This window comes from Microtus pennsylvanicus, chromosome 17, assembly GCF_037038515.1.
Source record: "Microtus pennsylvanicus isolate mMicPen1 chromosome 17, mMicPen1.hap1, whole genome shotgun sequence".
NCBI lineage: Eukaryota > Metazoa > Chordata > Mammalia > Rodentia > Cricetidae > Microtus > Microtus pennsylvanicus.
In genome coordinates, this window is record NC_134595.1 from 12,123,554 (window position 1) to 12,267,732 (window position 144,179).

Genomic DNA, 144,179 nt, shown 5'->3' on the forward strand with positions numbered 1-144,179 from the left:
AAATTGCTACAAGGAATTATCAACATAAAGCAAAACAAAATTGTAGTATATTCAAGACTGGAAAAACACATATAGGAGGTGTTAATGTGACTTTGGGGTCCTCGAGCTTCCTTTGGGTGGGGTATGAGATTAAAAGATATGAAAATGTGATCATTAGAGAATTTACCCATTTTTATTGTCAGTCAGTCTGCAATAGCCGCACTACTTAGTGATTGATTAGCTCCTGGTGGATGACGGATCTCTCACTTCTGAGATGCTGGCTTGCTTTCAGGTGGCAGCATCTAAGGACATAACCAGAGCTCAGAAACATATCCAAGTGGTCGACTACGTGAAGAGGATGAATGGAGGGGGTATACTTGTATGCTAATATATTTGCCAGTCACTTCACAATTTGTTCATTCAGTATTACAGAGCAGGCAAGGAAAACCCCTGAATGGAGGGACTTTGTCCAGGGTGATGAAACCACTAAACTCATTTCTTCCTTTCTGCTACTAACAAAGGAAACAACTATCAAATCTGTAAACTATGAGAGAATGGATAATCATAATTAATCATCACAAGGGGCTTTAAATTAAAGGAATGTGTCTTACTCTGTTACCAGGGGCGTGAGGCAATTCAATTTAATACATTGTTTTCTTATTTTCACTCCAAGATATGTGTCTTTCTTCCCATCTTGAGTTCCTGGGAAAGTGATCAGGTCATAGTTTTCTGTCTTTATGACAGACAGAAAGGGCTCAATAAATATTTACCAAATTAAATACATATATACGTATATCATTATCTCTCTCTATATGTATACATACATATAATACAATTATTTTTAAGATTCTTTAATACAATTCAACAAAAGAACCTACACCTCTATAAGAACCCAAAATGCAACAATTCTATTAAAAACTTAGCTTTTTATTTCCATTCTAGGCTCCCCATGTGTGCAAAGTCCTATTACTGGGATACTATTTATTCTGCTTCTCGTCTTTCCCTCTCTAATCCAATCTCTTTTTACTCCCTCAAATATCTATTGACTTAAAATGAGAAAAATGTCTAATTTCTAAGCATTGTTTATCTCCTTTTATTGTTTGCTGCTTTCTTTGATTTCTAGTTCCTATAGAAATCTAATGTGATTGGCCAGGGTGGTTTCCTGTATCACTGACCATGAACCTCATCTCTGTACATTTAACGTTGTAAACACATTCTGAAGACACTCTGGTGATCCTAATGTATCTTCCTTAGAATGTGAGAGGTGTTCAGAGGTCAGGAAAATGAAACACATGATTCTGCTAACAGATATTTGAGGGAGTCAAAAGGGATCGGACTATTAGAGAGGGAAAGACGAGAAGCAGAAATAGCATCCAGGTAATAAGAAAATGGATTTTGCACAGATGGAGAGCCTAGATCGGAAATAAAAAGCTAGGCTTTTAATAGAATTGTAGCATTTGGGGTTCTTTTATAGAATTGTAGGTTCTTTTGTTGAAATGTATTTAATAAGATTAAAAATAAAAACATAATTAAAGATATTAAAACATTAACGTTAAAATAAGGCTGTGTACACAGAAGATGTGCTTATTTTGTGTTAAAGGTATCACTTCTATTCAAAAGAGTTCATGCGTTCAACTTTGCTGTTCCTGGTTTTTATAAATGAAGTCTTGTTGCAACCTCTTCTCACCTGGGCTTGAAGGAAAAGACCATTTTACAGATTTACAAGATGGTGATCTTGACATAAATTCCAGGTCATTTTATAATATGGTATGAAAACCTCAAGTGATGGTCAATTTCACTTCTTTTGGGCTCTCAACTGGCCTGTGGAGTCTGTAACCTCATCTGTAGGTATCAGGCTTGTTTCCCAAACCTATTTTTAAAAAAGGGGGGTGGGGGGTGGAGCATGGTAGAAGATTGCACAAATTCGCCCCAGTACGAGGACTGCTTATTTCTCTGGCTAGTTCCCCAGAATCGGTGCTCAGGCCTCGGCCGCCCCGCCTCCCTGGATGCTGGCTGCACCCAGAAAACCCGCGAACGACGGGCGTACACGCCCAGATCTGGGTGCTGAGCCCGGAAGCCCGGGGCGGCAAATTCCCGGCTCCGAATCAGCTGCAGCCCCGCCCAGCGACACCTCCGGCCCTGGGCTGCAGCTTCGCTGGGGAGAGGGCGGGGCCTCGGGTCACGTGGGGTTCACCCCGCCCCGCCCACCGCTTCCTGAACCCGCGGGGTCCTGCCTGCTTGTGTCTGCACGTGGCCTGTCCGTCTTCTTACTCCGCTACCCAGCGCAGCAGCCATGGCTCCAGGCCAGCTCGGTGAGGCCCTCGCGGAGCATGGCCGGGTCCCGCCTGCCCCAAGCCCGGCCACCCGCCCGAGCAGCACGCCGCTGGCCGAGCCGGGGAAGCCCCGGGGCCGGGCCTGCCGACTGTGTCCCGGTGCTGGGCCTGGGCCTGCAGTCGCAGGTCCCCTCCCCATATCCGGGAGAACGCCGTGCCAAAGCCCGCGAATAATGAGAAATGCCTTCTGTTTCAGCTCTATTCAGTGTGTCTGACAAAACTGGCCTAGTGGAATTTGCCCGAAACCTCGCATCTCTTGGTTTGAGTCTAGTCGCTTCCGGAGGCACGGCAAAAGCGCTCAGGGATGCTGGCCTGGCAGTCAGGTAAGGAAGTACGTAGTGTTAAGGTAAGTTCAGGGAGAAAAACGTGACCATGTTAACTCAGAAGAGATGCAATCAGACTCTGAGAAAAATAACCTGTTATTCCTAATAACGTGTGAGGCCGGCCCAATCTTACTCTGTGGAAGAGGAACCTCCAGGTAACAGCCTAACAAACAGTAAGGGGTAGAAGTTGTGTTAGAACTAGAGAGATTTGATTTTTTTAGAACCCTAACACTCAGCCACTGTTAAGCAAGCAAATTAAGTTAGGTGCAGAACAAACACAAATTCTCAGTTTTCAAGGCCTGGCTTTAACTGAGTTAAGAGGTCCAGCTGCTACTTCCATTAGCATCTTCAAAGTACAAGTTACTGGCTCACTCACAATCTCCTTACCACCTGACTGGTAAGTGGGAAGGGATTGATTGACAAGAGGTGTCAGGAGATGACCCCCGAAAGGCTGGAAGATAGAAAAGGGGGAAAAAAAAATCTCAGGATAGGAAGTTCAGAAGAAGGACATACCACTGGTATAAATTTCAGATAGAAAATAAAAGATCTCTCTGTCTTTGTTGCCATAACAATTCTCGGCCTATGGATAATTCTGTAGAGATCTATTATCCACCTCTTCTCACGTTTCTCTGTGAGCAATGCATAGGCCCTGTTGATCTGACCGCTTCAGACTACAAGAATGCCTTCGCTTATTAAACACATGTTTTCCTCAGTATCCTTTGGCATCTTGTCTCTTGAGATTCTCATGAGAGGCAAGAGCATCAGGGACAGCAGGCAAGGTTGTTGCGAGGTGCAGTTGAGTTCTTTGGGCCAAGTTGATGTCCACCACTGTTGCTGCTGCGTTTCAGATGAATCAGAATTTTGAAGTATAAGGAGTTCTTACGTCATGTGTCACCTAGTTTAAAGGTTTGTCAGATGGTCACTCCTGTTTCCATGCCGCTGCCCAAGCCCTACTTGCCCCCATTGTGCCAAACAGCTTTTTGATTCTTACTCTTTTTTTTAAAGATTTATTTATTTATTATGTATGCAGTGTTCTGTCTGCATGTATGTATGCCTGCAGACCAGAAGAAGGCACCAGATCTCATTACAGATGGTTGTGAGCTACCATGTGGTTGCTGGGAATTGAACTCAGGACCCCTGGAAGAACAGCCAGTGCTCTTAACCACTGAGCCATCTCTCCAGTCCCTTGTCTTATTCTTTTGGTAGTATTGAGGATTGACAGTTACTGAGCCATATCCCTAGCTCACTTTTTGTTTGTGTGCTTTTTTTTTTTTTTTTTTTTGAGCCTGTCTTGGAACTCGCTCTGTAGGCCAGCCCTGCATCTGACTCACAGATAGCCGCCTGTCTCTGCCTCCAGTGTGCTGGGATTAAAGGCATGTGCCACCACTACCCAGCTTACTTTAGAAACTTTAATTTACAATCAGGGTCTCTATGAGTTGCCCAGGCTGGCCTTGAACTTGTAATCCTCCTGCTTCAGCCTCCTTAGTGAGTGCTGGATTGTGCATATCTTTTAAAAATTGAGAACTTAAGTGTGTTTCCTACAAAGAGCGAGTGTGTGTGGCCCAGATGTTTTATTTAGAGCCTGGCTCAGTCAAGTTTACTGCGTGGAGGGTGGACAATTTCCATTATTCATGCAATTGTTCTGCCATCTTTTCTTGGTTGTCGTATTGGATGAGTACATATTTGAAACAGGTACAAAGAAGTAACTTGTCCAAGGCCATTTTATCTAAGAGGTCAAGACTTTCTCCCGGGAAGTTGACTGTTGCCCTGTGCAAAGAGCCATTAGTGAGGTGCAACAGTAAACAGATTACAGGCTCCACATTTAGACTCCAGATATTAAAATAAGTTTTATTGCATCTAGGCAGTGGTGGGCACACCTTTAATCCCAGCACTGGAGAGGCAGAGACAGGTGGATTTCTGTGAGTTCAAGGCAGAGCAAATTCCAGGACAGGCTTCAAAGCTATAGAGAAACCCTGTCTCAAAAAAATGAAAATAAAATAATTTTATTGCATGTTTTAGTTGGTGTTGACACAGGCAGGCAGGGAGAGGACGCCTTGAAGCCTCTACCACACGGAGCCCAGGAATTGAACTCAAAGATTGTCAAAACTCCTAGGCAGGTGCTTGTCCTTTTTTTCCTTTCTTGAGATAAGTCTCTTGATGAACCAGAAACCAGTTTAGACTGGCTCACAGTGTTGTCCCTACTGGCCTAGAAGTCCAAGTCCCGTGATGTCAGGCTCCTGAGTTCTGGGATTTCAGGAATGTGACCATGCCCAGAGAAGACCTTCTACCCCATTAGCCACTGAATTCCCCACCCCCCCTGTGCATAGTACTGAGAATTGAACCCAGAGCCCCACATAGCCAAGGCAAATGCTATTTGAACAATATTCCCAGCTCTTTCAAATTAGTTTTCCTCCTTTTTGGTTTCTGTGTGGTTTTGTTTGTATATGCAAGTTTTGTGCACTTGAGGCAGACTTTCTACACTGAGCGATACCTCAAGTCCAAAGATATTTTTAATGTTAAATTCTCTATAAATGATTCTCAGTTGAATTTCTTTTCTTTTTTTTTCTTTTTTTGGATTTTTCAAGACAGGGTTTCTCTGTAGATTTTTGGTTCCTGTCCTGGAACTAGCTCTTGAGACCAGGCTGGCCTTGAACTCACAGAGATCCGCCTGCCTCTGCCTCCCGAGTGCTAGGATTAAAGGTGTGCTTTATTTATTTGCTTTATTTATTTATTTATGTGCTGAATTTATTTCTTGATTAAAGATACTGACTTATATCTCTGAAAATTGTGAAGCCAGTGCTTTAATACCTAATTGATTCTCTAAATCATACAGAAAACAAAACATTTTTTGTAAAAGAAATTAGATTTTTGAAATCTAGTGTAGTGAAAAAAAATTAAAGGTTTGATACATTGTTTAAGTTGGACTGGGGCTAGGGATCTCTGACTGAGTCTAGTAGACTTGGTGGTGGAGTAATGGAAATGATGGTTTAGTAACTTTTCATTACTCTGTTTGCAGAGATGTGTCAGAGCTAACGGGTTTTCCTGAAATGTTAGGGGGGCGTGTGAAAACCTTGCATCCTGCTGTCCATGCTGGTAAGTGATTGCTGCCTTCACTTTTTAACAGAACTATTTTAGTTAGTAGCTTCAAAGAGTGTAAGCAGTAAGTCATAAGTGTACTTCTTGTTTTGTGCATTCTGTCACCTTTGCCTTCTTATTTCATATCTCAAGAATCCCTTATAATCCCTTATAACTGGCCTCACTCCAGTGCCACGGACCGGCTCAGGGGAGCCACTCAGACCGTGGGAGAAGCAGGGTCTTGGTAACAGGAAGGCACAAATTCAGCGAATGACAGACAGACACAACACACAAGAGAGTGGTTGGAATCTGCTGCGATTTTACTGAATTCATGTTTTCATTATATAGTATTCAAACAAAGAACAAATCAGAAGGTCATGTATCATTAGTTGGCACAGTATGAAAGCTTCTTTTAGTCACATCAGCGATATTTAAGAAAAGTATATTATCAAGAACAGGTGTTAGACATAAAGCATCCTTAGAAGAGGAAATCTTGTCCTTGGGAATGTAAACCTCAGACAAGTGACTTCATCTTAAGAATAGAAAGTTTCTGTCTTATTATTGCTATCATGGTCTTTCCTCTTTCTAACCCTTTGTTTATTTCATCTAGTGACCAAATATGCCTAATTAGCTCTCTGCACCTGTTGAAATATACTTTTTAGTACCTTCTTATGCAGCAGACACTATGGGGGTTGGGATCTAGCAAGCCTATCCATAAAGTTCAAAGTATAATATAACAGTCTTTGTCCATCAACATTAACCCGTCTGTTTCCTTGCTCATCATACACCCCGTGTATGACAAAGGTTCTGCTGTAGTCTTATACATTCCCATACTGTGCTTCCTTATGCCAGAGCTGTTCCTGAAGAGATAATCCTTGTCTTGTAGATATATAGAATATCATTATTATAAAAGAGATTGTGCAAAGCCCATATCCCGCATAGCCAGCTACTTGAGAAACCCATCTATGCCTCAGCAGTGGCTAATACCGGGCTGTCTGCCATTGACCTCCAGGAAGCCTAGTCCCATAGGACACGTAGCTCCTGTCCAGCATAATGACATATGTCATGTCACACAGACGGCTCCAGGACGAATTCATACTGTTTTCCTCTCTTGCTGTTGATCTTGACCTAATAATAGTTTAGCTAATCTGGACTGCAGTGTTTCTTTGTTACAGTCTGACTGTACACCTCTGCAGTAGTTCAGACTTAGAATATACTGTTAGACTGTAACTGGCTCTCAAAAGAATGTGACCTTTGTTCATTTGTCTGGCACAGAAAACCCTCTAGACTGTAATAGCAGCAAGAAGTCTATTTCTGCCTTGCAAGGTGTGGTAAAACTTGTGAGGATGGTCAGAGCTAGTGCTGGAGGCGTGGCTCAGCCTTAGCAGTTGAGCACTGACTGCTCTTGCAGAGGACCCAGGTTCAGTTTCTCGCACCTACAGGATGGCTCAAAGCCCCAATGTAACTCCAGTTTCAGAGAATCCAGTCCTTTCGTTTGACCTCCTTGAGTATGGGGCGTGGGTGGTGTGCGTTCATATAATACAGGCCAAACAATCCTGCATATAAATAAATCTGAAACAGGAAAGGGGCTGAAAAGCTAAGGATAACCAGTCATGAGCTATTACTTATGAAATGTAGATTTGAAAGACTGCCAGAGGTTATGTAAACATTCCTTTTACAGTTTCTTGGGGTTTGGAATTGTGTTTGTTTTGCATAAGAAAAAGCATTAGATTTCTTTTGTTTTTTGAGACAGTCACTGTGAGGCAAGTCTACTCTAGACCCCAGCCTAGTCTGTGCTAGTCTGGAGCTCTTGGCGCAGTGCTGGAATCACAGGTTTGGACCACTAGAGCAGGTGAGATTTAAGTATTGAGGAAACAGGTGTTCTGTTGTTGTTTGCTTTGGTCTTGCTGTATAGCCCAGGCTTGCTATCAAACCTGCTATCCTCCTGCCTTGACCTGGTTGCTTAGAAGTACAGAGCAGGACCACTGTTAAATATCTTAATATTTTCTTTCAAAACTCTTCAAACGTGTATAATGTTCTTTAAGAATATTACACAGGTCTGTAATAAGTAGAAGGCTGATGGGAGGGTCATTTGATCCCAAGAGTATAAGACCATCTTGGGCAATAAAGTGAGGCCCTGTCTTTGGTGTAGGGTGCACACCTTTCATCTTAGTGCTTGGGAGGCAGAGGCAGGTGGATCTCTGAGTTTGAGGTCAGCCTGCTCTACCGAGTGAGACCCTGTCTCAGAAAAAATAAGAATACTAGAGGGTTTACCTTGTGGGACTACACAGTGTAAACTACTGAATTTCTGACCTTACTCTGTGTTTCCACTTTATTACTTTAGGAATCTTGGCACGAAATATTCCAGAAGATACTGCTGACATGGCCAGACTTGATTTCAGCCTTATAAGGTAAAAAGTTTGAAGCTGAATTTTGAGTGAACTAAAGAACTCAGATAAGTAGTGCTAAACCTGATGTCTCCTGTCCTCACTGTGTGAGTGGTCTTCTCCTGTGCTCACAGTATAAACACTTTGTGCATTGTCTGCGTATGTATGGGCATTTTAATTTTACTAAATTAATGTTTGTAAACTATATAATTTAAGTTGAAACAACCTATGCTTTGTTGTTATCATGCATTTGAAGCAAACATCCCACCACTGAATTAGAGCTTAGCCACACAGTCTTTGCCTTTCAAAAGTTGAGATTTAAACATCCACGGTTGCTTTATTGAGGTTTGGTTTGTGTGTTACACAGTTCAGCCTATTAGAAGGATGCAATCCAATGGTCTTAAGTATATTCAAAAGAAGTGGTGAAATCATCACCATAATCATTGTTAGAACGCTCTTTTCTACCGCCTACATCTGTACATCCCACTAATACCCCTTGCTCTTAGTGGTGTTCAGTCTCACTTGGTTGCTGATTTCTCATGGTTCTCCAGTTCTGTGGGTTGTTTCTTGCTCAGTGGTGTCTCTCATTCGACCACCACAGTTTTACTTTAATGGTGTCCAGTTTCTTTCTTTTAGACCTTGTGCCTTTGCTGTCATACCTAAGACACACTTCATTATGGTGATGAGGGTTTTCTTTTCTTTTCTTTTTTTTGCTTCTGATTTTGTGGTTGAGTTTGTGATTCTAGGTTTTGCTTGTTTGTATTTAAACAGAATGTCAGCTGCGTGGTCGAGACTAGCCTCTCCTGACTTAACCTACCAAATGCTGGGATTACAGGGGTGTGCCATTTTACACCCAGCCATTTTTATATATGGAGAGGTGTGAACAGAGATCCAATTTGATGCATTTTGGACTGTCCATTGTCCCAGCATTATTTGTTGAGGGCTGTTCTTCCCTCCACATGGTTCAGGCATCCTTGGTCTCTGTCTGGGTTATGCCAGTGTACACTCCTATGCAAGACCTGTAGTAAAATCTGAAGTAGAGAGCGATGGGTCTTTCTGCTCTGTTTGAGCCATTCAGGGACCCTTGCATTCTCCCTAGAGTTTAGGGTTGCTGTGCAACACTTGTGGGAAAGGCAGTGGGACTTCTATAGGTTCTGTGGATGAATGTGGGGGCTTATTGTCATCTCAAAAGCAAAAGTCTTCTAACTTATAAATACGAGATTTCTTCCCTGTTTGAGAAACATTGCCTTTAGTTCCTTTCAACATTGTCTTGTACTTTTCAGTATGTCAGTCTGGTACTTTTGTAATTTTATTCTTCAGTCTTTGACTTGCTTTAGTGCTGTCTTTAATGCATTGTTTTCTTAATTTCCTGTCCTGATTGTTGTTTGCTAATGTGTATTATTACAATTGATTTTTGTATATTGATCATAAGACCTGCGGCCTTCCTGGACTCATTTATTAAGGCTGATGGGTTTTCTCCTTAACAGCTGAGGATTTTCTCTTTGTATAAGCATCATCTTACATGGAGTCAACCCTGATGCCTTTCCTTTATTTTTTTTATACATTTCTGTGGCTAAAATGTGACAAAATATTGAATAGAAATGGTTAAGAGTGAATGTTCTTATTTCTGAATCTTAGAAGGAAAATATTGGTTAGGCTATCAAAAACCATGATACTAGATTTTTATTACATTTTATCATGTTGAGGTGTTTCTACAATGCTGAATTTATTGATGTCTTCTTTTTCTTAAAAAAATTATGGATAGTTGTTGAATTTTTTTTAAACATTCTGTTCCTTGAAGCTTTTGTCTTCTGTTAACCTTACATTAATTTATTTTTTAAAGATTTTCATTTATTTATGAGGCACACATGCTGTAGTGGCTTGTAGTAGTCTGAAGATCACCCACAGAAGTTGATTCTCTCTTAGCATGTGGGTTCTAGATATCAAACTCAGGTCATAGTCTTGGCAGCAAGTACCTATTTTACTGAGCCATCATACCAGCCCCTAATTAATTTTTAGGTGGTAAGGTAACTCTGCCTTGACCCCAAAAGGAAAAAAAAACAAAAAAAACAAAAACCTGCATCCACATGATACAAGGAATGAACAGACCGGTTGAAGGATTATGGGCTACATTCTTAGTTAAATATTCTGTTGCCACAAGACAAGTAACACTCACACCCTATTTTCCTATCGGAGTAGGAACCTAGTTATAACATTAGACTTTTGTTTGAGATAGAAAGAGATCTACTTCTTAATACCTAAAATACCAGGTCTGGCTATTAGTCACACCTGTTGACAATAAACTTGAGAGCAGAACTCTCTGATCTGTTATTGGAACTGTTGACAGTCACCTTGAAGGAACCGAAGTAAGTTCCAAATGCACCCATATCTATGGGCCCTGCCAACAGTCCTGATCAGTGAACTGGGAAGTTCTCACTGCGGTCCTGAGGTGGACCACTGTGTGTTTGACCTTCGTGTTAGACCACATTACGACCGCTCTGAAGCAAAACAAGTGTTGTACCCTTTGAGTGCTGAAGTGTTTCGTGTACACAGTCTGCTGGGGAAATGGTGTAAATGTGAATATCCTAGGTAAACATCACAGTCTAAAATGAGGTTTTCTATACTCTTAGAATTTTGATTCTTCTTAAAATGTTTTGTTTTGAGGTGGGAGTTTAACTATGCACCCAGGGTGACCTAAAACTCTATTATCTTCTGAGCGTTGAAATTACTATCATTCCCAGCCATGAAATTTGAAGGGCTTAATAGTTAGCTAAGGCCAGGCAAGCATCAAGCTTGCAGGCTGGTCTGGACGACATTAACCCTATCCAGAGTGTGTACTGATTCTATGTTCTGCAAGTGTGGACCTCCAGACCTCTTTTCTATATAACTTCTAAGGGTTTCAAGATGTTGGGGCTAGACAGGTGGCTCAGTGGTTAAGAGCACTTACTGTTTTTTTAGAGGACCCAAGCTTGGGTTCCAGTACCCACATGGTCCCCACAATAATTTGTAACTAGTTCTTGGGGGTCTGATGTCCAGTGACCTCCACGGGCACTGCATGTATGATGAGTACATAAACACATGCAAACAAATCCTTGTAAACATAAAGTCAATCTTTAAGAAAGGAATTTGAAAATGTCAGACTTACGGTATATGTTTTAGGTCTTCATGGGGTTTGATTACATTTTTAGTAACTTGCTTTATTCCTAGCAAGTTGTAAGTTACAAAGCTTGAGCTTCCCAGTGACAGCTAGCTCTCCTTGTTTGTCAGGGTCGTTGCTTGTAACCTGTACCCCTTCGTGAAGACGGTGGCTTCTCCGGATGTAACTGTTGAGGCAGCTGTTGAGCAAATTGATATTGGTAAGTTGGGATAAACCTTTCAGAACTGGTGAGGGTGGAGGTTAAATTCTCTTTGAGATTTTGCTTTTCTTTTCATTATTGAGTATTCATGGTTTTGTTTCATGTTAAGACAGGGATTTGCTGCATTGCCCAAGCTGGCCTCTAACTTGTGATCCTCCTGCCTCAGTCTCCAAAGTGCACAGATTCTCATGGTGTGTCACCCCATCTGGCTTAGAAAATATTAAACTATAAACTAATTACTTTGTGTATTATTCATATGGGATATTTTCCTCTATTTGTTTTAAGTCAGAAATTAAGGTCTTGTGCACAGTGACTGGAGAGCTCATGCACTGAAAGCAAAATGCCGGAGAAAAATAATGTATTTTGTTCTTCAAAGGCGGAGTGACCCTACTGAGAGCTGCAGCCAAAAACCATGCTCGAGTGACAGTCGTATGTGAACCAGAGGACTATGTGGCAGTGGCTGCAGAGATGCAGGGCTCTGATAGTAAGGACACCTCCCTGGAGACCAGGCGCCACTTGGCCTTGAAGGTGCATTTCTGTCATCCTGTCAAACAGTGTCTGTCTTACCCGTGTGCCAGTTCAAGCAGTATGCAGTTCTCCTAAATGTCAGCTTTCTGCACTCTGCCTGGGACTTCGGTCCTTTTGTTATACACAGAGAGGTCAAAAATTAGGAGTGCTCTCTGTCAGATTTAAAGGCAGAAAGGTTAGCTGTACTATTTAGGTTTATTTGGGATGGGTATGGGTGTAAGGCTATGTACCTAAAAGCGTCCTTGAGAAGTGTTCCTAGTATCTCACGAAATGCAACGTTTTATAGGCATTCACTCATACTGCACAATACGATGAAGCAATTTCAGATTACTTCAGAAAGCAGTACAGTAAAGGAATTTCCCAGATGCCCTTGCGGTATGGGATGAACCCCCATCAGACTCCTGCCCAGCTGTATACACTGAAACCCAAGCTTCCCATCACAGGTAAAGTATAAGGAGTGTGTGCTGCGTCTAGACACCTGGTTTTCTCTGTGTTGTGTCTGAAGTTACTCCCATTCAGAATATAAACTAAATTACCTAATACCTCATTTTATAACCATCCCAAATCGAGGCTCCAGTTGGACTGCACACGAGGTGTCAGAATGGCACCTCGTGCACTGCCTGGCAAGCCACAGGTCCTGGCTGATACACAAAGCTGAAGTTGGAGATACAGTTTTGGGGACATTGATGTTTTAGAAGACTTGAGATCAGGTGGGACTCCTGGGATTTCCCAAAAGAGGGCCCCCCAGACCAATCCTGTGGCACCTCTGTAATTGGTAGTTCAAGCAGTGGAGAAAGCACCAGGGAGAAACCTGTGTATTACAGTGGTCAGGAGCCACTGTCTGTTTGGCAAATGTTACAAGAAGTGATTTCCTTGATGGCTTAAAAGGCCAGCTATAGTGGGCCAGAATAGCATTGTAGTGTGACCTTAAATAGCATTGAGGGGCCAGTGTACTCATTCAGGGGCAAAGGCACTTGTTATGCTAGCCTGGTGGCTGCAGTTAGTCCTGGGTCAGAATTGTCCTCCAGCACCACACGTAGGCTTCTATGTCCCCACACAATACACATACATGCAATATAGTCAATAATTTTAATGACTGTCATTAAGAAAGAAATGACAGTGAAGGACAGTTCTTTGAACTGAGAATCAGAACTGTGGGTTTGTGTTGTGTGACACCGTTTCTGGGGAAATGTCTGCATGTGTACTCACTCCAGATAGGGAATGGGTAACAGACCAATATACTGGTACCACCAAAGCCCAGCTTAGTCAACTACTGATTGATTACTTGCAAGAATATTGGTGAGAGGTTATTTATAGCCGCAGAAATGACGGTGACAGCCCCATCACCAAAGCCCACCCTGCATGGGTGACAGCTCACAGTAGCTAGAATCCTGGAGCACACTGCACAGCCTGCAGGCAGATCGACAGCTTGGGAGTGTCCTTTCCAGGCAGCTCAGCTGGTCTGAGCCTCCCAGTAAATCTGCCTGGTAAATCTGGTCGGTTTCAGGGACTTCCTGTGACTATCCACGTTTGCTGTAAGAGCGACTGTTTTCACCCTTTTTTTAAAGACCTGTGTCCAAAACCGAGAATTTTACCTAGAGAAAAATTGCTACATGAAGTTTTGTAGAATTAATGGAGGGGTTTTTGGTAGTTTGCCCTGTTCCCCTGGGTGGGGATGGGACAGAGGCATAGGCGAGCTCTAGGTGTGGAGCCCTAGCACTGTCGGGAGGCTTCGGCACACACTCCAGACAGCTTCATTCACACACACTCAAGGCAGGCCATGTTGGGAAGCAGCAGTTCCTCCTGTTGGCTTCTTCTGTCACAGCCTAAGGAAAGATGAAGAGAGCTCTCCTCGTACTCCTCCCATCCAGGGAGCGCCGTGTTCTGTCTGTCACTGCTATGCACAGCCACATCTTGTACCTAATGATACCTAAGTCCCTCAGTCGCCCAGAGTCTCTCAGACTATGCTGTCTACTGATGCCTCAGTTCTGTACAATAGAGTAGTCTTAATGGTGCGGACAGGACCGACCCTTGCTTGGCCTTCTTTGCTCTGTAAAGTACTTTCATTCCCACTGACTGAGGTCTGTTCCTGTGTCACTTCGCCACTCCCTTACCTCTAGCTTTTCTCCTAGCACGGCGTGGCCTCTGCGCTAGGGTCTTGGTGTGACCCCTGCACTCAGGCTGCCTCCCCTCTGCGCTAGGGTCTTGGTGTGACCCCTGCACTCAGGCTGCCTCCCCTCTGCGCTAGGGTCTTGGCGTGACCCCTGCACTCAGGCTGCCTCCCCTCTGCGCTAGGGTCTTGGCGTGACCCCTGCACTCAGGCTGCCTCCCCTCTGCGCTAGGGTCTTGGCGTGACCCCTGCACTCAGGCTGCCTCCCCTCTGCGCTAGGGTCTTGGCGTGACCCCTGCACTCGGGCTGCCTCCCCTCTGCGCTAGGGTCTTGGCGTGACCCCTGCACTCGGGCTGCCTCCCCTCTGCGCTAGGGTCTTGACGGTGACCCCTGCACTCGGGCTGCCTCCCCTCTGCGCTAGGGTCTTGACGGTGACCCCTGCACTCGGGCTGCCTCCCCTCTGCGCTAGGGTCTTGACGGTGACCCCTGCACTCGGGCTGCCTCCCCTCTGCGCTAGGGTCTTGGCGGTGACCCCTGCACTTGGGCTTCCTCCCCTCTGCCTTTTATAGTCCTGGCTGCCTTTTTTCAGATCTCAGCACCTCAGATCAGAGTAGCAGATCCTCTCTCTTTGTCACCTCACCCAGCTTTACTGGTTCTCCCATTAGGGTTACAGCCCCCGACAGAAACCTGTATTACATTTAGAATTTCTAGGGCTGAAGTGTCACCTAAACTCCAAGAAGCTCTATGTTCCGCCCTCCACAATGAAAATGGTTTTTATTTGTGCTCTGTGAGTCTTTATTGTTCCTTCGGTGTTTGCATGGGTACTTCATTCTTCCAGAATGTAAAAGTATTGTTGGTACTTGAGGCCGAGGAGGTCCCGGGCATGCAAACAGCAGCTTCTTGCGAGGGATTCATTCACAGGATTTCTCCCAAACACATACTTATCTTTACAGCAGAAAAAACAAATATGATGCCTTTTTATTTGGCAGTGATATAATTACAGTGGACATGCCTGTTTGTCTAGAACAAAGCTGAAGCAAAGAATAAAGATGGAATTGTGTGTATATTTGCTTTTTGTCTTTTGCTTTGTTTTTCTTTAGTTTTGAGACATTTCCTTATGTATTCACGGCTAGCCTGGAACACACCAGGCTGGCCTCAAGCAAGTGACACTCCTCCTTCTTCCTCTTGAGTGCTCCTCTTGTAGGTGTGCAGTACAGTGGCCGGCTTTGGTGTGACTGACTGCTCTCCTCCAGCTGGAAGTGAGGTGGTGCCTGTTTGTTTCTTCTGCCTAATAGATGAAGCAACTTGAAACGTTTCTCTGTAGCTCGCTGTTATGTCTAACCAGTTATTAGTGCCTCTGAGAATATGATAAGTGAAGGGGAGCTAGTGTTTACACACAAGCATTCCCCCACTCACCTCCCCATATCCACTAAGCTATACATGAAGGTGGGAGCTGAGATCACAGTCTCTCTTCTGCTTTGCTTGCTGTGCACCTTGTAAGGTGTCTCATGTTACAGTTTATTGCTTATCGCTGAGTTTGTTTCTCATGAGGACATGGTGTAGTTTTCTTTTGTTTGGGGAAACTTGTTTTGAGACAAGGTCCCAGAGAATGCTGGGATTACACCATTCTGCGCTGCTGAAGTTGCAGTGTCTTAGGCTGGCTTTGAACTTAGAGATCTACATACCTCTGCCTAGTGAATGCTGGGATTAAAGACCAGCACTCCCTGCCCAGCCTGCAGCTTTTGCATTGCTCTAGAAGATGAAAACTCCACTATTTCTGTCAGTCTCCTGCCTTCCAGAGCACTTTAAATTGTACCATAGTTGTTGGTCTATGGGGTTTTTGTTTGTTTTAGTTGAAAAGGTTTCTGACTTGTGATATATACCATCACTGTAATTTCTGTAAATATTTAATCTTATTCACATGAATTTCGTAATGTCTGCTTTTGTCATTGTTGCCAAGTCTCTCTTATTATTTATTTCTAGTCTGCAGTTGTTGGGGTGCAAGTCTTTGAAGGTGACCTAAGCGTAGTTATGCTACTTTTGTAATTGGGTTACTGCTATGCTTATAGATATCTATTTGCTTCTTGTTTACTTCTTTTGAGGTATCGGGTGGTCTTAATTATGTAGCCCTGGCTGTCCTGGAACTCACTATGTAGACTAGGCTGGCCTCGAACTCAGAGATCCACCTTCTTCTGTCTCCATCTGGGCCTTGAAGACTCTCGGTTCTCAGCCTTTTGGCTAAAATCACGTGCAAGTTATATAGCCTAGACATGTTAATTATTTTTCTTTAAGGAATGTACATACATAAGACCTTATCGAACCTGCTCGTTAATGTATGTGTGTTTCTGTGTGTAGTCCTCAACGGAGCCCCTGGATTCATAAACTTGTGTGATGCTTTGAATGCCTGGCAGCTGGTGAAGGAACTCAGGGAAGCAGTGGGCATCCCGGCTGCAGCTTCCTTCAAGCATGTCAGCCCAGCAGGTGAGGGCCCTGCCCCAGCACGCTCTAGTGTGCTCGGACATTTTTGTTGTTTCTCTCCAGTTTTTCTGATTATGGTAAGTTCTGGTGCCAGTTATATAATCTGGGAGTCTATTTGGTAACATAGTAAGCGCACGTAATTGTATGTCCTTGTTAGGAGACAGAGACACCACACTGTTGGCTCTTGCAGTGTTGTTCTGAAAGTTTAGAGATGAAGTGACATAATGTGATAGAACCAGCTAACTGCTAAGTGTACCTTAGCAAACGAAGAGACTGTTCCTGTTTTTATTGAATGAGATATTCCTTTGTTTCTACCCTCAAGTCCTTAATTCCACCATTTGGCTGTCTCAGGGTCTGTGTGCAGTCCAGCACATAATTGTTCCTAATTTACTGGGTGCTAAAGTGAAGTGAGCGAGGAAGAAGTAAATGGTACGTGACACCAAGCAGAGCAGAATCCGGAATGCAGTGGTCCAGCTTCCTGCACATGCCAGTGTGGTCGGGCTTCACGGCTCTGCTTTCAGAGGCCAGAGAGAAAGTCCCCTGCCCCAGCCCCTGCACTGTATGCCTGGTGTTTAATTACCTCGATGAGTCGTTTCTGTTTACTTTGGCACAAGTACTAGAAAATATACTCCATAGGTGTTTGAAAAATACAGACTAGGTCTTTGAAAAATGACAATTTTTAAAATTTGTTTTGTTTCCATTTTTTTATTTTGTGGCACCAGGCATTGAAACCCTGGTCTTGTACATGTTTTGCCACTAAGATACACCTCCAACTCTTGAAAAAAATATTTTGGTGGGGCTGAGAGATGGCTCAGAGGTTAAGAGCACTGACTGTTCTTCCAGAGGTCCTGAGTTCGATTCCCAGCAATCATATGGTAGCTCACAGCCATCTATAATGAGATCTGCTGCCCTCTTCTGGTCTGCAGGGATACATGCAGGCAGATGCTGTATACATAGTTAAATAAATCTTTAAAAAAAAAACTCAAAAAAAGTTGGAAAAAATATTTTGGTGTCAGATTTGAAAAGTAGCAATTTGAAATTTTAGGTTATTATTTTATGGCTTTTTAAGAAATTGTGTGTGTACATGATGGGGTGGGGGTGCTCGATCATTGCTTCTCCTTGGTGGGGTGGGAGTGCTCATACCTTCCCTACCCGTTGCTGTCTCTGACTCGACCTTCTTTCTTTGGCAGGCGCTGCTGTTGGGACTCCACTTAGTGAGGATGAAGCCAGAGTCTGCATGGTCCATGACCTCTATCCAACTCTCTCGCCTATGGCCACAGCATATGCACGAGCAAGAGGTCAGAGGAGAGAGCAATGCTTTATCCTTAATAGAATAAGATAGTATTGCTTATAACTTGTATTATAGGATTTAGATTTGTCTTTCTTTGATTTTAATTAATACTTAAGCTGAGTATATTTTACAAAGTGCATGTTAGTATTTTAATGTAATAAATGGAAACAATGAGATTGGTACATTTTATTTTAGATTAGGTTTTTGAATACATTTTTATTATGAAAAAAAATATTGTATGTTTATTCTAACTGCTAAGTTTTGGCTTGGCTTGACTTGCATTTTACATACTCAGAAATACCAGACTCTTAGGTGCAGTAATCAGCAGATACGAGTTCCTGAGGGATTTTAAGACCCTGGAAGCAGTTTATCAGTTACAGCCAAAGGCAGCAACTGTGCCTTATGCTAAGGCCTCCAGCCTCCTGCTTCTGTGGGCATACTTTGTGGGGGTGGAAGCCCTGTCCTCCTTCACTAGCTAATGCTGACCTACAGCCAAGTGCTAATTCGGAAGGTAAAACGAAGGAATCCCTTCTCACTGGTTATTTGATAGATTAACTCTGGGTAATAAGGTAAGCTTTTGTTTCTACGTCATACAGAATGCCCACATCGAAGTAGCAGAGCAGGGCAGGCACATGCCACAGGCCAACATGTTTATGAACCTGAAAGGGATCAGAGAGGAAATACTGGATTTGATCACATGGATTTTTTTTTTAATGTAAGAAATCCCTTAACTTTCACTTACAGGAGCTGATAGAATGTCTTCATTTGGTGATTTTATTGCATTGTCTGATGTCTGTGATGTCCCTACTGCAAAAATTATCTCCAGAGAAGTGAGTAGAGGTTCAGGTATTTTGATCCATATGTAACTGAGTAACTTGTTCCTAGGCTTCACTGAAACTGTAGCCTGTAGTGATTGCACCAGCATGTAGGATACTGAGTTTGTACGGGGACCACAAATGTTTGACTTTTGTTGTTAATTTTGAGATTTAAGGTTCCAGGTGGATGTTTATCTTGATGGGGTTTTTATTATATGTTTAGTTCTTTTAAATCCTCTGCTGGGTGTGTATTCCCTTCCCCCCTGGGATCTAAACAGGATTTCTCTGTGTAACAATCCTGCAATCTGTAGACCAGGCTGGCTTCGAACTCACAGAGATCCATCTGCCTCTGCCTCCTGGGTGCTGGGATTAAAAGTGAACCCCACTGCCGCCCTGCTGCTGGGTGCATCTTAGTGCCAAAGTTACTATTCTGAAGGCAGAGCCATCTTGCATAATGAGAAAATAATGGACCTTGCTACAGACCCTTCGAGATCTGAACGACGAGGGCAGAGCACTTTGATGAGCTGACCCTTACCATTTAGTTTGAGGTTTGCATCCCATCATTAGTGTTGGGAGGCAGAACCAGAAGAGGAAATCAAAGACAGTGGTCAGGAGGGATGGGGGGGGACTGTGGCATGGTGGTGCTTAGCTACTTTAGGGATTCTTTCTGACCCTAAACCTTCCCAGCCATGCTGGGCTGGCTTGCTGCTCACAGTTCATGCTGACACTGAGACATCTCTGTCTCTAGTTGCAAGATTACGGACCTGGGATCTTATCTCCTTGTTTTGTGCTCTCTTGAGCTAGGCTGGAGCATGATCCCTCTGGTGTGGGCCTCAAGCCCCCTTCATGAAGAGACTAGCATAAGAATGGGTTTTTCTTCCCGGAGGCTCGTGTATTAAAGTGAATCATCCATTTGTTCTTAGTTAAAACTAAGATTAACCACAGAAAATAGGATAGCTTGGAAAACAGAGTCAGCCCTGAAGAATAATTCTCACAGAGTTCTCTGATTTCTAAAAATAAAATTACATCTAATGTACTTACAGGTTTCGGATGGTATCGTTGCCCCAGGATATGAAGAGGAAGCCTTGAAAATACTTTCTAAAAAGAAAAATGGGAACTACTGTGTTCTTCAGGTCAGGGCAGTTCCTACATTCGGTGGCGATTTAGTCTTCAGTTTCACTTTGTGCCCTTTCCCGTGTAGCCCTTTCTTACAGAGACAGCTTTCCCACTTACCCCTCTTTGGTGTCCCTGTCTCTATCCTTTCTCCCCTTGTCCTTTTTCCTCCTGAGATTGGGTTGTGCTGTGTAGTTCAACAATGAGCTCAAGCTCACAGCTTTCCGAGTGCTGGGATTAGACACTCAGAGCAGCACATCAGGCTCCTCTATTACTGCTTATGAAACAGGGTTCACTGTGTATCCTTCAGCTGGCTGAGAACTCAGAGATACACCTGCCTCTGCCTCCCAGAGATACGATTAAAGGCGTTGCCACCACACCCTACCAGACACTTTTGTTGTTAATCTTAGTAATTTTTTAATTACAGGTGGTTTGCAGGGTCTAAGATTCTTTGCCTTTTTGTGTTTGTGTTGAGCGTTGGGGGTTGAGACAGGGTTTCTCTGGCTGACCTCCAGTTTCAGGAGATACGCCTGCCTCTGCCTCTCAAGTGCTGGGATTAAAGGAAGTGTGCCACCATGCCTGGCTTCTTTTTGCTTCTTACTTGTGTACACTGCTTCACACCCTTGCAGGTTGTCTAAAATCTGTTTACCTAAGTCCCAAGAGAAATAGAACTGGGACACGGACTGTGTGTATTGGAGATGTTTTGCTGTCCCTGTAAAAAGTGGACAGCAGCCTAAATGTCCTCGTGGGCATGGTGTTTTTAAAGTTCCCATCTGTGCCCTTAGATGAAAGTAGCGCCTCACATTCAGAGTGATCCTCTTCTTGGGGGAGTATTTTTCAGATACAAGCTAGAATTCTTGGTTTTTCCCATTTTGTGTTATTTTATATTTTCATCTATTTTTGCTGTGCTGAGAATTGAGCAGGGGTTCTTTGTGCATGTTAGAAACTCTACCACTGAGCCACCTCCCGGGCCTTGTTCAGTTCCTATCATGAGACAAAGTCTTGCCGAGTTGCCCAGGCTAGCCTTGAGCTGACTCACTTTGTAGCCAAGGCAGGCCTGGGCCTTCGGTTCTCCTAAGTCAGCCCTCCCAGGTAGCTGGGGTGACCAGCATGTGCTGCCAGGCCAGAACCTGTTTTAACTTGTTGTTCAAATATTAGCTAAGTTTCTGTAAGAGAGCTCTAGAAAGAAAGGGAAAATAGGGTGTAAATCTTGTGCCTCAGCTCGTTCTGGTGATTCTGTTTTGTATGCTTATCCAAGAAAGGAACTGAAGGAGTGCTGTTCCCATGGTGATCAGTGGCTTTGGTGCCTGGCCATTGTATTATGTCCATGCTAAATGATGTCATCACACATGTTCATGTTAAGAAAATGGATTCTTAGTGGGTTAATTTAAGATGTAATAGTTAGTTATTAGGCCAAGCAGTGTTTTAATTAATACAGTTTCTATGTGATTATTTTGGGTCTGGGAAGCTGGAAAATGAACAAGCAATCTCCAACAATATACACCAGAAACACTGGTTGGCAGCTTAGAACCCTAAGAAAATGGATTCTTAAGAATGAGGTCTTTCTTTTGTTAGTGTTTGGTCCTGTTCTCTGAGACATGTTTTGGCTGTGTAGCTCAGGCTGTCCTGGAACTTCCTGTGACCCAGGCTGGCCTCTAACCTGAAGTCCTCCTGCCTCATCCTTCCAGTTACTGGGATTACAGGCATACACCACCATGCCCAGCAAGAATGAAAATTTTTATGTGAAAAATTTGAGGCTATGGATGTACTTGTAACTTTTATAATTTGTGCCCTAGATGGACCAGTCCTACAAACCGGATGAAAATGAAGTGCGAACACTCTTTGGTCTTCGTTTAAGCCAGAAGAGAAATAATGGTGTCATTGACAAGTCATTATTTAGCAATATTGTCACCAAGAATAAAGATGTAAGTTTTACAATATCTAAACTAAATGTAATAGCATATCTATCTTTGGTATATCTAAGCTTATCATTTATTAAGGTCCATATTTGTAATTGGTAGATATGCACGCAGCTCGCTCATCTGAGTTGTCAGGTAAGCCTGACATCTGTGTATGTACATACATAGAAATAAGTGTCTTCAGTCATACCTAAGTGGGATTGTGTTGTCCCTCGCGGCATGCATTAGCTTACAGATGTTTTCTGTACTGATGACTGTTGCTTCACATCAGTGAAAAGCCACATGACTACCCAAGTAGATCTGCGCCACAATGGTATTTAGGTCGTTTCCTTTTTCAGTGCTTGGTAATTGTTTTTAATGTGAAGAATGTTTTTGTTCTGTTTTTTTGTCACCCTGTCGAAGAGGTCTAATTTTGGGATAATGATGACCTGGGGAGACCATTTTATTCAATCCCAGTATGTTATAGGAGAGGACTGCTTTGTATTGTAAAGCTTACAGAATTGGGACAGAGAATAGTTAAATCTGTCTAAAGTTACAAACTAGGGGAATGGATGAGAGGTGCATGTGTGTAGTTTTTTTCTGTGGCTCTGCTCATCAGCGGCTGCTGTAGCCTGCCTCTCTGAGCTTCTGCAGAACGCTGGTCTCTGTGCTCATCAGCGGCTGCTGTAGCCTGCCTCTCTGTGCTTCTGCAGAACGCTGGTCTCTGTGCTCATCAGCGGCTGCTGTAGCCTGCCTCTCTGTGCTTCTGCAGAACGCTGGTCTCTGCTCATCAGCGGCTGCTGTGGCCTGCCTCTCTGAGCTTCTGCAGAACACTGGTCTCTCTGCCCATCAGCGGCTGCTGTGGCCTGCCTCTCTGAGCTTCTGCAGAACGCTGGTCTCTGTGCCCATCAGCGGCTGCTGTAGCCTGCCTCTCTGAGCTTCTGCAGAACGCTGGTCTCTGTGCCCATCAGCGGCTGCTGTAGCCTGCCTCTCTGAGCTTCTGCAGAACGCTGGTCTCTGCTCATCAGCGGCTGCTGTAGCCTGCCTCTCTGTGCTTCTGCAGAACGCTGGTCTCTGCCCATCAGCGGCTGCTGTGGCCTGCCTCTCTGTGCTTCTGCAGAACGCTGGTCTCTGCCCATCAGCGGCTGCTGTGGCCTGCCTCTCTGAGCTTCGGCAGAGCGCTGGTCTTGTCACAAGCAGGTCGTTGTAGCAAGAGTGGAAGGTAGAGGTCTGAGACTGGTCTGGCCTTGATTGCTGGGCAGGGGAAGCTTTTCCAGAAACATGGTGCTCTAGCTGGCTGAGGGGCCTCACATCCCCGCACCGGCATTTCTCTTATCCTTTGATCTAACTCAGAATGCCAGGGCTGTATTGAAGGTGACTTCTAAGAGGCTAGCTTTCTGTGGACTCAGATTGTACTTGTTGGCGCAAACAGAGATGAAGGATAGATTAATGTCCTGGAATAATAAATTCTTTTAAAAATCTTCTGAAACTTCGAATTTTGGAATTTAAAAAGTGTAGGTTCACATGCACTCCGTGAGTTCCTTTGTACTCTCCATTCTATTCCTCTTAAAGAAGCTAATTGGGGTGAAGCCAAGCTTACCTTTTTGGTTATTTTTAAGTTTTAATTGCATGTATTCATTTTACATATAGCCCTGGGTAGCATAAGGACAATGTTACACAGTCTCTTGTGTGTTGACTGTATCCCCTGCCCCCACACACACCTTTCATTCCTCCCGCTCTGTTTGGTCCTCTTTGTTCCCCTACACAGTTTTTCTTTCATATTACACATACTGTGCATGATCTTAAATTTTATCTAGAAATCTAGGCACCACAAACAGAATATTTGTATTTCTGAGAGTGGCTTATTATTACTTAATATGATTAGTGTCAGTTACATCCATTTTTTTATATAAACAGTATAACTTCATCTAGTCTAGCATGGACTTGGAGCCCAGATGCTCCTGCATCAGCCTCTGGGTGCCGTTTGCTGGGATTGCAGGTATTGTGTGTTTTCTCTTTGGGTAGTCAGTACCCTTTACCTACTTAGCATACACATGTGGATCATCATCCTCTTTTCTAACATGTATCAGAGGAAGTGACATTTGGGGCTATTACAGACTTACTGCTGAATGTTGACTTAGAGTTTGCAGAATACTTTTAAATACCTTCTTAAAATGTTCTCAGCAAAGCAAAAAGATGGTAGAATTTGACTTTTCCAGAATATATTGGCTGTGTGGGAATCACAGTAGTACATAACACATGAAATGGAATCTAAGTCTTTTATCTTCAGGTATTAAAGATATTCTGGTTAAAAAAAATGTCTTTTAAAAATAAGTGCAATATTTCACATCTTGTTGCCAAACAGTCGCCATTAGTTTGAGGGTGACACATGGGATACTGCACTGTGTTAGTCACAGATACGCTAGCGTGTTTCGGTCTTCAGTAAAGCATGACTCGTTCATCTGGCTGCCACTGAGGGACCTGGCTGCGTTACAGGTCTGTTACACTGGTGTATCCGTAGCTTAACGTTAATGAGCTTTCAAAAGCATCCCGTTTGTTTCAGCTGCCGGAGTCTGCCCTCAGAGACCTCATTGTAGCCACTGTCGCTGTCAAGTACACTCAGTCCAACTCCGTGTGCTATGCCAAGGATGGACAGGTAAGCACGCCATCAGCCCACCTCACGGGCACTGTTGTACACTATCCCAAATCCATCCGTCTCAGGCACTAGGTGCTTGAAAGAGAAGACTTGCCAGATCCTCTTCCTGGTTTGTCAGTGTTTACTCGGCACCGTGGACCGTGGTAGAGTTAAAACTAACGAGAACTAAGTAAGCAGGCCAGAGCCAATACTAAAGTTGGTTACGCTGACTTTTGCTTAGCGTGAGCTGGCTCATTTTGGATTTGCGGAACTTGTTTCTTCACACACACACACACACACACACCCATCCCCTCTGCTCCTCGCTGGTAGTATTTCCATTGACAAGGAACGGGAACGGAAAGAATTGCACTGCCAGTCATTGGGCTGTGTGTGCCGCCTGCAGGGATTTCTGACATGTTTGACATGTTTTATTTATTTAATCTTCTGTGAGTCAAACCAGAGTCCCAGTTGCTCTGCCACACACCACGCCCCTGCCTCCTGGGTTTTGTTTTCAGAATTTGTTGAAAGGGCAGCCTGCATGTGTTGAGACTTTGGACTTCAGGGTTCCCCTTTGCCTCTGCCTCCTTCATGCTTGGATTCTTAAAGAATAATTTGAACACAGTGAAATTTATCGGTTTTAAATGTACTTTTCTGGGCTGGAGAGATGGCTCAGTGGTTAAGAGCATTGCCTGCTCTTCCAAAGGTCCTGAGTTCAATTCCCAGCAACCACATGGTGCCTCACAACCATCTCTAATGAGGTCTGGTGCCCTCTTCTGGTCTGCAGACATACACACGGACAGAATACTGTATACATAATAAATAAATATTTAAAAAAAAATAAATAAATGTACTTTTCTTTTTTTAATTATGTGGTTATGTGGCCACTGCTACAGACGAGATCACTCCCAACTTTTTTTTAATTAATTACTTTTATTTTATGTGCATTGGTGTTTTGCCTGCATGTATGTCTTTGTGGGGGTATTGGGGTCCTCTGGAACTGGAGTTACAGACAGGTGTGAGCTGCCATTGTGGGTGCTGGAAATTATGTCCAGGTCCTCTGAAAAAGCAGTCAGTGTTCTTGACCGCTGAGCCATCTCTCCACTCCCAGATCACTCCCAAATTGAAGTAACTGAAACTGGGGCGTTTTAGTTTAGATTTGTTCTCCTTTCATTACAGTCGGGATCTGCAGAAGCTATTTGCCACTTGCTTATTTTGTTTGATTTTGGTTTTGCTTTTTACTTTTTGAGACAGAGTCCCACCATGTAGGATTGTAACTCACTCTGTAGACCAGGATGGCCTTGAATTCATAGGATTAAAGGCGTGCACTACCACTCCCAGGTCTATTTGGTTCTAAAGTAGATTTTGATTGGGTTTTGTTCAACTAAAGACCATGTTCTAGGACTATAGATTGTGTTAAGCTGTGGTATTGGTTATATAAGTGGATTTAGTATATTTTCTTACTTAAGACATTCAGCTTGCTGTGGGTTTATTGGGACATAAAACTCCATTGTTAAGGTTAAAATGTATCAGTATTGAGCATTTATTATTAATAAATTTTTAAATTTTGTTTGGGGAGAGGGAGGATATGGAGGATAGAATATAAGGTTGTAAATATACCCTGACAAATGTTAGATCTCAGGACAGCATAAGGAGTTCTGTGCCACCGTGACAGGGGTTGCCAAACTTGCAGGGTAGGTGCCTTTGCCTGCTGAGCCATTTAAAAGCTAGCTCTGGTAGTGAACACCTCTTAACCATGTATCCCAGCCATGGGATGCAGCATTGATCCTGTGCATCCCTAGGGTCTTTCTTAACTTGAGTGAGTCTGATTTTAATACAACCTCAGCGGCATGCTCCAGTGTGTCTTCTGGTGGTTTTACATGATTAGCTCACAGGTTACAGTTGTAATGGCTGTTCAGGCCAAAGAGATACTAGTATATGATTCAGAAGGGCCTTTCAGGACTTTTGTAGAAGGCAACTGTTAAAATTGTTGTTTCTAGTGACTAAATCTTGACCAGCTGTGTACGCTGGTTGTTGGGTCTTGGAGCCAGCAGAGCCGTCCAGTGTGCGTTTCACTACCAGCGTCCTAAAGGAACTGTCTGTTCTTAGGTTATCGGCATCGGAGCAGGCCAGCAGTCTCGGATACACTGCACACGCCTTGCGGGTGATAAGGCAAACTCATGGTGGCTCCGACACCATCCACGAGTGCTTTCCATGAAGTTTAAAACCGGGGTGAAGAGAGCGGAAATCTCTAATGCCATTGATCAGTATGTGACGGGCACCATTGGTGAGGTACGGGCTGATTGAGTTCCTAGTGGGCTGTGTGGGTTCGTTCACTGTTTGGGACAGACTTTCACGGTATTACTACAGAAAGACTTTCTAGAAATCCTGGATTGTCTGAAATTGTTAAAATTAAAATACCTTCTGATCCCTGTCACCTGTACTGCTGCGCCCTTCTGAAACCACAAGCCTCTGCTTCTTGGGTTATGAATATTAGATTAGTTTTGTACACCTGTGCCTCCCCTGCAGGTTATAATATTGTCATTGCGAGGACTGTTCACCCATCTCCTGGTGTCAGCAGAGGTCGTATTGTGTATTAGACTTGAACTGTCATTGTCCTGATAGCTGGTCACCAGGGGCTCTCTTCTCCTACCCTACTTACAGAGGCAGTAGCAACTTAGTGTGGCTTGGTACCTTTTCTGTTTTCAACAAAAATGTTCCCACACCGTCTCCTTATTATGTCTGCTTTTTTTTTTTTTAGTTTTGTTTGTTTGAGTTGAGGCCTTCTCTTTAGTGCAGGCTGACCTGGAACTCAGCTACTAATGCCAGGATTACAGGCATGTTCTGCCTCAGCCTGATGAAGGCCTTGCTTCTCAATCCCTTTGCACTGGGGGTTACATTGCAGTATAAACTTTAGGTAGAGTAAAGTAACACAAACGTCCAAGCAGTAGTGAATACCATGAATTGTGTTTTGATTTGCCTATGGTGACTTTATACCCAAGACAGCTGTATACGTGTAGTTTATCTGTACAAATATCAGTTATCATCTGCTTCTTAATTGGAGATAAAGGGCCATTTTAAATGTTTTGGTGCATGTATAAACTTATAGGTTTAGGTTTAACTTAGAGATTTGGGAACATGGTAGGTTTGGGATAAACTGAGTTACAAAAGTAAGGTATAATCTCTTTTTAAACATCAGAGAGCTTCTGGAAATAGGAACTTGAGTTTGTTATTGTTTAGTGAGCAGCCGCAGGAAAATGCCCAGTTGGATTCTGTCTCTGTGCTTTCCACCGGACACAGCTAATGGTAATGCTGAGCTCACCTGCTCCCTGGCTCCCTAGGGAGAAGACCTGCTGAAGTGGAAGGCGCTGTTCGAGGAAGTCCCCGAGTTACTCACTGAGGCAGAGAAAAAGGAATGGGTCGACAAACTGAGAGATGTTTCTGTCAGCTCCGATGCCTTCTTTCCTTTCAGGGATAATGTAGACCGAGCTAAAAGGGTAAGTGAGAATCAGTGTGTGTTAGGGACACAGAATTTTAGAAGCCATTTCAGGCATCTGCCTTTGAGGCTGGGGTGTAGCATAGAGCGCCTGGTCTCTCAGAGTCAGTCCCAGCACCACAAAAAAGTTGTGATTCCGATGTTTTAAGTTACTTAGAGCTGCATATTAAAGCTCTTGGTTTGATATAAATGGAGAATTATTTCACTTTTCTGTATGATATAGGCATAACCCAAATTCTGTTGCTTTGTATGAATATGTCATTGTTAGTTATGCTTTTTTTAAAGGATATATTTGTTTTTATTTATAATCAAATTTTATCATATATAATTGATTGTTTTGACGGCCTTTATATATGTGTGCTTGAAGAAGCCCTGGAACTGTAGTTACAGATGATTGTTTTTTTGAAGAGTACTCTGCTGAACCACCTCTTCTACCCCTGGCTTCTGCTTTTTAGAGAGGAATTTTGGTTTTTTGCTAGGTATGCATGGCATTGTGTTTTGAAAGTCAACATTGGTTTTGGGGTTTTCCTCTGCAGAGTGGTGTGGCCTACATTGTTGCGCCATCTGGATCTGCTGCAGACAAGGTTGTGATCGAGGCATGCGATGAACTGGGGATCGTCTTGGCTCACACGGATCTCCGGCTCTTCCACCACTGATCTTAGTTTCTGTCATTTCCTAGTTTGCTTGTGTGCAGTAAATAAGTGGGATTTTAAAAGTCCCTCTTGTAAACAGTGGATCGTTTGCATCTTAATAATTGGATCTATGGCTTTAGGTTTGTTGGGTCTTATCTGAAAGGTATAGACTTCTAGCCCAAGTCACCACGTACAGAGGTTTGTGTGTACAGAAACTAAAAGCATCCCTCCTTGGAGCTCAGCTTTTGATATGGTCTTTCATAAGCCGAGAAGCCAAGCTGCCTTATGATGACACATCCCCGCTTGGAATTGCTCTCCGCGGGGCTCTTCATCATGCCCCTGAGAAGCTTGACTGTTTGCTGCCTTGACAAACAGCCGGTTATCCCCAGGGAACTGATCCTAAGGGGATCTGGACAATGCTGATGCTGCTCTTAGGTGAAGTGTTGCCCTTATTTTGGCACCCGTGATCTTCTCTCCAGGTCTGTTTAAAACCTGTATTAGCGATTTAGTAACTTATGTTACCTAGAGATGGACCCAATGTTCTTAGAGTTTTTACTCACAGTGATTATGTTTGGGGTGGGAGGCAGGTGACAGTGCCTCCCTGTGCCTAGCAGGTCATAACTGGATCTGTGGTCTTGACTGTTCACCTGGAAGATGCCTATGGTCAGCTGTAACCTTCAGTCAGGGAGCCTCAGTCCTGCCTTCTTTCCACTCCTTTCCTAAATAAAAAATGCAGAAGCGTTTTTGGTGGTTGTTATTTTGTTTTTGTTTTTTGAGACAAGATTTTCCTGTCACTCTAGCTGTCCTGGAACTTGTTCTCTAGGATAGGCTTTTGTCTCAGAATTAGAGATTTGCCTGCCTCTGTCTCCCAGCCCTGGGATTACATCACAGACATTTTTAGAAATAGTCATCTTTGTGAGTCAGTTGTATGCTAACTGACCTTCCAGCTCTTGGAATAGCCCATTGAAACAAGCAGACTTAAGTTATCATTAAAATCCTGTGGCTTCTGTGCTAAATCACAGGGCAGGGATCCCTGGGGACCTTGTTTATGCTAACTGCTAGCCTTGCAAATGAGATTCCCTAGAGAGGGGTCTTTCTGCTCTGGTCTCTGCCAACATTTGGCTGTCACCTCTTGGAGGCCTCTGATACGAATCTATCCGAAGAGCTTTGTTGATGATCTGTTGCTGTACCAGGGATCAGAACCAGGACCTTCATGCTAAGCAAGGGTTCTACCACTAAACTATACTCTCAGTCTCAGAGGAGCTTCTTTTAATTCCCAGCTCACAGATACATACTGTTGGCCACAGCATTTTTAAAAATTTTTGTAGCAGTAAATATTGAGTACAGATTTTAGCTCATAAATTATTAAATGTGCTGTCTCCCTCGAGTTATTTAGCTTGACTGAAAGTGAACATTAAAGTGTAATTGGAACCATTTGTCTGCTTAGCCCCATACTACCTTATTAAGTTACACATGTGATTCTAACCACTCCCCTTGTGAGTATTTAGACTATTGTGCCCACACACCTGGGAGGGGACGATGGGATTCCAGCTTTCACACAATCTGAATTGCAAATAAAAATAGTGCTAGGAGAATGGATTAGTTTAATGTATTTAATAACAGGATATTTTATAGAACTGTTTTTTAATAGTATATAAGCATGGTTGGCCAATAGAAAACCTGCCTGCCATATATATATATATGCCACACATTCCAGCCCTTGATTGATGCCCATCTGGACCTTGTCACACTGTTCAAAAAAAATTAAAAAGAGAATCCCCAACTTCACAGTTGATTCCACAGAATTCATTGACTTGAAAGTATTGTGTTCAATTTTAAATTAGGAGGATTTTTTTTCTTATGACGGGATTATGGGAACTCAGCTCATTCTGACAGGTGGTCTTCCTCCATCCCCTCCATTACACCTCTGTCCCCTCGCTGGGTTCCTTCACATCAGGAGTTACATGTTCCCTGTGTAACATTGCTGCTTACATTGGAGTCTGTTCTAGCGTCTTTTCAAATTCTGTTTGGAAATGTGTTGGTGTGTTGCTCCTGCATGCCCTTGACTACAACCAGGCAGAGCTTGAGGCAGGATAGTTGATGTGTCCTCCCTGCAGGAACAAGAGTTTGGAGTAACCCCATGGAAACTACTATAACAATATCTGTTGATGATTTCTTCACAAAATATCTGAAGTTTAGGGCTTGTCAGCAAGTTCCTTTTCTGCTTACCTTCCCACCACTCTGCCAAGTGAGCTAAAGCATCAACTCCTCTTGAGCCTGTCCCTGATGCCTCCTTGATTCTGTGACTTAGTTTCCCTTTTTGTACTTGGGGTAACTTGGTGGAGGTAGCCAGGTCAAAAAGCTCACTGCTGTGGGAAAGTCTTGACAATGAACCAACGATGTCTTTCCTAGAGCAAGGAGAGAATTCATAACTATACATGTGTGATGAGACTGCCTGAAATAGATTGAAACTAAAACCGTTGATATGAAAGGCATAGTCATAAATCCTGCTTCAGTGACTTTGAAGACCCATAGCATACAATACCTGGAAGATTAATGGTGTACTCAAGTTGGGGAGCTGCTGAGCACTGGACGAAACCCACCTCTGACCAGTTAGAGGTGCCCGGGGAGCGCTGGACGAAATCCATCTCTGACCCTTTTGGAGGTGCCCGGAGAGCCACTGAGTACTGAAAGAGTTCTATTCCTGACCTGTTGGTGCCTAGGGAGCTGAGCACAGGAAGAAACCCACCTGTAGGAGACTGCTCTTTCATTTCCCAGCCACCCAGACCCGAATAATCACAGAGTCTATATTAATTACAACACTGTTTGGCCTATTAACTCTTAACATCTATTAATCTGTGTATTGCCATGGGGCTGTAGCTTACCAGGTAAGGTTCTGTGCACTGCATGCCTGCATGTGGAGGCCAGAGGACACCTGCAGGAGTCGGTGCTCTCCACCATGTGGGTCCCAAAGATTGAACTCAAGTCATTAGACTTGGCAACCAGCACCTTTTCCCACTGAATGCTCCTGGGGCTCCATTCTAGATTCTTCCCCATCCTGGAGTCTGTGCAAGGTTGCCTTCCTGCAGCTTCTGCTGCCAGCCTCTGGTAATCTAGGATCTTCCTTCCCAAGCATGAACGGTCCAACAGTGCTTTTATTTTTTAATAGTTGAATTGCATCCCTGAAAATAAGACTTCAAAAAATTGTAGCCTTCCATTTTCCCTACTGCGGTGATGGGAACTTCCTGAATAGGAGGAATCGCAGTACTTAAACGTGTTGATGTGATCCTTAATCACCTTAGTGAGTTTCATATGGATAGAAATGCAGTAGAATTTTCCATGGAAATATAATTAAATAGGAAAAGCCATTTTCTATACTTGTGATTTCTTCCTCATGTTTTCATTCACCTGCCTTACAGGCTTATAGCGACATTATTCTAAGATAATTTGCATAATTCATTCAGGTGATTAGAGCTGGAAACTATATAAATACAGAACAACATATTTAATTACAAATCAACTTGTCCAGACAGAGTGAAATTTCAAAACTGTTACTTTCTTTCGAAAGTCTAATATTTACTAGTTTTAACGGAATTATCTTGAATTGTCTAAGCCTAAATCCAACCAAGTCCTTTCATTAGTCAATCTGGCTTGCTCAAGGCAGTTACTGGGACTCAGCAAGGTGAGTCAGTGAACACTGTAAGGTCTTTGGATAAACTATGTGGCTCTCCTGTCAAATGTGCTTACTGAGAAAGGGCCACTGGGAAAGAATTTTACCTTGCTTGCGTTATATGCCCAAACAGAAAAGGTCCTTTACATTTGCTTCATGTATTCCAAGTTGAGCTCTATTCAAGGCGTTGCTTTGATTATTCAGCAGACCGCAAGGCTTGATGGCCCATGCCGCTCACCCTAGCACCTGGGAAGCTGAAAGAGGATCACAGGAAGTTTGAGGCCAGGCTGGGCTACACGGTGAGATTCTTTTTAAAAGTTAAAAAAAGAAAAGTCAATAAGGGTACCATAGGAAAGCAGCTGCTGAGCTTTTTTCCCCCGTTTTTTGTTTGTTTGTTTGTTTAGTTTAGTTTAGTTTAGTTTTAGATTGATATTTAGGGCCTCGAGAAGTGGTTCAGTGGTTAAGAGCAGAGATCTTGCAGAGGACCAGGGTTCAGTTCCCAGCACCCACGTGTGTGTCTGCATGAGTCTGTGCATGTGAGTGCAGAGACCTATGGAGGCCAGAGGCTCTGGATCCCCTGGAGCTGGAGTTAACAGAGCTGTAAGCCACTGAGTATGGGCGCTAGGACTGGACTGGGTCCTCAGCAGGAGCAGTGATGGGCCTTAGCAGTTGAGCCATCTCTCCAACCCCTTGTTGATATTTTTTAATCTTAACCATGAAGCTTGTAGATTTTTACGTTTCCACATAAAAGTAGTCAAAGGGGTTGGGTAGTCACTTAAATCAGTCCAACTGACTGGACTCTGTTCAGCTGTGTTTCAGGGACTGTCTGCTTTGGCTTGTGGTTTGGCAGGCTGTCTGGAGCATAGCATCAGCTGGAACCTACTCTCTGAATTCATTTGCTTTGTAGCCTTTTATGCCATCGTCTTGCTATGTAGATCAGGCAGGCCTTGCCCCTGTGGGAATCTTCCTGCTTCTCCCTCCCCAGTGCTGGGATTACAGGTTGAGCTTCCACACCCTGCTGATCTTATGATTTTTAACTCTAAAGACCTTTGAGGAAGATCAAGCTGAAGTGCTTCCTTGACCACTTTGCTTAAGAATGTGCTGACTCCCTCCCGTCTTCAGGGAACTTCAGATGAAGACTGATTCTCTCTTCAATGAAGTTATAACCCACCCACGTCAGACAGTCATTTAAAAGTATCTGCTCTGTACTTTCTATGACTTTTGAGGGGTAGTAGAGGAAAATGGTCTCTTGTAACCAGGGTGGATTCCAACTCCCGGTATAGTTCATGAAAACCTTGAACATCTGACCCTTCTACCTCACCTCTGTAGTGCAGGGATGGTAAACATGGGCCACTACACCATTCTATGCAGTGATAGCTGAGCACGGGGCTTCACACATCTAGACAAGCGCTCACCCCAGGCTTGTTTTTTAAGACACGGTCTTCCTTGTAGCTTAGTTTGGCCATGTAGTCCAAGTCCAGGCTGGGCTCAAACTCAAGATTCTCCTGTCCCCACTTCCTAAGTGCTGAGATTACAAATGTATGTCATCACACTTAGCATCCTGTGCGCGCGCTCTCTCTCTCTCTCTCTCTCTCTCTCTCTCTCTCTCTCTCTCTCTCTCTCTCTCTCTCTCTCTCTCTCAGGAGGATCTTCTTTGCCAAAACCCAGGCTTAGCCTAGAACTTCTGTTATAGCCTAAATTCATGACGCTATTCCTGCTTCAGCTTCCTAAGCAATGTGATGGAGGCATAAGCCAACAGCCCCAACTCTCTTGTTTTGACAGATACACTGCAGCTAGCTTGCTAACTATTGGATTGGAAAAGCTGAATTAGTAATCTTAAGAAAAAGCTCAGGGGCTAGGTCTCTAGTTTGTGAGGAAAGCTCATCTGAGCTGAGTTCTCGGAAAGATTAAGCCTTGAAAGCTCCCTCAAATGAGAACTAAATGCCAAGGCATTTTGCAAACTACGTATCAATTCACAAGTGACCCAATATGTTCTTCTAGCAAATGAATAAAGAAGATACCTTTACAAACTGCTTCTTTGCCAGGTACTCTTTTTACTAAATAATGATGTATAAAAGTATTTTCTGAAGCTTTTGCTAATTCCTAATTGCAGTGGTCTGCAAGAGAATGCCACTCACAGACTCATATTTGCTTACTTAGTCCCCAGTTGGTGAACTGTTTGGGAAGCAGTAAGTGTCTGTGTTGGAGGGGGTGTGTCCCTGGGGGTGAGCTTTGAGGTCCAGTGTCTCTCTCCTGCAGGTCAGGATGTAGAACTCCCAGCTACTTCTCCAGGACCACCCCTGCCAGTTTGTCTGCCTCCACATGGCCCACCAAGGTCATTAGACACATTCCTTTGTAAGTGTATGCTGGCCATGGTGTCTCTTCACAGCACTAGGACACTAAGAAAACAGTGAACTTTTACTGTTTTCCTGTGCTACTATTTCCTATTCCAAATGTCAGCTTTGGGGGGCGGGGAGGATGTAAGGTGTTAGGCAGCGAACCTAAGGCCTCCCTCTCTTCCCACATCCTAGGAAAGTGAGCCACATGTCCCACACACCCCATTCCCAATATACAAATTCAAAAACCCTAAATCTTGTTTTTCCAAGGTGAAATTGAATAGGAAATGACTTTTGCAGACCATGTCTAGGCAAACTGAGCTGGGAGTTCATCAGCTCACGCTCAAAGTGGCAGGTGACCTGAATCAAGACAAGCTAGATTGAGATCATAGTACAGGGTTTCCCTCAGGAGAAAATCTCCATACTGTGCCATTCAAATAACTGTAACAGCTCAGCCATCCTGCTTTCTTTGCAAGTGATCTACTTGAATAGCAAGAAGCAAAGATCTATGATAGTTACAGAAGAACTACAGGGCTTGGAGAGATCAGAGCGTGTGCAGCTCTGTCATGAGTTCAAATCCCTGTGCCTCCCACATACCCTCGGGCCTGCTGATCTCTATGGCACCTGCGTATCATGTACATGTACACACACACACACACACACACACACACACACACACACACTGTTATTCTTTTAAAAAGAGTAACAGGTTACTTCAGTTAGACTTCTAAAGTGCTAGCTAGCAAGGCTAACAAATATTTGAATCCACCTAAATCTGTTAAGGCAGAACCGCAGCCAAGGACACAAATGACAGAAATTAAATCTGTGCTTCTGTAGGGTCAGCAGAGGTTCATGTATGGAAGTCGTCCCAGTCCAGCACACAGTGGTTTTTCAAATGTTTGCTGAACTGAAAAGGACACTCGTGAAGATGACGATTTTTCTCCCCAAACACCTCTATGTTAACAAAGAAAGTGACCTTCACAGTGTGGAATGTAAATCTTTTTATTAAAACACTTGTCTTTCCACAGTAGTAAGGCGTTGGCATGTACAATATAAAAATAATCACCAACCAGAATTATACTGAATTCCTCTCATCAACTGCAATACTAAGTGTCTTCAATACAATTTTTTCCGTATAAAAATACTGGGAAAAATTGATAAATAACAGGTAAGAGAAGGATATTTCTAGGTAATCAGAGTTGGTGGGATGGAGCAAGTACTGTGAGGTGTTTGCACAGCCTCGGGACGTCTCCTGACAGTGCTGCAGGCCATACGGTTACAGAAAGAAAGCAGAAGAATCTGGGGAACACTTCCTGACTCCAGAGTTTGGGGACTGTCCTGCAAGACAGTTTTCATCTCGCTTGGCTACCTGTGTCTCCCTGTGGATCCCAGACAAAATCACAAGGCTCTCTGATTCTCTTAAACAATACGGGGTGGTACCAACTACTCGGAAGCAGAACAAGGTAACCAAGTGCCTCCATGTGTGAGAGAAATCTCAAAGCATCCCCCAGGGTGATGATGCTCGGAGAAGCTGGGAGTTGAGCTGAAGCGGAGAACTTTGACTCCAGAGCAAAAGGCTTAAAGGGAGAAAGGAACACTCAAAGATGGAGGGTCTGCGAACGGCACTCGGGTGTGGATTGACCACGGCAGAGATACTTGTTCTTCTGGGTTGAAAGTGTTACTCTCTGGAGTCGTCTCTGTCAGCTTGCACATCTAACGGCATGAAGCACTCAATCGGGCAATTAACGTTCTGCCAAAATAGAAAGAAAAACACCTGTAGCAAATACTCAGAGAAACCAAAGTGTGGAGGAGAGATTGGTGTCAAAAGACTAACAATGTACTGAGCAATAGGTATCAGGGATTTAATAACATAACAAGGCATAGCTCTGTTCTAGAGTACAGAATAAGACCATGTATGTGTGTGTCCATGTGGGTGGATGTATGGAAGGGGCCAGAAGGTTTTTTGTTGTTGTTTTGGTTTTAAATAATTTATTTAATTTTATGTTCATTGGTGTGAGGGTGTCAGATCCCCTGGAACTGGAGTTACAGACAGTTGTGAGCTGCCATGTGGGTGCTGGGAATTGAACCTGGATACTCTAAAAGAACAGTCAGTGTTCTTAACCACTGAGCCATCTCTACAGCCCCATGGGGCCAGAAGTTAACCTTTGGGTGACAAGCAGATGGTGCCTACCTTTGATTTTTGAGACAGGATTTCATAAACTGGAAGCCCACTAATCAGCTAGGCTGGTGGACCCCAGGAACCCCCTCATTTTTGCCTCCTCAATGAAGGGATTACCAAAGATTGCAAGCACTTGGCACAGCCCAGCCCACCCCAGCCCAGCTTTTTCACATGAGTCCCGGGGATTGAACTTGCGTCTTCAGCACTGAGTTATCTCCCCAGCCACAGGACTTCTTTCCAAATAAAACTCATTTGGTTCACTCAAAAGAAAAGCATCCATACACAGATCCCTACTGTGCACCTAACTGCACTCAGGGGAAGCACTGGGGTGTGCGTGCACCTAACTGCACTCAGGGGAGGCACTGGGGTGTGCGTGCACCTAACTGCACTCAGGGGAGGCACTGGGGTGTGCATGCACCTAACTGCACTCGGGAAGCACTGGGGTGTGCGTGCACCTAACTGCACTCAGGGGAGGCACTGGGGTGTGCATGCACCTAACTGCACTCAGGGGAGGCACTGGGGTGTGCGTGCACCTAACTGCACTCAGGGGAGGCACTGGGGTGTGCGTGCACCTAACTGCACTCAGGGGAGGCACTGGGGTGTGCGTGCACCTAACTGCACTCAGGGGAGGCACTGGGGTGTGGGTGTGCACTTACAGTGTTTGTTCGCTGATGGTATCTCTGAGTATACTGGTTGTAGGTGTGCCCGGTGGTGCCGTCGGGACCGGGCTCAGCCCCAGGCCTGCGGCAGTTGTCACAGCGCCAGCCCTGAGAAGAGAGACATGAAGTTAAATGGGGTTTGTGATAACCTGAAGGCATCGTAATTTAGTGCTTGAGTTAAAGAATTCCAGCTCTTATGCACTGGTAACATAAGCAGTTAATCAAACAGGAAGGAAGCTTCAATGCTGCCTGCCTTCATTTATAACCCTGTAATATATATCTTGGCTTATTCCCATATCTTACACTTATATATCTGTCTACATATGCTTTTCTCTCTTCTGAAATATCCAATTCTTTTCCAATGCAGGCTCTACTCATCTCCCTCCCATGGTCCTCCCCAGTTGGCTTTTTGCTCTAGGTGGAGGATCTCCTAGCCCTCTATGGCCCCTATGACTTGAGAGCATATGGACAAATTCCATAGCTTTCCAGAGAAGGAAACAGACCCCGAGGAGAGGAACGGCTTGGAAGGAGCCAGAAAGGTCACGGCGGGCCTCAGGAAGAATTGGATAACTGGCCACTTTCTCTTTCTGGTCCCTTCTATAGCCTCCCTAGCCAGTGGCATTGCAGCCTCAGCCTTGCCCAGAGATAGAATGGGATACGGGAAGATACCACAATGGGCCTCTGCTTCTTCCTGAGTTTTGCTGGAAATAGATTTACTTTCTCATTGTTCTTAAGCTGGGAGGAGGGAAAACTGGAACTGAGGGGTGAAGGTGTCAGCATTAGCAGGGAAGAAGATACTAAGGAAGCATGAAGAGACATGCAGACTCTTCCATGGCTTGAGGAGCCCTTGGTAGCCATCTTTTGCCTAACTCGAATGAGACTTTGTTTTTTAATTCAAAAAAATTAGGAAATAAGGCCAGATGTAAGTAATGGTGGCGCACACCTTTAATCCCAGCGCTCAGGAAGCAGAGGCAGGCAGACTGAGTTGAGGTCAGCCTGGTCTACATAATAAGTTCCAGGATAGCCAGAGCTACATAACAGAGAGACCCTGCCTCAAAAATAAATAAACAAATAAATACTACAATCACTTTCTTATACAATCATTTAAATATTTTTAACATATCTCTCCACTTAAGCGCCTATTTCCCAGAAGACCTGCTTGCAGAATTGATAAAGATGCTTTGGTTTAAAACCGTAACAGGCCCTATCATTGTGTGTCACTCAGAAATTTAGAGACAGGACTTATTCAAATGAGGGTTTCGGGTTCATAAGGAATAATGAAGCAATGAAGGGAGAGAAAAATTACTTCCCAGCCAAGTCACTCAGACCATGACAACTGAGTTTTATGATCTGCTTCTATAAATGTGTTTGGAGAAAGAGAGAGAATTCAACGGACAGAACAAGACTGTCCATCCCATGGGCTGTCCTGGAATTTAAGGAGGTTGCTGGGACACTGGATCTTTCCTGCTGCCAGATCCATTTTCCTTTCCTTTTTTTTTTTGGGGGGGGGGGAGAAGGGTTCAAGACAGTGTTTTTCTGTGTAGCCCTGGCTGTCCTAGATCTTACTCTGTAGACCAGGCTGGCCTCAAATTCACAGAGATCCGCCTGCCTCTGCCTCCAAGTACTGGGATTAAAGGCCTGTGCCATCATGCCTGGCTCGATGTCTATTACTTTTAAGTTAAAAGTCATTTTGGAATTTCAGTTGTTAAAAGATAGAATATGAATTGATATATAGAAGGTCACATATTAGAGATGGCTGAGGGTACTGGCTTAAGTAATGAACTTTCCAGTCCTCCATAACTCTCTTCCTCCTTAAATCTAATTTCTTAGCAAATACCAGGGGGAATGGGGAGGGGGGGACACGGACTTGACACTGCCTCTCTGGAGCCCACCAGGACCAGCCCTTCCTAGGCCAGGGGGTGTGCTGGCTCACGTCTCTTGCCTTTCTCCCTCCCTATTTAACATTAGCATCCTACACCCCAGGCGGCTTGTTTCTCTTTTCCATGAAGCCTTCTTGCTGACTCCAGCCCATCTAGAGCTGTATTAGTCAGGATTAGTGATTAGGCTGGCTTGGCGGCTATGCTAATTTGTCTCCAGGCACATCCTTAAGAGCCAGGGCCACTTCTTGCTCCCCCTTTGCTCATTATTGCTCAGTTCCATATTAATATGATAAGGGATCTATTTTTAGATTGAGCAAAGGCACAAAAAAAGTGGCATTTTCTTAGATCAAGGTATTATTAAAAAATACGAACAATACCTCCACACAGATGCTATTCCACTAGCACAGAGCTGGAGGCATAGTGCAACCATTGAGGTGAAGACAAACAGGGAGGGCAGCATGAGCTGTGAGAAATTTAGTCATGGGGGGAGGGGCGCTGATATTACTTTAGAGGAGAGGGACCAAAGGGGAGGGATCTAGACATCTTCAGGATTCTTCCTAAGAAGCAAGGCACAGGATATTCCTGTTGCAGCTCCCTCTGAGCTTTATCTAAACACCACCAGTCTTACCCGCTGGCCCCCGAAACACGTGCAGGAGCAAATAGCTCCGAGATATTCTTTCTGCCACTGTTCTCCAACATGGTAGGTCTTCCCGTCGTCGTAACACGTGGCTTCATCTGCACATGGGCACAAATCAGAAACGGTTGTCAGACCAAGAACAGTCATGCAGACTCAAGTTGATGCACCTCCCACAGATTTGCACGAGCACAGGCCAAATCTCATCAACTTAGGTGGATCATGAAGAGATGTTTCAAAGCCTCAGCATAGTAGGCCCATGGAAAGATGGAAGTCGTGTTTTAAAAGCTGAGTCTTAAAACACTTCACTGAAGTTAGTCAAAGTGCTCAGGTCTGGAAGGCCTTTTTTGAGTTTTTGGACAAGGAGTGCAATCACGACTCACTTTTGGTGCATGCTATGGATTTCCCAAACACAAGATGGACACACATACCCTCTCCAGCCCACCCTGGACATGAGTCTTCTGGCTCAGTTAAGCAAGTGAGAGTACGCAAGGGTTTAGAAACCATTAGGATGACGTACGGGGGTCACACTTGAATTCTCCCTTTCCGTTCCCAAGACACGTGCAGCTCATCCGCTGGCCATTTTCGCCCTGGCGATCCCACTTCTCTCCAATCTTGTAGTTCACGCCATTGTCATGGCACCATTCTGTAAGGTGGGGACATCACAGGCAAAGGGTTACTTGTTTTTTACTCACGTGACAGGCAGAGAACACTGGGACATGGCATGAATCCATAGAGCAGAAAGTCGAAGATCACATTCCCTATGATAAACCTTTCATCATAACTTAATATTTAATATTTCCCAAGCCATTGTTAAGACAACACTATTATTTCAACAAAATCATTTCATAGGACTAATCAGTGATTTATTTGACTCTTTATAAACCTTACAATTATGGAAAACTAAAATGGAATTGGAGAATAAAAAAAAATTGCCTTTCACAAAGATCGTAGATACAAAATAGTTTAAATAAACATTAGAGAGAAATCAGCTAGTATCTACCTGCTACCTCTACCGCCTGACTCATAATTTATATTTATAATGAAGGCAATAAACGTAACAACAAACAAAATGGAGATTTTTTTGTTATTTCATGAATAAGGCTTGTACGAATAGATGAGGTCTAAGACGTATCCCGGCACCACAAGCTGTGTTTCATGTCATGTAAAACGCTTTTAATCTCTAAGATTTACACTAAACAGGATACACTTAAGAGACTCACAAAATACAGTGTTTCTCCCACCTTATCCATAATTCAGCTTTCCTTAATTTAAGCAAAAGTATAACAACATTTCAGCAAAGAATGCTGAGCCCAAGGCTCACAGGTAAAATTACTGGATGCCTTTGAATTTGCACCCAGGTTCCGACTCATTGAAAGCATGCAAACTTCAGTACAGTTCCATCTCAGAACTGCAAAACCACCTAGTCAATGCCAAGTGCTGCCCCTCCTGGTTCCAGCATGGATGTACAGCCCACTGCGCTCCATCCAGGTGCAAAAGTCTACACACACTGAAAACAATTCTCGGCTTCACACTTTCAGTCTGGATTTAGCTAGTTCATGAAAAGTGAAGGAAAATTGTTTCACAGAATTTAGAGATCTCTTAAATGTCATTCCATGGAATATGGTTTCTATAATCATCCAAGTACTGATTACCACATTAAAAAAAAAACACAAGCTGCCAATAATAATTATACCTCCAAAAACAAAGAATAAACGAGTGATTATACACTCCGATACTAAACTTTTAGACACAGCAGGTAATTCTTATGATCATTTCCACCAATAATTTGAAATAACCATGAACCTCTTTAAAAAGTCAAATATTTTCCAGCCAAAATTGACTTCAAAAGTTTTATTACACTTATTTATTTTCATGTGTACGTACGTGTATATGTGTATGTATGGAAATACATGTCCTATAGTTCATATATAGAGGTCAAAAGACAGCTTGTAGAAGCTGGCACCATGTGGGTTGCAGAGATGGAACTCAGGTCATCAGGCTGGTCTTTACCTATCTCACCAGTCCTGGACTTGACCCTTAAATGTTAAATATATTACCTGAATATTTTCCCTTATATTATTAGTAATGGTTGGGATATCTGGGCTGTGGGATGTATCTCTCTCTCTCTCTCTCTCTCTCTCTCTCTCTCTCTCTCTCTCTCTCTCTCTCTCTCTCTGTGTGTGTGTGTGTGTGTGTGTGTGTGTGTTTATGAGGGGGAAAGAGAGAGAGAGAAATGTGTGTATGCATTACAAAACATATGTCTGGTCATGTTGAGAAAGAGTATTTGTGAGTGTGTTCTGCTCTGTCCTTACTCAACACTAAAGACTGAAAGGAACTTGGTGAGTTTTTAACATCAAGTTAGACATAACTAAACATCTTAAAAAGCGTATCACTACTACAAACCTATTTTAATGAAGTTAGATTACCATACAACTCTTGAAATGCAACAATATTCAGCAAGTAAAATTTCCCATCATTCTTCAATGATGCAAAATGTTACTTTGACTCAAACAGTCTACTTTTGTTTGCAGCATGTTTGGAAGAGCCTGCCTCCACCAAACATGAATCTGTGGCCAACTAGTGCAAATGCGTGCGCCTGGGAGAGATGGAGGGATAAGTCGGCGGACAAAGCAAGCTACTCACTAGATGAATCGCATCTGAAATGACCACTGCCAAAGCCCAAGCACTGGCATGTGAGCTTAAAGCCAGATTCAGACAACCGCTCCCATTCCTCTCCAACGGCATAATGGGAAACTGTGTAAGGGTCAAAGCATGAGTCGTCCGTAGGCTGGTTCAGGCCTCCGTTGACTGAAGAAAAGGAGGAAAGAGGGAGGAAAAAAGGGAAAAGACAACTTATTGATGGTTCTAGTCCATACATAGAAATAGTTGGTCTGTGCACCACGACCTAACTAGCAATAACAGATATTCTCATCAGCAATGCTTGCATGTAGCCAATGGGCACTTACCACAGCAGGGTAAAAGAAACCCATCTTCCTTCACTTCCCAGATCTTTTCTGGGAAATCTTCACATAGTGTGAAACCTTCAGACAATTTAAACTCATTATGAAAGTGGGCAGTGATGCTTCTCCAGGGTACTAAATTTCTTTGAACTAATTAACATTTTTTCGGCCTCTCTTTCCCCCGTCCATGACATAAGGATTGTAATATGAATACTTCTACCTTCTTAGGATCTTGTAGAAGCTACATGAAACTAAGAAATTCCTTCATCAATATATGGAAATATCTAACAATTAATGTTAAAGAGTAGTGAACAATTATTGCTGGACACCATTCTTTGCTTATACTCAAAAAGTCTTGATATTTTTATGTAAGATTAGAATATAATCTTCACTTATATTATAGCATTTTTTCAAAGTAGTTTTGAAAACCGAGATTTTTATGGTTACTGTAAAATTAGATTTTCCAAATAAGAGAAACCATCATGATGCAAATAACTTAGGAGCGTGTAAAAATCTCAGTGGTCTCCCAGGAGCTGTCCTGTCTTAGAACCTTTTATTTTAAAAACTAAAAATTATTTAAAAAAAAAACAACAAAAATAATCTGTGTAGGGGGCTGGAGAGGCAGCTTGGGGGTTAAGGGCACTGACTGTTCTTCCAGAGGACCTGGCTTAGGTTCCCACATGGTGATTCAAATCTGTCTAACTCCAGTCTCAGGGGACTTGATGCATCTTCGGTGTTCCTGGCCACCAAACATGCATATTGTGCACAGACATAAATACAGTTATAACATCAAAACCTGTTTCTAATGAATAAATAAATAATAATATGCATAAATACAGCACACCTCATGATATTTATTTTAAGTGTTAAATAAACTAATTTACTATGACTTTGGATACTCATGTGGATACTTCTTTTAATTGTGTTAAAATCAAAAGAATAAATACAGTCGATATTTGAAATGCCTAATATTTCAAAAGCCATCATCCTGGAAGAACTAGAAAATATAAAATATTTTAAAACCAAGAGAACCTGGAGGTGAGAACACTCATGGAATAAGGAATTGGGAAGAAAACGAAGGGGCTGAAACCCTTAAATGGGGATTCACTATTTTAAAATATCCAGGAGATAAAACTATGCTCTAGCATTATGGAGCGTGAGCAGGCTTTGGTCCAGCACAGATATAACGTAAGATTCTGTCTGACACACATCCCACCCTCAAGAACACAATGTGGGAGACCACGAGAACCCGCACACTCTTGAAAATGCCTTTCTCGTGGCATTTTACCAGGGAAATCACAGAAGACAAATGCTCACTATTGTGTATGTCCTGCAACCTAACTTCTGCACTGCCAGACAGGCAGCTGCTTAAGTTACGAGTGAAGCAACCTTCTCTCCGAGGAAGAGGACTGAGACACAGCAGCTGGTCCTACATAGTCCTGCTGCCGGGAAGTTCCCAATGGTGTAAGAAGACTTGGGATTCACCATTTCCCTTTTCCCCATCTCGTGTTCCTTGGCCAGTCTTCAGCTACTGCGAGTTAAACAACCTAATGGCACACCTTCCGAAGACTTTTCAGGGGCACACGGAAGACTCAAGGGTCATTCGATCTTTATTAAGATTTTTTATGATTAAGGTCATTTAACATTTGTTAAGGTGTTGCATGGGGGTCATTTAACCTTTATTAAGATGTTGCAAGGGGGTCATTTAACCTTTATTAAGACATTGCATGGGGGTCATTTAACCTTTATTAAGATGTCTCATGGTGATCATTTAACCTTTATTAAGATGTTGCATGGTGATCATTTAATCTTTATTAAGTTTGTATGATGGCTGTTTAACCTTTATTAAGATCTTGCATGTATGCAACATGAAATTTATATATGTATTAAAGGGCATTAAAACACATATAAAGGGACTGGAGAGATGGATCAGGAGTTAAGAGCACTGGCTGCTTTTCTAGAGATCTGGGCATAGACGCCAGCACCCACACAGTGACTAACAACTGTCTGTGACTCCAGTTCCAGAGGATCCGGCGCCCTCTTCTGGCTTCCGTGGGTGCTGCATGCATGTTGCGCACAGACACACATGCAGGCAAAACACCCATACACATAAAATTAAAATAAGTACGTCTAAAAGGAAGAAAACAAAGAAGTGTATAAAATTGAAATTTGGAATAGGGAGCTCTTTGGAAAAAAAGGAGCAATGTTGGTTTGGTAGCATTTTACCTTAGGAACAAAATCTAAGTCATCACTTAATGTTGCCAAAGAAGACTGTTTATAGGTATTCTGTTTGGGTTGAAAACATTTAGTAGAACCACAGTAAGGGACAAGAGAATAGTAAAAGGTACCCAGAAACCAGTGCCTCTATCAACTAGACACTCAATAGGAAGGACAAAGAATACTGGACTAAATAATATTAACATCCTCCCAGGCCTGTCATTCTGTCACCGACAGCCTGTCAATCACACATATGTGTTAGTGAACACCCTAGGATTGCATGAGGGGAAATTTCCTCCCACCCTGCAGCCTTCACTTTCCTAAGTTCAAAGGTAAGAAGGAAAAGCAGACAAAGCCTTCTCCGGGGGGATCCAGCAGAAGCATTTGCCTGACTAGGACAGCAGTGTACTTACCGGCGTTGCCCACGGTAACAACCTCTTCCCGAACCTTGTGCCTCCTCTGGTTTTGCAAGGCCTCAACTATGATGTTGTAGGTGACCCCTCTGGTAAGGCCGGTCAGAGTTGCACTAGTAGAAGTTCCAGGAACTTGGAACTGTACATCCAAAGTGGGAAGAGAGCATTACAATGGCAAACAGACATGAGCTCCCCTGTTCCATTCATAACCCTCCCCACTTAAAAAAGAACAAAGGGAGAGGGGGCGTAATACAGGATTCCCATCCAGTCAAGATGAGAAGTCAAATAAATGAGTGTAAAGAGCCACCATTTCTGCTAGATTTTCTACCTAGGTGGTTCATAATTGCCAGTAACGCTCAGCTTTAGCAGTCTCCTGTGGCTCCCTAGAACGCCTGGCAAAACCCCTTCATAAACATGGACACCAGGGGAGATAAGTGCATGCCATGTGAGGGACCATCACACTAAAACACTGGCACATCCCCAGGCTAAATTTCTAAGCGAATAAATGCCTTCCAGTAGGTCAATCTTTAAGTTTCTGCCACTTTCTATAAATAACACAATATAAATTTATTCTAGCACCTATGGGACAAATTAAAGAACAGAGTTTTGGAGACTCAATCTCTCCTAACAGCTGGTGCCCAAAGGTTCACCCAATCTTCCTAAACACATCATGGAGGATGTATCCCTTTAAGGACGAGGGCAGCATTGCAAATTTCATATAAAAGGAGAAGATTTTTCCTTCTTTTCTACAATCATCTTTTTATCTGTCTCACTAAGTAGCCTCCAGTGTATGAGAATAATAAAAATAATTTTATTCTCTCTACTGAGTCAAACTCAGTGACACCCTCTGACTGTGGTTATCCTCCAGAACCACAATGAGAAAAGAAAACAACTCCCGGAGTTGTAACATCTTCCCAAGAGTCCTGGGAGAGTGGACATTTGACACGAGAGCTTTGGTTGCTTCTGATTGACTTTTTTTCTGGGTGACAAAGTTACAAATAGAGACAAAATTAGGTACCTGTAAGGGCTCTTCATCAGTGCCAACAGGATGACATGAAATGATGTACTCAGAACTCTCCTGGAATGGCGTCCAAGAGATAGTTGTTTGAGAGAGAGCTTCTTGTCCTGTAGAGGCATTTGGATTGAGCCCCGGAACGTGAGGGTAGAGGTGGTAGTCTACGTCTCCCCTGGGAACATGACCGATTTGAACCTCCTCATCTACATTCGGCAGGTATGGTCTTGGCCTATGCCTGACAGGGGTGGCGGCGGTAGGTGGTGTGGTCCGCCTAAAGCCATGTTCCTCAAAGATCATTTGTTGGCCAACACTGGGTTGTTGGTGGGTTGTGCCAGGAAGCTGAATACCATTTTCGGTGTCATACCCAGGGTTGGTGATGAGGGGGGTCTTTTGAACTGTGGAAGGAACATCCAAGATCTCGGGTCCGTGAAGATTAGGGTGTGGAAGGGTAACCAGCTGGGGAAGGTCATCTAGCCAAGAGAGGTTAGAGCCAAAAAAGCAAAGCGCGTTAAGCTCAAGAAGAAGCAACAATCACCATCAATCCAGGCCACAACTGTTCATCAACCCGATCAAGGCTCGTAGCCAGTCAGCAGTTCTCAGAACACAAAACACTTTCTAGAAAGAAATCTGGATTTTCCCAACAGATTTCTTTATAGTTCAGACAGGAAAAAAAAATGTTAGCATGAACTTCTCATACAGACAAAGCTTTGAGCCACTGAGCCCCATAGAAAGCCACCTCTGCTCCAATTAAGCCTTTGCAACTGAAATATTTGATTTGAAATTTCAGAAACCAAGTAATAAATCAAGACAAATAGGAAAGGTTTTGCTCCCACCACTAAAAGATTTCCCCACCCCAATTCAAACTATCTAGTTTGAATTTCTGAAAGGTGAGGAAGGCTTTAGGTTATAGAGAAATAAATAAATCGAATTATCTTTAGAGCATGCTAGGTAATTCCTTTCAAAAAGTACTATATAAAAGTCATACTGCTGAAGAAAATAATCCATGAGAAACATGTCAAAACATAGAGAGCTTCACTCTGCAGACCAAACATTGGTTATGAGTCTTTACCTGTCTTCTTCCTCCCAATCAGAGCGTCACTCTTCTGGTTGTTCTTCAGGGCGATGACGTAGATGGTATACTCGGTTCCTGGCTCCAGACCTGGTAGGGAACACAGCCATCTCATGATGTTGGCAGACACGGCAGAGGTTAGTGGGGGATCAAGGATGCCGCCCAGCTGTCTCTGAGGTCATTGGCTGAGGCTAATGGGGAGTAAGCAGGCCTCCCAGCTGTCACTGCAGCCGGCAAAGGTAAAATCAGCTTCCCTTCTCTCTGTACTCAGAGACTCTGCACACAAAGGCCACCAGCCAGCTAACCATCTTCCAATCACAGCTGACACTTGAAAAGGCAGTTTCACGGTAACCTTCCTAGAGTATTCTTTCAGTGTTGAGAGTATTGACAGCAGATAACCCATCAACACTGCATGCCACCAGTGGACTAGACATTTAGGAGAGAGAGCATCAGACTTCAGACTTCTGATTAGGCCCCATCACTGGCAGCCTTCAAAGACAGTGCAAAAACCCAGGCCGTCTTCCCATACCAGATTCCACTTTCCTTTTCCGCAAATGCAACAAAGAAGCTTTGGCTCCTGATATCTGTGTGTTCTACAGGGACTTCAACACCCAGCTGATACTGGGTATGATGGGTATGATTTATCTTATTTGGGGGGCAAAATATAATGAAGAAATAGATGAATTTACATCAGCGAGCAATACATCTAGCTATATCGTATAACGGCCCTGAAATTACAAGCTCAGACACTCACACCTTTTGAGAACACTACTGTCCCCAAGGAGAAGACTACCTTCTAGAGGCAGGCACCCCATTCTCATGATGTAGCATCAAAGACGCAACGGGGGGGGGGTTATTATGGATGTCAGGTATCTATGATTAATTAAGGGGAAAAATCGTAGCATGGAAGCAATACCAGTAATGGTGGCCTCCGTGATACCAGGGCGCGGCCGAGGGACCACTTCTCTGGGAGGAGATCCAGGCTTCTCATACTTGATAATGTAGCCAGTAATCCTGGCACGGGGCGCCTGCCATGATACCAGCAAGGAGTTGGGTGTGGTAGCCAGGAAGCGCAGGTTGGACGGTGCATCGATGGCTGAAAGTCAAGTGACACCTTAGAAAATGAATGGCCCTGAATCTGATCCCACTCGCACCCAGCCCCAGCCAACTGAGGAGGGAGAACCTGGAAAGCCCAGCTTCCCGGTTAGCTCTAAAGTTTACGTGGTTGTGGTTACCAGTGGAGGCGTCGATGGTCGCGGGGGTGCTCCGGGCATTGTCGTTCAGAGTGTACAGGTAGATCTTGTAGTCAGTGCCTGGCTGTAAACCTGGGGTTGAAAGAGACATGCCTTTTATCTGTTCTTATTCTAGTGGCCAGTGTTCATGCTTGCCTGCTATTTTCTTGACTCCCCCTGTAGCCCATTTTTTTGTAGGCTACAGAAGTGGTCCACAGGGGAACAGGTAGGCACATCATGGTGTGGACACTAACTATTAATGAGAGGCTATCTCCAAAGACAGCCGTGTAAGTTCCTGATACTGAACTCCAATGGTTAATCTCTGGTTACACTTCAACCTTTATTATATGTAGTTTTTCGAAGACAGGATTTCTCTGTGTAGCCCTGGCTGTCCTGGAACTCACTCTGTAGACCAGGCTGGCCTCAAAATCACAGAGATCTGCCTGCCTCTGCCTCCCAAGTTCTGGGATTAAAGGAGTGCGCCACCACCGCCAGACGTGTAGTGCTGTTTGTAATTACAAATTTCATTATACTTTTTAAAATCTAGTCATACTAATGCTAAAAACCACGCACTAGTATTTTGTATCTTTTGCTTTTTTAAAAAATAGGGCTTCACTATGTCTGGTCTCAAACTCACATCTTCCTGCCTCAGACTCTTGCCTGTGAATACTGGTGTGTGCATTGTTTAAACAACAATGAGCATTTTGTGAAAAAAAATTTTTTTTTGATGAACTTTACAGGTGAAACAAAAGTCAGGAAGTAAAACATCATGGGACGGTAACCACATTTCAAACTGTGTTCTCATCAAACACTGGTCTCGGAATAACTAATAAGCCAGCTTACGCTGTGGGCACACAGTAAGAATACTGAGCACACTGACCTGTGATAGTGTAGCTTCTGATGTCTGGGCTGATGGTCCTCTGAACTGGGGGCTGCCCATTGGCTGGGATAGCATCGACTTGGAAACCAGTGATTGTCTCAGTCTTTGTTCGCCAGCTAATAGTGATGGTGGTCTCTGTAGCATCCGTCACACGGGCCCTTCTTGGGGCACTGACATCTGTGTAGGAGCACAGCTATTTTAAAACACTTCCTCATTACACAAATACATGCACTGATGAATAATGTAGCGGGTACCCCCGTTGGCATTCGGAAAGAAGGACTAACGGTATTTAGAAAATATGAAAATATTTACTTTCATGTCGTTCCTTTGAAGAAACTGATAACTTTATCAACACTACCAGTGGTTCCCAGGGCTGACTCTATAGTATCCAGAAATGCATTATGGAATTTGTCGTAGGAACCGTAACATAATTATTAGTAATAACATGAGCGTGGCTGGCAGTATTCTGTCATTTCTATAAAGCTTTGCATCTTCTCCCTCATCGTTCCACAGATGACCACACTGACTGCTGAAAGAATGCTCATCAAGTTTTGATAAAGCACAGAACTGGACCATGGCCCTAACTTGGCCCCATCTTTCCTGTGGCAGAAGCCAGTTCATCCTTCCCAAACAGAGCTCTGTGAAAACAGCTGACCACAGATGGGGCGTAAGCCAACAGAGTACCATAGTCCCACTGTTTCAGCAGGTCGTTTTCTGGATGACATGCGAAGTAGATTATCAAAAAGATCAGATAGTATATTAATTTCCAAATTCTATTGTTAAATGCATAAGAGATCACCTCAATTTTTACTTACAGTTTAAGTTTGTCAATATTAAAACACTTGGTTACTTACTCTCTAGAGTTGTGATGACTCCCTGAGCTGGTCTGCTTGTCAGTGTGTCCTTGAGAGCATAGACACTAACTTCATATTTGGTGGCCACCTAGAAATAAGGTCATAAGAAGTATTTGCAACAGTATTGCATAAAGCCTGGAGTTCTACTAAAGCATAGAGAAACTCAGTAGTTATAAAAGACAATCTGCAAACCCACGACACCTCACATTCTCGGATTAACTTCACCTGTACCTGTGATTGACAACAGATTTAAACTGGATGAATTTTAAAACATTCTCAAAGGTTAAGTCCAAGATATTCACAAATTACATAATTACACTAAAGTGGTGATAAGATAAATTAGTATTAGCCCTCTTTCCCTTTTTCTTTTATGGGAACCAGAGTTCCAGTCTACAGCATCCATAGAAAATGTCAGGCATATGGAAGCATGATGTCACCTTTAATCCCAGCCCTTGGCTGCCAAAAGGTGATTGGATATTTGTGTATTCAAGGTCATCCTGGTCTACCAGGGAAGACTGAGCATCTATAATCCTAATACATCAGAAGACAAGTGGGTCACTGCTAACAGATATGGACCATACCTTTAGGCATTGTTTATTTATGTATTTGTTTATTTTTCTGATCACAAAGAGGCAAGAGAACGTTTCTATTGTCTCTGAGCTCTCTTCTGCTGCTTCCCCTGGAACTGGCCTTGTGTTAAGATGTACATCAACTCCTTAGGATCCTAATCAGTTTTCTGTGTGTCTATAGTTTGAAATGGTGCTTGTTTGTTTGAGACAAGGTTTCTCTGTGTAGTTCTGTCTGTCCTGTAACTCACTCTGTAGACCAGGCTGGCCTCCAACTCAAGAGATCCAGCTGCCTCTCTGTCTCTTTATTGCTGGGATTTGAGGCACGTGCTAACACACCCAGCCAATTTTTAAATGTTTTAATGAGGGTAGTGTCAAGTTAGCTTGGTACTAATTGAAGAATGTTTCCTGCCAAGGAAATGCCACTCATAAAAGCTATAAATTCACTCAGTGGATACGTAAATAGATCCCTATGGAATACAACCTTTAAAAAAAAACCCAGACTACTTATTGTCTGTCAAAGAATTACACAAAATCCAATGCTATTTATACCACTCCAATCCAACAGTCATCTAGAAAATCTTGGCTCAACATAAGAGAATTCTATCGTATACATTTATAAGAAATTTTTTTTTGGCGGTATAAGGAAAGAATGTTTGATTTGTATGAGATTATACTTCTACTCCCTGATAAATGCTATGAAATGACTCACTTCCTATTCCAGGTATGGACGCTCACTTCTTACCATGAGCCCAGACACAATCACAGATGAGCTGTCTGGAGAAAGGTTGATTTCCTTCATCGGTCCCGCCTTATCCTTCGGGGTCACCCGCACTCGATAGCCAGTGAGGTGCACATCGGGTGCTGTCCACTGGGCACTGAAGCTGATGGGTGTCACCTGAGTGAACCTCAGGTTGGTCGGAGCAGGAATGGCTGTCAGGAGGATCATTGATTAAAAGATTATCTTATAGGGAATGGGGAAGAGGAAAATAAAGTGAATTTTAAGAAGGAGAACGGGTAGCTCGTGTAGGGGCTGTGGGGCTCCCCGGCCCAGCAGAGATTCAGCACACACAGGTAATAAAGAAGGAATGCAGGAGAGGGACGTGCACTCTACACCAGCAATTCTCAGAGTCACTGCAAACACTGGGGTAAATGTCAGGCCTCCAATAGACTTCGGGCTTTAAAAGGCTTTATCTCTCCACCCCTTTAAAAACCAAGAATCAAATTGCCTTATTGGTCATTAGAATTGATTTTTTCTTTTGTATGAAAAAGATGAGCAATGGCCCTTTTTCTATATAAATTCATCTCTGTATGGTAAACCATTCCACAGAGTACTCTATCCAAGAGATGGAATTATGTTTTTTATGGTCTCTTTTATTTGGACCCCATGGCAAATATCACTGCTAAATTTGAAGAATTCTCTGCAGTGCAGCGTCAAAGAAAATTGGTTCACAACAGAGGCAGAAAAGAGAAGCAAAGAGCAGGAACACGGATGCCACCTCTACACGCGTGGAGCATTCGGACCCTGCTTCAGGAGTAAAGCGCAGGGGACAAAGGATTGGAGGAAGCACCGGCCCTCATGACTCTGTCCCGAATGTTTGGATCAGAATCCTTTAAGCAAACGAGGCAGCGGCACAGGCTCTCTGGCCCATGTGCTCTTAGATCACGCTGCAAGGAAGTCCCTGGTTTAGGGCCATTTCTCAGAGTAAGCTCTATGATTCTAGACTTCTTTCCTTCATGTGTGAAGTTGGGGAGGGGGTTGCCGCTACAGAGGTGTATCACTTAGGAAATAATCCACAGCTTATCAGCATCACCAAACATCTTGCTTTATGGTCTTCAAATATATATATATTTAATATGTTTGTATATATATCTAAGCTACTTCAAATGTCTTTTTACTAGACGTAGTTAACTAAAGATCACCTAACGTTTATTGTGCGTTAGCACTCCTCAGTAAAGAGGGCCTTTCCGAAGCATCTGAGGGCATCTTTCTACTCTCCCTGACATGGGAATCAATAGCCCAGTAAAGTGCAATGTCAGCAAGGCATAAAGCCGCTGCTCCCGTAAGCACCCAGGCGGTGCAGTTAACGATATACCTGTGGACTGGACTCCAATCAGGGGCTGGCTCTCCATATCATCGTGCAAGGCAACGACACTGACTGTGTACTCAGAACCCGGCCTGAGGCCTTGTAGCTCTGCAGTGTCTTCTTCACCATCAGGTGCAGGGGAAAGCTCATGGATTCCATCCTCAGGGCTTGAGTAGGTCACCCTGTACCTGGAAACCTGCCCCTGTGGGCTTTCCCAAGCAATTTTGATGGAATCGACATCCACATCAGTGAATGCCAGTCCTTTAGGGCGATCAATGTCTGTTAGGCAAATTAATGGTGAGAGGTTATGTGAAAAGCCGAGTTGCGAAACAAGCATACTTTTATACCGTGCAAAGCAGTTCTGCAGATACCATTATCTTGGATGAATTAAACTCCAATTATCACACCATTAAAATAGCAAGTTACTTGACATTTGCTGAAGAGCCTTTGCGGGGGTTTAGATACTGAGTGTCACATTATTTATTACAACACAGGTGTGCGTGAGGTGTATAGACACTCGCAGAAGTCCCCACAAAGGAAATTTTCATTTATTTAAAGATATTCCATCAAGATTTGATTTTGCAACGTGAAATTAGTCTCACAGACCTGGATTTTCTGTATCTTGGAAATGGTAAAGTTGATTTTCAATGTCCATTCGGACTGCTATAATCTTTGTCTAACTCTTCTTTTTCCCCATCTCTATGAAGTATTTAGACTAAAATGCTGGTCCAGCCACAGTCCTCCAAACATAGCGGCTTCATGGGGTACTTTGGTCAACTTTACCACCCAGTCATAGAAAAAGTAGGTCCTAGAGAAATATTTTGTAGATTCGCTGAAGGCCAATGAGGCTTTGCTGAGGCTATTTGAGCAAAGGCGATTCAAAGCACAGAAGCTGTGGGCGGCAACACTATACTAGTTTTCCCTGCAAGCTCACTGTGTGGCAAGAAGGAAAAAATGGTTGCCAAGGGCTCATCTTAAGATACGAACCAACCAACATGCCTCCTTTCCCTGTATATAATGAATGGCAAAAGACATGTAGGGGGCACCCAGACACCCTAAAACAAAATGACTTTGGAAGTAGAAACGAAGTATTGGTTACGTACTGGTTACTGCAGTTTGAACCAGGGGCTGGCTTTCTCCGTTTTGATTCTGAGCATAGACACTAACCACATATTCCACTGTGGGTTGCAAGCCTTCAATAGTCATTTCTGTTTCATCTGCAAAGGAAGGAGAGGCAATTGCAGGTCTATAAAGCCACCCAAGCCACTCCCAAGAGAGCGTACTGAAAAGCAGATGTGCCCAATAATTGTGAAACACCTATTCCTCTTGGGAAAGCCAGAGCCTATTTCCTCTTGCGGAAACCTGTCTATTGGAAACAAAAGTTGAACATACTGGGGCTGGGGAGACAACTTAATCAAGAGTTCTATCAAACCCAGGCTGTGATACCCAGCACCACAGGAAACTGGATGCCTATAGTACTAGCTAGCACTTAGAAGGTGTAGACAAGAGGATCAGAAATTGAAGCTCAACCGTGGCTACATAGTGCATTCAAGCCCAGTATAGATTTCATGAGACCTTGTCTCAAAGAAAAAAAGAGCTTTAGCATACTGCAGTAAAATCATAGTCAAAAATAAGCTTTAAAACTTAACATGACGCCCCCAAATTAACGAGGCTATTCTTGAAGAAAAAAGAAAAAAACGAAAGAAATTAAATTGACCTTAAGAAATTGCCTTGAGATCATAATCTTAGAGTCATTTTATATAAGAAAAACATCAGGTCTAGAAGGATCTACAATGTAGTCCATCCTTCTCTTCCTGGTGACTAAAGATTTATGGAGTGTCCACACTACTATACGAAACTGTACAAAAAACAAAACAGAAATTCATGGACACTAAAACACGTCCTGTGAAGTGAGCTGGCAATATTGTCTATGGATGGGGACACCACACCACATTCCATAGAGGACACGTGAAATGAAACCTGCGCTCTTTCTCAGTTAATCTCGCTGGATGGGACACACTGGGTGTTCTTACCTGGACCAACAGTTTTAGACTGCGTTGGTCCTGGGACATTTTTGGGAGCGGTGGTCACTCTGTAACCGGTCACAGGAGAGCTTGAAGGCAGCCATCTGACACTAATGCTGTTGTCCTGAACATCGGTCACCTGCATCTGGGACGGCTTGTCAATTTCTGTAAGCAAACAAGAAAGCAGTGAGGTCCCAGTGTTTGGGAGCAGGACTGAGCAAGCCCTTGTCTTTAGTGCTAATGGGCATGCGTGTGAGCTTTGCTTCTATTAATGAATTGCAGATATTTCTTTTGACGAGAATAAAGGGTTAGGTTGAAGAAGGAAATGCACGAATCCAGAGAATATTACAACTACTTTAAACATGATTGTTTCATTCTGCAGACAAAACACTACATTTCAGGTGGGGCTGTGTCCTCTACCCAATCCACTCATTGAGTTATTTTTCTACAGGTATTTATGAATACTCTTTATGTCTTATGTCTATGGCAGACACATGGGGTGTAGCAGTTAAAAGCCCAAGACAAAAAGTGTCTGCTCTTGGGGTCTTCTTTGTACCTTTGACTCAAAATTCTGTCACTTGTAGGTGTTGTTAGCCACAGGCTTTTGCCATATTAAAAAAATAAATTAGGGCTGGGTGATGGTGGCGCACGCCTGTAATCCCAGCACTCGAGAGGCAGAGGCAGGCGGATCTCTGTGAGTTCGAGACCAGCCTGGTCTACAGAACTAGTTCCAGGACAGGCTCCAAAGTCACAGAGAAACCCTGTCTCGAAAAACCTAAATAAATAAATAAATAAATAAATAAATAAATAAATAAATAAATAAATTAGGGTTGAATGTGCAGTTCAGTGAAAGCACTTGTTTAACATATATGAGAAGCTGGGTTTGATTCCCAGCACCACTCAGAACTAAATGAAAATCAATTAATTTCACAGTGAAGCAAATGCCTCGGGAGAATACTGTGGTAACCGTCTTCGTAAATAACCCCGTGTCACCCCAGATGAGAAGTTTGTACCTGTTTGATAGTTGATGGAAACAGGCAGACTGCTGGCTGGACTGTCCCCACGGCCAGTGATAGCGTAGAGCGTGATGGTATAATCTGCTCCGGGTTTGATGTTGTTGATGGTAGCTGTAGATTTGCTCCCAGGCACCGTGAACTCCTGGACAGGGCTGTTCCCACCTGTATGAAAGGGGTTAGTGGAAACCTTAAGGACCCAGGAGTCACTCCAAATATCGGCACACTTAAGGCAGTATGTAAATCACTTCTGCTTGCAACTTGCCTGCCAAGGAGTGTTGTCTTCTACAGCCTGAACAGGTAAATGTACCTATGCATACAGCAAGGCCCGAGAAGTATATAAAAATCGGGAGAACGCTCAAGCTAATGTCATCTTGACATCCCTGGGTTAAAATGTCACTGAGTTGTAGATTAACAGGCAAAAGGGGAAAAAATTCCCAGGAATGAGCTCCCTAGTTAGTTGTACAATGGCAATTAGTCTGTCCTGAAATCATGTATATATAAGCAACACAATGAAGACTTGGTAGGGTGTACTTCTACATTTTTATGGGATTGCATGGGCAGTGTGTGTGTGTGTGTGTGTGTGTGTATAAAACAATAAGAAAACGAGGCCCAGAAACTGAGAGGGAGTGGTAGGAGAGGGGCATGGGAGGGCTTGGGAGATGAAAGGGAAGGAGGAAATGATGTAATTATATTTTTAATTGATCTTTTACAGAGAAAAAGGGGGCAAGAACATGGCTCACTCTACCTTAAATTGAATGAATAAATTGCATTCTTTTCAAAAGCATTAACAGAATATTTGGTAACTTTTGAGACCAGAGAAGAAAATATAAGATTTACCAATGACAATATTTGTGAATACATAAACTTTTTTCTCTCGGTTGTACTTTCTAGCTGTAAGGTATAAACCACTTCTACACTTCATTTGACAACCCATTGTTCATAGTTGCCATGTATTTGGGGGCAGAAAAAAAAAAAGAAAAAGCAGTTTTCTAAATGGACTTGCTTGCATCTAATCCCATACCCACTGCCAGGTTTCCAAGTTACCCACCCGGACCCTGATCCCGTCAGGGTGAAAGGGCACAAAATGAGCGCACCTGTCTCTCCGTAGGTGATCCTGTAGTAGCGCACAGAGACAGCAGGCGGTTCCCAGCTGATCAGCAGACTGGTCGGGGTGGAGGCAATGACTTCCAGGTCCCTCGGGATGTCAGAAACTAGAAAAGTCATAGGAAAACTTCACATCCAGAACTTCCAAAGTTCAGAATCACTCTTTGTTCTTTTCATTGAAAATTGTTACATTTCCTTCATACAAAAATATACACACTAAATTAGCAGAATTAAAAAAAAAATACAAGGAAGTCAAGGGCAGAGATTAAGGAGATTAGAATAGTGAATTCTTTTCCCCTCAACATTTTCTTTGGAAAATAATTTAAATCACAGAAAAGTTATAAAAACTGCAGTGGTGCTTGCCCACGCACCCTTAACTACGTGCTGTCTGAAAGTGGTGCTCACACGCACGCACGCATGCACGCCTGTTCACAGCCAAGACACAGATGACCGTGTAACAGACCTCCCAACCATGGTCACTGAAATCTCTCTATACTACAGACATCTAGTCCCCTAGGGTAGGGCTTGCCGCGTGTGGACAAAGTCCTCTGCGACACACTGCATCAATTCTGAGACAAGGTCTCACTGGATTGCATAGGCCAACTGAGCTCACAGCAGTGCAGAATGACCTTGACCTGTCCATCCTCCTGCCTCCACCTCCTGAGTATCTAGGGTTGCAAATCTGTACTAGTAAGCCCAAGTGTAAACCAGGTTACAGTAACTTTGGGACCATAATAATATGATTTTGAAGGAGAACTTATGGGCTGCGGAAGTCAGTTCTGGGTCAGTCTAGGCTATGAAACCAGGAAACACATAAAACCTGACCAGCAAAAGCACAAAAACATAGATAACTGAATCAGCTGAAAGTTTCTCAGAGTTAAAAAAAAAATATTACCTTTTTAAATGCATTCTGACACTGCCTCTCCTCCCCTTTTTTACCGAGATGGAATCTCTCTCATTTTATAGCTCTGGCTGGTCTAGAACTTACTCTACAGACCAAGTTGACCTCCAACTCAGAGATCACCTACCTCTGCCTCCCAAGTGCTGGGATCAAAAGCATGCATCACAATGCCTGGCCCGTCACTGCCCTTTCTGTGTCGAGGCCGACTTACAGACTACACAAAACCATACAAGGAATTTCTTCGCAGATTAAAAAAGCAAAATTACCTGTCGATTGCTGGCCAATCAGCGGGGAGCTCTCCTCTCTGCCATTAACAGCGATAATGCTGACAACATACTCAGTACCGGGTTTGAGGTCGGTGATGGTGAAAGAATTCCGAGAGGGAGGCATTCGTTCTTGCTTGGGTCTTCCAACAGCATGCTCGGCATGATAGCGAATTATGTAGCCAGTGATAGGTGCTCGAGGGGCCACCCAGTGCACAGTGAACGAGTTGGCGGTGATATCAGAAGTATCAAAACCAGTTGGAGAATCAAGACCTGTTTTTTTGTCCCATCCAAGGAGGGGAACAAAAGACAACAACCACCAGCTTAGACACAGAAAAAGATGCTGGGAAAAGCAACCTACCCGGTTACATGGTACCAAAAGTTGACCATAATCAGTTTGCATAGTCATTCATCTGTTTCCTTTTTCAAAGTAATTGAACAATATGCACAATTATAGTAGATTTCTACATAATACTTAATACTGATATTTTCAAGGGCTTGGCATTGTGCTTGATAGTATGTTGACTTGACATAAGCTAAAGTCTTTTTAGAGGAAGGAAACTCAGTTCACAAAATGCCTCTGTAAGATCAGAGTGTAAGCAAATCTGCAGGGCTTTTATTAGTGACTGACAGGGAAGGGCCGGAGGGCCCACCCTGTTGTGGGTGGTGCCATCCCTGGGCTGGTGGTCCTGGGTTCTCTGAGAAAGCAGGCTGAGCAAGCCAGAGGGAACAAGCCAGTATGCAGCACCCCTCCATGGCCTCTGCATCAGCTCCTGCCTCCAAGTTCCAAAACTGCTTAAGTTCCTTTCCTGCCTTCTTTCAGTGATGGAAGTGTAAACCAAATACTCTTTCCTCCCCAAACTGCTTTTGATATTCTGTCTCATCACAGCAATAGTAACCCCAACTAGGCCAGTATTCAAACATGTGTGTCAGCGCATCTCTTCGAGAAGAGCATTCTTGTATTTGGGTCTCAAAGTTGTTCTCTGAGCTGTATACGGGACTGAGAGGTCAACAGAAAAGTGATGATGCTCAACACAAGCCCTTCTAAACCTTAAAGACGCCACCACAGACAAGTTACTATGCACATATCCTTTTTAAGTGAGGATTTAGTACTTTTTGCTGCTCTTTCATTGAAGTACTGAGGATTGAACTCGGGTCCTCATGCACGCTAGGCTGTACCCTGGCTGTAGCACAAAAGTATAGTAGATGTTTTTTAAAAATTAACCACGTAGTGTCCATCTCATCCAGAATAATTTGAGCTCTCTGGGATTGCTAGCTAATTTCTGTTATAACATTCACTAATTCTATCAAGAATATACTCAAACCAAATTGTGATATCTTAGCTCCTGTTTGGCAGCAAACTGTAATACAAAACTGTACTTTGTTCGGAACTTGCTATGGTTGGACCATAGGTCATGAAACCAGAAAAGGGAGTTGTGAGAAGAGAAAAGGCTGCCTTCATAGGAAAGGATGAGGAGGGTCACAAAATATAGGTGAGAAGGTGCCACGAGAGCAGAAAGGGGCGGAACAGTATTACAGGGAGGACGGGGACCAGGAGGAGCAGCATGGGAACCGGGGCAGGGTTGGAAGAGGAAGACCCACAAACCATGTGAAAATAATGCAGTGAAACCCATTACCTGAACTCAAAAAAAAGAAGATTTTAAGTAATGTGCAACACCATAAAAGGTGAAGACATGTCTTTAGATTCATCGTATCATTTCCTCTTTAAAGCTGGTAGGTGAGAGCTACCTGAGAAGCACGTTGCCCGAAAGGCTCACCTGTTTTCTGTCTTCCTCGAAGAGGGGTGCTCTCATGCTTTTCGTAGACGCTGGAGACACTGACTAAGTATTCCGTCCCAGGCAGGAGATCTAAAGAGGCAAGTGGGGCTTGCTTTAAACTTGAAGGCATGAGAAAGCACAGCCCTCCCTGGACAACTCCATCTGATGAACTAGCCCAGCATTCAGTCCCATAGCCTACTTGTAGCGAAGTGAGCATCTATGCCTAGAGACACCTGTGGTTAAGGGTCACCTTTTCCTGTGCCTCTTTAATGCCCTCAGTGCTGCCTATATGAACGCGATTCAGTCAAGTGTAGCTATGGCGCACTGATTCCTCTTCCATCCGTTTGCAAGCAACTGACAGAAGTTTCGAGATCCATCACAGCAACCCTATAAGGCTGTTTGCAACTTCCATGCTATATGATGTATATTAAATATTAAGTATATATTTAAATGTACAGTGTGGACAAAATGGCACATGTCCTTGTGGGGCGATTGATGTGTTCAAGATAATGAACATGTCTAGACCTCTGGGCTCACTATACTGCTCCAAGCTGCTCAATGATTAAACTGGGATAATAATGACTTCTCTAAGAGGGAGTTATTTTAAGGTCATGTAGCACTGAGACTCTTAAGATACACAGTTAACACGTGACAGGGTTTAGCTAAACTGGAGCCAACATGTGATTCAGGGTCCAGTACCCTGGGTGATGTGATCCCTAGTGACTGAAATGGCCCCGTGGCCACAGTCAAGCAAGTGACTGGATGTTCTGGTCCTCAATGAAAAAGCAAGGTCGGTCATGCCTGGCTGCCTTTTTGTATTTCATTTTCTGAGACACAGATGAATAAGATAGGCTGTTTTCTGGTCACTATTAAGGGACAGACTTGACTGTAACTCCTTTCCTCTTACATGGAACCTTACATATCTTACCACAACATGTGTATTTGGAGCACAGCTCATGCTGCAACCTCTTGCTTTCTTTAATACAAAATATCTCTTCTTAAAGGGTAGGAACTGGGAAGAGACAATTTCTATAAACTGTCTATTTAAGGGGCTGGAGAGACGGTTCAGTGGTTAAGAGCACCGACTACTCTTCCAGAGGACCTAGGTTTAACTACCAGCACCCATACAGCCGTTCACAACGGTCTGAAATTGCAGTTTCAGGGCGCCTGAAACTTCCCATGGCAAAACACCAATGCACATTTTTTAAATTTTTTTAACAAAATCAATAACAACAATAAAAAATGCCTATTTAAGCCGGGCGATGGTGGCGCATGCCTTTAATCCCAGCACTCGGGAGTCAGAGGCAGGCGGATCTCTGTGAGTTCGAGACCAGCCTGGTCTACAGAGCTAGTTCCAGGACAGGCTCCAAAGCCACAGAGAAACCCTGTCTCGAAAAAAAAAAAAAAAACGCCTATTTAATGTCAGTTGTTTTGTAAGCTCTCAACCTTCTGGGAAATTCTGCGAACAGAAGTTTTCTGACTTATGAACTAAACTCCTGCCTCGTTCCACACAAAACCTTGATCTAACTCCCTCCCCGGCCCAAGTAGCCAGTCATTGTTTCTAGTATCTCCTGCTGATGCTATCACACAAAAAAGGACAACAAAATAGATGTGTGGATGCCATCTTTCCTATTCTTTCCTTAGTTACAGAATTCACCTGCTATTCACTTATTCTTGTGCATGTATGTGGAAGACTGTGCAGACTGTGTCTGAAGCCTTGGGACTTCACCGATAGCGTTTTCTATGATGACTTACAGAGATCAAACGTTTGCCACACCAGTGGAAACACTGCATCTCTCCCAATTTACAGAATTGCCCGCTAAGCCTGACTAATATGTCGCTCAGCTACGCGCTCCTCTTAGCTGCTCCTCCGGGGCAGCAGAACCCATTCCTTCTGCTCCGTAGGTATCTACCACATGTGTACACTTGGGGGCTTACTTGTTAGAACCACCATATTGCTTGAAGAGGCAACGGACACCTCCGCCACGTCCTCCTCATTTTTCACAGGTGAGTATCGCACCAAGAAGCTGGATAGCTGGATGGACGGAGGTGGGGCCCAAGAGACACGAATATTGTCTGGACCAATATTGGTGAATCGCAGATCAGTGGGAGGAGGGACAGCTGATTTCAAATAAGAAGGAAGATTAAGTTAGTGTAGTTTTATAATTAAAGCTAAGGAAAGAAACATCTGAAAAGGTAAAAACCAGTATTTCATGCACAATAGAAAACATTCATAATCATGCAAATAGTCTAATCTAATCTAATCTAATCTAATCTAAATCATGATACACTACTGTTAAAAAGTATAATGCTATACAGAATAATGTTAGGCCCCTTTAACCTTTCTGTCATTATCAATGCATTTTAAAGAATATTGATAATTTTAACCTATTTTCAAATAGGTTTTTTCTGGTTTCTTTTTTTTCTTTTCTTTTCTTTTTTTTTAAGTGCAATAATACCACAAAAGATTTCTATCCCACCCAGGCTGAAGGGGCTTAAGTCGCCACACAGCAGACAGACATAGCAGTACTTTCCAAAGAAACACATGCACACAGACAAAAAAGACAAGGGGTCCTCAATCTCCCCAGAGTGAGATATCTACAAACTACTGCATTACCATAATTGCACTCAGTGAACTCTACTTACAAGTGAGGGGTTCATGCACAGGGGTTCTCAGCATGTTTCTTACCATGCAGGGCAGAGAACCTTTGCGATGTTGCATGCTGGTCTCCGGACTGTGGTTAAAGAGGAGTTTCCTTACCTTGCATAACAGCATAATTTAGAAGGCCCTCTGGCTTACATCCTTCTACCTCTAAAACCTCCCTTCCATTCCACCCTCATTCTGGATGGGTGTTTTATGGCTAAAGGAACGTGGGAGCTTATCAAAAAGTAAAAGGAGACACACAGTGAGTGCTTCATTTTAGAGGTGTGTCTTAGTATTAATCGGTGCTCACCATATAGCTTGGTATTCATACTTTAAAAAGAAACAGCTCAAGGCCTGCAAATTTTATCTACTTTGTCTCTAGATTTTTCTAGCTTCTTATCTCTTTGTGGTTCGAATGAGACTGCACGAGGCTACTTGTATTTGTTCTCATTTGATTGGTTTACTGTGTTCCTTATCTCTCTGGAGGTGCCCCATCTTCATCTCCGTGGCCAATCCGGCTTCTCCTTGGAAACATCCAGATTTAACCAGAGTGGCTGAGCAGCATGCAACACCATCCATGTCTCAAACAGAGAAGATTTCAAGATTCACCCGTTTGCTGTGTCAGTGTAGTAGGGGCACTCTCTCCGCCATTAATGAGAGTGATAACGCTGATGTCATAGTCAATGCCGGGTTCCAGCCCTGTCACTGTGTAGTATCCTACTGAGGAGTCCACAAAATCTTCAAAAATAGGGATACCTTCTCCTGTCGCAACTACTGTGATGCGGTACCCAATAATGGTGGAAGAGTTTAGCGGGGTCCACCTCAGGCCGATGGTTGAATCGGTTATATCAACAAAGCTTAGGTCAGTGAGCTGGGGCACCTCTATTGAGTTACAAAGCGAAGAGGAGGCAAAAGGAAAGTAGAGGCAAAAAAATAAATAAAGCAGTGTACATCAGGTGACCAGTAGTAAAACTGACAGAATGGTAAAGCAATGATGGTAATATGCAACGTGTCCCGGATTATTTGAAAAGACTTCCCAAGCATCATGAATAACTTGCTTCCCTGGGAGAGTAAAGCAGGTCACTGATTCTTTCAGGGACTTTCATGCATTTAGAAAATGCCCCTGAATGGTACCGTTTTAACTGAAGTTCGAAAAAAAAAAAGATCATAAACACATTCACAATATCAGAACCATTCTCAGAACTTAGACATAATATCTGCAAGAGATACCAGCAATGTTGAGGGAAAAGAACCCAAAACCTTTGGTAAGAAAATGAAATCTTACAAAGTTTTTTTTTGTTTTTTTTTAAATGGCTGGTTAATTGATTTGTTTTCCATACCATGGTGACATTAGGTTGAGAATGTACCACTAAAAGCACGGTCAGCCCAGGCCAGCCAACCTGGAGCCCATGCCTCTGCCAACATCGTAATTTACCTAACTTAATTAGTATTCATAAATGCATATCAAAATCATGCAGAGGGGAACAGAATCTGCCCAGTGCTTTCAATCTACCAAAGACTTGGGGCAAACAATGAACCTATCCCTAGATAGGCATTTGGGATAGTGTTCTTTAGTTCAGAAGAAAGAAGGCCCTGTAGGAGTGGCCTTTGCTTCTTCCTTTCTGTCTTTCACCCCACTTCCAATTTGCAAAAAGATTTGATGCCGCAAGGTGAAGAATTGGACTGTCAACCACGTGTACTTCTGTGCTCACATATGGAGATGAAAACTGTTTTCTAGTAACTGTTGGAGGTGGATACGGATTGTAAAATCAGGCACGAATGTCCCGGTGGGATGCATTTACCACATTACTTTTAGCCTGTCGGCACTGGGTACAGACACACGACACTGTTTAGTAGTCTTCTCACGTGAGCAAACAGTACAGAGTTAATGCCGTGGCTGCACTCGTTCCAAACCCATGGCAACAGACAGCATCCCAGGGAAGCACAGATAGTGAAGCAGAGGCAACAGCAAAGCCTTCGTCCAAACAGCTGTGTTGGCTTCATGGTTCTGGAGAGCCCACTGGGAGGTTGGCATGAGATCCCAACTCCATCTGACACACTCAGCTATCTGGGATTAAGATGCTAATACCCACTGCTACTGCCCCTGCCGCTCTGAGGATAACAGCTTATTTTCCTGTTACCTGGGATGATGGTGTCAGAGATAGGGGCGCTTTCCTTGTCATCTTTGACAGTGTAAACACTGACATTGTACTCCATGCCAGGATTCAGGTTTTCAAAAGTGCAGGAGTTCTGGTCGGCGCGAACCACTTCTTCCAGAGAGCTTCCCAGCTGCCCTTTCGTGGGCGTTGTGGTTATTCTGTAGCCAGTGATATCTGGAGAAGAAGTTGCCATACTTCTAAATTTCATACATTTATGACCCAGGGTATATTACACTATACACCCGTGATGAACCCATGGAGGTGGGACAAAGAGACGGGACAATAGCTTGTACCAACAGTCAGGAAGGAGGAATTAGTTTTAACGTTTACCCACTCTGCAAAGTGAAGACTAGTCCATAGCAACTTGTGATGTATTTAAAAATAACTAGGTGAGTCTGAGGGTCTCCAGCACATAGAAATGATTGTCTGAGAAGGAAATGCTAAATTTGATCATTCCACATTGTATCCACTGGGTGACCTAACAGTACTCTACATATGTACAAATGTGTTATTACAAAATAACACGATGGGATCTTTGACAAAGACAAGGCAATCTCAGATAGAGAAGTGATGGCCCAAGACTTTCCTGTCTTCAAATTCCAGCCTCCTTCCACACTCCATTCTACTTTTCCTTAATGGGGCCTGGAGGAAAGGTGAGGAATAGTCTACTTTTTCTGACAACTATGAGATGGATTTCCACCTAAGAACATTCTAAGAGTATAAAGGTTTGGACCTACAGACTTGGGGGAATGAATACAGAAGTAAAGATGCTCATCCTTGAGAAGAAATATTAATCATATAGAATAATTAAGATTTTGAATTATTATAATGTGGCAAAGAAAGTGTTGAAGGGAAGGAGTCACCAATAAATTTAGCAGTGGCCTGAGCTCTGAAGGTCCAGGCTGGGACCAAACATTATGACGTTGACTCAGGAAGGACAAGGAAAGGAAGGCATATTCTATCAACGGGGGAAAGGTGAACATTAAAGTGCTTTGTGTTAAGCAGCCCAATGGGATGGGAAAGCAGTAAGGTTGAGGTCACTTCCTTTGCTACTGACCATGTGAATGGGCAGGCCACTGAGACCAGAGATTCATGATCCAGCTGCCAGCCAGCAAGGAGCTTGTTTCCAACCCCCAGTAATGTACGTGGAAACAGTATAGCTGTTACATTATATGATACATTGCCACAGCAAAGGAAACTTCCTGTGAAAATCAGTCTATTCCAAAGGGGAGATTAAAAGGAGCATTTTAAGCTAGTTTTAGTTGGTGTGATTGTAAAAGACACACATTTCTAGATGGCCTGACACATAAACCCAAACAAGGGTAAGAACTGTGCAAGAAATGATTTCAACAAATGACAGACCAAAACTTTGGCTCAATGGGTAAGGTTGTTTGCCATACAATCATGAGAACCTGAGTTCATATCCCCAGAATCCACACAAAGCCAGACACGATAGCATGGGTCTGTAGTTCCATTGCTGCTATAGAGAGCTGGAGAGTGGAAATAGGCAAATCCCCAGAAACTATCAGCACCCCCTGCCCCCCATCTCAAACAAGATGGAAAGCAATCATGTGGGTGCTGGGAACTGAGCCCGGGTCCTCTGGAAGAGCAGCCAGTGCTCTCAACCACTGAGCCATCTCTCCAGCCTGTTTGGGCATTTTTAATGTACTGAATAAAACCCTGGTTCCATCCAGTCCTCATGATTTTCTGCAGGAGAAAGTTTGTCTTTCCCCCAGCCTAGCACTTGACTGTTCTCGCTCCTGTGACTTAGGAAAACACGGGCACATGTTTACATGTCGTGAGCACCCTGTGGGTTTTATGAACGCTCCCACACTGCTGTAGCGCTCATGGAGAGTTGTGTGGCTGCTTCATCTTTCTGAGTGGAGACTGTCTTGGACAGCTGTGTACAAGTGTCCTCAGGCACACGTGACACTCACCTGGGGTGGTGCTCCTCTCCCAGGAGACTGTTAGCACTCCAGTGTCAGGGTTTGTCTCCAGATGCAAGTTCGTCGGTGGAGACATCGCTACATAGAGAAGAACATTTAACAGTTAAAGCGAACACAAAACATTTGGCTTCTGAAATGCTTCCTTTACTGCCTCTCTCGATCCTTCTCTCCTTTTTCCCCCTCCCTTTTATCCCTTCCCTCTAGAATCAGTAAACATACATAAAATATATTATAAAAACACAGTCTACAGTGACCCTCTGATAGAAGACTGATTTTTAACACTAATGCTATTATACCACTACTGATATTGCTTTATCTTGCTGTTCGGAAGACTTTTGACATGGAAGGAACACGTCAATGCCTTGGACTACAGTTTAATGTCTTGGACTACAGGATACCAGCTGAGCCAGTTACATCAAATTCTAAAGACTCTGATGATTTAAATAGGGGATGGGCTCTTCCCCTTGCTCTGTTCAGATAAGCAAGCTGCCACACTAGTATTAGAAGAATTAGAGGAATTTCCTTTCTTTGTTTTGAGACAGGCCCTCACCATGCAGCACTGGTTGGCCTAGAATTCACTATAGAACAGGCTAGCTTCAAACTCTCAAATACTTGCCCCTTTCTGCCTCCCAAATCGCTGGTGTTCGAGGTGTGTATTATGACAACCAGCTCTTTGGGCTCCAAATTTTGGGGTAGTTGGGGCTGGCCTTGAACATCTGACCCTCCTGTCTCACCTCCTGCACATCAGGGTCAAAGCCTGCACTACCACACCTGGCTTTGACAGTCCTTTTAAATAGTTTAAAAGTTAAGAGAAAAAGGGAAGTTCTTCCTACGGGTCACCACTCTGTTGACGATCGGTGCGTCCCTCTCCTGGCCATCTCTCAGGACTTGGATGGTGTAAGTGTATTCCACGCCTGGAGTCAAGCCAGATACAACGATGCTTCCAGTTTCTGAAGTCACTTCTCGGGGGGCTTCGCCTCCCTGGCTTGGTCGCACACCCAGCTGGATGGAGGGAAGCAAAACCAACATGAAGGACGGATGTTGTCGAGCCCCAAGAGGTTGCAGGTACACTCAGACAGCGAGAGTTCCTTTACATGTGCACACTGGGCTCTGCCTCAGGCGGATAACGAGGTGGGGGCTCACTGTGGTTATTCTGCAATTAACTGGAAAGTGTCTTCCTTTGGCACTAGGGCCGTTTATAATAGAAATATCATCACAGCTGTTTGACGAGGAACCTTCTGGTCCACACCAGCAGTCCACAGGGAAGAAACCCCCTGGGCTCTGCCTTTAAAGAGTTCCTCACAGGCAGTTAACTTTCCAGTTGTTACCAGTCACTCTGACACTGGGAAATGAAAAACACGTTCCCATGAAGGGTGTTCCTAACTTCAAAAGCCCAGGTAATATTATCAAACAGTATTCAATTCAAGAGAAATTCTTCATATTCTCTGTGGGCTCTAAAACTCTGAATGCCATTATTAAGGGAAACTTTAAAAGGTGCACTGGCGGTCTGCATAAAAGGAACTCCTCTATTTGGGTAGAACAGTCATCAATACAGCTATTTGCATACTAAATAACCAAGTGACCTTCGATCTCTTTTTTTTTTCTCTCTTTTAAACTATCAGGCTTTGATTTTAGGGCATAATAAACATTTTTTCCCCGTCCTTTGAATGCCAAAGGATGGGATTCTTTAAAACACATTCATTCGTATTCATCCCTTTTCCGCTATCATTACTTTAAAGAACATGACTCCGGATATCTAAAACGAAGACCTCAATTTTAACTCCTATTAAGAAATTCACCCACAGGGCTTTGAACAAGTTGAGAGGAAACCGATTGGATAAAAATGTGGTTTTGAAGTGACTCTGAGTTTAACTGGTCTCCCCAAATTGACTTTCGTAAGCTTCTTGACACCCATTTAGAGCAACACATCAAATGAAGTTTTCCTAGATTTTTATTTCGAAAATGGAGTTCCCTGGGGGAAAGGACAGAAAACAATACAAAACAACAGGCACTATAATTCCATGCTAATGACTTTCTTCCTCTGCAAAACAGAAAGGAAAAAAAAAAGCCCCAGTGTGGCAAGGCCTGGCTCTCCCAAGGCCCTGGAGTAGGAGCATAGACAGAGCTTAACAAAGCCCAAGTCTCTGGGATGTGGCTGTCTCTCCCACAGGCAGAAATGGGAAGGCCCTTCAGGGCTGTAGTCATGATACACCTGCAACTCACCTTGAAGCCAATCCTGGGAACGGGGGTCCAGGTGATCACGATGGTGGTCTCCGTCACCTCAGTGTGGTAAGGTGGAATGGAGCGCGACGGTTGCACTGCAAAGGAACCAGCACGAGGTTCAAAACCTCAGGCACACAGGTGTCGGCCGGGACTGCAGATTACCAAGCATTTTAACTAGAACTGTGGTGTAACCAGCAAATGGACAGAGAACGTAGCCCGAGATCCTTCATCAGCTCAGATGCTGAATATCACTGCTTTAGAACCAGTAACGTGCAAGACCAAGTCACGCAGGACCTGCTGACAATAGGGTAGTGATTCTGCAGGCCCGATATTGGGCTGGGGCTTGGATTTTGGGCAAGGACCCGTCACTCACACGTGAGTAAAACAAGGTCCTAGGGTGACCTGACAGTTGGTCCCATTCCATTTCCCCTTAAAATCACACACCTGCTCAGCACGCATTAGCAGCCGCCCGCTTTCTCCCTTTGCCTTCATGAACAAGAAAACCACAGGTGCAGCTTCGTGCTGAATCATTCCACAAGAGTGGAAAATTACCTTTAGATGCAATTGGAGAGTCTGACACTATTAAGACACGCTACAAGTTCTAAAGATCCACCCCTCAAGCATGTGATGGACCATCAGAATACTAATACTACAGACTTTTGGTACCTAAAGCAACAAAAGTATGCATGCTTGATATTCTAACATCATTTTTTTAAAAAAAAATTAGTGAATATTCTAATTTTAAAAAAATACGTGGACCAGAGATAAGATTCAGCCATTAAGATAAATACTGCTTTTGCAGAGGACCTATGTTCAGTTTCCAGCACCCACAATGGGTAGCTCACAGCCAACTGGAAATCGAGCCATGGGTCAGACACCCAACACCCTCTTCTGGATTCTCTGAGCACCCACACTCCTCATGCACATACCTCCCCTTCCCCCACACATATACACAATTTTTTATTTTATTTTATTTTTTTGTTTTTGAGAAAGAGTTTCTCTGTATAGTTCTGGCTGTCCTGGAATGCCCTCTGGAGACCAGACTGGCCTCGAACTCACAGAGATCCACCTGCATCTGCCTCCTTGAGTGCTGGGATTAAAGGCGTGCACCACCAATGCCCGGCTATTTTAAAATATAAAAATTTAAAAGAGAAGTATGTATGCAGAATTAAGATAAATGTTTCCAAGCACCTTGCAGGTTTGATTATAAATGTAGAGTAGCAAGGCCCCAGAAACCAAGATATCTGAATTATTCCATTCAAAGTTGTTTGCTAAGTGTTTTGATAGCCCCGTTTACTCTTACTCCTGTAATAAACCGCACAGAATGCATTTACATAAATTATGAATGGTTAATTACCCTCCAGTCATACAAACGAGGATTAATTTCTTGCTTGTTTCTTTCTCTTCTTTGTTTAGTCAGGGTTTCATGTAGCTCAGGCTAGCCTAACTCCACCCCCCACTTCCCTGTAATCTAGGTATACACCCCAACACGTGTAAGTGCTGGAGATCAAACCCAGGAAGGCAAGTACCCTTCCAACTCCATTCCACTCCAGCCCCAGGCAAGGATGAAAATACTGTCATCTTTCACTCTGCTCAGCTTGCTATTTTTTTTTGTATGACATGAGAATTCAGATCCAATATTACAATTCTTCCATGTTTATCTTCTCAGTTTGGATTTATGGTCTCATTTTTAACTTTTATTTTAAAATGTGATGTGGAAGTAAGAATCAAATACATATGGAGAGACTGCTGTCGTTGCTGAACCGAGTATTGCCCTCACTACCTACTGTGATAGCAGCTGCTTCATAAGTACGCTATCTTGATGGCACTTGAGGTAACTCGGATTGGTGACCTGGAATCATATATTGCTTGCCTGCTGCCAACTTTTTGAGAAGACCTGAGCCAGTCCTGGGTGACCATTCTTAACTGCCCCCAAGAAATAATCAAAATGGATTATCCTTCCCCAGCACTTGGGTAGCAAAGGCAGCCAGAACTCTGAGTTTGTGGCCAGCCTGATCTACAAAGTAAGTTCCAGAACAGCCAGGGCTATCAGAGAAACCCTGTCCCTAAAAACAAAAACAAACCAAACCAAACAAACAAAATCAATTCAGAACAGTCAACTCCTTTCACCTGGACTAGGCATTTTCTATTCCTAGACCCAGGCAGCTAAATTTTGCCCCATCTGAGACAATACTCCCTTGCCCAGACAGGCCACTACAGGAAGATCCCAGAACCACAAACCCACAATCTGATGTCAAACAAAGGATGCTCCTGTAAGTACGGATTATGGGTTCTGGCAGGGATTGTTAGGTGAGGACCAATCTAGCTGTTGAGAAATAAAAATATGCCCTCGATACAGAAGGCTGGATGATTCCTCCCAGAAGCAGCTTATTCTCCCAGCTTTTCCCACGATTGCTCTTAAGAGTGTAACATGAGATATAAAACTCAGGAAAGTTGTTTCCAAGGTCAGATTTACTAAAGCTCCCGAAACTGAAGCTCACAGGCCCTGCTGCTGTTATAGCTGAGGTCCGAAAGGACTTGTGCAATTAACCCCTGCCTTACGCTGGTAGGTTTAAGTTTGAGCCTTTGCACTGTTTATCCTTCAGTCACCAATCTACCCAAAAGTTTTGGGAAAGGACACTACGTACAATGAAGTATGTTAGTTAATCTGCAGCTAATACGAATTTTACTATCACACCCAGAAGCCGTCTATTCGCAGGCAGTGTGCACTGACACCTCCAACCTGATTCACTTGAAGGACATCTATTAGAAAAAAATGGGTATTTGAGGAAAAACTGACATTAACTTCCTGAGAGTGGGTTTCAGACGACCTCAAAACCAGGCAGCATAAAATAGCGAAATTTCAAGTGAATTCTCTTGTACACGAAAAGCCGACTTCATTAGCTTCTGATTAACAAATTCGAAGGGAAGAACCTTCATTGTTCAGACTCACACCACCAAATAGGCATGCAAATAAGTTGGTAAACCAGATTCCTGTGCGGGACAGTGGACAGCGGATCTTCTCAGGGAAACTGCAGAGTAATTTACAAACTAAGTTTTTTCTAGATTATTATTTTTATTTATTTTTAAATTTATTTTGTTTGGTTTTTTGTTTGTTCGTCTTTTGCTTTTTTTTGTTGTTGTTTTTTCCTTGTTGTTTTGTTTAAGACAGGCTCTCTCTAAATAGCCCTGACTGTTCAGGATCTCCCTAGTGTAGCCCAGGCTGGCCTTGAACTCACAGAGATAAGCCTGCAGCTACCTACTACTGAGTGCTGCGGTTAAAGGCATCTGCCACCACACTTGGCTTAGATTACATTTTTCCCCAAAATTTTATGTTTATTTTATGTGCACTGGTGTTCTGCCTATGTGTATGTCTGTGTGAGGGTGTCAGGTCCCCTGGAACTGGAGTCCCAGATAGCTATAAACTGCCATGTGGGAATTGAACCCAGCTTCTCTGGAAGAGGTTAAGAGTCAGTGCTCTTAACCACTGAGCCATCTTTCCAGCCCCTTGATTACGCTTTAATGCTTTTGAGGATCCCTATTTCAAAATTAGTCCAAGAAGACTTGGAAGTTCCTGAGCAGCTGAGAACTGGGGGAAATGCAGCACTAAGGGCCAAAAGCAGGCTACGTTAGGTGCCTCTGTAATTCGGAACGTCGAGTAGAAAACAACAGATAAGTGTTCAGCAGGAAGATCTCATAACTCTTTGTCATGGAAATGAAGTGTACTTAGTAGAGAAACAGCTTGTGAATTTAGGCCTTTAATAGGATGCAGCCAAATAAGAGATTAAAGAAATTTCTTCTAAAATGTTGAGTAAAAGGAATAGCCATGGCCAAAAACTCCTGTATTTTTTCCTCCCTGTGAAATTTACAGTTTAGGGAAGAGGAAGGGGAGCCAGGCCCCAGCTCTGTGAAGTACTGTAGCCTGTGGCAGCCCAGGCTCTCAAAGAAATCATTTGTTTAGCCTCGCACTCTGTTTGCGGGTGTCTGCTCAAACCATGGGTGTTTTTCGGTTTACATAAATGACTTTCATTTGATGCCCAGAATAATGGGATGATACTAATTCTGTTAAATACCGATAATATTCTGTCTGCTGGCATTTAGTCCATATTTTCTTCTTTGTGTGCATGTATGCGTGCGCAGTCTACACGTCCATGACGTCTGTGAGGAAGTCAGAGGTGGGCATCAAGGAGCTTCCTCTGTTTGTTTGTGCTATATATAAAGACAGAGTCTCCTTGTAGTCCTGACTGTCCTGGAAATCTCTATGTACACCAGGCTGCTTCGAACTCATTGAGATCCACCTGTCTTTGCCTCCTGAGTACTGGGATGAGAGTTGTTCACCAGCACACCTGGCCTCCGCTGTGTAGTTTTGGAGATATACTAACTAGCAACAACACTGGCTGTAAGCTGCCCTCTGTCTCCCAGTGCTAGGATTACAAGTATGCACCACTGAACCTGGCCTTTTATGTCTGTGCTGGGGAACTGAACTCAGATCCTCGCATGTAAGCAACATGTACTTTATCCACTGAGCCATCTCCCATGCCCTCCTGACTCAGCATTAGCCCAGAAGCACAGGAGGAACTTGGAAATACCTGCAAATTCACACACTGCTTCCTTTAGCAAGAAAATCTTGCTTCGAAACATTTACCAGCCCAAGCAAAGGCCATGCACTGTGATGTCCCTTTAGCAAAGCTCTGTACCTTACAGCAGCTCGGTCACAAAAAGTCACAGAGCAGCCAGTCCACAGGGCGTGCTTCCAGTGGCCCTGCTATAGATGATGCAATATGGCTTTTAAATTAACTTTTAAAAAGCGGAAAGACGGAAAAAGTCAACATAGGTAAAAACATGTAGCTTTGCTAAAGAAAGGCATTTGAGTTTCAACTTACAGGTAGTAAAGACTCCGGTGGCTTTGGGGCTCTGTTGGTTTCCTTTCACAGCCACCAGGGTCACAGTGTACTCAGACCCAGGCTGTAGGTTTCTCAGGGGATACTTGGAGGCTGAAGGCCCCACATTGTACTGCTTGGGCTGGCCTCCTCGAGTCAGGCCCACCGTCAGTCGGTACCCTGCTATCCGGGCCCGAGGAGGGGTCCAGGTCACCTGAACCGTTCTGTCAGTTTCGTTGACAAACTGGAGGTTCGTGGGAGCATCAAGTTCTGGAAAACAAAACCAAGATCAAATGTGTCAAGAAACGTTTAGGTCACTAATTACCATGCTTGATGAAATATTCCAAGTTCTCACTCCTCGAGGTTGAAACTAAAGTCAAAGCCACACCCCTGGAAACTGGGGACTGGGTGGGGGATGATGTAGAATTTTGCCGAAATCCTGTCAGTTATGAGAATTCATTGACCTTTTTTACTGGTCTGTTGTCTTTGGAAAGGCTAATTTTCCCAGCATGATTTACCCACCATCCTTGGAAATAAATTATAGTGACACTGTAGTGACAGTATTTTTTTTTTTTAAAACAAAACAAACACTTTGCAAACCCCATAATTTGCTTTGGGCTAGAAAGGTTAAGGGATGGGTGACTCAGCAGGCTCAGGGCAAGGAAAGCTTGGTACATGCTAAGGCGTGTGTTGACTGACTAGTCCTCTTCTGGGGAAATAAAAGCTCTCTCGCAAAGACCTGATTGCAACAATTAAAACAGATCCACAGGACCCCAGTCTCAAGGTGAAACAGTGGGGAGCTTTTACTACCAGAGGGAATTACATAGATTATCACTTTTCTTTTTGAGAATGATAACTGGGTTTCCCCATGGGAAGTTAAAACATCTTTTAGGAACGTTCCAGAGACGGTATGAGCGTCACATGAGCTTTGGAAGCCAAAAGGTGGTTTAGAGACACTTCTGTCACTGCCTAGATACTGGGCTGAAAAGGATTTCAAGTTTCTTCCCATTCCCAAGAGAAATCACATTTTCTTTTGTACATTTCTGGTGAAGAAATAAACAGGTAACTTGGTGCCCGGCATCACGAAAAGCTTAGAAGTCTTATTTATTAACTCACTGTGGTGCTAGGGATATATTCCAGGGGCTGGCACATGCGAGACACACATTCTACCACAGAGCCACACACCCCTGCCTGGTAACTGCTAAGCGTTAAGAGACTGAGAGAGAGTGAGCATCATGTAGACCTGAGGGGTGTAGAGCTCGGGGGCAGGGCAAGAAGACAGGCAGGCTGGCGGGAACGGGACTTACTGGTGGTCTGCTGTGCAGTCAGAGGTTTGCTCTCCCTGCCCTGGTTCACAGCAAAGACGTTGAACTGGTACGTGACCCCGGGGGTCAGCCCGACGATCTCAGCAAAGGTGTTCCTGCTCACGGGCAGCCTCTGCCCGTGCTCCCCAGGCAGGTTGACAGGGAGGACATCCACACGGTAGCCAGTAACCACACTATCAGGAGGCGTCCACATGATGGTGACTTTCACATCTGTCACTTCCACAAACTGCAGGTCCCTGGGAGGGGGAACTTTATCTAGTAGACAAGAGAAATGTGTCATTCAATACGCCCACTTCAGGTTGTTGCTAAACGTCATTTCTTAGATCCATTCATTCTTGGCCAATACTAAAAATAGGCTTTTTTTGTGCATCAATATTTATGGTTAGTCTAACGGATGCTGGAATCTTTATCTCGTGTCTATAGACGTTTATAGCATAAAAGCAAGTAGTTGAAATAAATACCAAAGATAAAAATGCTTTCACTTTAAGATACCTACAGAAAAACCGTGGTGTATTTGTTTAATTGGCTCATTTCATGGTAATTAAGAGAAAAGATTAAACAGTTCTTAGGTGTCTTAGGAAAATAAAATGAGATGTTGCCATTTTTTTAACCAGAAAACCTAATATTTGACTTTGATAAGTTCCTTCCTAGCACTGACATTTCAGCATTTAGGTCAGCGGTACTCAGAAAACAGAAATATTTATGATTCATAACAGTACCCAAAATTAGTTGTGAAATAGCAACAAAAATAATTTTATGTTGGGGGTCACCACAACACAACGAACTGTATTAAATTTAGGTTGCAGCATTAGGAAGGTTGAGAACAGCTGATTTAAGTGATAGGAATATCAAAACTGCTAGAGACAGAAACAGCTTGCTCTCAAGGTCCTGCCAGTCATGTGACTTGCACCTTGGTCCTCCCTGGAAGCTAAGAAGATGAATATGATCCATACATGCTTTTTCTTCTTCTGGAAGGTTAGAGCTGCTGTCTGGTGGAGTCCTACAGGGTCAGACAGCAGGGGAGGTGGCATTTTGAAGTTACCAGATCGCGGGGTGCCAGTAGTCTCTTGCTGGATGAACACTGGCGTGCTCTCTTGGTTCTCCTCCACGGCATAGATGGTGATGTTGTACTGCACACCGGGCTGCAGGTCACTGAGGGTGACGGAGTTGGCTGTTTCAGGAAGGTTGAGCTCCGTGCTACTGCCTTCGACTGACGGAGAATAGACGATTCTGTACCCTGCAGGTTTAGGAGAAAAGTGTCTAGCTACATAGTCTTGTGAAGCCGAGGCTAGGCAAATAATACATCTCTCCTTTCTAATGGCCTTCTGCATTTGTTTGACTGTTAAGAATCAGCAAGATTCTTTTGGGGGTCTTCCAGGGTTATCATTTCCTATGATGATGCCTGATTAGCACAGAGATCAGAGAAGCGATCCAGATCTTTTAACAACAAATATCCTCGAAGACAGAGACCTATCAATTAGTGAAGCAGCAAGATGAGAGGGTACACTGATTTCTCTTTCTGGAACTGTGGGCGGGGAGCTCTGTCTGCACCTTTTGCAACCTTCACTGATGAAGCTAAGCAGCCACTCAGCTCCCTCTTCAGCACTGAATCCCAGGGTTGCAAGGGACAGTCTACCTCTGCAGGCCTTGCAAGCTGCTTCAGTGAGCCACAAAGCTGGAGGTGTTGGGGGCTGAGGGGGTGATAAATGGATTTGAAGGAAAACAATTCATAATGAAGTAGCCTTGGAAGATTTGACGTATATACACACATACACAAACACACACACACACACTTTTAAGCACTTAAATGGAAGTTTTAAAGGTGGTACCAATCACATCAGAATTTCCTCAGTCCACATCTATATATCCAAGTAAACACAGAAGCCAAAGATGACCTGTGATGGGTGCCTGGGGTCTGCTCCAGCGAACAACAATTGAAGTATCATCAACCTGGTCCACGGTAGGGTCTGGAGGAGCATCAGGTGCTAACAGAAAAAGAAAGGCTGTCAGCATTGCTACAAGCCCATGCTTTACTGTAATAATAATAATAATAACAATAATAATAATAGTAAAAGCTGTCCAAAACTGTTTTTAGTGTCTGGTAATGTACACTAGCCTGGAACAGCCTCTGCTTCCCAAGTCTGGGATTACACATATGTATCATATCCCCCAGCATAGCCCACACTGAAGATTCTTTGAACATGGTTTAATGCACACACACACACACACACGCACACACCTGTCGTCTGTGATGTAGACAGGATCAAGCTCTGCTCTCCCTCTTCAGATATCTGATAGACATTGACAATGTACTTCCTGCCTGGGAGCAGGTCAGGGATGTTCACAGAAGTGGCTGTGCTTGGAAGATCTGTAACAGAAAGGGAGAGGTTAGTGGCCAGGAGCCAACCGTCTATGGCTTTTAAGAATTCTATATTCATGGGGGAAAGACCAGGAGGAATACTAGTGAATAGCCTGAAATTTCCAACGAATGTTCTTTCATTTTCCATCTCTCCCCCTAAAGATGTATAATTTTTAATAACCTCCCTCTGATTTTTTTCCCTATAGCTGTCGTTAGACATCAGGGTAGTAGCCATGGGTGGAAGGATGATAAGGTGGGGGAGGAAAAATGTTCATTTTTATGATCTGGGTCCCATTCACACAAGTTTGCCCAGTATCTTCTTATTATTGCATTTATTTGAGGGAGAGGCTCTGATTTGAATGCCACAGCACACATGTGGGGGGTGGGGTCAGAGGACTAGCAGTCAAACAGCTTGTGGGACTCCATCCTCTCCTTCCACCCAGGGATGAACTCAGGTTGTCAGGCTTGGGAGTGAGGACCTTCGCTCACTGAGCCATCTCATTGGCACTAGGCTAGCATTTGAAAAGACCCCCAATCACTAGGCTCTTTAAAAAGCATAAAAGACGGTAGCTGTGCATGAATAAAAGATAACGTTGTCAGCTGCATGTCTCGTTCTGGTCCCTTATGCAGTCCGATGAGGAATCCCAGCCTGGTCAGAGAGGATCAGCTCTCTCCTTGCTTTAATGGAAGGGAGTGTCTTCAGTCTGAACTGTGGAGTAGTTCCAGTGACCACAATTCTCCCAAGCAAGCATCTATTAACCTGCACTGAACCAGCCACACATCCTACTCACCAAGGTACTGTGGTTCATCGCCCTCCTCGCTCAGCTCATACTCCACCCGGAATCCGGACACAGTGTCAGAAGCTGAGACCCACGAGACCACAAAGCTGCTGGCTGTGATTTCAGTTACAGACTCAGAAGTGGCCACAACGGGAGAAAAGGGTGTAGTCTCTCCCGTCACTGTGTTGCCTAGAGGAAGGGCAATGAAAACCGGTTTGGTTATCTAGAATGCTCTCTGTGCACGGAAGCTGTTGAGAAGAAAATACAGGTGCCGTTTATGAAAGAAAGCAGCTGAGGAGAGAACCTCCTGCACGGAGCCTATGCCTGAGCCATGCAGGCACGGCCCCAAGAATGGCACAGCCCCAAAGATGCCGGCTACGTACTGGTCACAGGTGTGCTGGCACTTGCGCTGGTGGTGAAGTCAAAACGCGTCACTTCTCTGTGTCCATACTGCTGGATGCTGATGAGCTGACCCTCATATACCACACCCGGGGTCAGGCCTTTGATGGTATAGGAATTGAGGTGGCCTGGAATGGTGGCTTCTTTCCAGCGGCCCGTAGAGGTTTTCTGACAGTTTAAAAAGAACATATGGCGTAAGTGTTGGTGGGGACCGACATTTCTGGCTGGTACTCAGTAATCTTCAAAGAAGAACAAAGGATTCTCACAGCTCCGTTTTGGAAGACAATGGTGGGAAACTTGATTCAGAGGGGCCTCTACTGAGTTTGTTGATGTTAATTAATTACTTGGCCAAGTCGTTTACCATGTGCCCAGGGTGCTGTGCTTGCTTCTCAAGCTAATCTCCATCTCCCTGCCAGAAGTGAACACACCACTGCTCCCCCTTTACAGGCGGAGAAATAGTTAAAGCGTGTTTTTCAGAGTTACACAGTTGAGGTGCTGAACACCTCCCTACGGCCAATTATTGAATAATTTAATACTAGCATCCTTAATTCAGCCTCTTTCAACTTTTCCAGTAAACCAAGAGACCCATTTCTCTCTGAAGTGAGAAAAGGCCACACACTCTATCTTTCAACTTGGCAGGATACAGTTCAAGTTCCTTGCCTTATAGAGACACTGGAAAGCATAATATGGGCTTGACTCAGATCCTGGGGCCATCACAAACAAGATTCAACTTGTCTGGTTGTGTGACTCATCCTTGGAAATGAACAACCTATCGAGAGCGGTTAGCCAGCTTTGGGAAAGACTGCAGAAGAATATAATTCAGTTTATTTAATCTTCTCCCTCCGGTTTACATTCTTATATCCTGTCCAACTTCATTAATATGTCATGGACTGCAAAACTCATTGCAATAGATGGTTTGGAAAAGAAACACCCAGACTTCAAACAAGAAGTCCTTTTAAGTGTAAATATTCTAAAGCGGTTTAAATATCAAATACATGTTTAATGCCCGGAGATTTAAAAAAAAAAAAGTTATCCAATCAAGTTTGTACATGCTTCAAATGTTCTAGTGCCAGTTTTTATTTTGAAGATAAATGAAAGTGATCCAAGTACTCTTTAAATTTAAGGTTTTGCTCAAATGTTGAAATAAATTGAAATTAGCCATTATGTTACTTTAAAAATTGGCAAAAAAACAAAAACAAAAAACTTGTATACAATGTAAAGTTTCTTGGCCATCAGAAGAAAATATCGAAATGTAAAGTGTCAGATTGCCTACATAAAAACAAAACAACAACAACAAAAACCAGGAATTCTTTGTTAAAATTTTAAAGAGACCGTGGGCAGGGCTCAGGTGATAGAGTGCTGGCCGAACACGGCCATGGGCCGAGTTCAACCTCGAGCACCACATAAAGAGGGGAAGATGGACGACACCTGCCGTCAAGCACGCGACGGGTGGAGGCAGTTCAAGAGCTTCAGCTGTGTAAGTAAACGCAACTAGTCTCGGCCGAAGGAGACATGCCTCAAAACAAAACACAGCAAAACCCAAACCAAGAAAATACTCAAAGAATTTAATCGAACGTGAAGATGTCTCTAGTCAATGTATATTTTGTACCTATCTGTAAACCCCCCTTTTGTACTAGCTTTGCAAAAATGCTTCAGAGTTAAGTTCAAAGTGAATAAAAATGGCGATAAAATGAAAAGATGAAGAGAGAGAGATGATGGGGGAGATATTGAAGGGGGAAAGCATCACTGATTGACACTGCCAGATGTTACGTTGGAGACTGACTCCTCAAGACGATGAACACCACAGTGCAAGAGAAGGACAGGAATGATCTCAACAGTATGGATTTTCCCCAGAGTTTAAATTCAACTGCATGAGTTAATGTCATAAGTCAAACGCTTTCTGTTGTCTTGGATTATTTACAATTGGGCAGATGTGATTTTAGAAAGTATATTTTTTTCCCTTCTAAAATAGTGTTTTTCAAATTATGTCATGAACTTTGTAGAGAGCAGGTCTGAGAGGAAAAAGAGACATCAAAGTTTAATAGACTAATAACCTTAGTACAGTTTCAGAATCTAGGTGGCTAGAAAACTCTAGGGTTCGTTTCCTTTCAGAAGCCAGCTATAATCCCTTCTCTGCCCCTCCATTCTCTCATTCCCTCATTCCCTTCTGTCTCAATAACTCTAGAGGACCAAAGTACAGTTGACTTGATCAAAAGGGTGACATTCATTTAAATGGCTTTCAAACTCTGGACATAATTTGAAAATGCCATTTTACCTTTAATGGAGTTGCAAAGTGTAAAGCATATCAAAATTTCAAATTGTCTCTCCACGTTGGATGAGAATAGCTGTAAGCATTATGGCTTCTAAGACCTTTCTAACACAAAGGCCTAATTTCTTCTAGATATCAAAACAAATAAACAAAAAAACCCTAAATCAACATGTCAATTCGACTGACCACAGATTGGCTAGACACTAAGAAAATATAAATACCATCTGACAAGGGATCAGCTCTGTTGACTCAAAACCAGAAACAAAACCACAGAATACCATATCCCAACCTGGTAAGGTCAGGAGTCCCAGAGTCCACGGCTCCTGAGCTAATACTCACAGGTCTCCATCTGAGAATGTACTTGGTGATGTGCGATGGTTCTGGTGCATTCCACTGGATGGGGTGGGAATTGGGCTGGCTGGGAGTCTCTGTGATAATTACTTGGACAGGACCCGTTGTGCCTGAAAATGAAAATGTGTGATTTCTTTTTATTACACGTGGATGTCCATCCTAAAAGACTGTTTGCTCCTCAAAAAATAAGGGCATAATAAAAATGATGTGTTTAGCTAAACCTTTTATATATTAGAAACTGGTCTGGTTTGACCTGATAATTATTGCCTTTTCCATAAGAAATAAAATAGATTTTTTTTCTCTAATAAATAAAACAAAAACCACTGCAATTTCTCACAGCTCGCTTTCTTCTCTGCCTTCAGAGCAAGAGTTGAGAGACAGCTGTGAATTTTCCATAACACAAATAATGCAGTTCAGAATGCAGACCCCAGCTGCTAATTTTATTATAGCTCTTTTAAGAAAAAGTCTGAATCATGGAGGCTTTCGGCACAGATGAGTCTACTAAGAAGGGAGCAACATCCCCAAGGCCATAGGACGTGATGGAAAACAAACATTTCCAAATGGCGTTGAGTCCTGGACAAACAGGCAAAGGTAATAATTAAAGACCCAGGCTTATTTCCCCATCTGGCTAAGCCTTCTCTGCATTTGGAAGAAGAGATCTACTTCTCATTTCATTCTTTGATCACTGCGGGTTAAATTGTAAGGAGATCAAGTATTGATTGGTTGGTTGGTTTTGTTTTTTTTTTGTTTTTAAATGACATTGGGACCATGTACTTAAAACTTCAGCATTTTTACATCTTGATATTACTATTACTAATACAATTTAAGATGGATTTAGTTTTTTTTTTGCTTGAAAAATAAAAAGCAAAGTAAGAGAATGGGATCAATTTTTTAATATAGTAGATTCCACTCAGAATAATAATGAAATTTTGTTGACAAAGGTTTACAGAATAGATATTTAACCTCTCTGTTCTCTAGTCTTCGTCAGACAAAGGTCATCTGTACAAAGTCCTTCTAAAAACTTAAGGTAAGAATTGCTCCCCAATGTTCTGTGCAGCAGAACAAAGCTCTCCATGTTCATAAAGGAGCACTTCACATCACTAGCAGTTTTCTGAGTGGTCTTGGGAAAAAATTAGTGACTTTCAGTTTAATTAGGGTTTCAGCTCCTAAATTCTCTGAAAACAAAGTTTTCTTTAGCGGAATAAATATGTAACTTACATACTTATATGACCTCCAAAACTTTTAGAATAATGTGCTCACTTCCACACTGGAAATAATTCAGTTTGTTGGAAACTAACAAATATTCATTGAATCTTAATTTCACTTAATGCCACAAGGTGAATGTCAAAATTCACATACAAAATTCTCAGCTTTGCATCCTAAAGAGACACAGGCTCCACCTACCACATGGGTTGGTCATGTGATCCATTAACAGAAGTCATTTCCATGGCCCTTCCAAGCATGAAGAGCCTCGCGAATGCAAATAGACTAAAAAGCCAACTTTCAAATACTATTTAAAGGGTCCCATAAAAATCAGTAAAAAAAGACACTTGTCCTTATATGATTTGTGTTCGTCTAAATAAGGTTGTTGATCTTTTAGAGAAACCCCACTATAATCTCCCAGGTAGAGAGACATTTCATGTGCATTTTATTTAGTCTGTCAATAGTGAATTTGAAGTGGGAAATATGTAGTGATTAAATCTCCCTGAGAAGTAAGTCTATTAAGACAATACGAATGACATTTAACTAATCCTATTCCAATACACGGGATGATGGGAGGAAGATGGGGGCGGGGAGAGCGATGGCTGGGATGGCCAACCACAGTGAAGCGGAACTACCGAAGCTCCGTTTCCTTTCTTAGACCTCCAGCACAGGCCTGAAATCCTAGTATTTTTCTATTTTAATTTAATTTTTAAAATGCCTAGGTGGGTTGAGGGTACATGTATGTGAACACAGGTGCTGGCCGAGGATAGAGACGTGAGATGCCCTGGGACTAGAATTACAGGCAATTGGCCAGCCAGCATGAGCACCGGGAATCAAACTGACTTGCATGAGGAGTAGGCACTCCTAACCACTGAGCTCCCCAGCTCCCCAGCCCTCTAGGCTCATGACACGCTCCACTTTTTAGGGACTGCTTAAACAGCAAAGGGGACTTAGGACATTTTTATGTAAGAATGAAAATATAAACTATCCGAGTTGTTTTTTGGGTAAAAGAAATTCCAGCTCATCGCTACACCCTGCACCAGCACCTATGATATAAAGACGGGAAAGTTAGAGGCCTAGCTATCATTTACACTATTAAGATTGAAAGGTTGTTATAATCCTTTTGATACTGGTTAGTTGGTGTGATTTTTTTCCAGTGGACCTTCCTGGCATTGACAAGCAATTCCTACTGTGAAATAAAGACATTATGCACTTTCCAAATCGCTTGAAAATAAGGTCAGAGTGAGTGGTTTCTGGTAATGGTGACCCTGGAGAAGTTAAACATTCATGAATTTTTCTTTTAACACCAACCGCTTTTCCCTACTTAATTTGCTGAGAGCTGTGCTTTCCTACTTGCTTATTGACAAACCAAATTCCCGTTATCTTTGGTTAGTTTGAACAACTCTACCGACTCAGTAGGAAGAACAAACAGGGCAAACAGACACCGTCTTTCAGCCATTCGCAGGGTTTTAATCATTCCCACACTCTCGGAGCCTCCCAGGCCAGGCACGAGGCACCGAGTGAAGCCCACACGGAGATAACCACTACACGGTGTCTGAGGTCAAGCACTCGACTCCGCACTCTGAAATCTCTTCTGTGTTCAATGGGCTTTTGATGCTGCCCTTTTTTAGAGACTAGGAGCAAAGTCAGCTGACATATCTCTAACAGAGTGTCTCCTGAGCATATATTTTCTGAAGGTATAGCATATTTGTAATCAGATCTTAAAGTGTAGTAGTGCACACATGTGACCCCAGCATGTAGGAGGTGGAGACGGGAGCATCAGGAGTTCAGGATTATGATCGGCTACATAGTAAGTTTGAGGCCACTGCGGGCTAGATGAGACTCTCAAAAAGCTAAACACAGAGAAATAATATTAAATTTTAATGCTTAGTGACCCTTAAACCAACATGTGAAGAGACAGGCCACCTCTCAAAGCAGTCACCTACCCTCGCCCAGACAATGTCTAAGGACCAGGCAGAGGACAGTTTTCCTGCTCATAAAAGCAATGCATGAGAGGTAGAGTGGGCTCGGGATCACTGAGTGTTAGTGTGAAGGACAGGAAAAGACTTTAAAGGTGATTAAGCCGGTCTCCCGCTGTACAGCTGAGAAGAAAGAACGAAGCTACCTGGTATGACTGTCACAGCCCAGTCAGAGCCAGCAGTCAAGCCTGATCACATGCTCACATGGCCTTTGGTCCCCATAGATTACTCTGGGATGGCGACTCTCTTAGGCAGATAATTTAATCTTACATTTCAGCCTTAACTCTTACAGAGCTAATTTATTATTATAACTTCTATTACTTGCAGACTGTTATCTCACCTCAAATCTTCTTATTTCTGAGTACAAGCCAAGTTTCATGTATAAAATTGGGGCCAGCAAGACAGCTCAGTGTAAGGCACTTGCCGTACACAAACCTGGAGACCTGAGACTGACCCCAGAATCCGTACAGAGAAAGGTGAAGAGAGAACATCCCAAAGTTGTCTCTGACCTTCACCTGTGTGCCACAGCACACCGCCTTCTCCCCCACCACACTCAGAAGATAATAAGAAATTAAAATAAATAAATCAGTAGTGGAGATCTAAGAGACTTTGCTGAAACGACTAACATAATAAATTCAATGTAATATTACAGTTATCCAATGATTTTTAAATGTTTTCCCACAAATTAATAAACCTTATAGCCAGGCACAATGTCTTCGTAGAAGAAAACGAACAACAACAAAACAGCAATAAATATTTTGGGGTATTGGAACTGTGTGGGTAAAGTTGACCAAGTTACTCAACTCTTGGCTCCAGATATTTTGTTCCACATTCCACCTCATAGACAAAGGAAATGTAAACACAGAGAAGGGTTAAAGATGACAGGGGACATATTGATACCTCATCCTGTGCTTCCTCCCCTCTGTCTAGGGGACTTCTGAGGGACAGAATGAAAAAATCCTTTCTACTTCCAGAGCAAGTCACTACACACACACACACGCACACACACACACACACACACACACACACACACACACACACACACGGGGGAGGGGGATGAGATAAAATTAACTGCAGAGTAAACTTTAGCACGCACCTTTTCTTCATTGGGTAAAAAGCTCTGGTGCTTTTTACCCAATGAAGGGTGAAGAGAGGAAAATAAGTAAAAACATATTGAACAGTAACATGTAAAAGGATGGGATAGAGAAAGGCCCCCAATTTGGGCTCCCGAATGTTAGTCAAGGCTGACGCGTCCCACCATGACGCCCCACGGGTCAGCAGTCAGTCTCAGAGCTGCATACCTGGGTAGGCCTGCAGAGGCTGGCAGTGCCACTCCCCAATGCCACGGCCGTAGCAGTAGCACTGGTATCTGACGCCATGCACAAACTTCTCCCAGGAATCGCCGATCTGGTAAAATGTCCGGGTCTCTGAATCCTGACACTGGTCTAGAACATACGCAAGGAAAACATTAAAACAGTCCCAAATACATCACTGTAGTGTGATAGAGTATATTCTTAAAATATAACTAAAACTTGCAATTCTTCTTAAATAATAGTTGTACGTGTAGGGGTGTGTGCGGGGCTGTGTATGTGTGTGATATGTGTGCATGTGAGTGTTTGAGTATATGTGTGTGGAGTCATTTCCCTATTTCTAAAATAATATTTTGTTCAAATAATTTATCTTATAGAGGAAACCAGTCATAAAAACTAAAATGTAGATAACTGAGAAGGAAAGATATTCAGCTTCCTAAAAGAGAAACATTGCTAAATTTAAAATGTAAAGATTAAAATTTTGGTACATACTCATAATCTGAATATTAATTTTTAAAAATTAGATATCAATTAAAATTTTAAAGGTAAGATATCAAAGTAACTGACTTGCCATTTGAACAGCAAGAAAGAACTTTGCAATGATTTTTGTTTTATATATTCCTTCAAAATTCAGGAGCTGGTTCTGTACTAATGAGCTAAATTTTAAACCTGAGCAGTGTATACACAAGCCTTTTGGATTTCTCAGCTTTGCAATCTCAGGCCAAACAAACTGCTGGGATCAATTTGTTGTCTCAGGACGCAGCCTGCCTCCTTTAGCCTGACATCTGAATTGATTATCTTAAACTTTGGATTTTTGGAATAGGGCTATTTTTAAGGTTGAACCTTCGCCGTTTAGCAGAGTCCTATCTATTATACGGTGGGCCAAAGGACGGAGTGTTTTGAAAGAAGGTATTTACCGGCTTAGTCCTTTACCCATGTTTCCACAGTCAGTAAAAGAAAGTTCCTTTTCATGATTCAGAATCGAAAAGCTAACTCCACTCAACAGAAGTAAAGGACACTTGTCACTAAACTGAGCAACAACAGCAAAAAGATGAGAGGCAGGACAGACTGTACACTGGCTCATGATGAAGACACACTGGGCTAAGCTCTCTGCTGACCACTGCGTAAGGTGTGGCGTGAATGCAATGCGGCAACATCAAAGAGCCGTCCTTCTCCACAACCGGCTAACCATGCTCCAAGATGAAACCCTCCAATCACAGGCAGCCACTTACCAATGGGATCACACTTCCATCTGCCCCGGCCCTGACCGAAGCACGTACAGTTCAGCATATGTCCCTCCTCGTGGCGCTTGTGGAATGTGTCGTTCACGTTGTAGGTGATGTCGTCCACAACGCACTGATCTGCTCAGGGAACAGTTGGATAGTGATGAACATTAACTAATGAAATAGAAGAGATTGTACTTTTTTCATAGCATGAGGTTCTACTGCTGGATTTAACAGCTGCTAAAATATCTTTTCTACTGGAATAGAACAAGCTTTTTTAAAGCTTAATAACATAATTTTTACTCCCGTCTTATTCTGTCTGATAGACTTATAGTTGTCAAGGATTACAGTCCTAAACGAAAAGCCACGGTAAACTGTAGCTTCCTGTGAATAAACTAGTGTTTCAACAAATAAATGCCCTAGTTCCTCTAGCATTCCAGTTTAATTGATGATTTTATTTAAATTTTGATTGTTACAATTAGATGAGTAGAAAAGTGGGTATAGCATATACTGTAATGTGGTCTGGTTTTTGAAATTAAGAGGAATGTGTGCTGGGTCGTTTCTGCTAACTTGGCGCAAACCTAGACATATCTGGGATGAGAGCATCTCAATTGAGACAATGCCTCCATAAGATTGGCGTATAGGCTGCCAGAAGGTTAGGGGCACAGGCCTTTAATCCCAGCACTCAGGAGGCAGAGGCAGGCAGATCTCTGTGAGTTTGAGGCCAGCCTGGTCTACAGAGTGAGTATAGCCAGGGCTACACAGAGAAACCCTGTTTTGAAAAACCAAAAAAAAAAAAAAAAAAGAAAAAAAAAACAAAAAAAGATCTTATCTGCCCTAGACAGAAACACAGGGATAATCTTGAGCTAAAAAGATCAAACATTGGTGCTCTCCTTAGGAAGCCACCCTTTTGGCTCAACTTAAGTACTTACATTCTGGGACTGTTTCCAGAGCCCCACAACTACCCAAACTCTGCCAGCTTTTGTCAACGGGCTGCTGGAAACAAGAAACTTCTCCAGCACAGTCAGTGAAGGAGAAACCTGGCCCTGGGTGATTCCTTCTCTGCTTTTGGCAGGTATGGATTTTCACACAGTCCCTCTGTACCCCTGCTCACCAATACACCAGCGTACCTCGGAGCTGGGAGTAAGGGATGCAGGCCCATTCTCCGCGACCGTTACCAACACACGTGCACCTCATCATGTGGCCCAAATCATGCTGCTTATCCCACTGGTCCCCAATGCGATACATGACCCCCTCGTTGGTTGTGCAGATCTCCTCATGGGCTGTTTGGAAAAGGATCAAGAAATACTTGCTAAACGATCACGTGATAGAAATGGGCAGGCATAGGAAGTTACTGGTCTTGTTTGAGGAGTCTAAGACCTCTCCTTTGGGAAGAAGACATGCATGCACACCGCTGGGTGAAGGTGGAGTTTAGAACCCTCCAGGAAACAACTAGTCCAGAGGGGACTGGAGAAAAAAACACAGGGAGAGCCGGAGAATCAGACTAGGAAAATCGTGTACGTTCTTTCAGTCGATTCTCATTATCTAGAAGGCTGGATTTAACTACAGCCCTGTGACTTCACCTATTTTGACTCTAGCTCAAAGAAAAACTGAGCATAAATAAAATCCCATGCAAAAGGGACTTTCCCTCTTAAACCCAGTGCCACCTTTTGCTGAAATAAGAAAAAGGAAAGGTACTGTCTTTTCCTTGCCTCTTCCCACACATGACACTCAAGTTCCTGGTTCTACAACTGGAAAATAAAATGTCTTCTATAGGCCTCCCAAAACTTAAAAACAAAATAACCAATACCCGACTCCTCCTTCATTATTTAGGTAAACCAGGGACAGTTCTCTATTTGTCAGGAAACAATTTGACTTCTTCTGATCACTTTCGCTCTTTTTAACTGTGGTGTCAGTCAAACTGGCCATGTGTCAATAACTACTAGTCTGTGACAACGAGTTAGATAGTTTTAAAGATGCAAACATATTTGTGAATTTACATTTGAAGACATAAATTTTAAAAGTACTTGGCATTGTGTTCTAGTTTTTGACATTCAGTCATGTCAGTGGGATCTTAAAAGCATACTGATAACCAGTGCTATTGACAGCTTTCTCAAATTGCAAACGTAAGATATAATACATATATGTGTATCATACTTCCCCACAGGCTGCTAGTGGACCACAGGCATCACTCACAGGGCCTCATCTTACCAGCCATGGGGCAGAACCCAAACTTCTGGTCCACGTCATAGTTCTGGGTTGTTCCGCACCATTTCATGTTGTCCCTCCTGCCCTCAGAAGTACAGTCGGTGTAGTTACGGTTGTTGTACAGGAAGGGGAAGTGGCACAAGGCACCGTTGGAATTTCCGCCTCGAGTCTGAACCAAAACTGCCCAGGACAACACAACACACAAACAGGAAGATTATAGCTGAGCTTTGGTGTGTACAACGAGCATAGACGACCAAAGGCTTAGACAGAGACAGGTTCCGGCTGCTAATTCCCAGAGGGCCTATCACAGAATAAAAGCTATCTGATAATATAGTCCTAAGCTTCTTAGTGGATTTTCATCTTCACTTTCAAAATAGATTTAAATCTCATGTTCTCTCGTTCTCCCAGCCAAGGAGGAAAAAAAGATTAAACGATAGCTTCGTGTAAAATATGGCTCTAAACAGAAGATAAGCAGAGGCACCCTTGACATTTATCCTGTGTGTTCATCAGCTCGGAGGGATCATCCACTGATTTCAATACTTGAGTGTCTTTAATCACATCATAATCTCTATGTGTCAAAATAATCAAACCACAGGGCCCTTTCCCTCGGTGTCATTTCCCCGGTGGTGCTAAGGGACATGGAAAAGAGCCTCTGCTGCGGAATTAGCTGTGTCTCTGGGTCCAAACAGATCAAAGCGGTGTTTCTTGTGCAACCTCACAATTAATGATTGACCTCTGGCAAGCATGAGGGCTTTCCTCACTGCTCTGCTTCTCCCAGGACACTCACCGGCATGGTCAGTACAGAAAGAATACTTCTGGTCCTGCTCATAGTTTGAAGTTGTGCTGCACCAGAGATGCCCATCCTGCCGTCCTTCTGCGGTGCAGGAGTAGAAGGTCCGACCATTGTAGGTGAATGGGAGGACACAGGGCTCCCCGTTGGAATTGCCACCGTAAGTCTGGGTCACAGCTACAAGTACCACCAAGAGTCTCGGTCAGTACAGTTGTTTCGCACCCCACCCCACCCCACTGGTGGCAAATTTCTAATTTAAATGGAAGCTGAGCCATTTAAATTGCCAAAAAGGAACAAAGTGAGAGTCATCTGGTGAATGGGCAATCAAAATGTATTATGATTTAGGATAGAACCATGGGCCAGAGTTCCTCTGTTAATGTCCCTGGGAACCACATCTGTTGCCATGACTCAGTTTCTCTACTTGTAAAGCTTTATTAATTATGGTCCAATGATGATGGTGAGAGATTTATAGTTATATTCTGTTAGAATAAATAGTATACAAGGCTATTCCAGGGGGAAAAAATAAAAATAGACATGTTTGTAACCCAGAGAGGCTGTGAGTTGTTGAAAGACATCTATAATTCCAAATTTAAAACTCAAAGTACAGATTATTAGCTATTCAGAAAACCAGTGCTCTTATTAGCATCCCTTTGGCAAATACAGAAAACACAAAGAGGCTTGATCCTCATGACAGGAAGAAAATACATAATTTAAAAAGACTAGAAGAAAATGTCAACCATTGCTATCTCTGTCACAGGAGGGTAAGAATATAAACTATTCTGGCTTCATTGTTTTACATTTTTTGCAAACCAAGACACTGCAGAAACTAAACGTAGACTCACTGGTGATACTGTCTAGAGATGGTGCCTACCTGTCTCCTGGCAGCTGACTCCATTGCCCAGGCAAGTGCACAGCATCTGCTTGTTTCCCTGTGACTTCAGCCACTGCATTCCCACCGAGTAGACCACACCGCTGTCCGTGACACAGTGGCCGTAGGGAGCAGGCTGCAGGGGAGTCTGAGGCTGGTAAATCGCTGTTCGGACATCTGTGAGGGAGCCAGATCCTAAGAGCGTGAGGATGGAACATTATAAAACTTGAAGAGAGAAATCAATGAGTCCAGAGTCTTGGCCTGACCTGGAACTTGAATGAAATGTCCCATCCTGTGTTTTAGCTTTTGCTTTCGATCCAAGAAGAGATCCAGAAGACCCCTCCATATAAGCTCTCCTGGGTCACCAGAATAACATATCTAAGTGACAGACATTGTTCTGCCACCCAGCCCAGGTCATCCTCAACAAACCCTCAAGCAAGGGAGGCCTCTTGTCTGTGAACTTCACACTCCTCCATAGCTCCCCTCCTGCCTGGCTGTCATTATTCCTGGGTGCCATCCCCTGCCCTCCCCTTCACCTGAAATGGCCTGCCTCCTCCTTCCTCCCTCACAGATAGCTCTCATACACGCAGCGTGGGGGCCTTCCTCTTCCCAAGAGAGGCTGCCAATTCCATGACTTCCTGGCCTTTCTGAAACTGCGCTCACAGAAGGGTATCCGGGATAGCCTCAGATTTCCCATTAGGCCCTCTTGCTGGTGTTGTTACTCAGCAGAATTACTTGGGGTGGGGAGTGTTTTCCTAAAACCAATGGATCCTCACAAGTTTTCTCGGAGAGTAACACAGCAGAATGTGCTCTCTTCAACTTTTAGAAATCTGTCCTCTGAAGGCCAGAGCCCACAGCAGCAGCAGAGTTGGCAGGAGAATGAAAGGCTAGCGGGGTGAATCGAGCATCTCCCCAGCGCGGCTGAGCACTAGGGTCCAAAGACACCGCAGACAGAAGATGTCAATGGTGTCAGAGCCCCCCATACAGAAGAGTGCCAAGGCCTTTGTAGAATAGGTCGTTTTGTTTAACATTGTTTCTCGAACCTTTTAATAATGAAATATCTCAGCATCATATTAGCAATGTCATCAGAATAGTTAGTGTGTATTATTTATCCCAGTTAATTCTTAACGTAGTTCAGTACACTGACATTTGTAACTTCTCTTTAGTCAATAGCTGTTTTATTGATGATAATTGGATAATGTAGAGATGATCAAATCTAACCTTGTTTGCTTTCACATGAATTAACTAGTTCAAGATAAACTCATTGAAAGGAAAAAGATCTAATTACTATTAGCTAAATGATTGATTGCTAAGAGGCTGAGTAACAAGGCTAGAATATCACACAGCTACAAACTAGATGAGAAGACAAAGCACAATCGTGGGAAGGGACCCTTCGAAGGCTGTACTGCTCCCTTCGGATGTGTGTGTGGGAGAGAGACTGTGTATGTTCTATTGAACAGGCTTGACTAGAATCCATAAGTAGCCAAGGATGACCTTGAACTTCTGATCCTCCTACCTTTACTTCATGACCCCTGGGATCATAGGTACGACCCCACCCCTCATTTCATCAGGTCTCATTATGAATGGCTATGAGCCACCATGTGGTTGCTGGGAATTGAACTCAGGACCTCTGGAAGAGCAACCATTACTCTTAACCTCTGAAGCCATCTCTCCAGGCTTCATACATGGTCGACAAACACTTTACATGAACACTCTCAATCCTTCTTCAGACTCTTATAAACTGTGGTGCAAATATCTTTACCTCTTCAGTTGTTCTTTTAAATTCTATACAGTAACTATTGTTTGGAATTGGACCCAGGGCGCTGAGGATTCTAAGTGCATGCAACACACTCACTCACTATTCCTCACGCATCTGAGTGAGGATAAATGTGCACGTGTACATGCACATGTGTGTGAGAGCATGTGCATGTGAAGTCAGGGACTGAGCCCAGAGCCAATCACGTTCTTTAGGACAGCATCTCTCATGAACTTGGAACCCCCGCCCAGCAGGCTATGCTGGCATACCAGTGACCCCGCCCTCCTGCCTCCAGCCACTTGGTACAGAGATGACACATCTACGCCTGGATGTGTGTGTTCATTCTGGGCTCTGAACTCTGCTTTTATGCATAAAGAATTGTACTGATGAAGCTATTACTTGAGTCTCACTATGTTTTCAAACCCCTGTTCTACTTAGTGTTAAATCCGTTTCTCCACATCCAAGACCTATTTTCAGGCCATTCAAAACTTTGTTCAAAATACCACATGACTATTTTTAAATAAAATTATGTAAACGCTCTCAGCTTCTTAGCTGAAACCCTATAAATCATCCTCAAACGGCCGGCATGGCAACCTATTCCCCGGTCCCAGCGCCTCACCAGCTGAAGTGCTCTGAAGAGCGTGTCTCTCACACTTCCATTCCCCTCTGCCATTGCCTGTGCAGACACACTGCAGCAGGTTTCCTCGGTTATCCTTCTTGCTCCAAGTGTCTCCAATTCTATAGGATGTCCGGGTGTCCTGATCGTTGCACCTGTCTGTTTCGGAAAGGAAGCATTGAATAAGGAATTCAGGTGTCCCTGACAAGCAAGCAGTCATTCAAACAGAATCAGGAACGTTGTGCTTGAATGCTTGTAAGTGGCAGTGGTATGACAAGCCCTTACCCAGTGCTGGTGCTACAGATATGGAAATTCGGATACTGTTAGTTACAGTACAGTCCCACCTCTCCAATTTGCTAAACATAACAAAACCAAAAAGGAAAAAAAATTCTTTGGTATCATTCACTGATTTAAAAAAAAAATTTTTTTTGAAGACTTTTTATATTGCTTCTTGGACCCAATTCATTCTCTGGCATTCTACTGTTCTCTCCTGGTAACAACTGCATATGGCCCTCCTTCCAACGCTCCTCAGGACCACAGAAGCAGTAGGGAGGCAGACAGTTCTGAAAAGGCGTTGTTGCCAGCCATCCCAGGGAAGCCATGACTTGATTAAAGAATCCCTTCTTCCACTTTCTGTGGAACAACAGTTTCTTCAGCTAGAAGATTCTTTTCCTGTCCTGCTCTAAAATACCTGCTTTACAGGTCAAAAACAAAATGACCACTGCCTCTAGCCCCGGCACCTGGCAGGTAGAGGCAGGAGGATTAGGAGTTCAAGGTCTTTCTTAGCAACATAATAAGTTCTAGGCCAGACAGAGCTTCACAAAAATTTGTTTCACAATAATAATAACAATAATAAAACCACCACCAAAATAACCCTTTATCCCATGGCTAAAAGATCTGCTCTGGATACTGTCTCTTATTATTGCTGAAAGAAAAGCTGGCCTCAGGCATCCTTATTGTCCCTTTTAAGATTGTATTGAAGTCTTAATTGTTGCTTCTGTGTTCAAAGTTCTATCTGTAGAATTTTAAACTAACAACAGCGTTGGAATTAGCTGAAGCATTGTTTTAAAATGAATGTAAAATAAAATCAAAATATCTTGAATGTGTTTTATTTATTTAGTTTAAAATAGTTAATACTTAAAATTTTAAAAATACCACCCAAGGTCAAATTCGCTAAACAAAAATAGATCATGGAAAATGATTAAAATATTTAATATTAAAATGAAACAAATATTTCATCCAAACTTATGGGTTCATTAGCTCTTTAGCATTGAAAAATGTGATGATCTTCAGTCTTCTGAGACCTTTGTAGCAAGATTTTAGCTTAAGACAATTAGACAAGTAACTGGGGACCTCGGAGAGGGCTCATTGAGTAAGGGCACTTGCCACCAAACCTGAAAACCTGAGCTCGCTCACTGGACCTTGCTTGGTGGAGAGAATCAACTCTTCCAAACTGTCCTTTGACCTCCACATGCACATTGGGGCATGTGTGCCTCCCACCTCCACATACAAAATAAACAACTTTAGAAAGAAATCCAATGCAAACTCTTACCTAACCCTTAAAACTCTTCTGATAGCAAGCTAAGAAGTTTCTTAAAGAAAAATCGTTTGTTCAATGAAATATAGGTATAGGGAGGGAATTAGGAATTGGACAATAGCCTGGCCTTCAGAGATGGGGAAGGTTTGTATATATCTAGTTACTTACAAAGCAAAAGATTAGGAGTGTCAACAAAGATACTGAGAAGGTTCAGGTGTGACAACATTGTGAGCTATGGTCTCGACAAAAGCACCAACCTGCAAAGGCCTTCCTTTGACCTTTGTTCTTGTGTGTGTGTATGTGTTTGCCTTTATCAATAGGTGATTTTTTTTCCTGACTCGGCATTTACAGCAATATCTAATTCACAAAGAGGCTAGACCCTTCATAGCCATATTGCAGTTCAAGAGTAAAGATGGGTTATAATTTAAATAGTCGGTTAGCTCAATAAATGAACACACAGAAATTGGTTCCACTTTCCTATTAGAAAGAGAATACTGACTACTTCTCATTTTCACAAGATTTGTGTTGTAAATAAACCTTATTTAAACTTCAAACACAGGAGGAAATCTGAACTTCTAGAGCCTCTTATTTCCATGTCAATAGCTCCCATGTCAAGGGTTTTATTTGCATGCTACTTTAGGGATTTAATTGTCCATTGTACTAGGAAAATATCTCAGTGATAATCTCCAGGTCTAAGATGACCCATTCAGTATTTGAATAAACACTAAAGTTCTTTTTACTAGCTGACTGCTTACGATAGTATTGAATTGAGAATTTTTTTTTCTACTTATTTAGTGTTCTCTGAAGAAGCAGAATGTGTTGGTTTTACAATTTTTCTGGACGTCTTAAAGTTGCCAAAGTGTGTTGAAGTGTTGGGTCTCTTCCAAGTGAGGCAGCATTACAACTCTCTCTAGGAATTCAGAAGCCAACAGCAGACAGCATTTTCAACAGAAAAGAGCTAAAACCTACTTCTGGAGGAACAGGTGATGCGCCCATTGCCTTCGCCCAGACAAGTACAGTCCACCATCATCCAGCCTTGGTAGGGCTTTTCCCAGGTCTCGCCCACGACGTAGGAAGTCCCAGCAGCATCATCAAAACATTTCTCAGCTGTAGAAGAAATTGAAAGACAGAGAGAAAGAGAAAAAGCTATTTAAAATTATAGTGTCTCCCTGTAATTTAAAGTGTAGCGGGTAAGCAAAAATCCAGCCACATTTTTTTTTAAGTAGCACTCTATTCAGGGAAAAGAAGGCACGCCCTGCAGCTAAGCACATAGCAAGTAGCCAAAGCAAAAGAAAGCCCTGGGCCAGTTGGCAGGCAAATTCTGTTCTAATGAGTACACAGGCTGCGTTTTCTGCCGGTTCCCAAGATTCTCACTAGCATTTCAAATGAAAAGAATCAATATATGTACCCTGTGGGAGATGGTTCGTCACAAAAATCATAATTTCTTTTTTAATCTTTAATTTATTTATGTGGTACTGGGGATCGAACCCAGGACCTTTCAGTTGCTTTAGCAAGTACTGTGTCACTAAACTGTGCCCCTGAGCCACATCCCAATCTGAATTGTGAATGACTTAAGGAAGAAAGTGATTTAAATTTTAGGCCTCTATAAAAACCAAAGACAAAATAAATGTGTAAAACAACAGCCATGATTTGGAGAACTAGGAAAGGGAAAAACTTCTGGAGTCCCAGAGTACAAGTGAGGCTGAGACTGAAAGACAAGGTTTGTTTGTAAAGAAATCAACAAGGTGTGACCAGGGCCACACGCCATTCTGTGCTTCAGCCACTGCATTCCAACAAGAAGTGTGTCAAAAGTGTCACTTTTCCCCCTTTAAATAACAAGGCTTCACCAAGGTGACAGGATCAGATATTAAAAAAAAAAATCACTTCTTCCTCAATATTTTAATTTCTCAGGCTTTTGAAACAAAATCAAGATTTTCTCTCTGGTTTATACTTCAGGATCTGATTTCCTTAAGACTGGGAGTCACGGAACGTTTCACTAATCTTCACATCGCTGTTCAGATATCCTGCCCAGGAGTTTGGGTTCCACACATGACGTCTCTGCACCCCTCTTTCCCCCACAACCACCCCAACAGGCCACTTGCCTATGGGTTTACAGGTCCATTCTCCTTTTCCATTCCCCAGACACAGACACTCTAACATGTAACCGCCAGTCTCATGCGGCCTCCTCCACTTGTCACCAATCTTGTAAGACTGGCCCCCTTCATGACAGCGATCTGTTACAGAGAAAAGGCAAACGTTAGGAGAGAGTGATACCGAGAATCAACGGAGGGGGTGGTCTTGTGTTCCATCTGAGAGAGGTACTTATGTGGGCCCAAATGAGACCCCTAAACCTGAGAACAGCTTTCCTGCCAGAGGCAGGAGAAAAGCTAACAGCATAGCTGCTCACATTGGGTCAATTGTTAAAGAAGTCACAGAGAAATCTGAATGGCAAGGGGGTCATAAAGAATGGGCTGAGCATTCCAATTGCCTGGAGTAGGTAGGGACAGACTGCATTTTACTCTAGGGTGTAAATATCACTCCGCTGGAAAGCAAGCATGCACACCCATGAGTGGAAACCCTGACACTTTCTTAGGCTGCTAAGTCCAATGGCCGAATTGTCTGCAGAATTATAAACACTGTGTACTACTGACTCTTGGGTTTTGCCAAGAAACTTGGAAAAACCCTAACATTAAGTGTTGGAAATATTGGAGTAGTCAGAAGGGACTGATTGGTTCTTTTGGACAGAAGACTTACTTACATTTAAAAGCTAGCTTTAAAAAATTGCCTTATTAATAGAAAGTACTGGCAACCCTGTGAGTCATATTGGAAAGATTACCTTAGCTACAGAGTTCATGAAGCCCAGCACCCAAAGTTCCTTGGAAATATACTGTGCTCATCATCTATGTTGTATTTGAGAACACAAAGATCAGCTCCCTAAGTCTAACCTATTCATTATAAAGAACCAGACTCATGTCAAAAAAACCAAAGCATGGCTGGTTCAACACTGTGGATGATCACATGATCAATCTGGCTTGAAGATCCAAGGTTATTTAAAATAAGATCCTTTGGGTATACATTATTGGAAAGAACCAAGAGAGCTACCTGGTTCCACAGTATACACATACACACACACACACACACACGTACGTACACAGAAAGAGAGAGAGTGAGGAGAGAGAAAGATATTACACCTCTACTTAGATTCATCTTCCTCTACTTAGGTGCAAGAACTAGGTGGGCAACCACATGGATATGGTCATGGGTGTAAATCCCAAAGTAAGAAATATTCACTACTGGGCAACAGAAAATGGCAGGGACAGGACGGAGAAATACACGTTGATGGGACCTCCAGCACGTTACAGAATGCCTTTCTTACTTGCAATGGTACAGCTGATTCTCCCTCGCCCAGCCCCGATGCAGGTACAGTCCCAGATCATGGAATCTTTGGGGCGCTCGTAAGTGTCACCCACTTTGTAAGTGTTCCCGGTGTATTTGTCAAAGCAAGTCTCTTCAGCTGTGGAGAAGAAGAAGCCCATGTGAGCCTCACACACACACACAAGCTCCTCTACCCTCTCCCATCCATCTGAAGGAAGACACCCCTCTTCCGATTTACAAGCAGCATGGCTACAGGCAACCGAAAGGAGACTTAAAAATGTCAAGTTCTGCTTTAATGAAACCATAGTTCTTGGCAAGCTCTGCAATTTGTCCTCTATTTACAATGTAAAGAATTCTCAGGAAGAGGCCACACCCTAGGACCAGCAGAGCTGAAAAGGACAGATTTCAAATTCCAACCTCAAACTGGGGAAATCAATTCAGGGCCACGTGGGAGGCAAAGAGTTTGGAGGTGGCCTCCCTCTCAGCAGGTGCTGACCTTTGTGTCAGCCTGACTGAAATGTTTCCCCTGGAGCCAAGCAGCTTCTCTGAAGGAACTGAGGTGATTCACAAGAAACATTATCAAGGGGCTACAAAGGCTCAGGAGTGGTGGTGGTTTCTCACTGAACTGCAGTGAACAAACTACTTTACACACAAATGCTTCAAAGTAATATTTGGCCCATAATCTGAGAGCCAAAGATCTGAGATAACTTTCTAATAAATTAAGCTTTTATAAGTTTTCTTTCTGAAGGAAGAAGAGCAAAAGCCTTTCATTTTTCCAATCAAACTCCTTGGGAGAATAAAAGGAAGGCTTTGGAAACCAGTTTGGAATACATTTGTAAGGGGAGCGAGCATGTGAAAAGCCAGTATCAGTGGTTTTACAAAGAGGGAACTGCTGGCAATTCTCTGGGGCTGGGGGAGGGGGTGTTTTTATTGAAAGCTAACTTTAATAAGTGAGCATCATTTCTGCCAGTGACCAGACTACCTTCCACTTACCTTCTGGTTTACTCTCGCAATTAAAACCCCGGCTTCCTCCATAGCAGGTACAAACCAAGGCGTTGCCCAGGTAGGTGCGTTCCCACTGCTGGTTTATCTGATAGTGTTTCCCATTGTCAAAACAGCCAGCTGTGAAAAATTGAAGGAAGGGAGAGGTTAACAAAATGAAACTTTTTTTTTTACAGTTTCATCCCTCCTCTTTTTCCCCTATCAAAATTATTAAATTTTCCCAAGTGAATGGGTGAGCCTGAAAGAACACAAAGTCTCTTAAAAGCAACATCCCACTAAAATACAGATGTGGAAGCTAGCTCTCCAAAGACTTAAGCGTTATTTATGTAGGTGGATATTTAGGTGGTTTTTTTCTTATCCTTTAACTTGGCTGAAAGTTATACAATGATGTCATGTCCATCTGGCCAGGGGAACTACATCAGCAGAGTGGAAACGCTCTGATAGGCAAATAATAGAAGTTACTTTTAAAACATCTGAGAACCATCAGCACTCTTAGCAAAATAATGATGATAATAATAATATAACAGGGCACGAAAGAAAACTTTAAGTTGTGTGTGCTGCTGACTATGAACCCCCAGCTCTGTGGAAGCTGAGGCAGGAGAACTGAACACAAGCCTGGGCTACACAGGAGAGTATCAGGCTAGCTTGGGCTACAATGTGAGACCATCTCAAATAAATACATAAGGAAGGAGAACTTTAAAAATTTCCTCTGGCCCAAAGTAAAGCAAGGGTGTGCCTCTGAACAACTCTAAGAGAAATTCCAGTCCTTGCTCTTGGTGAAGAATCCCGAGGTACCCCCAAAAGCAGCACTGGCCTACGACAGCTCTTTCACGCTGATCAGAAACTACCGATTTGGATATTCTTTCCTCATTCCCATTTGGAAAATATTTAACTAACTATTCAGTAATACAGAAAATAATGACCAGGGTGACCACACTAATCTCTGTATGTAAAATGAATAGATTCGTGCCACTTTTCTCTTTCACCACAAGTTTTGACTCCTGGAAGGGCAATCTGAAGGTGCAGAATTTGTTAGCGCGCTACGGGGCGCGGGGGGGGGGGGAGCACACCATATGGTCCTCGCCTCAACTGCAGAATCTTCTCCAGAGCCCTCCACCCCCAACCAGCCAGTTCAAACCTAAGCCTTTTGTGTCCACAGCTGGCTTCTCTCAAGAAAGCGCACACTCACTCACGCTCGCCCAGCCACGCACGCGCGCAAAACTTTAGCTTCAACTTCAGCGGGCGCTGAGGACCGACCCATCCCTGCAGCCCCGCCGGTTTCGGCCAGACTGTCGGTACTCACGCTTGCTTTGACTGACAGCCACCGGGGACTGAGGCTGCACGATTTGCTGAGCCTGCCTCCTGCTCTTCCCAGCTTCGGTGCAGCGCACTGCTGTCCCCAGACACAGGACGGCGAGCAGCAGCAGCCGCCCGGGTCCCGGACCCCTGAGCATCTTGAGTGGATGGGAGGAGAGCCGTCCTCCCCAGGATCCAAGTGGCCCCGAAGTGTGGTTCCTTTCGCAGCCTGCGAAGCAAAGTCCTGAGGTGCGGACGCCTGTAAGAAGATGGGAAACAGAGGATGGAAAGAGGGTGGGAGAGGACCAGAAGTTGTGGCCGCAGGTCCCGCTCACGCCCGGGGATCCCTCTCTTCCCCTAGTGCAGCTCAGCGGGTGCGGGCGGCTGAGCCCCAAGAGCCGGGGCTTATATGGGACAATCCCCTCCCGCCCCCCACGAGGCCCTGCGGGCTCTGGAGGAGGGGCCGTCCCGACTCCCCCCACCCTTCCTGCCGCCGCAGCCGCCGCCGACCGCGCTCCGATTGGCCCGGAGTCAGAGTGACGTCACGAGGGACGGTGGGTTCGCCCCGAACAAAAGAGATGCTGATCTCCCGCCAGGTCTGGGGCTAGAGAACTTTTTTTTTTCCCCTTTTGGTTTCCTTTGCGGTCGTCAAACTTTTTGAGGACGATTGGGGGTAGGGATAGAAAACGACTGTAAAGTGAGGTAGACTAGGAGAAAAGGGAGGGAGGAGCTGGAACTGTATGAGCCTGGGGTGGCAAGGCTTGCCCCCTCTTTTTACTTTTTTTTTTTTTTTATAAATTGGTGGCTGTGGTGGTGTTTGAGAACATTGCGTCACCTCTGAGAAAAGTCTGTGCTCACCGGAGTGTATTTTTGCGGCGAGCGAAAAAGTCAAAGTGGCCACCACCTTGTCGCTGTAGGAATCCAGACTTCACTTTTGCAGCCCCAGGGCGGGGTGGCTCCTTCTGGGTGCTTTTGCTGGGCCTCCTGTGCGCCGCCTAGGGCCCTCTTTTTCTTTGCTCTACCCTGTTGGGCTCAGACTCCTGCACGCCATACCTACCTGGTTTTGCGGCGGAACCGGCTGGGAGAGGGTGAAGCGTGGCAAAGGTGACCCTTGCCTGTAGCTTCTACAGCCCCGGGAGCTCTCCGTGGAGCTCTACAGATTGCGGGCAAACTCACAGGACCAAGTTTCTCGGTAAAAAAAAAAAAAAAAAAAAAAAAAAATGAAGCAACAGTTTCTTCTCTAAATCCCGAAGCAAAGTTTCCCTCTCCTGGGAATGGAGTGCCGGTTTCCCTTAGAAGGAAAGTGAACAGTTGGAGAAGGAAACAGTTGAAAAACCTTCCGGTCCATATCATGTTCCCTGGGACATTTGCAACCAAAGCAGAGACCTAGGTGGCTTCTGTAAGAGAGCTGGGACCGAAGGGGGGGGGGGGGGGGCAGAAAGTCTTTTAGGTTTTGCCTTCCTCCGGCCTTCCCCGGAATGCCTTTGAGTGGTCATTTTCTTTTTTGTAGATTTCACAGTCATGGAAGAATTCCGATATCCACCCCTCCTCCGCCGCCAGATTTTTTTTTTTAATATTTCAATTGTGATCTGCTCCAAGAATGTATAAAGTTCCATTAACAACCCTCCGGACTTTCTACACTCATAAAGTTGTAAAGGGGATTGGAGACCGTGCCCCTGCAGTCAGCAGCTCTAAACATTGGTCCCCCACCCCCCCCCCCCCAGATACACAGAAGCACAGTAGCGTTTGAAGGGCTTCAAACCAGAAGCCCGCAGTTTTCAAAGCAGCAGAACCTCACCCCAAACTTGCCTTTCTCCTCGTTAGGCACGAGGTCTCGTTTGCTTTGAGAACATATTAAAGCTACCAGCAAAATATGTTATTTCTACCAGGTTCTTGTTTTCGCCAAAGTTCTGCCTTCGGTAACTGTTGTGAGGATAACTTGAACTGTGTGCTGTATAAAATCCTCAACACATTAAAGACACAAAACTAACATTTATTTTTATTGATGTAGAGAACTAAAAACAAAAAAAACCACAGCGAATACCAGTTTCTTATAAGTGGTGTAAAATAACTCTTGAGAATCTTTCTGACCAACACTAGGAGTTGAAGGAGTGCCATAGATTGCCCCAAATTTAGAACCCCGTCTGGGTTAGTGTCTTTGGAATTTCTCATCAACCCTTGACAAAAACAGTTTTCTCTTTCAGATATAAAAGGGCTCCTTGTAAACAGTGGGCTTCTGGGAAGTGTTCCCTTGGGGGGGGGGGGTGGATGCCTGGGAATCAGGACGCTTGCAAGATAAACCTGTAGGGAAGGCATTCTGCAAATATGTAGATTTTGGAGGAAGGAAATAAGCGGTATGAAAAGTATTTTGTCACAAAAAATATGATAGTTTGGTGTGTTTACTGTACTCAAAATCCTTCAGAATAATGTACCTACGGGAGTTTTGCAGGGAACCCACTTCACATTTCAGGAAAAAAGTTTTCTATTTTGGTTCCATAGAAATATCTCTAGCAGCCTGCAAGCAAAAACACAATAATATTTGACTAAAGTTTATAGGAATTCTTAGGACTTCACTCTTTTACTTGAAAGTTGTGTTTTGTTTTTAATTTTGGAGATGGAGACATTTTCTTAGTAAAGAGAAGCCTGCCTTGCCACAGTATTCTTCCACAATCAAAATTATCTTTAACTTAGAGATAATTAAATCTTACAGACTACACTTGGAGTGGGGAACTGAAGAGATAGTTCTCTTCCAGAGAACCCGGGGTTCTATTTCCAACACCCACATGGCTGTTCACAACCATCTAGGGAATCTCTCTCCTCAAAATTAGGCAAATTATACCTCAATAAAGTTGGGAGCTTTGTTTCCTTGCTTTAGGGTTATTTAGTGTAGCACTTTTAGCATTTCCCAATTTCATTTCAAAACCTTGATCCTAGGCTGCAACAATGTCCACAAAGCATCCTCATTTCTTAGTATTTCTAGAGGGAAGTTGGCCTTCAGTAGAGAGGTGGCTTTCTTTCCCCATCAGCCCCTTGTCAGGGCGCTAGAGGCCTGCATCTGTGATGGTGTGGATGTGGGCAAGACCCACAATCAACCATGAATAACAACAGTGCCTTACTTCCTTTCTCCTATAATTGCCCCGGGGACAGAATTTTCCCAGTGTTCCTGACAAGGTAGAATTTCAGCAAGGAGAAGGGAGCACAGGCATGTGGTTCTGCTGTTGGAAGGAGTGGGCAGGAGCATGTGTTTAAGGTACAGAGTCAGGCTGACTTCTTTCAAGTTGAAAACTGGAGATGGATCAAGGTGAAGAGCAGGATCGAAATTAAAACAACCGAAAGGATAAGTTGTGAGGGTAAATTTTTACTTTCCAAGCGAAAACATGGGTTTGTTGAAGACTGATAAACTTTATAGTTAGTGTCCATACTCACCAAACACTTGCTTACTGGGGGAGGGGAACCCCTGATAAGAACATCTGGACTTCAAAAGATACAATTGGGTGAAAATGGATGTTTGTGTCTGAAACTCTTGGCCCTTTATCCTGTTCTTCATCTCTCAGTCCTGCCTGAAGAAGCCTTGGCTGGTGACCTTGAAATTTTCAGTCTCCAGATCTTGTGACATGTTCATAAATTTCCTGAATTTCTCTAGGTAGGTTGGATAGAGGTAAATTCCAGTCATTTTTTGTTTATTTTGGTGTGTGTAGCTTTGTTGTTTTGTTTTCGTCTTTGCATGAAATACTTCCTTATTTTTCTTCTGAAAATACCCGTGTCTGCACAAATGCTGTTCTTTAAGCCCAGGTGCAGAAGCAGAAGCAGCATAAACTGCCCCATGGGCAGCCTCAGTGAACAGTGTCTGAGCAGTTTCTCCAGAACTGACAGGCAGCCTGCAACCAAGGAGAAAATATTTGATAATGCTTTTAAATTATGCCATGAAAGCTAGCTAGTTTTAACTTAATAAGCATTTTGTTTATATTTAAAGTTACTTTTTTTTTTAAATCAGCACTTTAAGAAGCCTTAATCTAAGCCTTTTGCTCCTTAACGGGAATACTCTTTTCTCATTAGAATGATGTAACTCCCAAAGGCCTGGCAAAGGAGTCTCCTTCCAAGGGGAGAGAGCTACTGTGCAGCTGGATCACTGCACCAGGCGTCTCTCCTTCCCCAAGATGGGCAGCATGTGGTTGGGAAACTTTTATTTGTATGATTCTTTTTCCAGTTTGGCTTTATCTTACGTTGGCAACACGATTTTATGTTCAATTTTGTTTGATGCTGGCAATTTGTTCTGGAAGATTGACATTTAAAAAAAATTTTGAAAGATTTTTCATGTTTAAATTATTTTCAAGTTTTTGCATGACATGTTTAAAAATTTCTCATATGCATTTGGCCAAGAAGGTAGAATCAGATGCGCAAAAATAAAGACAAATATTATAATTTAAGTAAAAATGTATACCAATAGTATATTGTGATATACGTTGTGTCTATTTAGTGGCAACAAATTAAGGATATACCCAACTGAATTATAAATATGAAGAGAAAAATACACATCTCTCAAAATTTATACAGAACCATAGCCTATGTTAATTCAACATATTCTTTTACTAGCTATGAAAGTTTTATTAACATGGAATGGACATTTAAAACCACTGTTTTAAATATAATAAAGGAAAGACATGGCTCCCATGCATAGAATAATAACATTTCAATACCTTAATAGAAAAAATTAAGTAAGTAGATTTTACTAAACACAGATCTAAGCTGGGTGATTTGCTAACAAACGACATACTTGGTTTCTCACCCACCTACCAACAACTGTCTTGTTTTGCAGAGCTGGGAATGGAGCTCAGAGCCTGGAGTATGCTGAGCAAGCGCTCTCACACTAACCTATTATACCAATTCCATCAAGAATTTATGGGAAAATCCCATCATCTTCTCATCCTTACAAATGAGAACCTAGCCAGGTGGTGGTGCATGCCTTTAATCCAAGCACTCGGGAGGCAGAGGCAGGCAGATCTCTGTGAGTTCGGGACCAATCTGGTCTACAAGAGCTAGTGCCAGTACAGGTTCCAAAGCTACAGAGAAACCCGGTCTTAAAAAAAAAAAAACAAATGAGGACCTATGCCTCAGAAAATCTAGAAAGGAATGGTATTTTCTAAGTCTCCAGCCTTGTAGAAATGGAATTTCACTTCATTACTACAAGATTTGGGAGGCTGTCATCTTCAACACAAGGCTAATTATCTGGAAGAGGTTACCTGTAAAGTTTCTCACTGTTGTACTATTGGCTTCTACTTGTGTAAGGGCTGTTCAGTCGTATAACAGTTTGACTACGATGGGCAGGGCAGTGGTGGGAGTGTTTAACCCAGGGCTTTGAACATGCCAAACACAGACTACTAAGCCACATGTCCCTAGCTCCTACTTTTAGCATTTTGAATCAAAAGTGAAAGATGGTCTCTCAGGCCTCTCTTCTAGCCTGAAAGGTTGATGGGGACAGTCTGTTTTATAGTTGGCCTCCATAGGCCCAGCACTATCTTCATTGTGCCCTGGGAGTAAGTACTTGATAAATGGACTTGGGAAATGAAAGAAAGAATCTTAGATGATGGCCAGGCAGTCCCAGTCCATGGAAGCCAGAGGCAGGTGGATCTCTGTGAGTTTAAGGCCAGCCTGGTCTACAGAGTGAGTTCCAGGACAGCCAGGACTGTTACACAGGGAAACCCTGTATTGGAATAGAAAAAACCCTAAGATGATGAACACTTTCCTGTTCACACGGAGACCACAGCCAGGGGCAGTAGTCAGTACTTTGCATGTGTTATTTAACTTTGTCCTCAAAGCAACTGCCAGAAATAGATATTAACAGCCTCGTTTTACTCTCTGAGGCTCAGAATTTAAAGATGAGAGAGACAGGGCTGGAATTTAAATTAAGGTCCCTGGCATAAAATTCATGTGCTTAACCAAGACGTTCATGACTTTCCCTGAAGTCACTATGCCCCACATAAGTTACAGGAAATGTGGGAAACTCTCTGGTGTTACCTTTTAATCTTCCTCCAGATCCTCTTGCTCTGCTCCAGTCCCAGGGCCTGGCCTTCTGGACGGTTCAGCTAGTCGTCTGCTGGCAGAAGTACAGGAGGGAGGCAATCAGGAAACTTCTTCCCTACCCCCACCCCACCCCACTCCCAACAGCCCTTCTGAGAGCAGCCCCTTTTTACTAGAACCTGTGTTTTCAGAGCGGGGTACTATTTCCCCAGGAGAATGAAGACTGATTCTGAGATCTAGATAGGGCAGGGAGGTGGGGTGGGGGGATGAGGAATAAGCTTTCCTAGGACAATCTTTAGTTGTTCATTTATCCCATTAGAATTCTAATCAATCTAATGTATCTCTAGGGACAGGTGGGTCAGGGATAATACATGAGAGATGGGGAACTCTGATCCGCCTTAGATTTCTGCCAGGATATTCTCATAGGAGGCTCTAGTTCTCAAGAGCTCTGTCCTACTCACGGTGGCCTAGTGTGACAACGTTTTTCTGTGTTTCTTTTTTAAAGATTTAAAATTTTGAGGATTTGTTTCGGGGTGGGGTAGGTTTGAGCATGGGAGTGCTGGTGCGAGAGGAGGCCAGAAGAAATCCCCGAGCTGCAGTTGCTGGTGATGGTGATTGTGAGGGGCTGGTCATGGTTCCCTGGGTCCTAGGAACTGAACCTCACCCTCTGGAAGAGCAGCATGTGCTCTTAACTGGGGAGCTCTCTCTCCAGCCCCAGCTGTGACCTAATTTCTCAGATGCTAATTCTTGGAGGCTTAAGCATTGGTGATTTATCTATTGCTGCAACCTTGGTAGCTAATGATAGGGTCTATTATTGTTTAATATAATCAGTATGTAAATAGGTGCTGCCAGTTCGTTTCTATGTGAAGCAGTTTCTGATGGCTCTGATGGTTCTGGGCACTCCAGTGTTTTTCTTCTTCGTGATCCTAACTCAACACTTCTCTACAGAGACCCTTATCTTGGTAGCTCTTGGAATTTCCACTGATGCTTTTCTCCCAAGAAGTACTGTCATCTCTTAAATAGAGGACACTAACTTCATTCTTACTAGGAAATATTTTTTCCTCATATTGAAAATTGTTAAGGGGGAATGGCAGGGGCTGTCAGATGTCTACAGAGAGCCTTCCCTTCCCAAGCACAGTAGACTGCATTTATAGCCTCCCCGGTCACTAGATGTGCAGCAGAAACTGTCCTCATCAGGGGAATGTGAGAAGTGACATGTTTCAGATCCGGGGTGGGAACTTCATTCAGCAGCGTGCCTCCTCCCGTTCATTCCCACCAGCAGAAATGCAGACGTGGATGACATCCAGCAGTTACCATAAAGATGATGAAAATGTTTTGGGAATTTTTTGGCTCTGAGACACACAGATAAACAGATCTTGACCAGTGACCTGGGTCATTCAGTTTGGGACTGGTGTCTGAGACAGAAGCACACGTCTGATTTATGCAGTTTCCGTGTTACTGAGCACATCTGTCCCAGAGTCACGCTTGCACAGGAAGCTTTCAGTTGCCCTCGGCAGCTGTCTCCCTTTTGAGAAAGTTCTTTTCGTTTGCTAACTTTGTCTTGATGCTGGCACCTCTGTACCACAGCCATCCCTTTTTCTGGCCTTCCATATCCACACATAGAATTGGAGTTTCTATGCCAAGCTCCCCTAAGGTTTTGCTATGTACTGCTGAATAGTAAATTTAGATTGCCCATTGAATATTTTTGACCTGCTAAGAGCATTGATACAGATCAAAAGGGTTTCTTCCCCTCAGATCCACCTGTTGAATCTTTACCTTTCATTGGGACCTTGGAGACAGAGCCTTTAAAGAAGTAATTCAGGCCGGGCGGTGGTGGCGCACGCCTTTAATCCCAGCACTCGGGAGGCAGAGGCAGGCGGATCTCTGTGAGTTCGAGACCAGCCTGGTCTACAAGAGCTAGTTCCAGGACAGGCTCCAAAACCACAGAGAAACCCTGTCTCGAAAAAAAAAAAAAAAGAAGTAATTCAGTTAGTTACAAGTTCATTAAGGTGAACCCTGACCTACGTGACTGTTGTCCTTATGAAAATGGCACAATTGATAGTGAACAGCCCAGAACCCACAGCGTGGTGTTGCCTGGAGGCCCATGACTCTACCCCAGCGTGCCGGCTACATAAGCCTCCACAGCAACCACAACCAAAGCACCTGGTGACTTACTCATGCACCTGTCATGAAATAAAACACTGAGGTTTGACAAACGAGGAAGAATGTCTGGCTGAAGCAGAGTCTGGAATTTGGGAGGGGGAAATAGATTTAAAGTAGGAAACAGGAATACAAACTCTGAAGACATATTTGAAATCGAATAGGGGAGCAGGGAGTGAGACCCAGACGTACAAACAGACTTCTAAAGAAGGAATCAGTCTTTCCACAGATGACTCACAGGTCAAGCCTTGCCTTAGAGCCCGGAGGAGGCCGTAATGCTTTGTTTTTGATATAGAATCTCACTATTTAGTCATGACGGGTCTGAAACTCACTGTGTAGTCCTGAGCAGCCTAGAACTCAGAAGAGTGACCCACCCTCCTCTGGCTCCCCAGTGTTGGGATTAAAGGCATTCACAGCCATACCCAGCTTCCATTAGTAGTGTTACAGAGGACCCTGTTGATGGAGGAAAAAGCTCAGTGATCAATACTGATGACTTCAAAGAAAATCCAGAATAAAACAAAACAAAGAAAAGAATAAGATCGTGAGAAATCTAGCAAATCCAAAGAAGAGTGTCCGTAGTCCTGGCACTGTAAAGAGCCCAGCAGTTTGGGGGTGGCTTGGTGTGATTGATCATTATTCGCTGCACAAAGTAATGAAGTGCTTGGAAGAGGCCGTCTCCATAAGCAGGTCTCGGAAACAGGTAGGCCCTCTCAGAGCCAGGGTTAGACAAATTTCTCTAGTCTTTGAGTAGTTCCTAAAGTGAAACTGACAATGACGAGCCTCTGCTGAAACTGTAGTCCCAAGTCCAAAATGCTGAGCACAGTTTGGTGTGTGTGTGTGTGTGTGAGGTCTGTTCCGTTTCAAAGATAGCATCTACAGTCTTTGAAGCCCTAACGCAGATGTTGGAGCAGCTGTCTAGTCCCCAAGTCTACTGCTACATTAGACCAAAAAGATGTCACCCTTGCCACTTGTACTAATGATGATGGTTTTGAGCCTTTTGAGCCTTGACAGTGGTGAACTAGTGGCAGATAGTGTGAGGTCCAAGCAATGTGGCATTTATCAGGTTGTTCCCTAGGTACCACCTGCAGTGACTGCTTATTCATGGCCCTTAAGGGATTTGGTAGCTCAAGAGGAAGGTCAGAGCATGTATGTATAGCAGTGCCTTTTATCAAGATGACTGTTTGCTTGGATGCATTTGGATGAGTTTGGAGACTACACACAGGCTCCTGTAGCAGGGGGAAAAAAAATCTGTGGGATAAATTTCTCCCCTAATGGCTGCCACATGGCAAAATGGTAGTGGTGGCAACATTAGCAAAAGATGGGATCTTTGATCATGATGGTGTATCTGTACCATCCCTGTCCACTAGAATTCAGTGACTTGTGCTCAGTTTGAACCTATTAAGAAAATTCTTATTTAGTAGTACCTATCAATAACATATCTAAGATATGGACCAATCTAGCCTGGTCTCCACTGAAGACTCTACCTGGTTATGGGCATTTCTTCCAGTAAGTGGCTTATAGCTACTTATTCGTGGGTGGACCTTCAAGCTCTGGGTGACTGGGTAGTAAAGACTGTGGAGGCAAAGCTCTAACTTCAAGCTTGTATTTTGTATTCATATCCTCAAAAGAAAATGATTGGTACATTCTTTTTTCTGTTCTGTTTTCTGCCAATTACTGTGTTCAGAATTGGCTTTTCTTGTCATGAAGAGGAGACCAAGTTTCTTGGTGACGACAAACTCCTTTTGTGGTTAAAACTTAATTTTCACCCTCAGGCTTTTCTGTGAACTGTGTAAATGTTTTTATTAATCTTTTTTGAATGCCCTATCACCTTACTTAGCACTCAAGATTGTGACTGCTCTTTTTTTACTTTCTGAACCTCGAAACTTGGCCTTTTATTCCATGGGGGAATATTCTGGGATCATATGCAATTTAGCAAGCAAGATGGCTGGATTCCAGTCCAGAAACCTGCAGGTTAAAAGGAACATGTTACCATAAGCTGACTGAACAATGTTTGTCAGTGAGCCGCTTTCCTCTTCCCCGGGAATGAGAGGTGAAGCAGTTGTCTGCAGCTATTCTGGTGTGTGTGTGACAGAGACGCCTGGGCTTCCTCCTGAGAGTTCCTGTGGAATGATACAGCAGGATGCTGACCCCTGAGCACTCGCCTTGTCAGAAGAATGGCTTCCATTTGGCTTCGGCTTCTGCATCCTTCACTATAGCTTAAAGTAAGGGCAATGTGCACGAGTCAGAGCAACTTTAAGAAAGCAAACATGATGTCTATATCATACAACTTTTTTTTTGGTTTTTCTCTTGGTTATTTTGAAGATGTATATCTTGTATTAAAGGATATTTCATGTCTAAGTAGCAGAAAGGAATTTTTTAAATGATCGTCCCTAAAGATAAAGCATAAACTTTTTTCTTTATTATACACTTGATAAAAGTCAAATCTAAGAACCAAAATAATGAGAAGCAAGAATTACCAAGACAGTTGATTTAAACTGAATGTTCTTAATTATTCTATTAATCTATTAATAGAATCTAAAAATCTATCTATTAAGATAGATTTTGGGATTTTTCTCTTTTTGGTACATCTCTGAGTTAAAAAAGACAATGAGAGGCCAGAGCAGGTGAGAAAATTGTGCTACCAAGATGTGACAAGCAGGCATGTCCAAAAGGATTGTTCACTTTCTTGGAAAAATGAAAATAAATAAGATTTATTCCTCAATGCTCAAATATCCTGATGTGTTCCAATGGTGAGAAAATGCAAGCAATGAAGCAATTGTAGTTACCAGGTCAGAAATCAGAAGTAATAGCTAATGGCTCTTTCTAGAAAGTGTTGTTATAAATATTTATTAAAATGTTCAAAACTGTGTGAAGACATTTGTTAAAGATTGAATGTGTTTTGCCGTCTTCTCAATTTTATATATTCTAGCCTGATCCTCAATGTGGCCATTTTTGGAGAGAGAGGGGCTTTCCTGAACTCAGGCTTTATTGCCAACTTGATTGGAGGAGAAGCAATTGAAGACGCGGTACAGCCCTACTCTGGCTGGGCAGGTGGAAGGAGAGTGATGTAATTTCAGGGCAGATACAGTAAGAAGAGAAAACTCATCCTGACTATGAGCAGGACCATCCAATAGATTGGGACCCTTCATGGAACAAAATGGGAAAAAGGAAAGAGCAGACTATGGGACCCACTCCATCCCTGCTTCGTGCTCTGCATGACTATGGTGTAAATGTTCCTGCTGTGCACTCCCATCATAGTGATCTGAAGCCTATGACATTGTGAGCCAAAGCAAGCTCTCCTTCCCTTAAGGTGTCCCTCCCAGGGGTTTGTTTGGTCACAGTACTTAGAAATGCTGACTAACAGAAAATTGTTTGCAGGTGAGTGGGGTCATTTAAAATCTTTGGAACAGATGTTTGGGAGGAATTCAAAAACTTTTCAGAATCTGGGCTAGAAGTCTTAGCATGCGTAAGCAGAGCTTAATACTAGGTAATTTTGGTGGGGGCTCAGCAGGCGAGAGTCTCAAGGGCAGTGCTGACTGTACTCATGAGGCTTCATGCTACACCATGACAGATGACTTTCTGAGATTTCGTGAGACGCAGAGTTAAATGACGACATGCTCATTTGGAAATTTTAAGACAGCTCAGCATTCACGCTGTAGTGTAGATATTGCTGGCTGCCTTTAGCGACATGTACAGTGAGAAATTAAAGTGGAAAAACAGAAGAGAAGGATTTGGAAAAAAATTAAGTGTGATTTCCCCCCGCCCCATCCCTGACACACACACACATACACACACAGACACACATGTGCACACACACACATATAGAAGCATGGTGAAAACTGGAACCTAGGGAAAGGGAGAAGGCAAGAGATGAGACAGTTTAAAGAATGTAGGTACACTGGGCCAGCAGGAATGATGCCTTGAAGGCATGTCAGGATTGAGCTCAACTTTTTTCGAAAGACTTGCTTCTCAGAAGGGAGCCCCTCTGGGGCGACTAGATTGCCCAGGTATGTCTAGGCAATGAACTCACCAGAATTTGTTCATCAAACTCAGCCATGAAGCACTTTGAGGCTAATAGTACTGTGGTCCAGGGGGACTTACTACCTTATGAAATGGTAGGAGGCATTACTTGATTCTTAGAATGCTCATTTTCTAAGTATGAAAAAGACCAAGAGTTGAGGAGCCATAGAAGTTAGCCTTGAGATGCCAACAGAGAGTAAGGGAGCCAGACAATGTCAAAAGTTGGATGCCCCGCAAGCAGGCCTGAGAAGATAAAGCAAAAAGCTTTGAAGGTAGATAGAACCTGCGGTGGTTTGAAAGAAAATGGCCACCAAAGGGCGTGGCACTATTAGGAGGCGTGGTCTTGTTGGAGGAAGTGTGTCACTGTGGGGGTGGGCTTTGAGGTCTCCTTTGCTTAAACTTCCCCCAGTGTGACTTTTAGTTGACTTCCTGTTGCAAAATGTAGAACTCTCAGCTACTCCAGCACCTGCTCTGTCTGCATGCTGCCGTGCCCCCTATCATGACAGTAATGGGCTGAACTTCCGAAATGGTAAGTGAGCCACCCCAATTAAATATTCTCGTTTATAAGAGTTGCTGTGGTCATGGTATCTCTTCATAACAATAAAAAGCCTATGGCAGAGCCAAAACTGCAATAGAGACTTCAAGGTGTTGGAGATGCCAGAAGAAGGAGTATATGCTGAATGAAGCTGGTGACAAAGTGTGGCCCCAGCTCAGTAGAGAGAATGGGTGGATTTTAAATTGCAAAGCCATAAAGGTAGAACTGTGCTCAGATGCTGATGATAGGAGGCCACGGGTTAGTGCTTGGGTCTTGTTTTGGGCCTACCTATCTATGTTATTTTCCCATGGCTCTCATTTGCAGTGGAACTGTTATTGTATGTCATTGTATATCACCGATGTGTGTGCATGCGCGTGCCTAATTAAGAATAGATTTTAGGGTTTTTTTTTTTAAATGATAGAGTCTCATGTATCTCAGGCTGGTCTTGTATGTAGCCTTGCTATGTAGCTGAGGATAACCTTGAACTTTTGGTCTTTCTGCCTCCACTTCTCCAGTGCTGGATTACAGGTGGACACCACCACTCTTGGTTTATGCTGTGTTGAGGTTATGTTGTGTTAATTTTTATTGCTGTGATGAAACAACTTAGAGAAGTCGGAGCTTATTTGGGCCGACAGTTTAATAGGGTTAGAGTCCAGATTTGGGAAATGAAGGAGTGACTGAAGGAGCAGGAAACTGAAGCCTCACATCTTGAACCTCAAGCACTAAGCAGAGAGAGTGCACTGACAATGGCGAGAGGCTTTGAAACTCTCAAAGCCCACCTCCAGTGACGTCATTTCTCCCACCAGGTCATACCTTCTACTTCTCCCTGAACAGTTCAACCAGCTGAGGACGAAGCATTCAGATTCCAGAGCCTATAGGGCACATTCTCATTCAAACCATTGCAGAGGTCAAACCTGGGGCTTTGTGTGTGCTATGTAAGTATTCTACCAACTGTGCTACAAACCCAGTCCCAATTTTAGATCTTTTAAATGGTTGAAAAAAATAAGGAAAAATGCTTATTACATGAGAATATAGTATGCTACTCAAATTTCAGTGTTCATAAATGTGGTTTTTTTTGTGAGTGTCTGTAGTGTGTATGTGTGTGTGTGAAGGTTTACATGCATGTGTGGGTACACGGATATAGAGACCTGATGTGGATGCCTTTCTCAATTACTTTCCACCTTGTTCACTGAGGCAGGGTCTCTTGATTGAGTTCAAACTCACCAACATAGTCTAGCTAGGCAGTTTGTTCTGGGGGATCACCTGCTTTCACCTTCTGAATGCTGAAACCATGGCAGGTTGCCACCAGCGTTTTGTATTAGTCTTACTCTTCCCAACGCCAGTCCTCACATTTGTGTGGAAAGTGCTTTATCCCCTGAGTCATTACCCCACTCCCTTTAAATGAATGCAGCCTCTCTTCTCTTTCTTTTCCCCTGCCACCCTTCCCAGGGTCTCTCCTTAGATGGGGTGACCTCAAACTTGCCCTCCTCATGCTTCAGTCTCTTGAGTGTGGAGTCTGTGTGCACGCATGTTGTTAATATTTTGTTTAAAGGCTTTTGTGCTTTAATGACCCAGTTGAGAGTTGTGACAGAATCCATGTTGACATATTGGTCATGAATCTGAAAATATTTTCTATGTCTATTTAGGAACAGTTTGCTGACCTTTGGTGTAGAACACCAAGGTGAAATGTCCTTTCAAATTTGCATGGTGCTTTTTTTTTCTGTTTTATAGTTGCCTTGCCAAGACATGATTCAACAGCAATATCTTAAATGCCACAGTTTTATTTTATTCCTATAGGAATTCAAACTGACTTTCATATAAAATACTCATTTTCACACTTTTATTTCAAAGGTTCAAAAATATTGACATGAGTTACATAATTAAAATTAAGTGCGATTAGAACAAACAAACTGGTATTTTATAATGAACTCCAGATGAACATATTCGTCAGCTCTGGAAACCGGTAGGGACTAGCTCACCATATTTGTGGCCCTCACAGGCAGGTACTGGCTGGCCATGTCTCTGGCCCTCACAGGCAGGTACCGACTAGCCATGTTTGTGGCCCTCACTGGGCATCACCAATCTTCTTCATAGAGAGAAAGAGGAGCTCAGGTTACTGTGGCAGATGAGCCAGTGGTGGTTGTTGAAGAGATCTGATGCCGTGTTTGTAGTCTGGTTGCTTCGGATTCTTGATTTTGTCTTGTCCACTAAAGAAAAATCCCTGGGAGTGTCACTCAACATTCAGTTTCTTCTGTGCACAGAATATCAGGTTAGACACATGACCAAAGTGTTCAACAAACTTCTCTTCGGGAGTGGTTGATGCTGCTGCCTCAACAAGCCAGAGGTGACAATCTCCAAGGCTGCAGCCACACAGGATTTCCTCAGTCCTAGACGCCGCTCCCTGTCTACTTTGATTTGAAATGCTCAGTTTTGTTTTGTGTTTCCATACTCCCAAATAATATGTCGGCTTTTGTGATTCATTTTTTATGTTTTCCCACCCACTTCTTCAGTCTTGGACTTTTTGCCTGGCAGCAAAGTTCAAAGGAACATTTCAGAGGTGCAGACATAAAAGAAGGCTGTAAGGGTCAAAGGCCACATAGCACATAATACAATGTGAGAGGAAATGGCACACACAATTTAATTATAAGACAAAGATAAAGTTGTGAGCAGATCGGATTCCATTTTTGATGAGATGCAAGTGTTTTGCTACAGATTGGGTTAAGGATGTTGTTAATAGTGGCAGCTGGGCTCACAAGACTGCTCGGTGGGTGAAGGTGCTTTAATTGTCAAGTCTGACTGGGACTCACTCCCTGGGACCCACAGGATGGAAGGAGAGAAGAGATTTCCAAAAGTAGTTCTCTGACCTCCACGTGAGCATCATGGCACAAGCCTCCCCCCTGGCCCCCTAACCCCTACTCCACAGCTCTGCCCGACACAAAATAAATAAATGTTAAAGTGTGTGTCATGCACAAATATATGCGGCTTTCCCTCAAGCTTTGAAGAAAGCTGTCACTACAAAGAACTGTCTTAGGAAGTGTAGTAATAGGGGGCGGCGGCAGCGGGGCTGCGTCCCCAAATCCCCAGCCGCCTGGCTCGGCTAGCTTATGCCCCAAATAATTACACGGACACTCTATTCTTTTAAACACTGCTCTGGCCCATTTCTAATCATCTGTGTAGCGCCCCTAGGTGCGCTTACCGGGAAGATTCTAGCCTAAGTCCATCCTGGGTCGGAGCTTCATAGCGTGCGTCTTCCCTGGAGCAGGTAGCATGGCGTCTCTCCTGCATCTGCTCCGGAGAGGAGAGCTGTCGAGTCTGACCTCACTTCCTCTTCCTCCCGGCATTCTGTTCTGTTTACTCCACCCACCTAAGGGTGGGCCTATCCAATGGGCCTAGCAGTTTCTTTATTGCCTAGCTAATGAAATCAACAGATTGATATATGACACTCCCACATCACTTCCCCTTTTTCTGTTTAAACAAAAAAAGGAAGGCTTTAACCTTAACATAGCAAAATTACATATAACAAAACAGTTATCAAGTAAAAGTTACATCAGAAACATTTATACATATAACAAAATTGACCGTAAATCTCTATCAATAAAGCAAAATCTATACTAATGCAAATTATTCATGTCTATATCATATCCCCCTTTAAATGTAAAAGAACATTTATAAACCATATTTGGGAACATGGGCGCAGTTTTTTCTCTCCAAACTGCTTCCTGCTGAATGGGGGCGTCGTTAATTAGGTCTTTCATGGTATAACCTGTGTGCTAGTTTCATCTCAGTTGGCAGTTGAGTGAAGCAATTTTCTGAAGGTGTTCACACCAACCCTTCAGGAGGGCGTGGTCCATCATACCAAATCGGAATAGAAGAAATGAACAGGGTCTCATCCTCTGTGAAAACAAAAGAAGAATCTCTTTTCCAAAGTATCATATCCTTAGATCCAAATTCTGAAATCATACCTTCATGATATCCGTTCTGGTTCCACTTGGCAGCCCATATAATGAAATGTCTCTCTGTACTTAGCTCCTTCACAGTCAAAAATTTTAAAGAAAACACAATAATACAAAGAATCCAGACTCTCTGTGAATTTTTCATCTTTACGCGGCTTATTTTTACTCTATCACTTTACTTTATTCTGTCTCTTTAAAGACTTTACCTTTTTTTTTTTTTAAACCATTAACTTTATTCTCTATATTCTTTTTCTTCTCTCTCCCAAGCCAACGTACATTCATCCAACAGTGTGATTCATTTAGTGGTCTGAATCTGTCCTATTGTGAATCTGCAATTTTTTACTATCCAGGAGCACTTTTGATTTGCACCTTTAAATCACTAGACGCTTAAGAATCTAAGCTGTGACATTCCTAGGTTAACTTTTTGCTTTTTGAGCGCAGATCTTTGACCTGGAATAACCCTGTAGGCTGTCTTTGAACTTTCAGAGATCCGCCTGTCTCTGCCTCCCAGGCATTGGGATTAAAGGCGTGTGCTACCACACCTTGAACTCACAGAGATCTGTTCGTCTCTGCCTTCTAGGCACTGGGATTAAAGGCGTGTGCTACCACACCTTGAAGTCACAGAGGTTTACTTTAAGAATTTTAACTTTTAGTCTGTATATATTTTTAACACTGTAAATCATTTAAAATTTTTCTTTGTCTTTGAATCTCTTTACTGTATCTCTCTCTGTTTTTCTGACCACATGAGTCTTTAATTTACCAAGCAATCTCAGTAGGACTAAAGGCGTGGCTTTGCCAGCTAGATCCAGTCCATTCCTTAGCTTTCCAGCCTCATGGCTGAGGTATTGGCTGTAGCCATGTTTATAGCATTTCAAGGTCCCTGCCAGCCAGCGAGCTACAACAGACAACACTCAAGTCCTCTCTCTGTAGCCGGCCCTCCTGCCTCAAACAGTCAGAGTTTGCCCTGGCAGGATGGCCCAGAAAGCCGGCATTTTTAAACAGCGCAGCTTTTTTCCTGCTACGGCTGAAAACCGAAAAGCATGTGTTCAGCTTTTCGTCAACACCATTTAAATGTTTCGTGGCAGGACCTCTTAATGAGCTGCAGGCTTTGCAGCTAAAGCTGAGTCAGGAAGCCTCTCTTAGATGAGGCGCTTGCTTGCCTCTAGCAAGCAGAGTAGACCCGAGAAATTGCCACAAGAAACATGCTTTACTCTATTCTTTTCCAAGCTTTCTCAGGCTTTCTGTGGACTCAGTTAGCCACACGTCTGGGCGTCATTCTGTAGTAATAGGGGGCGGCGGCAGCGGGGCTGCGTCCCCAAATCCCCAGCCGCCTGGCTCGGCTAGCTTATGCCCCAAATAATTACACGGACACTCTATTCTTTTAAACACTGCTCTGGCCCATTTCTAATCATCTGTGTAGCGCCCCTAGGTGCGCTTACCGGGAAGATTCTAGCCTAAGTCCATCCTGGGTCGGAGCTTCATAGCGTGCGTCTTCCCTGGAGCAGGTAGCATGGCGTCTCTCCTGCATCTGCTCCGGAGAGGAGAGCTGTCGAGTCTGACCTCACTTCCTCTTCCTCCCGGCATTCTGTTCTGTTTACTCCACCCACCTAAGGGTGGGCCTATCCAATGGGCCTAGCAGTTTCTTTATTGCTTAGCTAATGAAATCAACAGATTGATATATGACACTCCCACATCAAGGAAGTCCATTGTTGCATATGACTCGTGTAATGTTTAGCTGCCCAAAAGTTGTATAGCTAAGTCTAAGCTGCCTTGTTGTTCTAAGAGGAAAATCTTAGGCGGCTGAAAATTAACCCAACATTTGGGAGCATTTTTGGGTGTAATTGCCATCCAACAATGAGGACGCATGATCTGGCTTAGGAAAACCCAGCAGGAAGCAACTTTGCTTATTAATTCTCTTGGTTTGCCTTATAATTGTAGTAAAACTTGACCGCCTCTCTTGGTAAAAGCTGGATGGAATTACATTTAGTCTACCTACACCAGCAGGACACTATGGAGATGCTAAATGGCACTGTGGTTTTAGGTTAGATGACATTCATCAGCTGACATTCTTATGAGTGGCACTCTAGTTCCATGTTCTGTTAGGATACGTCAGTGTTGACTTGATTGTGTTTAAATTTTTGTGCCTCCATCTATAATCCAAATGTGCTGAATGACATTATTATTCCTTGGGCTCAGAATTACACAACTTAACAAGGACTCAGGAGAGCTTTTTGGTGGCACATGCCTTTAAGCACAGTACTCAAGAGGCAGAGGCAGGCTGAATCCTGTGAGTTAGAGGCAAACCTGGTCTCCATATTGAGTTCCAGGATAGCCAGGACTATGTAGAGAGACCCTATCTCAAAAAAACCAAAGTCCAGAGCCAAAACAATCATTCTAATTCTTATCCATTATAATTCCTACTTTTGTTTTTTAAAAATGTTCAAAAATATAATAATGCTATGTTTATTCTTGCTAAACACTCAGGTTCAAATTTTACACACAACTGGAATGTTGGAGCATATATCTTAGCATATGAATATGGTTTATATCCTAAATTTGCTTTTGTTTCTAGCTGAAATTTTATCTTTAGCAAGAAGAAAGGGCTTTGATTTCCTCCAACCTACTATACACCTTTGTAAATGAGAAATATTTTCATTGTTTCCCCACTTTGGTATCCATGGAGCTGAAGGATGTATCACCTAAAATATCACATACTGGGATGAGTTCCAAGTGAAGAACAGTGGGGCCCAAGGCAGGGAAAGTGACTCCATGAGGGAATAAAGCAAGTCAGATTGCTGACCAATGGAGTCCCATCTGCCTGTTGCATGCCTTGTTGAGTAGTTGTGACTCCACAGAGAATGAGGCCATTCCAGCAAGGCCAACTTCATGGGTGAACAGAAAGGCAACAAAGATCCCAGGGAACAAGCCTCCCTACCTTGGTGGGAAAAGACAGTAACTGAGCAGTCTTGTTTGATAGTTCTTTCTAAATTTATAAATCCACTTTCTTCACTTTCCCAGAGAACAGATAGTGTGAGAAAATGGAGCAGGAGAAGCACAAGACAATGCTCACGGAAAATTATCAAAAGCAGGGGAAAGAGGATCAATCTACATGTACAGTCATAACCACTACTAGCCATATTCTCCATTCTTGCAAATTAAAAAAGGAAAATGTCAAGATATGTCATGTAAAGTGATTTAATGTAACTTCAGGTAAATTTTTCTGTAACAAAACCACTCTTGGTTTTACATCTGCAAGGGCTCTTTGCAAAGATGTGTGTGCATGTGATTAACATTTACCTGCAAAGATGTGTGTGCGTGTGATTAACATTTACCTGCAAAGATGTGTGTGCGTGTGATTAACATTTACCTGCAAAGATGTGTGTGCGTGTGATTAACATTTACCTGCAAAGATGTGTGTGCGTGTGATTAACATTTACCTGCAAAGATGTGTGTGCGTGTGATTAACATTTACCTGCAAAGATGTGTGTGCGTGTGATTAACATTTACCTGCAAAGATGTGTGTGCGTGTGATTAACATTTACCTGCAAAGATGTGTGTGCGTGTGATTAACATTTACCTGCAAAGATGTGTGTGCGTGTGATTAACATTTACCTCCAGTATCACCATGCTGATATTACCGTCGCTTACTCTGACACTTTAGTTTTAACATTTGTATTTGGAGGAATAAAAAAAAAAATACTTCCGAAAGAGTATAACTTATTTCTGTAATCCGAGTTCATGCGAGTGCTTTAGAGGAACTTTAGAAACAACTGTATTATTTATTTGTCTTGTTTTTGTGGTAAAATACCTTAGCAGTGGCAACTTAAGGGAGGCAACTTTTTTGCCTCACAGTTTCAGGATGTCGCCTGTTGTGGAGGGGAAGTTGCAGCAACGGAAGCTTGCGCTTTCTTTGTATGCAACCTAGAACCCCAGCCCATGGGATGCTATTACCTATATACAGGACAAACCTTCCTGTAAGGAGTCGTTCTCTGTCCCACCAGCCAGCTCCCAAATAATGACATGGAGACTTCTTATTAATTATGAAAGCTCAGCATATAGCTTAGGTTTGTTCATAAGTAGCTCTTATGTCTTAAACTAACCCACACTTCTAAATCTATGTTCTAACACATGGCTTTTTACCTTTTTCTCATCCTGCACCTCTGACTTGTTTTGTGTCTCCTGGCATCTCCTCATGCACCTAATTTCATCCCCAGTTCCTCTCTTTGCTTGGAAGTCCCACCTATTCTCCTTGTCTAGCTATTGACCATTCTAATAATAATTAAACGAGTCACAGTGACACATCTTTACATAGTGTAATCAAATATTTCACAACACCTTTCCATCTTAACTGACTCAATCTAGGTAATCTCTCACAGATATTTTTGGAGACTTGTCACATACATGATCCTATATCCTGTCAAGTTGACCATCAATGATAACCTTCACCACAACTTTAAAGCAGCTGAGACCATTTGGGAATTAAAATCCTGCCTGTAGGACTGTTTCTGTGGACATTCAAACTGATGAGCAATGTATAGAATGAGAAGCCTCAGTGAGGGTTTTCAGTGACTAAAGTCCTAGAGCTAAATAATGACTGGCAAGGGAAGAATAAAGTAGCTATGATCCTCAATGCAATTTGACTCTCATGACAGTTGATAGCAACTGTAGAAATGTAAATTTTATTTCAATATAAGGTTGAAGTTTCTATGGCCAGAGCTATTCAGACTGACAAGTACTATCATAGTTGAACAAAAGCTGTAAAAGCATTTGGTGATGTTGCTAAAGGGAAACACATCCATGCTTGGGTTATAGTGGGTGACTTCTTTTTTTTTTTTTTTTTGTAAATAAAGATAGTTTTCTTTTCTTTCTTTTTTTATTGAGAAAAAGGGAAAAAAAGTTTCCCCCTCCTCCCAGCCTCCCATTTCCCTCCCCCTCCTCCCACCCTTCTCCCCCTCCCCCAAACTCCTCTCCCCCTCCCTCTCCAGTCCAAAGAGCAGTCAGGGTTCCCTGCCCTGTGGAAAGTCCAAGGTCCTCCCCACTCTGTCCATGTCTAGGAAGGTGAACATCCAAACTGGCTAGGCTCCCACAAAGCCAGAACATGAAGTAGGATCAAAACCCCGTGCCATTGTCCTTGGCTTCTCATCAGCCCTCATTGTCCGCCATGTTCAGAGAGTCCGGTTTTATCCCTTGCCTTTTCAGTCACAGTCCAGCTGGCCTTGGTGAGCTCCCAATAGATCAGCCCCACTGTCTCAGTGGGTGGGTGCACCCCTCGTGGTCCTGACTTCCTTGCTCATGTTCTCCCTCCTTCTGCTCCTTATTGGGACCTTGGGAGCTCAGTCTGGTGCTCTAGTGTGGGTCTCTGTCTCTATTTCCATCCATCACCAGATGAAGGTTCTATGGTGATATGCAAGATATTCATCAGTATGGTTATAGGATAAGGTCATTTCAGGTTCCCTATCCCCAGCTGCCCAAGGAACTAACTGGGGACATCGCCCGGGGCACCTGGGAGCCACTCTAGGTTCGAGACTCTTGCCAACCCTAAGGTGGCTCCCTTAACTAAGATATGTGCTTCCCTGCTCCCCTATCCAGCCTTCCTTTATCCCAATCATCCTGTTTCCCCAAGTTCCCCCCATCCTCCCCTTCTCACTTTTCTCTCCCCATCTTCCCTTACCCCCAACCCACCCCACTCCCAAGATCCCACTTTTCTCCCCGGCAATTTTGTCTACTTCCCATAGGCAAGAGGATAACTATATGTTTTTCTTTGGGTTCACCTTCTTATTTAGCTTCTTTAGGTTCACCAATTGTAGACTCCGTGACCCTTATTTATGGCTAGAAACCAATTATGTGTGAGTACATCCCTTGTTCATGTTTTTGGGTCTGGGTTACCTCACTCAGGATAGTGTTTTTTATTTCCATCCATTTGCATGCAAAATTTGAGAAGTCATTGTTTTTTACCGCAGCGTAGTACTCTAGTGTGTATATATTCCATACTTTCTTCATCCAGATGGGCACAGGAGATCACTTCCTAGGTATAACCCTAGCAGCACAGACATTAAGGGCAACATTGAATAAATGGGACCTACTAAAACTGAGAAGCTTCTGTAAAGCAAAGGACACTGTCACTAAGACAAAAAGGCAACCTACTGACTGGGAGAAGATCTTCACCAATCCCGCAACAGACAAAGGTCTGATCTCCAAAATATATAGAGAACTCAAGAAATTAGACTTTAAAATGCTAATTAACCCAATTAAAAAATGGGGCACTGAACTGAACAGAGAATTCTCAACAGAAGAAGTTCAAATGGCTAAAAGACACTTAAGGTCATGCTCAACCTCCTTAGCGATCAGGGAAATGCAAATCAAAACAACTTTGAGATATCATCTTACACCTGTCAGAATGGCTAAAATCAAAAACACCAATGATAGCCTTTTCTGGAGAGGCTGTGGAGGAAGGGGTACCCTCATCCATTGCTGGTGGGAATGCAATCTTGTGCAACCACTTTGGAAATCAGTGTTTCGGTTTCTCAGGAAATTCGGGATCAACCTACCCCTAGACCCAGCCATACCACTCTTGGGAATATACCCAAGAGATTCCCTATCATATGACAAAAGCATTTGTTCAACTATGTTCATAGCAGTATTATTTGTAATAGCCAGAACCTGGAAACAACCTAGATGTCCTTCAATGGAAGAATGGATGAAGATAGTGGGTGACTTCTATGTTGCTTCCAAATCTAATATTCTGTAAGAGGCGCTGGATCTCCTAATAGATTTGAAACTATTCCTTTCTCTTCCTAGTTAGTTGAACAAACTAAAACTATGAAGCATGGATCTGCTTATTATAGAAAGAAGCAAAGACCTTTTAAGATGTCTTAGAAAGGAAGGGATACACTTGGAATAAGTTATTACAAAGTAAAATATTGACAACCATCTCTTTTCTATATGTATTTCTAAAAGATCCTGTGTGTGTTCTAAATATTGTGTTGGTATTCCTTTCTTAGTTGCTCTTTAAACAGTACCATATATGGTTGAAATTTAGTTAGTAAAAGGATTAGGATGATTCTAAAACTTATCTAAAGAAATCTGTGAACATAAGTTGCTCCAGGAATAGACTCAAGTATTAATAAGGAAAGAAGATCATGAGTATCTGTTAAGTTGATGGGATATAATGAAGTGGCCATAATTTATAAGTCAACTACAGCTTCTGGTTGTCTGCATGGGTGGAGTGGCCTTCATGCACAGTCCTCTGGGCAACAGTGGTCAGAGCATGTGATTTGCTCTTACCAGCTTTCAGTTAGACTCACAACATCATTCCTTCCATGACAACCAGGAGAATCAGTATGGGTTGACTGCCTCAAAGCCGCATACATGGGATCAAAGTATGCACCAACTTGTATAGAATTTTTCTTTTGTAGCTTCTGATCTTCGTTGTAAATGTTAAATTAAAACGAACAAGAATTTCAAAAAAAGTTTTGTAAAGCAAACACAAGCACAACTTCTGAGTTCTTGCATAACTAAGTGTCATGTCAATGATACCTTTTTTGTTTGTTTGTTTGTTTGTTTGTTTGAGTTTTTTATGAAACAGGGTCTCACCATATTAGCTTAGTTGGTCTGGGATTTGCTAAGTAATCCAGGCTGGCCTTGAATTCAGCAAGCTGCCTGGCTCTGACTTCCAAGTGGTGGGATGGACACAGTACATCACCTTGTCCAGGTTCTTCTTTGCTTTGAAAAGGTGGCTTGAATTCCTACCTCATCAACTAAGTCAGGCTTCTTTGCATGAGAACTTTTTGATACTTCTCAACTGCTCATTCACTTCCCTCTTTCTTTCTCTCTCTTTCTTGTCTTACTTTATTACTTTTTTTATTTTTGTCAAACCTTAGTTTGACAATTAAAAAAAATTTAAATCCTGATCTACAGTTTAAACTGAATAACACGTTGTCTCTCTAGTGGTCATAATAAAACAAAATCCAACATAAGATTTTATGCGACTAAATATTAACCTTATATACTCCAAGATTAACACTATAAATTTCAATGTATACTTATTCCTGTAAAAAAAATACTGTCCTGGAAACAACTATGCTCCTGATCTGAGACACAACAACTCACCCTTGCACACAGATTCCAAGCATAGTAGACAACAGGATAAGGAGTAAAGGACATGCTCTCTGCTGCACGATGGATGAACCGCCAGCACAGTTTTCGGTGTACATTCTTGGGTGTAAAGGACAATGGGTTGAGTAGCCCACAGACATGTCCGGTGTCCTCCTAAGATGTTAGGTCTATTAAACACACCCAGAAAATACTAAATATAACCTGAAGAAGTAATTCTTTTTACGAACCATAGCAGTGGACATTAGCCATTTCCCATGGGTTAGCCTAGCTTCAACAACAAAAGACTTATATCAATTTTCTATTGATGTATGACAAATTGCTACAAATTTAACAACTAAGACAGCACTTTTTTTTTATATTCTGTAGTTTAATAGGTCAGAAATCTGGGTAGGCTTGACTGAGTTTTCCGATTAGGGTCGTGGAAGCCCGAGTCTAGGCAGGCCTGATTTCTAGTGATGACTCTGACTCTTAGCTCTTTCAGAATGCAGGCAGAGCTCAGCTGCTTCTGCTTGTTGTTTGACTTCATTCAGAGAAGCTGAAAGCTGCTCTCAGGCCTTTGCATGTGGTCCCTTCCATCTTCAAGCCAGAAACAGTATGCAGAACCTTTGTGCTTTGAATGTCTTTGACTTTTCCTTTCCCACCAACCTTAGGAAGGTTTTAAAGAAATCATGCAATAATATTGGCTCAGCCATCCAACAACTATGTAATGAATTCAAGGTCAACTGATGCCTTTTCTGCATACAAAAGCATAATCAAAATTGCCACAAGTGGCTGTATACCAAGATGTCCAAAGACATGGGCTCAAGACACTGGGTTCAAAGCTCCACCTATTTATTAGCTATGTGTCATTGGATAAAGTTTGTTAGTAACTTTGTTTCTTAGTTTCTTTAATGATCTGACTTGATGAGTTCAATGAGTAAGATAATTCATGAAAAACATTTAATGCAGTAGGTACATAGTAATGACTCAACAAATGAAATGGTATTTCTGGAGAAAAACCAAGGCTGTGAGAGGAAGAAAACGGAAGCAATTAATACAGGCAGATTACTGAAGCAAGGGCTTATAAAGGAGGTAAGGCTTCGGCTGGATCAAGTCAAACTGGTAATTTTTATAAGCAGGGAAGCTGAAGGTACTTATCCTAAATGATATCACATTCAACAATAAAACACTTTCATGCTGTTGAAATGAGATTTCTATTGTATCTGTTTATTTATTTAGATAGAGAATGATAATTTGTGTGTTCTTCCCTTTGGCAAACATTGAGTTTGTACAGTTCCATCGTTTCAAAGACAAGAAAATGAACAAAGTAACGAACAAGCCATGCTGAATCAACAGGTTGCGGTGGATGAGCAGACTAGCAGGCTTGGTACTGATGCGTGAGGCTCACCCAAGGAATCTGACAGGCACTGATACTGAACATTTGTAGAGAGTAAGAAGGAGCCTTGTATGCACTTTCTGTATTAATTACTTTTCTTCACTGTGACCAGAATACCTGAGTTCAAGAACTTACAGGAGAAATAGGTCATTTGGGCTCACACCTCCTCAGGATCCATCTTGTCAGAGTCAAAGGAGAACACGTTGGATCAATGCAGTTCACATCATGGCAGAGATGGAATAGAGAAAAAGGAGTGAGAACAAGACACAGCCCACGGGAACACTCTTCTTGTGGCCCACCTTCTCCAACAATGCCAATCTGTGGCTCTCTCTGTCCCCACGAGTCCCATCCTGCTACTGTCATTGTTACATACATTCCTTTTATAAGGAGAACTATTCAAGGGCTAGTGTAGTGGGAGCTGTGGGGCTGCATTCTGCCACCCAGCTCCCGCCACCAGCTAGCTTATGCCCGAAATAACAACACACAAACTGTATTCTTTTAAACACCGCTTGGCCCATTTCTATCTAGCCTCTTCTAGGCTAGCTCTCGCACCTGGACTAGCCCATTTCTAATAATCTGCTGTAGCCCACCAGCTGGCTTACCAGGAATGATCTTAACCTCCGTCTGTCTGGAGTGGGAGAATCATGGCAACTCTCTGACTCAGCTTCTTTCTTCCAGCCTTCCGTTCTGTTTACTCCACCCACCTAAGGGTGGGCCTATCAAATGGGCCTAGTAGTTTCTTTATTGCTTAACCAATGAAATCAACAGATTGATATATGACACTCCCCCATCAGGCTAGCCTTAGATAGGAAAGTCATCACCAAGTAAAAGGATAGGGATATACCTTAGTGGTAGAATGCTTGCCTTGCCTGGCTTCAATCCCTGCAAAAAGAAAAGAAACTAAAAAATGTAGAAAGTCAACAACCAATTAGCTACCACATCCCCCTTCTACTATATGGCCTGTTACTGAGAGGGAACACCATACTTTCCCTGTAAAGAACTATTCATTCTTCTCTATTGATACGTAAGATCAGACCTCACTGACCTAAGGAAGGGTGGGATTTTGACTTGGACTGGGCCGCCAGAGCTTTGTGGTTCCCTGGTTCTTGTCATTAGATCACACATGGGTTCAAATCCAAACTAGGACAGTGAAAATATTTCCTGGGGAGTTTTCTGAAATTTAAGAAAAAAATAATTTGACTTCCATGTACGGTTGCCGAAATGAAGCAATATAGGGGCGGGCTGCTGGGAGATACCAAGAATAAGAAAATCCAGACAAACATCAGCTGGAAACTAGAGGTTCTCAGGTCTGAATGTATTCTCTGAGTTCTCTGCCAAGCCAGTTGGAAACATCATTCTCCGGACTTCTAACTTAATGACTTAACAAATTATTATATTTTGTTCAAGCACAATTGAGTTTACATTTCTGTTGCTGTCAACCAAGAAAATTCTAATGAAGTCAGTCTATAGAGCCTCGGGTTTAATCTCACTTTAACCATAAGACTAATTGATTTTTATACAAGCCCTGTGAGAATCGTTCCCCTGATTCCAACAACTATATTTAGTATCAAGAGCTCACAGAGTGTAACATGCTTATTGTTGGGGTTCCCATGGTGAGTGGGTAAAAAGGGGACAGGGGTGCAGACTGAGTCATTTTCATCGAGTTTCTTAATGTATTTGACTTTTAGCATCAGAAAATAAGAGCAATTCTTTTTAAAATGAAGAAAACTCTACTCTTGTCAAACGCAGTGGTTTCCAAAAGATTTCTTTGTTTTTCAAATAACTTTAGTTAACATTTAATAATGGAAATCCAGGCAACCAAAATATTTACTGCAAGTTGTTTGAAACAACAGACAATAGAGTTAGGGTGGTGTAGAGAGCCAAGAGCTTCTCTAGTCATTTATCTTCCCAGGCTTCCTAGACTCGTAACTCTCTTCAGCCAAACTCCGTCAGTCACCAGACCGTTCTCGGTCCTTAACTCTCCCCAGGGTATACTCCTCCGGGGACCTTACAGATTGTTTAGATCAGCTTTCATTTGACATGGCAAGTTTCCGAGAAGCTGCAAAGAGTGAAATATAAAAAGGGTGGGACCCAATTTTCACAGGACTCCACAAGCAACTCGATATTGCAGGCACTTCTCAGTCTTTGCTCAGACTGTGGTCAAGCTCTCCAGCTCACAGACTTTATTGGCAAGTAGAAAGAAGTGGCCGAAGTTGGCCTCCATAATTATGGGCTGGCAGGGGTCTGGAGGTTATTCAACCCGAAGCTGTTATTGTACAGAACAGTGAGCTCAGACTGGGAAAGTAACACACAACAGAGTCCAGAATGGCAAGGCAGAGTATTTCATTGAGAGAAAATAGCTTGGGTTAAGAAAAGAAAAACTCCAGGATGAAATCAGCTTGGGGGTTTGTGAGGTTGATGTAAAGTTGGAAGGTAAATTATTAAGTTCAAATCACATGGCCTTTCTGCCACTCTTTTGAGAACAGGATCCCTCATCCATCCCTCATCTTGAGATGCTTCAGCCTTCTGCACGAGAGGAGTACAGGTACGTGCCACCATGCCAAGCTACAAGTATTATTAGAATTTTTATTTATTTCAATTGTTATTTATTCTTTAAAAATGTCATCCATGTATGCAACTTATCGATCATCTCTACCTCTCCCTCCCCTCTCCAGCCCGCCCCTGAGCTCCCGTCACCTTTCCCTCCCAACGTCATTACCTCCTTATATTGATTGACTATTTTCTTTAATTAGGGCCGCCTGTGTGCACATATGCATGGAATTATAGCAGATTTTAAGTGGTAAAGAGCTATTTTGTTTTCTTAACTTTTTAAAACACACAAAGGCAGAGAGGAAAAAAATTCAATAGTCCTATGTAGCGATCACTTTTTCTCATATGCTAATTAATGCACATCTGATCGTCCTCCATTCGTGCAATCACTCCCTCCTCACCTCCCCTCCCCTGCCCCCAGATTATTTTAAAGCAAAACAGACTGTAATATCATTGGACTGATGATATCATACAGTGGTATCACACAGTGGACACTTACCTAGCAGGGCCATGTCTTTGATCCCCAGCACAGCAAGAAAAACAACAGACCAAAACCAGACACCATATATATGTGTGTGTCTCAATTCACCTATAAACACTTGCGTGTTTGTCTTCAAAAGTTAAGAACTGAGAGGCTTTAGCTGTATAATAGATATGAGGATGGTGTTGAGGCTTTTTTTTTTCCCCTGGAGAACATGCTCATATCCAGGAAGGATATCCAAAGACTCACTGGGGCATGGGCTGAGGAGGAAGAAATGGCGGTGTAAATCCTTCCTATTCCCTATCAACACTATTACATGAGCTATTTTGAAATTGCTTCCTGCTGTCTATGTCTAAAATGCGCATCTTGGTTTCCCCTGCTAGTACAGAAGAATAGGAAAAATTCATGCCTTTTGGGTCAGTGGGGATGTTCCCCTGTTAGAGCTTCTGCGTCTCTCCTTTTCAGTTCACTAGGTCTAGGGAAATGGTGTAAGTGTGGGTCTTTCTGTTTATACATTAACTATGCATCTTTTGATTGACCATCCTGTTCCTAAAGACATTCTGAGTGCTCCCTTGATATTTATGGAAGAAGAGAAACTTTCTGAACTCAGGAAAAAAAAATGGATTTTTAAGTTTCTCCTCTCGGTAACTAGCAAGTATACCGCATAAATTATTCAGGCAATATGGGAAGAAAATAAATACATTTCAAGTGCTATCTGAGAGATCGTTTCTGTGTGTGTACCAAGCCCTTTTTCATATAGGCCCTGCAAAACCAGGAAGATTGAAATATTTTCTGAATGAAAAAACGTGCAACATGATGTATCACAGAGGGCACTGCAGACAGACGCTAAAGCACACCCCGTCTGGCCTCAGAGTTCGAGCTGCATTTCAGAGATGGGAATACGCATTGCAGGGTACATTTTTCTCTAACCCAGTCATCGCAGAGTGGAACAGCACAAGAGAATTGATAAGACTGTCGGGCTGGCCAACCGAATAAGCTGCCCTTCACACCGCAGGCAGATTTACAGAGTGTGGCCGAGGCCCTTAGATCTTGAAACCATAGAGCACACCCTCTGCTTTTAATTTGTGCTTTGAAGATTTACACAAAGTAGACCGAATAGTTCACTCTCCAGTTAGAGGCTCACAGTTTCCATCTGGCAAAAGGTTATGAACAACATGCCTGCATTACATAATGGCGAAGTTTCCATACCAAGGCTCGCCGGCCATCGGTTTATAATCAGAAACGTCACATGATGCACAGAACAAGAAATTGGAATTACACGGGGCTGATACATTTGCTTCCTCATGTTTCTTAACAGAAGCGATTCCCTTGGCTTTAGTTACATCTGTAGATTGTGTAGAGTCACCAGAGAAAAAAAACCCAGGAAGAGAGCTAGACAGTTCAAAAAAAATTGCAACAAAAATAATTCTTTTGTTACTCTGGCATATTTTTAAAATTCTTCCTTTTGTCATTGTCGGTACAATCTCACATCAAAGCCCAGAAAGATACAGGACAGATAATAAGAATCTTCATAGCTACAGCTCCCCTAATATGTGACCAGCAGGCTATGATGTAAGCGTGTGGGGACCATGGCAACAGGTCAGGTCAGCACTGAAGGCCATCTCAAAGTCTGCCTTTAATGGAGCTGTCCTGAGAGTTTTCTGAGGAAAAAAAAATCATACTTTCCCTACAGAACACGAACCCTAATTAGAAGAAGGATCAGGAAGTCAGTCAGAATGTCTGTCTGTCTCTGTCTCTCTCTCTGATCTTAAACTCTTGATCCTCATGCCTCAGCCTCTTGAGTGCTGGATTTATAGCTGAGTGCCACCATGAGTTGTTATTAACAATCCCATTTTGATCTGAGCCACTTTTTTTTATGAATTACTGAATTTTTGTTTTCAGTGTTTTATTTCCAAACAAGAAGGGATTTTACTGCCTTTTTTAAATAAAAAAAGATCACATGCATATAATAATTGTTATTTTTATTTATCTAACTCTGGGGATTCGCAATAGCCAAGAATTACTCAACCACAAAAATGTGCTGAGGGCTCATTATAGGCCAGCATTGTCCTCACTCCCGGAGACTAAGGGGTGAGGGAGGTTGAGTAGCTGCTCCACTGGGCGCGTAGAGGAGGAGACGGGTATTGTGGAGAATGATTGCAAAGTCCACAGATGTTTCAAAAGATGTAATGAGCTTTGTGGGCCGGGATTCTTTAAACAAATAGGGGAAGTCACAGGACACCTCCTTGGTTCTAGGACCTAGAAGAACTGGTGAAGAGTTGAGTCTCAGTCTTTAAGCAGGTAAAGTACTCAGAAGAGAATTCTGGGTAGTGTAGATATCTCGAATGAAAGTCCAGTGGTGGAGAGAGGCCGACAGCTTTGTAGATCAGCTTGTAGACAAGAACTGCACTCCTTCATATTTCTGTTGTCATTGCTAACTTGGGTTTGCTGATTGGGTACACCTCCAGCCACCCCAAAGGTCTTGGGGCTTTGGCAAACCAGTTGGAACACTCTAGCTTAGCATTCAAGAGACCACTTGGCATGATGGGATGCCGACGAGGTAGTGAGGAGTCACACTAGAAAGGATTGGGTGATAGTGGTAGGTGGGGAGGAGAAAGTTGTTGTAAGGGACACATTCAAGGTCATACAAGGTCAAAGATACTTTGTTGACTTGATTTGACTGTGCTAAAGGCAATGGGCAGTCATGGTAGGTTTTAAGTAGGAGATACATTTGCATGGGGGAAAGGAGGAACCCTGGTACTCCTGGTTTCTATTACTGGCTTCCATCATGTGGGTCCGAGGAATAAATCTCAGATTGTCAGTCATCCTTGGAAGCATCATTCTTGCCCTTGTCTCACGTGTTATAGTCGATAAAAGCGTTTTTCTGTGTCGGCAGTATGCTGGCTAATCTTGGTTGTCAACCTGATACATTTAGAAAAAGGGACCTTCAGTTGAAGAATTATCTCCATCAGATTAACTTGTGGTCCTCCCTATGGGACATTTTCTTGATTGATAATTGATCTGGTGGGCCCACTCATCCTTAGACAGTATATCCGAGGCAGGTGACCCGGTCCATATCAGAAAGCTAGTTGAGAAAGCCAGTAAGCAGGGTTCCTTATGGTCTCTGCTTCAGTTCCTGTCTCCAGGTTCCTGTATAAGCTCCTCCGACTTCCCTTAGAGGTGGACGGTAAGCTGGCACTCTCTCTCCCTCAAGCTGTTGTTGGCCAGAATGTTTTCTCTAAGCATCAGAAAAGTAACTAACTCAGGAAGGCACCTAAGTCTCAAGGTGAAAACCTAAAGCTTTACGTCAGCTTTGTGATAGGCTTGGGTCAAGGACAAATTAACTCTACTTTCCCTGGAGTAAATGACGTCATTTTATTTGGCTCCTTTTCTAATTTAGCTGGGTGTGTCTTGCCCCCTGTGATTTTGATAAGGAGTAAAGATGAACTTCTTTACTCCTTATCAAAAAGTTAGCAGATTAACTTTCCATTTCAGCTGCTTCGAGACTGAGATGGCAATGTCTCCGTGAAAGGACTCAGTCTGCACAACCATGCCTGGAAGAAGATGGTGAAAAGCTGTGTCTAAAATCAGCTAAGTGACATCATTTAGTTAGACAGGACTTTCAGAGCCATCTCAGCAGTGGGACAAATATCCTAAAGAACCTGCCGAACTTTAAAAAACAAATCAAGGAAGTCAACAAAAGTGAATGAAGAAATATGGACGCTTGGAGTTATATCTAATTTACACTTGGTTTCTTACCCTAAGCGCAGACACCAGCAGGTTGTTTCTGTGCTATTTTTTAAACTGTGGCTGTTCCCATGCCTGATTACCTATGGACTTAGTCTAGACATCCCAGCCAGTAAGCAGTCAATTGCACAGATAATTGAGTCATCTGTGTTTAGGTTTCCTCTTTTGTCTTCTTCCCTGTGAGGGCCACATCATATCACAGTGGCCATTCTGTTTCAGGGATGGGGCTGTTGGCTCTGATCTCTGTGAAGAACTGTGTTAGAATTCCCACTCCTCCGCCCGCCGCCTGTCTACATGACTCTTCTGCCCTATAGGACTTGTTTCAGTGTTACAAATGAGTCTAGATGAGAGGGATCTTCGGGAAATTATTCAACAACAACAGGTATGCTTGGAGTCCGCCCAGTGCTAATGAGACAAATACAAATTGTTTTTTCCTTTTTATTAATTACATCTTTTCATTTATTTTATGTTCTGACCACAGTTTCTCTCTCCTCTCCTTTGTCCCCCCCAGCCCCCCCCCACTGCCCCAACAACCATCCACTCCTCTGTTTCTGTTCAGAAACGGGCAGGCCTCCCATGGTGTCAACAGAGCAAGGCTGTTGAGTTAAGGTCAGACTAGGCTCCTCCCTTTGTACTGCGGCTGGGAAAGGCAACCCAGTATGAGGAACAGGCTCCCCAAAGCCAACTTCCCCACTGCTAGGAGTCCCACAAATAAAACAAGCTACATAACTGTCACAGATATGTAACGGGCCTAGGTCTGCCGCTTGCAGGCTCCCTACCGTCCATAGAGAGTCTATGAGCTTCTGTGAGCCCAAGTTTGTTGTTTCTGTGGGTTTCCTTGTGATGACCTTGACTCCTGCTCCCAGTGTGCAACTCCTAATGCTGCAAACAGTTCCTACTCTTCCTCTTCCTCCTTCTGCTCCTTTCCCTGCTCCATTTTCTTCCCCTACTGGGGATCCTGCACAGGGTCATAAACATGCCTGCCAGTGTGCCTCTAGGTTCTAATGAATCCAACCTTTCTTCTAACACCTCCTTCAAGGATCCAGACTTAATTGTTTCAAAATAATTCTTTTTTTCATTTCCTATCGACTTCCTCCAAAAGAGAGCCGTTCTTTCTAAAACTGCAACTCTGAACTACTCGAATTCTTGTCATGAAAGATTTTTAAGCTGAGGGGCCAGTGAGATGGCCTAGCTGGTAAGGCTCTTGTAGCCCAAGCTCAATTCGTAGAACTTGTTATCATCTATAAACATGGTTGGGGACTGGAGGCTGGTGTCGCGAGGGGTGGCAGTGCCCTAAGGGGCAGCAGCAGATCACTCAAGCCCGCAGCAGGACAGTAGCGGGTCACCCAGGGCCTCCGAGGGTTTCCTTGGAGGGTGGGAGACAGCGGTAGGTGAGAGACAGATAGATACCCCATACAGAGAGCGGTGAAGTATAGAGTTTAGTGGGTTATGGAGGGGAAAAAGAAGAGGGAAAGGGGAGAAAGGGAGAAGAGGGAGAGAGGAAAGAGAGGTGTGGTGTGTGTGTGGGAGGAAATAGTTAACTCTTCAGAAGAGGGAAGGAGAGAGCAGGCTGGAGAGGAGGCAGAAGTGGGGTATTGGGAGTGGGCGGGGCTTGTCTCTTAAAGGGACAGGGTGTACAGGTGATAGACCAGGCCAGCAGATTATAACTGTCTCATTTTTTTTTCTTATAATAAAAAGGCAGGGATTTAGGCTTAGCAGGTTGAGGGAATGCAGACAACAGATTCTCAAGACTGCTTTATGTTTATTTGTGGGCATTGTCTTGGGGGTGCTGAGAAAGCTGGGTGTTGGTCACATCCTGGGGTAGCTGGTCACTTTACTTCTGTCCAGGGTTTGTGGTATGGAGCTGTCTGGTGTCTCTTAGACCTGGAAAAGTATTGGTAGAGCAGAGGACAAAGTTAAGTTTAGGAAGAAAAAAAAATCAGGACCAGGGAATTAAAAGGGGTGTCTGGCCTGTTAAAAATGGATCCTTCAATTCGGCTCTCTGGAACACACAAGAATTTTTTGAGTTTGGGAGAACTTAAGTTCTAAACATATACATTGTATAAACAGCAGCATGTTTATGTCAGAATGACAGTGACTGATGTTTTTGCACAAGGAGAAGTATTTTTAAGATTATGAAAGGCAGCGTGAGAGAGAAATTTGGTAACTTGTATTTGTCCTCACACTTTAATAACTTGTATTTGTATATCTTAAAACACCCTTTATTTAGAACCTGTTAAGAAGTTATACTGAAATTTGTTTGGTGAGTTTGTCCTTTTAAACTAATAAAACCTTTCAGCTGTCAAAATGCATCAGAGATCTTTGAGAAGAATAATATTTTACTTGAGTTATTGATTAAAAAATGGCAGAGAACTTACTTAGTTGTATTCCTAGAGCCTTTCCTCATGGTCCTCCATGGTTGTTGAGGGTCTTACTTGCCTTTTGTTGTTTAGTGCAGGGTCTGTCATGTTTTAGAAAATCCTGTGGATTAGAAATCTGTAGGAAGACAAGCCTACCTTGACCTGAGCAGCTAGGTAAGTTGATTCCATTTGATTCTTTGTTCACATCTGGAGATCTTCAGTTTAGATGAAAGGCAGTTTTCCCCAGTGGTGAGTGCTTGGCAGTTGCTGAAGAGAATTGAGGATGGATGTTGCTCTGTGCCCATCTGTCTTCTTTGGAGGAAATAGAGTGCTGCTGCTAGAAGCCAACCTGTCTCTCTGCTATAAAAGTCTTTTCATAATTAGACATTTAAATGCCATATTCCCCAGAGCCTGGCCAAGTCATGGAACCAATGTTATCCTTTATAAACATGTTGGGGGGAACCAAGGATGGTGCCATGAGAGGCAGCATTCCCACGAAGGGTGGCAGTGGGTTACCCTAGACCTCGGTGGGGCAGTGGTAGGTCACCCAAAGCCTCAGCGGGTCCCCTTTGTGAGTAGAAGACCACGGCGGGTGAGAGACAGACAAATATGCCATGCAGGGAGAGAGTTTGGGTATAGAGTTTATTTAGTGGGTTATGGAGGGGAAAGGGAAGGGGAAAGGGAACAGGGAAAAGGGGAGAAGAAAGAGAGGCGGTGAGGGAGGAGACAGTAGTTACCTCTTAAGAAGAGGGACAGAAAGAGAGCAGGCTGAAGAGGAAAAGGGGAGATCCACTTGCATTGGAGGAAGTGGGTGGTGGGTGGTGCTTGTCTCTTAAAGGGACAGGATACCCAGGTGACAGATCAGGCCAGCAGATTATAACCAAACTGATGTGGTAGAAAGAAGGAACCAACTCCAACAGGCTGTCCTTTGACTCCTCCATGAGCACCATCGTGCAAATCTATCCCCATCCCACCCACAGATAAATATATGTTAAAACCTTTAAGTCAAATAAATATTCAAGCATGAAGAAAACCAGTTTGTTACCGGTCTTGTTCAAAGGTGTCCACCAATGTTTAGGCATTGGAAATCTAATTCTAACACCATAGACAAGCAGGGCCCCGTGGGAAGTGTCCAGGTTTTGATGATTTTATCCCTAATAGGTGTGTTAATGCATTATTACAGGAGTGGGCTGATTGTTAAGGGAGTCGGTTAGTTATAAAAACAACTTTAGCATTTGCTGTTTCACTGTTATTGGCCTTTCTGCCATGGGCTGGTACAGGCAGAACACCCATGACTGCTCGCACTTGATCTTAGGATCCCCAGTCTCTAGAACTGTGTAGAACCCAGCCATGACAAGCTTAATTGAGGCCTGAGTTTCAGATTACCTGGTTCCAGGAAAGACCACAAACTGAGACCACCCAGGAATGGACCATCCCAAGGTGTACCTAATTTTCCAAAGGACATTCCTAACATTCTAGCTATTGTAGATAGGATCATCTGATGTCTCTTAGCCCAACACACTCATCCCCCCTCACCAAGACACCCCTAGAAAAATGTCAGCCAGTCATGGGTCCTGAACCTTAGAAATCCCCACTTCAACATTTATTATAAAAACTTCACCCCAACTGAGGTTGAAGCTCTCTGATCATGCCAATGCATTGGACACACGGTCTGAGTTCAAACTTGAGTAAGAATAAAGACTTTTACATATAGGACTCGGTCTCTTTGTTGGTTTTTGGGGGAGTCTGTGGTCTGGGCATAAGGAGTTGTAAGATATAAATCTGTTAATTACTCAGTCTGTGTAAAACAAAATACTATCAAAAGCTGTGTGGGGGGTTTAATATAGTTAGTTACCAAATCACACTTCCATTATTTGGGAAAGTAACATTCTACCCCTGAACCACAGCAGCTCCTTGTCCCTCCAGTTTGTAGCAGGAGCACCTCTGAAGACAGTGGAGCCAGAAAGAGCTATTAATATTTCAAAGCCAATGATACTAGCTTCATTTTTTTTTCAAGATGGGTTTCTTTGTGTAGCTCTGGCTGTCCTGGAATTTACTCTGTAGACCAGGCTGGCCTCAAACTCCGAGATCCATCTGCCTCTGCCTCTGCCTCTGATTGCTGGGATTAAAAGTGTGCACCACCTCTGCCTTGCAACTTATTTTATAAACTCACGTTAATGTCGTGAAACTTTCCTTCTATTTCTTACGCAAATAAGATGCAAAATTTAAAAGTAGTTGTTTCCAAGACTGAGATTCAAGGAAAACAGTTCATCCCTGAACAGCATTGTTCAGATCTCTTCCAGATGGTAAAACTCTAAGTCTAACTCTAGGGCACATGAGTGAAAGAGGGAGTGTGAAGGGGCTGGGGAAACTGCCCAGGGGTTAGAGAGCATTTGCAGGGGACCCAGGTTCAGTTCCTAGTTCTCTTGTCAGGCAGGTCACAAGTAACTGAAACTCCAGGTCCAAGGATCCTGCCAAATTCTGGATTTCAAGGTCACCTGTACTCACACACATGAGCAAACCTACACATACACACACACATATATGATGAAAAATTAAAGAAATCTCTTTTTTGAAAAGAGGGAATGTCGGTTCCTGCCACTGAAAAGCTCACAGAAGTCAGACACATCTGGATACAGAGTTTGATATACTCCTGGCACCACCTTCTTTGCTTTGGTTTGTTTTCAGGCACGGCTCCTTTACTATCAGATAGAGAGAGTGAAAAAAAAATGTCTACCAGCTTCTCCAGCTGCTCAGCTAATTTCGTTACTTCAGCAGGAAAAACACTGTTTTTCCCATCGATGTGCTGAATAAATAGTAACAGTATTTTCTATGTAGATTCTAAGTCAATTGAGAGCTAAGAAAAACAACCACCGGTTCAAGTATCACCTTCTCAACCACTGCAAACGGCCATTTGTCATAGATATCAGCTGCTCCCACATGGGGTTCCCAGAATGAACCATAGAAACAGGTAGGCTTCCTGCTCACTCAGGGACTTAGGGATGTGTTTAAGCAGCTTGGCCAAGTGAAGGGGCCCAAGTTATTGTTTTTGAGTTTACCAATTAGATAAGTCACTCTTGCCTGAGGATTAGATATACGGTGGGAAAAAAAATGCCAGAGTTACCAAATTCATTGAAGCTACAAGTGACAAGGATGTAAGTTTCTACCAACGGTATCTTTTTTGCTATTCCTTTAACACATTAGATTAACCATTTCATCTTTGAAACCATGGGTGGCAAGAGTCCCTCCCTTCAAGGACAGTCCACCCCTTCCTTCTTGAGGCCACACTATACCAGCCACCACTCCACTGAGGACCTCTAGTGAGCATTGCAGTTGGTACCTAGAAAACTCTGAGGTAACTTAACCCCTTTCAAGGTGTTTGTGTCCAGGACTGAAACCCACTTCCTAGTCTCTTTCCTAACCCACAAGATGTACTACAATCACCCAGTATCGTCTTTCTGAGGCCACAGAATGGCACAAACGGTAAGACCAATGGAAATTAAACTAGTACAATTCCAACAAATTAGTGACATCCTCCTCCAAATGTAAAAGCAACGTTTTCTCGATGATCAACACCGTAGGAAGAAATTATGAAATCCATGAGCTAGTTTAGTGTCTGTTGCTGGGATAAAACCAACTTGGGGAGGAAAGGGTTTGTTTCATCTTAGAATTCAAGGTAACAGTTCACCTCTACTGGAAGTTAGGGGAAGAGTTCAAAGCAAGAACCTGGAGGCAGGCTCTGAAGGAGGAACCACTGAGAACACAGGGTTTCCATGCATGGGCCACTCACACCCAACATTTGCAGAAAACAAGATAATACACTAACTTTTAAAGCAGCTATTCCTGCCAAGATACTACAGCAGAACCTGTGTGTTTAGGGCTTCAGTGAGACTTATAGATGTTGTGGTGTGTCTGACGAATGAGGAGTGGGTGAAATCTTGGCTCTGACTTCTCCAAAAGCCAGTTATTCAATGCTGAATGTCTAGAATCCAGGGCCTGTAAACTGAAATTTGGTCTGGAGAAGACTTGGAAAAAAATTCATTTTAGTACTCTCAATTTGCCATAATTTGGAAATAAAATTAATTCCAGTGCACTGTCTCCACCCCTACAGAGTGCCTTTGGAGGTGTAACTCTTTTTGCACAGTAGACCAAATTAATAGCTACAGTTCCCAGGTCTGGGTAAGATGCCCGCCTTTCCTCTTTCCCCACTGAAAAGCTATGATTTATTTTATTATTTATTTTCTTTTTTCTTTAGCTCTATTTCCTGGCACTCTGGGGCCATAGTGGCTACCTTTTCTAGGAGCAAGTGTGTAGGTTCTTAAGAAAAAAAGCCTACCTTTTGAATTTAGCCAGATTTTGACCAGTTTCCAGGAGCTGGAAGGGGAGAAGGGTGTAGATAATGCTTGAGTCTGTTGAAAATTTACATGAATTTAAGATGGCTCCTTTCACTGTTTTCTCCCTGAAAGTGTAGAATGATTTGCATTTCAACTAGCATAGTCTACCATATTTGTAAGCAAATGCCTTCTATGTAAAACCTCCCAAGGCTCTGAATTACCCAAGGCTCAGTTACCTGGCAGTGTATAGGACAAATATTCTCCTCCAATGCTCAGAAGCCTCTAAAGATGCCCTTCTATACCATCTGGTGATGTGGGGTGCCCTTCTGCATGCTGTGAATATGTTTTATTACCATTGGTTAATAAAGAAGCTGATTTAGTCATTAGCCAGGCAGAAAAGAGCCAGGTGAAAAATTCAAGAAAAGATAAATGAAAAAGGAAGGCAGAGTTTGAGAGGTGCCAGCAGCCACCAAGAGGCCACCAGAGGTAACAAACTATGATAGAAATAGTTTAATTTAACTTGTAGGAGCTAATTAATGATAAGCCTGAGCTACTAGGCCAAACTGTTTATAATTGATAGTAAGCCTCAGAGTGGTTATTTGGGAACTGGTGGGCAAGAGAGAACCTTCAGTTGCAATCTGGTTCTTTGATAGCCTGTATCTATGTAGGAAAAGATCCCGGTCAAAGAAGATAGGAACTTAGGAACTGAGGCCTGGTGTGAGTTTGACTAAAAAGGAACAAAGAAATAGTAATTCTCATTCATATCTCCCTCAGTTGACTGAGAGTCAGGCTTCTTTAAGCATGGAGCCAAGGGGTGGAGAGTTAGGAAAGAGAGAGACGAAGTGGAGGTTGGGGCCCATGACTGGCTCTCTTAGGCTGCATCTGGGGGGAGGTGAGAGAAGTCTGGCTATAGCCCTGCTCCTCTCAGCACTGCTCCCTTACCACCACAAGACTTGGGGCCCCCATGGCTGATCTCACTCCATCCTGTCTATTTCAGCCCACTCAGCCCTTCCTCACTGCCAGACTCTTCTCTGTCATCTCCCTTATAGAGCTCCAACATCCTTACTCCAGGGAGCTGACTCCATTCTTCATGAGGCTCTTTCCCACCACAATAGACCAATGACACAGTCACTTGATGGAAGTGAGATGATGTCACTTCTCAGATACTTCCCGAACGCCATAGCCTATTCAGAATGAACTTTACAAGCTTTACCATCCATTGCCTCTGCTCCCAGACCTAACACCTGCCTGTGCTTTCCCCAGATTTTTCTCCCTTTGATGTTGGCTTTCTTCTCCTTGTTCTTCAAATTGCCAGCCTTCCTTTTGCTTTGGATTTTGCAGAGGTCAAAGTCCCTTTTCTGTAGCTTCCACCCTCCCCTCCAGATGTCTTCTTGACTGGCCCCCCTTCTTTAATCCTTGCTCAGATGTGATCTTCCCAGTGAACCTGCCTTTAATCAACCCTGATTAAAATTGCAGTTACCCGTGTGGTAGACAGAATAATTTATCTCCAAAGATGTTCATATCCTCACCTCCCAAACTTGTGGACATGTCATACTGCATGGCAAGAGAAAGAGAGAAAGAGAGAGAGAGAGAGAGAGAGAGAGAGAGAGAGAGAGAGAGAGAGAGAGAGGAGAGAAAGAGAGAGAGGAGAGAGGAGAGAGGAGAGAGGAGAGAGAGAGAGAGAGAGAGAGAGAGAGAGAGAGAGAGAGAGAGAGAGAGCGCGAGCGCTCTGGAATACTTAGGCGTGCCCAAGAGTGTTGTTACAAAGGTTCTTAGAGAAAGAAGGCGAAGGTCAGCGGACAGACACTGGAAGCAAAAGTGGGCGGAAGCATCAAGAAATGTGGGCAGCCCCTAGAAGCTGCGAAGAGCAGGGAAATATATGCCCCCAGCCCGAGTTATTCCGGTGTCCTTTGTTGACACCTTGATTGTAACCCAGTGAGACCCATTTTTATACTTACAACCTGCAGACTACTTAAGATGCTAAATTTGCTTTAAGTCAGGTTCGTGAAAATTGAAAACACACACAGACACACACACACAAAACCCCTTAATCTAAACTAGTATAAATACAAACTAATGCAATCCTACCTCTGTCCCCCACCTCCTAGCCTGGTTACTGTCCTCCATGATACCTAACTTCAGATGACACATTCATTATTTTACCCTTTCATTCCTTTAAGTTTCTGCCTCTGCCCGGGTAAAGGTCAACTCTGTAGAGCAGGGACTATTGTGTTTGTTATTGGACCCCAGCATTAGAACGACCTACAGGATGCTAGATTCATAAAAAAGTGTTTGCCGAAAGGCGGACATATTTGCCTTCTATCAACAATGATGTATCGTTCTTAGTGCTCTCTTTAATTTTATGAAATGTTTTAAGTGTTTTGAGGGGTTGTAAATGGTGGCACACATCTGAAATCCCAGCCCTTGGGAGACTGGGGGAGGGAGATACTGAGTTTGAGGGTAGTTGACTTTCCAAGTCCTAGGCTGGCCTTAGCTACATAGCGGGACTCTGCCTCAAAAACAAACAAACAAACAAAATACGGTTTAAAAAGTGACTCGCTCTTCCTAATATTAAGGCATTTCATCTACACTTTCTGCCCTTTCACATGTGAGACTGTTGGCAGTGTTCTATATTTTTTTATTTTTTACACAAGTTGATACAGATGAATTAGCAGTTTTACTCAAAAACCACCCCCATGTCTTAAATGTCTTCAAATGGGAAAAGTATTTCGCATATTATATTTTCAAAGGCTACTAGCATTCCAGAAGCATTAGGAAATTCAAACATTATGGCATTACCTAATAAAGAAAGCAATCTTTAAATTCCTGGCTAAGTATCAATTTCCTGAAGTCACACAGCTTTGAATGCAAAGACCAAAAGTCTTCTGGTGAGAGTTCAAAAGTGTGTTTCTTATACATTTAGGGGACGTAAACTGTTCTAGAATAGCTCCCTCACTTCCTCTACGCTCTGCCACCAACAGTCCCCTCTCTTTCAAGTTGAGAACCTGATCAAATGTGCTGAGTACTGGCTTTTATGAGTTGGCTGCGATGTGTTTTCTCATCATGACACACATCCTAGGTTAGGGATCTGGTACTCCACTTGCTTTCTGAGCCATCAAATGTATCACTTTTCCCTCCCACCTGAGACATTAGTATCACTTCAGGTGGTCCTTCTGCCCTAGCTTTTAAGGTTGTCTGCTCAGTGCTAAAGAAGCAGTTAACTTTAGAGAATGTATTTACCTTTGTTGAGGCTGAGTTTGCTCTTTGACAAATTCATATATGTGTATAATGCATTCTGGTTATTCTTTCCTCCTATCCTCTCCTATCTCCTAACCCCTATCCCTGTCCCCTCCTCATTCCTCTCCCAGATTCACAAGTTTCAGTTTAGTTTAATTGCTGTTACTGGTAGGTATACCCCAGAAGGCAATGACTTTTCCACTTTCTTAGTCCGTTCAAAGGAAATAGTTCAACAGTGAGAGCTAGGACCCCTGAGCTCCTCCTGAATGTTGGTCTGGCTATTGATGGCTCCATTCTTGTGCAACCCAGTGCAGCCATTCAGAGTTTGTGTTTACAGTGTCTGTGTATTGCCTGAGAAATGGCATCTTGCATTTGAATACCCGTGATTTTTAAGTTTCTAGGGGTGTGAAGACAACCTCTACCTTGTGCTTTTAGTCTAGTAAATATCTTCTCCCCTCTTTCATGGTAACCAAATGTCAGACATTGGATCCTTTACCTAGTTCTCCAGAAAATTGGGGCATGTTCTGGATCACTGGCAGGACATGAAATCAGTCCATTCACCCATCAAACCCAGTGGAGGTGACAAGGGACACTGAGCAGAGGGATTGGGT

General features: G+C 43.2%; 2 protein-coding genes across 14 annotated transcripts; one reads left to right on the plus strand and one right to left on the minus strand.

The window, feature by feature from the left end:
- The first annotated feature begins 1,857 nt into the window (after positions 1-1,857).
- Positions 1,858-29,189, plus strand: Atic (5-aminoimidazole-4-carboxamide ribonucleotide formyltransferase/IMP cyclohydrolase). The gene is made up of 16 exons (XM_075951323.1): positions 1,858-2,291; positions 2,509-2,635; positions 5,652-5,728; positions 8,055-8,121; positions 11,365-11,453; positions 11,830-11,981; positions 12,268-12,424; positions 16,447-16,572; positions 17,760-17,867; positions 18,605-18,690; positions 19,719-19,808; positions 21,585-21,713; positions 24,250-24,342; positions 26,428-26,610; positions 27,660-27,815; positions 28,351-29,189. The coding sequence occupies exons 1-16, from the start codon at positions 2,273-2,275 to the stop codon at positions 28,468-28,470; spliced, it is 1,779 nt and encodes a 592-aa protein (XP_075807438.1). The 5' UTR covers positions 1,858-2,272; the 3' UTR covers positions 28,471-29,189.
- Positions 29,190-35,438: 6,249 nt separating this feature from the next.
- Positions 35,439-101,134, minus strand: Fn1 (fibronectin 1). Of its 13 annotated transcripts, none has more exons than XM_075951736.1 (46): positions 100,691-101,087; positions 99,379-99,507; positions 98,387-98,524; positions 97,113-97,244; positions 95,980-96,117; positions 93,477-93,632; positions 91,105-91,296; positions 90,231-90,410; positions 89,447-89,623; positions 88,366-88,518; positions 87,245-87,373; positions 86,004-86,147; positions 81,509-81,630; positions 78,885-79,068; positions 78,514-78,690; positions 77,603-77,731; positions 77,259-77,348; positions 76,406-76,600; positions 75,346-75,618; positions 74,042-74,308; positions 69,159-69,253; positions 67,769-67,937; positions 66,927-67,013; positions 64,972-65,163; positions 63,440-63,712; positions 62,125-62,307; positions 60,187-60,276; positions 58,412-58,681; positions 57,235-57,351; positions 56,138-56,302; positions 55,134-55,289; positions 54,204-54,317; positions 53,110-53,379; positions 51,759-51,946; positions 50,448-50,535; positions 49,594-49,770; positions 48,717-48,806; positions 48,398-48,577; positions 47,482-47,571; positions 46,416-46,882; positions 45,398-45,536; positions 42,451-42,615; positions 40,325-40,450; positions 39,799-39,905; positions 37,288-37,398; positions 35,439-36,202 (listed from the first exon to the last, which is right to left on the minus strand). In XM_075951736.1, the coding sequence occupies exons 1-46, from the start codon at positions 100,839-100,841 to the stop codon at positions 36,131-36,133; spliced, it is 7,437 nt and encodes a 2,478-aa protein (XP_075807851.1). In that variant the 5' UTR covers positions 100,842-101,087; the 3' UTR covers positions 35,439-36,130. The 13 variants fall into 13 exon arrangements, with proteins under 13 accessions (XP_075807851.1, XP_075807854.1, XP_075807847.1 ...); XM_075951739.1 differs by having other exon boundaries at positions 46,416-46,522; positions 100,691-101,059; XM_075951732.1 differs by having other exon boundaries at positions 46,416-46,807; positions 100,691-101,059.
- Positions 101,135-144,179: the final 43,045 nt, after the last annotated feature.

Coding starts and splice junctions, on each gene's coding strand:
- Atic (XM_075951323.1), top strand. Junction 11,982..12,267: donor GGCGCCACTTGGCCTTGAAG/GTGCATTTCTGT, acceptor AACGTTTTATAG/GCATTCACTCATACTGCACA. Junction 17,868..18,604: donor AGCATATGCACGAGCAAGAG/GTCAGAGGAGAG, acceptor TTTCACTTACAG/GAGCTGATAGAATGTCTTCA.
- Fn1 (XM_075951736.1), bottom strand. CDS start 100,841: ATGCTCAGGGGTCCGGGACCCGGGCGGCTGCTGCTGCTCGCCGTCCTG. Junction 86,148..87,244: donor ATGGAAGTGTGATCCCATTG/GTAAGTGGCTGC, acceptor CGTATGTTCTAG/ACCAGTGTCAGGATTCAGAG. Junction 51,947..53,109: donor GATTGGAGTCCAGTCCACAG/GTATATCGTTAA, acceptor TCCTCCTGACAG/CCATTCCTGCTCCGACCAAC.